General features: G+C 42.5%; 6 protein-coding genes, 3 long non-coding RNA genes and 3 other non-coding genes across 20 annotated transcripts in view; 8 read left to right on the top strand and 4 right to left on the bottom strand.

The window, feature by feature from the left end:
- The first annotated feature begins 3,327 nt into the window (after positions 1-3,327).
- Positions 3,328-7,153, top strand: LOC112258391 (zinc finger protein 184-like). The gene is made up of 2 exons (XM_024432745.2): positions 3,328-3,862; positions 3,978-7,153. Exon 2 carries the CDS (start codon positions 4,336-4,338, stop codon positions 5,329-5,331), a length of 996 nt encoding a protein of 331 aa, XP_024288513.1. The 5' UTR covers positions 3,328-3,862; positions 3,978-4,335; the 3' UTR covers positions 5,332-7,153.
- A 7,376-nt stretch (positions 7,154-14,529) lies between these two features.
- On the top strand, positions 14,530-22,382 carry LOC112258399 (cerebellar degeneration-related protein 2-like). Of its 2 annotated transcripts, XM_024432766.1 has the most exons (7): positions 14,530-14,666; positions 14,770-14,902; positions 16,547-16,659; positions 18,764-18,912; positions 19,168-19,338; positions 20,413-20,638; positions 20,773-22,382. In XM_024432766.1, exons 2-7 carry the CDS (start codon positions 14,821-14,823, stop codon positions 21,436-21,438), a joined length of 1,407 nt encoding a protein of 468 aa, XP_024288534.1. In that variant the 5' UTR covers positions 14,530-14,666; positions 14,770-14,820; the 3' UTR covers positions 21,439-22,382. The 2 variants fall into 2 exon arrangements, with proteins under 2 accessions (XP_024288534.1, XP_024288526.1); XM_024432758.1 differs by having other exon boundaries at positions 14,530-14,902.
- A 2,230-nt stretch (positions 22,383-24,612) lies between these two features.
- Positions 24,613-25,839, top strand: LOC121847486. The gene is made up of 3 exons (XR_006084341.1): positions 24,613-24,670; positions 24,782-24,886; positions 25,007-25,839. It is a non-coding gene; the product is annotated as an uncharacterized LOC121847486 (long non-coding RNA).
- Positions 25,840-29,063: 3,224 nt separating this feature from the next.
- Positions 29,064-34,151, top strand: LOC112258414. Its single transcript, XR_006084065.1, has 4 exons — positions 29,064-30,271; positions 30,423-30,537; positions 30,649-30,753; positions 30,872-34,151. It is a non-coding gene; the product is annotated as an uncharacterized LOC112258414 (long non-coding RNA).
- A 2,915-nt stretch (positions 34,152-37,066) lies between these two features.
- LOC112258423 (DNA-directed RNA polymerase III subunit RPC5) lies at positions 37,067-57,422 on the bottom strand. Its single transcript, XM_042326734.1, has 20 exons — positions 57,244-57,422; positions 50,513-50,608; positions 50,327-50,377; positions 50,138-50,215; positions 48,254-48,369; positions 46,613-46,695; positions 46,319-46,476; positions 46,076-46,195; positions 45,887-45,972; positions 45,420-45,464; positions 45,241-45,332; positions 44,937-45,057; positions 44,627-44,708; positions 44,342-44,401; positions 43,337-43,494; positions 43,168-43,229; positions 42,601-43,082; positions 41,016-41,093; positions 38,593-38,718; positions 37,067-38,376 (listed from the first exon to the last, which is right to left on the bottom strand). Exons 2-20 carry the CDS (start codon positions 50,573-50,575, stop codon positions 38,320-38,322), a joined length of 2,118 nt encoding a protein of 705 aa, XP_042182668.1. The 5' UTR covers positions 50,576-50,608; positions 57,244-57,422; the 3' UTR covers positions 37,067-38,319.
- LOC112258430 lies at positions 56,537-59,846 on the top strand. The gene is made up of 2 exons (XR_002954751.2): positions 56,537-56,627; positions 59,346-59,846. It is a non-coding gene; the product is annotated as an uncharacterized LOC112258430 (long non-coding RNA).
- trnal-aag lies at positions 57,593-57,674 on the bottom strand. Its single transcript has one exon. It is a non-coding gene; the product is annotated as a tRNA-Leu (tRNA).
- A 3,026-nt stretch (positions 59,847-62,872) lies between the features above and the next one.
- On the bottom strand, positions 62,873-80,264 carry LOC112258435 (eukaryotic elongation factor 2 kinase). 7 transcript variants are annotated; one of them, XM_042326754.1, is made up of 20 exons: positions 79,735-80,264; positions 79,095-79,511; positions 78,469-78,752; positions 77,811-77,879; positions 76,837-76,911; positions 75,746-75,846; positions 70,865-70,925; positions 70,649-70,686; positions 69,830-70,001; positions 67,677-67,826; positions 66,950-67,082; positions 66,699-66,826; positions 66,222-66,444; positions 65,834-65,904; positions 65,629-65,733; positions 64,407-64,541; positions 64,138-64,326; positions 63,905-64,029; positions 63,519-63,697; positions 62,873-63,394 (listed from the first exon to the last, which is right to left on the bottom strand). In XM_042326754.1, the coding sequence occupies exons 2-20, from the start codon at positions 79,096-79,098 to the stop codon at positions 63,279-63,281; spliced, it is 2,358 nt and encodes a 785-aa protein (XP_042182688.1). In that variant the 5' UTR covers positions 79,099-79,511; positions 79,735-80,264; the 3' UTR covers positions 62,873-63,278. The 7 variants fall into 7 exon arrangements, with proteins under 7 accessions (XP_042182688.1, XP_024288575.1, XP_024288568.1 ...); XM_024432807.2 differs by lacking the exon at positions 79,095-79,511 and having other exon boundaries at positions 76,837-76,908; XM_024432800.2 differs by lacking the exon at positions 79,095-79,511.
- trnag-ucc lies at positions 65,378-65,453 on the top strand. Its single transcript has one exon. It is a non-coding gene; the product is annotated as a tRNA-Gly (tRNA).
- Positions 80,265-93,816: 13,552 nt separating the features above from the next.
- On the top strand, positions 93,817-93,898 carry trnal-uag. The gene has a single exon. It is a non-coding gene; the product is annotated as a tRNA-Leu (tRNA).
- Positions 93,899-94,129: 231 nt separating this feature from the next.
- Positions 94,130-96,766, bottom strand: tha1 (threonine aldolase 1). Its single transcript, XM_024432861.2, has 7 exons — positions 96,383-96,766; positions 95,975-96,058; positions 95,690-95,778; positions 95,413-95,598; positions 95,166-95,303; positions 94,842-95,034; positions 94,130-94,715 (listed from the first exon to the last, which is right to left on the bottom strand). Exons 1-7 carry the CDS (start codon positions 96,660-96,662, stop codon positions 94,408-94,410), a joined length of 1,278 nt encoding a protein of 425 aa, XP_024288629.1. The 5' UTR covers positions 96,663-96,766; the 3' UTR covers positions 94,130-94,407.
- Positions 96,767-96,853: 87 nt separating this feature from the next.
- Positions 96,854-118,464, top strand: part of LOC112258476 (myocardin-related transcription factor A-like) — a 64,130-nt gene continuing 42,519 nt past the window's right edge. The window contains exons 1-3 of one of the 2 annotated variants that reach the window (XM_042326762.1): positions 96,854-97,018; positions 97,947-98,014; positions 111,879-112,064. In XM_042326762.1, the coding sequence (XP_042182696.1) occupies positions 111,941-112,064 (124 nt within the window). In that variant the 5' untranslated portion in view covers positions 96,854-97,018; positions 97,947-98,014; positions 111,879-111,940. Of the gene's footprint in view, positions 97,019-97,137; positions 97,509-97,946; positions 98,015-111,878; positions 112,065-118,464 lie in introns of those variants that run through there. The other variant, XM_042326763.1, reaches the window with a different exon arrangement.

Here is a 118,464-nt window from a genome sequence, read left to right on the forward strand (position 1 = left end):
TCAATTGGAGGTGTACCTGTGGATATATTTCAAAGCCTACCTTCAAACTCAGTGCCTCTTTGCTTGACATCATGGGAAAATCAAAAGAAATCAGCCAAGACCTCAGAAATCAATTGTAGACCTCCACAAGTCTGGTTCGTCCTTGGGAGCAATTTCCAAATGCCTGAAGGTACCATGTTCATCTGTACAAACAATAGTACGCAAGTATAAACACCATGGGACCACGCAGCCATCATACCGCTCAGGAAGGAGATGTGTTCTGTCTCCTAGAGATGAACATACTTTAGTGTGAAAAGTACAAATCAATTCCAGAACAACAGCAAAGGACCTTATGAAGATGCTGGAAGAAACAGGTACAAAAGTATCTATATCCACAGTAAAACGAGTTCTGTAACAACATAACCTGAAAGGCCGCTCAGCAAGGAAGAAGCCACTGCTCAAAAACCGCCATAAAAAAAGTTTACAACTGCACATGGGGACAAAGTTCGTACCTTTTGGGGAAATGTCCTCTGGTCTGATGAAACAGAAGTAGAACTATTTGGCCATATTGACCATCGTTATGTTTGGAGGTAAACGGGGGAGGCTTGCAATCCGAAGAACACCATCCCAACCACGGGGGTGGCAGCATCATGTTGTGGGGGTGCTTTGCTGCAGGAGGGACTGGTGCACTTCACAAAATAGATGGCATCATGAGGAAGGAAAAGTATGTGGATATATTGAAGCAACATCTCAAGACATCAATTAGGAAGTTAAAGCTTGGGTTTTCACAATGGGTTTTCCAAATGAACAATGACCCCAAGTATACTTCCAAAGTTGTGGAAAAATGGCTTAAGGACAACAACGTCAAGGTATTGGAGTGGCCATCACAAAGCCCTGACCTCAATCCCATAGAAAATTTGTTGGCAGAACTGAAAAAGCGTGAGCGAGCAAGGAGGCCTACATACCTGACTCAGTTACACCAGCTCTGTTAGAGGAATGGGCCAAAATTCACCCAAGTTATTGTGGGAAGCTTGTGGAAGGCTACCCAAAACGTTTGACCAAAGTTAAACAATTTAAAGGCAATGCTACCAAATACTAATTGAGTGTATGTAAACTTCTGACCCACTGGGAATGTGATGAAAGAAATACAAGCTGAAATAAATCATTCTCTCTATTATTATTCTGACATTTCACATTCTTAAAGTATTTGGTGATCCTAACTGATCTAAAGGGAATTTTTACTAGGATTAAATGTCACAAATTGTGAAAAACTGAGTTTTAATATTTTTGGCTAAGTTGTATGTAAACTTTTGACTTCAACTGTACATATGAGATGAGTAATGCCAGATATGTAAACATTATTAAAGTGGCTAGTGTTCCATTCCTTAAAGTGGGCAGACTGCACCACACTTTGTAGAGCCTTGCGGTTGTGGGTGGTGCAGTTGGCGTACCAGGCGGTGATACAGCCCGACAGGATGCTTTCAATTGTGCATCTGTAAAATTTTGAGGGTTTTAGGTGACAAGCCAAATTTCTTTAGCCTCCTAAGGTTGAAGAAGCTCTATTGCGTTTTCTTCACCACACTGTCTGTGTGGGTGGTCCATTTCAATTTGTCAGTGATGTGTACGCCAAGGAACTACCTGTCCTCTTTATTGTAGATCCATGATTTGATCAACTCCTCTAAGTTAATCAAAAGGAAGGCTCAATGATTCCAAGCAGTGAAAGGGCTAGGTGTTGTTTCTGGATGGATGAGGAATTTCTCTCTCTCACACCCCATTCTTGAAAATGAAACAAATAGTAACACAGTATTAATAGTAAACTGGTTGAAAAAAAGTTGTTCAACATGCTAGAGTTTGATGTGCATTAAGAGGTGCTTATAAATTGATTTGTGAACAACTAAGTCAATAACTCTGTTTCAGGTCCCTCTCTTCCTCTCCACTCTCTGCGCCTCATGGTTCCACCATTGCGGCTGGTCTCAGCAGCCATTTGGCGAACGGTCCAGCAGAGACACGTGATGGATTATGGGATGCTGGAAGAGTTTGTTACCATGGTCACAGAGATGGTTCCAGAGCCTAAAAGTGCAATATGTGCCATGTAAAAAAGCTAACGTTTAAGTTCCTTGCTCAGAACATGAGAACATATGAAAGTTGGTGGTTCCTTTTAACATGAGACTTCAATGTAAGAGGTTTTTCGTTGTAGTTAATATAGTATTTATATGACTATTTCTCTCTATACCATTTGTATTCCATATACCTTTTACTATCGGATGTTCTTATAGGCCTTTAGTATTGCCAGTGTAACAGTATAGCTTCCCTCTCCTCGCCGCTACCTGGGCTCGAACCAGGAACATATTGACAACAGCCACCCTCGAAGCAGTGTTACCCATGCAGAGCAAGGGGAACAACCACTCCAAGTCTCAGAGCGAGTGACGTTTGAAACGCTATTAGCCTCGCACCCCGCTAACTAGCTAGCCATTTCATATCGGTTACACAAGCCAAATCTCGGGAGTTGATAGGCTTGAAGTCATAAACAGCGCAATGCTTGAAGCACAGTGAAGAGCTGCTGGCAAAACGCATGAAAGTGCTGTTTGAATGAATGCTTACGAGCCTGCTGCTGCCTACCATCGCTTAAATAGGCCAAATCGGTGTCCAAAAATACCGATTTCCGATTGTTATGAAAACTTGAAATCATTCCGATTAATCGGTCGACCTCTACTCCAGATGAGCTTCAATGCCATTACAACTCTCCTTCCGTGGCCTCCAACTGCTCTTAAATGCAAGTAAAACTAAATGCATGCTCTTCAACTGGTCGCTGCCCGCACCTGCCCGCCCATCCAGCAGTTCTGACTTAGAATATGTGGACAACTACAAATACCTACGTGTCTGGTTAGACTGTAAACTCTCCTTCCAGACTCACATTAAGCATCTCCAATCCAAAATTAAATCTAGAATCGACTTTCCTATTTCGCAACAAAGCATCCTTCACTCATGCTGCCAAACATACCCTCGTAAAACTGACCACCCTACCGATCCTCAACTTCGGCGATGTAATTTACAAAATAGCCTCCAACACTCTACTCAACAAATTGAATGCAGTCTATCACAGTGCCATCCGTTTTGTCACCAAAGCCCCATATACTACCCACCACTGCGACCTGTATGCTCTCGTTGGCTGGCCCTCGCTTCATACTCTTCGCCAAACCCACTGGCTCCAGGTCATCTACAAGTCTCTGCTAGGTAAAGCCCCACCTTATCTCAGCTCACTAGTCACCATAGCAGCACCCACCCAGAGCACGCGCTCCAGCAGGTATATCTCACTGGTCACCCCCAAAGCCAATTCCTCCTCTGGCCACTTTCCTTCCAGCGTCTATGGTGTGAATAACCTGTGGAGACACGTTGATCTGAGCTATCTGATTGGCCAGCGGTAGGCCTATAGGTGCACCAGATATGCACCTGTAGTGCACACCTCTACCTTCAGACTAATGAAATGGTTAAAAAAAGTGAACACTTTACCTTCCCGGCGCTAGGGCTGCTGTATCGTTGTTGTTTTTTACAGAAATGTTTGGTGATCAACTAAGAATGCCTTTGAGATTGTCCAGTCGCTATCGACCGGTTGGTGAACATTGATCTTATTTATAAACAATGCTGACCAATGTTGACCTTTTTCCAAGGTCTCCTTTTATTCTGTTTACGGCTGTATGCTTCCATGTGAGTTGCAGATTACACTTTTTCTTATACCAAATGTGTTTTATTTTATACTCATTTCTTATTCTCTATTAGGATGTTTTTCCTGTGGAATTTGGTCCCAAGTATGACGCCGCAATAGAGAAACTAATGTGTCAGTTTCTTTCAAGACTTGAGAAGCTACTTATCAAATTTTCAACAGGTACTGAAATTAGAATAATACCTTCATCAATTCAGTGAAAGATCACTATTCACAAAGTTTCGTATAGTATCTTTTGAATCATCCCTAAATCCTATCTATTTTCCTTCTGTGACAGGCTGCATTCCTGCTCAGTGATGTCCCCTCTGTTCTGGAGGAATGTGTTGAGTCCATGTCTCACCCTCAGCAGCTGAAAACCCTACTTCAGTACCACAGAGATCTCGGCCAGCTGGACAACCATGGTAAGCATCTCTCACAGGATCCATGTAGATGCTAGCTTTTCTTCAGTAGAGGACATTAAAATGTATTCTTTATTTAACCATTGTCTTTAATTTATCCTCATCCTTTTCTAGATACTCTTGTCTTCCACTGTTGGGGACTGCATTCTCTCTGCTCTCTGTTTCCCTCCTGTAGAAAGGGTGATTGCAACAGAACAAACAGAATCAGAAACACCAGTATCATCCTTGAATGTCTTCATGGATACATTCACCAAAGAGTTGGATGTGGACTCTGCAACACTGACAGAGTACACAGAGATGGAACCGGGGACAAGTATGAATGTCGTAGAAAGAGAGGAGAGGGTGGAATGTGAGAGAAACAACAAACTATCTATAGAGTTTGCTGACCCTGTGGACCATGAGAACATGGAGGTTCATGCCGGTAATGAAGAAGAGAAGGTTGTGGGGATTGGACCAGTAAAAGATGAGACGGAAGATATTGTTGAAGAGGTGGACTCCAGGTACAAAACAGTGATGGTTATTGGGGCAGATGGGGTGGCGCAGACTTATGAAGATTTAAGTGTCAAAAGGAAGAGATCTTTCAGAAAGCCTCAAATAAAGACACATAAAGCCAGTGTAAGTCATGGAGAACAAATTACAAGCATAGACGTGTCTGATGCGATCATATCCTCCATGCTTCACAAGCCTTTAGTGAAGTTACAAAGGATTGACACTACTAACCTGATGTTGCCCTGTAGACCAGTTAGACAAAACAGGGGGCGTAAGATGAAAACATTGATAGCACGAGAATGTAAACAAACCGAGACAGAATTGACTAAAGAAAAAACATTAAAGTGCGGTGCAGACATGAAGCGGCACCAGAAAATCCACACAGGGGAGCGCCCATTTCAGTGTCTCCAGTGTAGGAAGCTCTTCCAGTGCCATTTTGATCTGACGAGACATCAGCAAAATATGTGTAAAGTAGTTGTGTCAAAACCTAAAGGTAAAAGACCAAAGCAGCTCAATGGAAATGACGAAAGACCTGAAATGTTGAATAAGTGTCATAAGAGTTACAAGGACCCGCAGAGCTTGGAGAAACCGAGACTAAAATGTGAAAAAAAAACTCTTAAGAAAAGGCGTAGCAGATCTCCAGCTAGTAATGAGAAGGAGTCTGAGATGTCCAGTGAAGCAGTCCAAAAACCTGAAGGAGGGGACACAGAGCTGGCCAGTGGAACTCCTCGAGGCAACACCTGAGGACAGTGACTCGTCCTCCACCAGTACACCCCAAGACCCATCTTACGAATCTAACCAGACTGAAAAACGCAAACAGTCAAAAGTGTGCTGCATTTGTAAAAAACTTTTGCCAAAATCTTACAGCATGCAAGTTCACATGAGATCCCACTCAGATCTGCGCCCTCACAAATGTCCTCATTGTGGGCAGATGTTCAAGAACTTCAATGATATGAGAAAGCACATTGTAAAGATAGTGTGCAAGGTGCTGCGAGCTGAGTCTGAAGAGGCCCAAGTACATGCACTCACCCACAGCCCTCTCCACTGCACTGAGTGCAGTAGGATGTTTACAGACCCAGAAAAGCTAGACAGGCATACATTGCACAAGCCCTTGAAATGCACCTTGTGTGAAAACAGCTTCAATGGTGTCAAGCCACTCAAGAAACACTATCTGGATGTCCATAAATTCAGCGGGCCATTCCTCTGCACCTACTGTGAGAAAAGCTACACTGATTTAGCAGCTCTCCTCAGACACGAGAGGACTCACACCGGAGACCTCCCATACCAGTGCTCCTACTGTCCAAGGAAGTTCAACTTATCAGCGGTTGTTGACGAACACGAGAGAATACACACAGGAGAGAAACCATGCCTTTGCTGGGAGTGTGGAAAGGGCTTTATCAACAATGCAAAACTGAAAATGCACATGCTAAATGTTCACAGAAAACCTGAAGATAAACACTTCTCCTGCTCCCAGTGTGACAAATCTTACGCGTTACAAAGGACGTTACAAGGCCATGTGGCGAGACATCATGCTGGGGTGCGTTATCCATGCACATACTGCGGTAAGCTGTTTCTTAGCATGTCCTCATTGACAAGGCATGACCTGATTCACACTCAGGAGAGGCCTTTTAAATGCACAGAGTCTGAGTGCGGCAAAAGTTTCAAATCGAAATCTGAAGTGAAGGTACACATGAGATATCATACTGGAGAGCGGCCTTTTCAGTGTAAAGTCTGTGGGAAGGGTTTTACTCAAAACTGTTATATCACTCGACACATGCAAACTCATACGGGGGAGAAGCCGTATCTGTGTTCTGTCTGTGGGAGAAACTTTTCTGACTTACGGGTACGGAAAAGACACATGATGACTCACACCGGAGAGAAGCCCTACAAGTGTTTAAAATGCGAGAAAGCTTTCAGTCGGACAGAACTTTTAAAAGCACATGACAAGAAAGAACACTGAGCAAATTCAAGTCAAGATGAATATTTTAGCTTTTAAGTTTTTGCCTATAGATGTTAGTTAAATATTTTGTCCCACACACGTCTCCAACTCAATCATTGAGTTTGCAGACGAGCCCTGGAGATGAGAGCCCTGATGGAGTGGGGCCAGGAAAATAACCTCTCCCTCAACGTGAACAAAACAAAGGAGCTGATCGTGGACTTCAGGAGACAGCAGAGAGACCACGCCCCCATCCACATCGATGGGGCCGCAGTGGAAAGGGTGAAAAGCTTCACGTTCCTCTGTTTGCACATCACTGAAAACCTGAAATGGTCCATCCACACAGACAGTGTAGGGAACAAGGCGCAACAGCGCCTCTTTAACCTCAGGAGGCTGAAGAAGTTTGGCCTGGCCCCTTAGATCCTCACAATCTTCTACAGATGCACCATTGAGAGCATCCTGATGGGCTGTAGATAGGCTGACTGAACCACAATCTGGAGAGCCAAACACATCACTGGAGGCACACTGCCTGCTCTCCAGGATATCTACAGCACCCGGTGTCACAGGAAGGTCAAGAAGATCATCAAGGACCTCAGCCACCCGAGCCATGGCCTGTTCACCCCCCTACCATCTACAACAGGATTTCCCAAACTCTGTCCTCGGGACCTCAAGTGGTGCATGTTTTGGTTTTTGCCCTAGCACTACACAACTGATTCAAATAATCAGCTAATCATCAAGCTTTGATAATTTGAATCAGCGGTGTAGTGTTAAGGCAAAAACCAAAACATGCACCCCTTGGGGTCCCAAGGACCGAGTTTGGGAAATGTTGAGACAATACAGGTGCATCAAAGCTGAGACCGAGAGACTGAAAAACACCTATCTTCAGGCCATCAGACTGTTAAACAGTCACCATCAGCCCGCCTCCGCCCAGTACCCTGCACTAAACCTTAGTCACTGTTACTAGCCGGCTACCACCCGATACTCTACCCTGCACCTCAGAGACTGCTGCCCTATGTACAGTTCATAGTCATTGAACACTGGTCACTTTAATGGTTAAGTACTGTTGTACCCACTTCATATATACTGTAGTCTAGTCTTATTTTATTTAGCCTTTATTTAACTAGTCTAGGATCATCCTATATAGCTGCTGCTGTATACACATTTACTATTCATATACTGTCTATACACACCATCATATACATATACACTGAACTAAAATAGAAACACAACATATAGTGTTGATCCCATGTTTCATGACCTGAAATTAAAGATCCCAGAAATGTTCCATGCACACAAAAATTGTATTTCACTCAAATGTTGTGCACAAATTTGTTTACATCCCTGTTAGTGAGCATTTCTCCTTTGCCAATATAATCCATCCACCTGACCGTCGCATATCAAGAATATAATTAAACAGCATAATCATAATGCAGAAGCACCTTGTGCTGGAGACAGTAAAAGGCCACTCTAAAATGTGCAGTTTTGTCACAACACAATGGCACAGATGTCTCAAGTTTTGACGGAGTGTGTAATTGACATGCTGATTGCAGGAATGTCCACCAGAGCTGTGTCCACCAAACCATCTCCAACATCATTTGAGGGAATTTGGCGGTAAGTCCAATCGGCCTCACAACCACAGACCACATGTATGTGGGCGAGCGGTTTGCTGATGTCACGTTTTGAGCAGAGTGCCCCATGGTGGCGGTTGGGTTATGGTATGGGCAGGCATAAGCTACGGGCAATGAACACAATTGCATTTTATTGATAGAATCTCTGTGCATTCAAATTGCTGTGACGAGATCCTGAGGCCCATTGTCGTGCCATTCATCTGCCGCCATCACCTCGTTTCAGCAAGATAATGCACGGCGCAATGTCGCCAGAATTTGAACACAATTTCTGGAAGCTGAAAATGTCCCAGTTCTTCCATGGCTTGCATACTCACCAGACATGTCACCCATTGAGCATGTTTGGGATGCTTTGGTTTGGCGGCTACGACAGCATGTTCCAGTTCCCGCCAATGTCCAGCAACTTCACACAGTTATTGGAGAGGGGTGGGACATTTCACAGACCACAATCAACTGCCGGATCAACTCTATGTGAAGGAGATGTGTTTCGTTGCATAAGGGGAGTGGTAGTCACAACAGATAGACTGGTTTTCTGATCCACGCCCATATCCATATTCCCAGTCATGTGATATCCATAGATTAGGGCCCAATATATTCATTTCAATTGACTGATGTCCTTAACTGTAACTCAGTAAAATCTTTGAAATTGTTGCATGCTACATTTGTATTTTTCTAGAGTATATATTTATTTTCCGGGCTCTGACATTGCTCGTTCTAATGTTATTGAAATCCTTTATTTGTATTGTTAGGTATTACTGCAGTGTTGGAACTAGAAACATAAGCATTTCGCTACACCTGCGATAACAAATAGAAAATGTGTATGCGACCAATTAAATGTTATTTGATTTAACTTTTGCTGGATCTTAACTGAAATATTGTTGTTCGCTGTCTAAAGGCGCCCACACATCGCACTGAATGTGGATCTAGCGTTCGTCTGCGGATCGTTCAGCGCGCTGTGTATTTAGGGACCACCAGCTGTAGATGTCCCATTGCCAACATCGGTGCGCAAATTACGTTTAGAGGTGCTTAGTACTATCGGCCAGCAAACGCTGTTGGTTTGTTTGAGCCCTAACAATAAATGATCTAAGAAACAATATAACATTTCTGGGAATAAGTATCCCTGCGATGCGTTTAGGGACAAGAGTTGAAAATAATACAAGCTATAAACAGTCCGATGCAACGAATCGGTGATTTTGTCAACGTATTTGTTTTTCTCTATCATTCAAATGAAACCATTTGTATTTTGCTGCAGATCCCTGTTCACCGCTGGGGGGAGTCGGTAATATTTCTCAATCACCCATTCACCCACACTTCACTGAATGTAAGTGGATGGGAACATGATTTTGGAACATACTTTAGCTTGTTTTTGTCAGTCAGAATAAATTGTGCATTCTGAAACGTATGGTGAAAACGATATTTGCAGGTCATTATTTTGGGGGGTTTGTATGTTAGATACTTGTTGAGAAAATGAGGGCAGCGTCTGTTATTGAACAGTGATTGTCAGCATCACATCACAAATGTGGCGTTCAAAGTTCAATATGTCCAGGGGTTTCTAAGATAAGGCTCTAGCACTGTATTATATATAGGCTACTGTTAGATAGATACTAGAATAGGTATGCTGTAGTGTAGTATATTCTACAATGGAATGGGTTTTTCCACCAGTCACACCCAAGACATTTTGTGCTTTAATTGGTCCCTATGAGAGCCTGTTCTCATGCATATGGCCCACTTGTTTCAAATGTAAATAAAAACGATTGAATGAGAGTGAATTAAACGTCTTTAACAATAATAATGCTTACAGTAGTTAATTTGTCTATTTAGTTTATGTGTAAGGTCTGCGATAACTGTCTTTAATAGGTAGGCTATATTCAGAGGATAGGCCATAAAGGTTGGCTGGAGTAGACATCAATAATCATGTGCACTTGTTTTCACAGACCCTACAAAATGTGCATTGTCCAGTAGTCTGTAAGGATGACACAACTATTCATACTCGATAGTCGTCTTATAAATCATCCAATAGCGAAAAGGTATTTATATTGGCTACCTATGCCACATCAAATTATTAGCAAGTGTAAAAGGGAGTGTGCAGTGTGAGTACACTGACAGTACAGGTGTGGTAAAACAGTGCCACCGACGTGGCCAGCTACCAAGGACTGTTGGCTCTCCTCCGTGGCCGACGTGAATAAGACATGTTAACCCTCGCAAGGCTGCCAGCCCAGACAGCATCCATAACCGCGTCCTTAGAGCATGCGCAGACCAGACCAGTGTTTACGGACATATTCAATCTCTTCCTATCCCGTCTGCTGACCCCAACGTGCTTCAAGATATCCACCGTTGTTCCTGTAACCAAGAAAGGAACGGTAGCTTAACTAAATGACTATCGCTTCGTAGCACTCACTTCTGTCATCAAGTGCTTTGAGTGATTCGTCAAGGATCATATCACATCTACCTTACCTGACACCCTAGACCCACTTCTATTTTCTTACCGCCCCAATAGATCCACAGATGATGCAATCGCCATCGCACTGCACATTGCCCTATCCCATCTGGGCAAGAGGAATATCTATGTAAGAATGCTGTTCATTGACTCTAGCTCAGCATTCAACAACATAGTACCCTCCAAACTCATCATTAAGCTCGGGGGCCCTGGGTCTGAACTCAGCCCTGTGCAACTGAGTCCTGGACTTCCTGACGGGCCGCCTCCAGGTGGTGAATGTAGGAAACGACACCTCCACTTCGCTGACCCTCCAACTCAATCATCAAGTTTGCAGATGACACAGCAGTAGTAGGCCTGATTACCAACAATGATGAGACAGCCTATAGTAAGGAGGTGAGGGCCCTGGGAGTGTGGTCCCAAGAAAATAACCTCTCACTCAACATCAACAAAACAAAGGAGCTGATCGTGGACTTCAGGAAACAGCAGAGGGAGAACCCCTCTATCCACATCGAAGGGACCGCAGTGGAGAATATGGAAAGCTTCAAGTTCCTTGGCGTACACATCACTGACAAACTGAAATGGTCCACCCACACAGACAGTGTGGTGAAGAAGGAGCAACCCCAGGAGGCTGAAGAAATGTGGCTTGACATCTAAAACATAAAATTTTACAGCTGCACAATTGAGAGCATCCTGTTGGGCTGTATCACCGCCTGGTACGGCAACTGCACCACCTGCAACCTCAGGGCTTCCAGAGGGTGGTGCAGTCTGCCCAACGCATCACCGGGAGAAAACTACCACCTCTCCAGGACACCTGCAGCACCCGATGCACAGGAAGGCCAAAAAGATCATCAAGGACAACAATCCCCAGAGCCACTGCCTTTTCACCCACGTTATCATCCAGAAGGCGAGGTCAGTACAGGTGCATCAAAGCTAGGACCGAGAGACTGAAAAACAGCTTCTATCTTTTTATTTTTTATTTTATTTCACCTTTATTTAACCAGGTAGGCTAGTTGAGAACAAGTTCTCATTTACAACTGCGACCTGGCCAAGATAAAGCACAGCAGGTCGACACATACAACAACACAGAGTTACACATGGAATAAACAAACATACAGTCAATAATACAGTAGAAAAAAAGAAAAGTCTATATACAGTGAGTGCAAATTAGGTAAGATAAGGGAGGTAAGGCAATAAATAGGCTATGGTGGTGAAGTAATTACAATATAGCAATTAAACACTGGAATGGTAGATGTGCAGAATATTAATGTGCAAGTAGAGATACTGGGGTGCAAAGGAGCAAGATAAATAAATACAGTATGGGGATGAGGTAGTTGGATGGGCTGTTTACAGATGGGCTATGTACAGGTGCAGTGATCTGTGAGCTGCTCTGACAGCTGGTGCTTAATGCTAGTAAGGGAGATATGAGTTGCCAGCTTAAGTGATTTTTGCAGTTTGTTCCAGTCATTGGCAGCAGAGGACTGGAAGGAAAGGCAGCCAAAGGAGGAATTGGCTTTGGGGGTGGCAGTGAGATATACCTGCTGGAGCGCGTGCTACGGGTGGGTGCTGCTATGGTGACCAGTGAGCTGAGATAAGGCAGGGCTTTACCTAGCAGAGACTTGTAGATGATCTGGAGCCAGTGGGTTTGGCGACGAGTATACAGGTCGCAGTGGTGGGTAGTATATGGGGCTTTGGTGACAAAACGGATGGCACTGTGATAGACTGCATCCAATTTGTTGAGTAGAGTGTTGGAGGCTATTTTGTAAATGACATCGCCGAAGTCGAGGATCGGTAGGATGGTCAGTTTTACGATGGTATGTTTGGCAGCATGAGTGAAGGATGCTTTGTTGCGGAATAGGAAGATGCTTTGTTGCGGAATAGGAAGTCAAAATCCAATTTTGAATTGGAGATGCTTAATGTGAGTCTGGAAGGAGAGTTTACAGTCTAGCCAGACACGTAGGTATTTGTAGTTGTCCACATATTCTAAGTCAGAACCGTCCAGAGTAGTGATGCTGGACGGGCGGGCAAGTGCGGGCAATGATCGGTTGAAGAGCATGCATTTAGTTTTACTTGCATTTAAGAGCAGTTGGAGGCCACGGAAGGAGAGTTGTAAATGTAATGGAATCTCAAGGCCATCAGACTGTTAAATAGCTATCACTAGGACGTAAGAGGCTGCTGCCCTATATACATAGACTTGAAATCACTGGCCACTTTAATAATTGGAACACTTGTCACTTTAATAATGTTTACATTATTCCTTAATAATGTTTACAACATTCCTCATCTCATATATGTATATATATATATATATATATATATATATGTACTGTATTCTATTCAACTGTATTTTAGTCTATGCCGCTCCAAAATTGCTTGTCCAAATATTTATATATTCTTAATTCCATGTCATTACTTAAAATGTGTGTGTATTGTTGTGAAATTGTTAGATATTACTTGTTAGATTATTACTGCACTGTTGGAGCTAGAAACACAAGCATTTCGCTACACCCGCAATAACATCTGCTAAACATGTGTATGGGACCAATCAAATTAGATTTGATTTGGTGAGATAATGCTGCGTTCAAGTGCTAGTCGGAACTTGGAAATTTGATAGTTGCTAACTGGTTGTAGTTACACACGTGCCACGTTCAACCAGTTAGCAAGTCGGACATTTCTAAGTTATCTAGTTCCGACTAGCATGTGAATGTGGCATAACTCGATCCGATGGAATATGACGATACGAATGCTTATTTCAAAGTTTGCTCAGTAAGCCACGGCCCTGTGGGCAGAGCTAGGCATGTTGCACTGGAACACGTTTTAATACAAATAAAGCCGGAGGAAGCAATGCTATCGACCTTCGCCTTTACCGAGTCCGTTCGTGAGTTGCAGCGATGGGACAACACTATAACTACAATTGGATATCACAAAATTGGGGAGAAAAAGGGGTGAAAAATATAAAAATATTAAATGCTTCATTTTACTATGTTTCTGTCCATAGCTACTCCTGCCTCCATGTAGTTTAATTGATGTTTGGATACTGTATATCAGGATTTTGTGTCCATTTACACAGATGGGCCAAAACTACTTACAGATCACCTGGGCTATATATACGGTGGAGCTGATGGCCGTACTGTTGGCCTTGCAGTGGGTGGAGGAAGTCAAGCTAAACAGAGTAGTTACACCACATAACCAAAAGTACGTGGACACCTGCTCGTTGAACATCTCCTTCCAAAATCTTGGGTATTAACATGGAATTGGTCCCCCCTTGGCTGTAATAACAGCCTCCACTCTTCTGGGAAGGCTTTCCGCTAGATGTTGGAACATTGCTGCGATGAGCCACAAGAGCATTAGTGAGGTCGAGCACTGATGTTGGGCGATTCGGCCTGGCTCGCAGTCAGCGTTCCAATTCATCCCAAAGGTGTTCAATGGTGTTGAGGTCAAGGCTCTGTGCAGGTCGGTCAAGTTCTTCCATACCGATATTGACAAAGCATTTCTGTATGGACCTTGCTTTGTGCACGGGGGCCTTGTCATGCTGAAACAGGAAAGGGCCTTCCCCAAACTGTTGCCACAAAGTTGGAAGCACAGAATCGTCTACACTCTAAAAAGGAAACGTTCCTGAAGGCTTTAGGGGCTCCTCAGATTGCAACACCGGCAGAACCCCTAAAGGTGCCTCCAGGAGCCTTTAGCCTGAAGAACCTTAACAATAAATAAAAAAATAAAAAAATATATATAACAATATATTGCGAACTGTTTTTTTCCCTCTACAGACACTAATCAAATATATTTTACTTATTGAGTCAAAGACGAAAATGAACTGTAATACACTGGTCTCAAATATATTCTCATAACTAGGCAAAACAGAACCACCGTGGACACATTTTAAAATGAGAGGCTTTTCTCCCTATTTAAACGTGTCCCAGTTTAACATGCCTAGCTCTGCCCACTAAGGCGTGGCTTACGGAGCGTTCTTTGAAACAAACGCTCGTATGGTCATGTTCCAAAAGATAGAGGTGCTTCACCACACCAGGTGGTAAAATGTGTTGTGGGATGGTTAGGCAGTTTCATAATACTGTAGTTGTAGCCGGTGAGTAGACATCGGCTTTGGACAGCTGATGAGGGACTTGGTGTATTCTTTGTTGCAAATTGAACACCTCAAAGGCAGATTAATGAATTTTCCACGAAAATAGCCTCCTATTCCAGTGAAAGCTATTGATGTCGGTGAGTCATTGTGACCGAAGATGCTTACAGATATGATTGAGGTTGAAGAATTCGAAATCAAGGAGGAAGAACCTTGGTATGACAACCAGGACCTTGAGCATGGTAAATATTTTTCTTCTATCCATGATGACCGAGACTGTGAAAGCGCGGGCTCACATGTGCTGTGCGTATCAAATGACAGCAACAACCTGGCAGTGACCACAATTTGACACTCCGGCAGCGTTAGGCTAATGAATTATTTTCTAGCATGTGTGGAATCAATGAGCGCCTGGTGCACCCCTTTTTTTCATAGGGCAGGTGCAGGTGTCACTAACGAATGTATTTTAAAGGACACATTGGTAGGTTTAACTCTAGCCTACTGTACTGCGACAGAAAACATTGTGTGACTTTAACCTTGAAATATTTGGCTATCTCAAGCAGAATTGGAACACCCGAGGCTACCATTCCACTGCCACGGATGAAACCAACCATTTTAAACAATGCATCCATTGTCTTAAATTTTCTACAGATTTTTCTATGTTCTTCTCTGCATGTAATCTCCCGTGGGCAGATTCTGCATGTAGACCAAGGGTACGTGATATCCCAAACCCTTGGGACGTCCCTACCCTATTGCAGTTGAAATGTTACATGGTTTATGGTAGGGACATCCCAATGATTCCGTATAGCACTGACCATATACCAAGGGAGTTAATTACGCAGTTGACCAAATTATGCGATATTTTACTTCTAGGTTACCGCCATAGAGAACGATAAAGGCATTTAGTGGCCAAAATGCCATATTTGCATGGGCAGCACCATTGAGGGCTTCCACCATTTTAACGTAGTCAACTGGTTGGGTCTTCCAACTTCATTGACTGATCCCTCCTGGTGACCCTGTTGGAGATGGACCACTGGGTCATCAGGAGGGATCAGCCAATCGTGAAGAAAATGGACTACTTCAAAATGAAGATTGCCTCAATGGTGCTGTCACAGGCAGTATAATGGCATAGATCCAAAGATGAGTCCTCTATCGTCTATGGTTAACACACCCTTTGTGGAGTTGCCAGCAATCTGATGCATCTGGTTTTCATGGCAGCTAGATTCAACCTACAGTAGCTTTCTTTTCCTGCTGAAAACCAGATGTGGGCAGACTCTTTTACCCATGCTGCAGAGGTTACTCTGCATATAATAAGGTTTTGTTCCACTAATTTGTGTAGTTCAAGATATTTTATTGACCATTTATTAATGAATTCTGGAATAGAAATCGAAGGAAAGGAAATCGGGAAATATATAGTGGTGCTCTCTATAGAAGATATTCAGTTTATATTTCATGCTTAGAGAACTCCCCGGCACACATCCTGTAAATGAGGGACTATTTCACAACACATTAATTAGGCCACAGTGATTAAGGTAGATTTTATTTTTTACCTTTCTGATTGTAAATGTCCTGACTTGTGTCAAATAGCTTACATATCTCAAATATATTTGAGGTGTGCTTGATATATCCCTTTTGGGATCATGTTCCATTGTAAGCAAACTACTGTAAATCAAGGGCAGCACAAGTAACATGTATTTGACCCAGAAATGCAGGTAGGATGTCTGCCAGATCAATTTACCCACCTGACATTGAGAATTGAGACACAGCCATAGATGCACTAGATGTCTCTGCCAGGTCTTGTCACACTAATGGCTTCATCTTTGCCCAACCTTTAATATTATACGTTATTTATAGAGCCTCTTCTGTGATCTCTCTTTCCTCCCATGCAGACCTCCACCTGGCTGCTGAGCTGGGGAAGACCCTGCTGGACAGGAACAGAGAGCTGGAGCAGGGTCATCAGCAGATGTACTCCACCAATCAGGAACAGCTACAGGAGATAGAGGTAAGGGTTTTAACCAATCAAGCTGTAACTACCAGGGTAGCGATTACTCTGTTTGATCAATCAGAAGTATGTGGACACACAGTCCCTAACTGCAGCTAAAGGCACTTTCGGAGAGCTATTGTAGTGTTTGCAGGCTTTTGTTCCAGCCCAGCAGTAGCACACAGTATCCAGGTAATCGAGCACTCGTTGGCAAACCTGAGGCTTTTCCGCTAGGCATTGGTGTGTTCCTTGCGTGTTGAAAACAAGAGAAACTCACCTCAGATTTGTGCTCCTTTAGTTCCTAAATAAAATCAAGTGTTCCAGATTTACAAAAGGCAGGCTTCCATTTTTTTGTTTTATTTTACCTTTATTGAACTAGGCAAGTCAGTTAAGAACAAATTCTTATTTCAATGACGGCCTAGGAACAGTGGGTTAAATGCCTTGTTTAGGGGTAGAACGACAGATTTTTACCTTGTCAGCTCGGGGATTCAATCTTGCAACCTTTCGGTTACTAGTCCAACGCTCTAACCACTAGGCTACCTGCCACCCCATTAACTTCCTTTGAAGAAGAGATTAGTGGGTCGGATCCTGATTAAGTAATTAATCTCTGCTGGATCTGTTCATGCAGGGTATGACCCTAGAAGCACAAAGGTAATGGAATAGAATGTGAAATGTATAATGCAGACGTTTTGACTGAAATGGTTTTGTCAAGACTGCAAAGTCTACATACGAGTCCTTGTCTTTCGATACTGTAAAGCTCCAGGGAATAAGTATTTTGTTTTTCCATGTTCAAGATTACAACGCCACCATTATCAAACAGTGGGGCTCTCACTCCTTTGATAACAACAATGCTTTTCACCTTGTCCTGTGAACTTTCAGAGGGCCAGGAAAGATAAAGTTGGCCCATATCAGTTGTCCTCTTTTTTTTGGTGGGGGGATATATACCTTTGAACCTTTGACACACTCACATAGCCACCATTGAATTGTTGTGATTTATAGTAACTAGAGATTAAATAGCCTCTCAATGCTAGGAAATCTAAATATTTAACCAGTTAAGTTGTATTTAAATATCACATTCACCGTATTTGTGTTTTCTCTTATATCACCAGTGAAAACATCTTGTATGCTCAGCAACAGCCACTCACTTCCATATGAGCTCTGGATTTAATTTCCTTGAGTAGGGTCAACTCCTAAATCCTTCCCCTCATCTTTGAAACTGCTGACTGACAGAATGAATTTCTCTAACGTCGCCATCCATTTCATGACCTGACTGCATGTAGAAACAGCACAGGAGGAAGCTGATGCTGTAAATTGTAATGTTATCTTGCCTTTATGAGAACATTGACCTCTCTCACTCTAGGAAAAACACTATAGATAATTGCCACTTTTTTATAATAGTATGATTGATTAACATGCAGAATTCCAAAGAATACGTTCTGTAACTGAATAGCATTGCAAGATAATGTACAGCTCCCATTTAGTGTAGTAGTATTGGTTTGAATTGGTGTTTTTAGTTTTGCTTTCTGTGATTGATCATGATCTTAATGAGCTTAAGGTTCACAGCGTTCTCCATAGATAGAGCTGTTATATTGTCTATGGCATTCTCCCTGTTTTACCCTGATAAGATTGCCCTTTTCTATTGAGAACAGGTTGAGCGAGAGAAGAGCGGGCTAGATGGAAAGAAGACTGTAGGGAGAATGATAGTTATGTTATCCCAGCACCACTGTGCTCGTGTCTTTAGCACCTCAGTCTGAATCAACTTGTCTTAATAAGAAGAGCCTGACCTTTACTATGTGTTGGTGCCGTTCTATATTCCTCACCAGAGGTGTTGCGCTCTTACTAATACTCATTTGGCCCAGCAGAGACTAGTACAGACATGTTGCTATCAAAGCAATAATAGTCGCCCAGACAGGAGGTAGTTGTCATTGATTCTTGCAAGTTTGATCTCGTTCATGGTTTGATAAGCAACCAAAATAAATCATGTGTATGCCTTGGCTTAAAACCAATCGTATTGACTTGAACAAGTACAATGGTGTAATCTTGATTCAATGTAAAATTGTGAAGTTGAAGGTGGGTTATGTGGTGATATTGAGTCCTGGTTTTCTACTCCATCTTCCTTCTCCAGTACCTGACTAAGCAGATGGACCTTCTGAGGCATGTGAATGACCAGCATGCTAAGGTCTATGAGCAGCTTGACCAGTCTTCCAGAGAGCTGGAGCAGAGCAACACCTGCCTGGTACAGGACAACAGGGCCGCCCAGCACAAGATCCAGGGGTAAGCCTGTTGTTGGGTTTAAAGCCTGAGGCTGTGTCCCAGTTCTTCACCCTTCTCGCACACTTTTCTCACATGGATCTAACAATGGTGGAAACTCCCTCCAGCCAATGCTTATGCTAATCCTATTCATCTAAATCCATGGCGGTTTGGAGAATCGGGACGCAGTCTTTCTCCAGATAATTAGAGATGGAATAGAAGACAACGTGTTGGTGAGAGGAGAGCTAAATATGTGAGGATTATTTTCTCTCTCTTCAGGCTGACCGAGATGATTGAAGCTCTACAGACTCAGATGGAGGATCTTCAATGTCAGGTAGAGGATCTGAAGACCGCCCCTGCCAATCCCAGTAGGAAACCCCTTACAGAGACATGTCGGCCCTACGGGGCGCAGAGTGTGTACTGCCTGAATGACCTGCAACACACACAGAGGTGAGATCACTGCACTCATGAAATACAAACATAACCTACTCAACACACCGATTTTTAGATCTGGACAATCTGTACTGTTCCTTGAGCTGGAATAGACCCATACTTTAACAAGTGGGCCAGCACTGGTCTGTCGACAATAGAATCTGTGCTATCCTCTTACTGGAGCTGGTGTCTGGCTACTCTCTGTTACTTCCTGACTTCCTTTCTGAACTCTCCTCTACACCCTCTCCTTCACCTAATCTTCTGACGTAATATAAAGCTATATAGATCAGTCAGGTCTGCGTGGGGTTAAATCGACATGGCACAATAAGGTCAGATTCATCAAATGGAAAATGACGCTAAATTGATTAACATTTCATGCATTTAGAACTCAATAGCTTGTGCATTATTCATTGTTTTTAAGCTGTAGGTAAACACTTTTTTTTTTTTTTGAAAATACGTAGAGAAGACTAACCCACCCGAAGGCCATCTAGAACAGAACTAATGGCAACTAAGGTCCTAAAACCTACTCTAGATGGCATTCATTCAATTCCACTTTGACTTCCAAAAGTCCCTCTTGGCCCTGCTCTAGTGGTGTGATTTGGCTCTGTATCTGTGTTACCTCTTGTCATTCACACTGGTTAAGGAGACTAGTACTACTGCTAGTACTCTAGCCCTCTTCCAGCCCTCTGAGGCCGTAGCAGTTCAGACTGTGTAATCCAGTTAGGGTTTGGCCCCTCCTTTAATCCAGGACGAAGCTCGTAGGTCACTGATCAAAACACATGCCAAGCAGACTATAGTACTCTCTCCCTACCGACTTAACTGAAACGTGGTCACAGTTGTCACCCAAAGGTCATAGTCCACTTGTAAGGACACTAATCTCTGCCCTGCACGAAAGATCACTTCTGATTAGTCTGTTTGATACAGGATATCTTGCTACCAATTCATCAAACGGATGCTTGAGTAACTTGTTGGCAGTTTATCAGTAACTTAGTAAGACTAATTAGGTGTGTAACTGCTGGTCTGGACTGAAACGAAAGTTGTTTCCCAATACTTAAAAAAAAGAAAGTTCGATTTTCCTCTGACCCCTCTCAGATACTCAAGTTATAACTCTGGTGACCAATCTGATGACCGCTGGTCTCCCTCTGACCTCTCGTGGCTAGAGGAGGAGCAGGAGTCGCTACGGCAATCGCTCCGCTCGCTACAGACCCAGCTGGCCAATGAACGTGCTCGGAGGGAGGGGGCGGAGCGAGATGCAGACTTGCTAGCCAATGAGAATGTGGTGCTGGAGCAGCGCTTGGGAATGATGGTGGGGTGCCAGGTGAGGAAGAGAAGCAACTCACACAGAGCATAATTTTAAGCCAATGCAATCTGTTTGCTCCTACTGTATGCAGTGAAATGGTAGAGAGGATTCAGTAATGTAACTCTTAACTGTCTCTCTCTCTCTCTCTCTAGGCCAGACTAGCGGAGCTGGAGTGTGAGGCTGAGGAGCTTCGTCAGCTGTGGAGAGCCAACCATGCCACCAAAGCTTGGAGGTCAAGGGTCAGCCTGACAATGTTGCCCAATACCCTCTTCTTCCCCCTGAACCAGGTGAGGGGGATGGGGGAGGATGGAGAGAGCGAGGAAGACGTGATGGACGTCAGCTACCTTTCCAACCCGAAAGGTTGTGACATCTTGAAGAGATGCAACAGCGAGAAGCAGCTGAGGTCACCACGGGGTGATGGGTCAGAGCTAGACGAGAGCCATGAGCGTTCGTGCGTCCGCCATTCAGAGGTGGTGAAGCAGCGTGGGATCTCCCTCCTCAACGAGGTTGACGCTCAGTACAGCGCCCTGCAGGTAAAATATGATGCGCTACTGCGGCTCTGCCACCAGGGGGAGCCGTACCCAAACCAGCAGCACAACCACAAAGAGCTCCAGACACCCAGCGTAGCCCCCTCAGACTGCCCACAAAGCCCAGCCCCAGCCGCCCTTCGCAAGGCTGCAGGCATAGACACAAAGGGCCAGGAGGATGAACTTCACCAGCCTGAGTACAAGGCTCTGTTCAAGGAGATATTTACCTGCATCCAGAAAACAAAAGAGGACCTGAGTGAGAACAGAGGAAAGCCCTGGCAGTTGGCGTAGTATGGCTTTCGTAGTAAACACGCAAAAATGGCTCTGCTTTTGCGCTGCACATGCAGTTGTTTCTTGTTGGAGGTGAGCTATTAAGCAAGCACCTTACAGATTGTAAGGCCTGGTAACTGATGTACTGTGTCTGTATTTGGTGGAACTGCAGCTGAATCGATTACCAACTCTAAGGTCTCATCTCTATCTATGGATGCTGGAGCAGCCAGAGAAAGGCAACAAACATCAGCTGATATACCAGCCCAGTTTTGCATGGAATAAACAGTGCCTAACATTCAGTCTACATTCAGTCTACATCATTCTGCCTCAATCAACCTCCCTACCTGAGCCATGTTGCCCTTAGATTAGCGTCTAGGGGCAATGTTCTTCTACTCTCAGGAACCTCTGGAAACTTTCTGTGGACTAGTGCTTTTCCATGGTACCTCTATGCACTGTTCAATCAAAAGCTATTTATCCTTTTAAAGTGACAATGTCTGAGCCTGATGGTCAAAAAGGTAACTTTGTATCGTCTTTGTCTCAAACGCCACTGTTTCTTACTCTTGGTGATGAGTAAAGACAAATTATGTGAATTTACATCTCAGATTTGTACTGTATGTCTTCAAAAAAAGTTAGCATGATCCTGAAATGTAAAAACTCAAGTATTTGGGTATGAAGACTGAGTTGTATGTACATGATTGATGTAGTAGTTAGCAATATAATCTAATGAGGCTATACCAGAACTCAGATATGTGCTATGATATTACTGTGCTTTCCAAATACAATGTTGACATTTCATGAACCAAGTATTTTTCCGATGGTTTGTCAGACGGTCCGGTTAATTGTTTTTGCTGCCTAACTCATGCTATCCTAATGTATCATGATAAACACCCCCTTCGTTGACATCACTGTAAAATCACATTGTAATGAGATGCACTTTAGACTAGCACAGGGATGTTATTTTCTGACACTTTATGTAGTTAGCCACTGTATAAGAAGTGCAAGTAAGTAATAGTAATTCATGTTCAATGTATTAGATACAGTACCACTTAAAAGTTTGGACACCTACTCGTTCAAGGGTTTTTCTTTATTTGCAATTATTATTATTTTTTTACAGTATAGCATAATAGTGAAGACATTAACTATGAAATAACACAGAATAATGTAGTAACCAAAAAAGTGTTAAACAAATCAATTTATATTTGAGATTTTTCAAAGTAGCCACCCTTTGCCTTGATGACGGCTTTGCACTCTCTTGGTATTCTCTCAACCAGCTTCATGAGGCAGTCACCTGGAATGCGTTTCAATTAACAGTTTAAATTAACAGGTATGCCTTGTTCATTTGTGGAATTTCTTTCCTTCTTAATGCGTTTGAGCCAATCAGTTGTCTTGTGATAAGGTAGGGGTGGTATACAGAAGATAGCCCTATTTGGTAAAAGAGCAAGTCCATATTATGACAAGAACAACTCAAATAAGCAAAGCGAAATGACAGTCCATCATTACATTAAGTCAGACAATGCGTAAAACATCAAGAACTTAAGTTCAAGTGCAGTCGCAAAAACCATCGAGCGATATGCTGAAACTGGCTCTCATGAGGACCGCCACAGGAAAGGAAGACCCAGGGGATAAATTCATAAGAGGTAACTGCACCTCTGATTGCAGCCCAAATATATGCTTTACCGAATTCAAGTAACAGACACATCTCAACATGAACTGTTCAGAGGAGACTGTGTGAATCAGGCCATGGTCAAATTGCTGCAAAGAAACAACTAAAGGACACCAATAAGAAGAAGATACTTTGCTTGGGCCAAGAAACATGGGCAATGGACATTAAACCAGTGTAAATCTGTCCATTGGTCTGATGAGGCCAAATTTGAGATTTTTGGTTCCGACCTACATGTCTTTGTGAGACGCAGACTACAGAAAGTGAAAGGATGATCTCTGCATGTGTGGTTCGCACCATGAAGCATGGAGGAGGAGGTGTGATGTTGTGGGGGTGCTTTGCTGGTGACACTGTCAGTGATTTATTTAGAATTCAAGGCACACTTAACCAGCATGGCCAACACAGCATTCTGCAGCGATTCACCATCTCATCTGGTTTGTGCTTTGTGGGATGATCATTTGTTTTTCAACTGGACAATGACCCAACACACCTCCAGGCTGTGTAAGGGCTATTTGACCAAGGAGAGTGATGGAGTGCTGCATCAGATGACCTGGCCTCCACAATCACCCAACCTCAACCCAATTGAGATGGTTTGGGATGAGTTGGACCGCAGAGTGAAGGAAAAACAGCCAGCAAGTGCTCAGCATGTGGGAACACCCTGTTGGAAAAGCATACCTCATGAAGCTGGTTGAGAGAATGCCAAGAGAGTGTGAAGCTGTCATCAAGGCAAAGGATGGCTACTTTGAAGAATCCAAAATATATTTAGATTTATTGAACACTTTTTGGTTACCACATGATTCCATATGTGTTATTTCATAGTTTTGATGTCTTCACTATTATTCTACAATGTAGAAAATAGTACAAATAAAGAAAAACACTTGAATGAGTAGGTGTGTCCAAACTTTTGAGTGGTACTGTAAATACATACAGTACATGTGTAATCTTTGTGATAAATGCAAACTCAGAGGATTCCGTGTCTCTATTGGTCCATTATTATAACTGCAATGTCATGTGGTGTGTCAAGGTGGTGGCTATTATTATCTATGTAATCTGAACAAAGCGGTTCATACAGGATGGAGCATCATCATCACAAGACCGGGACATAATTCTCACTTTGTGACAGGGACATAATGGAGAGCACAGCAGGGTGGTAGACAGTACGTTTTTGTTTGTATGTCTGGTAAACTAGTCATTCACTTTTAAGTCTTCATGTTTGTACTCGTGGTTACTGTAGGCTGGTAATCGCAGGAGTCTCTCTGGGGGAGGAGAGGAGAGAAGCCCTGCCTCCAAAGTATTTCTGGGGAGAACAACTCTGATGAACACATGGGGTGAGAGGAGTGTTTTTGATTGTGCTGGATTCAATTGAGTTTATAGCATGTTTTCTATGTATTGATAACATCCCCAAGTACCATATCCTTCACTATTTATCATCATGGGAAATACATTTGTGATCAATAGTGTTTCTATATTGTATCAAAGCAAAATCCAACCAGAGAGACCAGACTCACCTGTACCCAGCTGTGTGTCCATGAAGAGGAACCTATAGAGAGAACCTATAGAGATTAGACAGGGACCATTCACTCCTAAAAATAGGTAACTAGTTTTGTTTGGAAACATTTGAATAGCCTGTATTTTCTCGTTTTTATTTTATTGATATTTTGTAGCTTGATTGCTGAACAGATGTCGATATTATGCTTTTGACAGGGATCAATCCAACTCCCCTGTACCTAGCTGTGTGTCCATGAAGAGTAACCAGTCCATTAGAGAACCTATAGAATTCAGAGAAGGAACTTTTCAAACTAACCAAAGGTAAGTGCTTCAGTGCTCCAGGTTGTCTCTCAAAATGTTGACATACTAACTAACACAGACCCATTTAAAAAGTAAGTCTACTGTCTCCTGATTGAAGATGTCTTTTCTGGTGGTTAACAGGGTCCAGCAGGAGAGACCAGACTCCCCTGTACCCAGTGGTATATCCATGAAGAGTGACCAGTCAAAGAGAGAGCCTGTAGAATTCCGGACTGGAGACTTTCCTCCAAAACAAGAGTAAAAAGTATTGTTGTCATTTTAAGAAATCTGAGTGTGATTTCCAGAGATAAAAAAGCTTAGCAACGGTACTTGCCTTGTTCCTACACAGAGTACCCAGAGACCAATATGAGAAGTCAGAGTCATAAATTCCAAATGGTCAGTCTGCCCCAAGTCATGAAATGGACCTGTTTTCCATATTTAAGGTGGGTTGTCTTAATTTGCTTGTGCTGGAAAATGGCTTCGAAACCTCGATTCTTACCTCCAAGACTGTTTTGACTTAGTACTCTATGTCATTTTGAATTGTTTGTTGCAATTGCTTGAATGCAATGTCATCTCTTTTGTGAAGAATGAATTGAAGAGGTTCCAGAGGATTCTTTGTAAATATTACACAGATAAACATACTGAGAATGAGAAGCAGGAGAGCAGTGCCAGAGAAGGGGCTCTGAAGACCACACTGCACATTCTGAGGAACATGAACCAGAAGGAGCTGGCTGACTCGCTGGAGAAATATAAGAATTCAAGTCTTTGTTGGTCGGAGGCTAGATCCTCTTTACCTACAGCAAAAAATCTGATGCATCTGCCATTCTTCCCTTGAGTAGGGCAGTTAACCCCCAACAACAACTGCTCCTCTGGCGCCGATGACGTGAACGTAGATTAAGGCAGCACCCGCACCTCTGATTCAGAGGGGTTGTATTTGTATTTATTATGGATTCCCAACTACTCTTCCTGGGGTCCAACAAAACTAAGGCAGTTACACAATTTAAAAACATTACAATACATTCATAACCGATTTCACAACACATTAAGTGTGTTCCCTCAGGCCACTAATGTTACTCTACCACCACATATTTACAACACAAAATCCATGTGTACATGTGTGTATAGTGCATATGTTTTCATGTGTTTATATGCATGTGTATGTGCCTATGTTTGTGTTGTTTCAGTCCCGCTCTTCCATAATTTTTTAAATATATTTTTTAATGATTTTACTGCTTGCATTAGTTACTTAATGTGGTATAGAGTTCTGTGTAGTCATGGCTCTATGTAGCACTGTGCGCCTCCCATAGTCTGTTCTGGACTTGGACAGTGAAGAGACCTCTGGTGGCATGTCTTGTGGGGTATGCCTGGGTGTCTGAGCTGATTTAGAAGTTTAAACAGACAACTCGGTGCATTCAACATGTCAAAACATCTCACAAATACAAGTAGTGATGAAGTCAATCTCTCCTCTACTTTGAGCCAGGAGAGATTGATAATTTTAGCTCTCCCTGTACATTTTAGGGCCAGCCGTGCTGCCCTGTTCTGGGCCAATTGGAATTTTCCTAAATCCCTCTTTGTGGCACCTGACCCCACGATTGGACAGTAGTCCAGGTGCGACAAAACTAAGGGCTTTAGGACCTGCCTTGTTGATAGCGTTATTAAGAAGGCAGAGTAGCGCTTTATTATGGACAAACCTTTCCCCATCTTCGCTACTGTTGCATCTGACCATGGCAGTTTACAATCCATGGTTATGCCAAGAAGTTCAGTTTCCTCAATTTGCTCAATTTCCACATGATTAATTACTAGATTTATTTGAGGTTTAATGTTTTAGTGAATGATTTGGCCCAAATACAATGCTTTTAGTTTTTGAAACAATTAGGACCAACTATACTGAACAAAAATATAAACTTAATATGTAACAATTTAAAAGATTTTACTGAGTGACAGTTCATATGAGGAAATCAGTCAAATCAATTCATTAGGCCCTAATCTATGGATTTCACATGACTGAGAATGTAGATATGCATCTATATATATGCAAAAGTTGAGACAAATAAGCTTTTTGTGCATATGGAACATTTCTGGAATCTTTTATTTCAGCTCATGAAACATGGGACCAACACTTTACATGCTGCTTATATTTTTCTTCAGTGTAAATCTTGCCACCCATTCTGAAACTGACTGCAGCTCTTTGGTGTTGCAGTGATTTCACTTGCTGTGGTAGCTGACATGTATAGTGTTGAGTCATCAGCATACATAGACCCACAGGCTTTACTCAGAGCCAGTGGCAGGTCATTAGTAAAAATTGAAAAAAGTAAGGAGCTTAGACATCTGCCCTGGGGAATGCCTGACTCTACCTGGATTATGTTGGAGAGTCTTCCATTAAAGAATACCCTCTGTAACTCTCAATCCACAATATAGCAGGGGAAGTAAAGCCATAACACATACATTTTTTCCAGCAGCAGATTAGGATCGATAATGCCAAAATCTACACTGAAGTCAAACACAATCGCTTCCACAATCTTTTTATTATACATTTTTTCAGGCAATCAGTCATTTGTGTAAGTACTGTACATGTTGATGTGCATGTTGAATGCCCTTCCCTATAAGCATGCTGAAAATCTGTTAATTTTTTTACTGTGAAAAAACATTGCATTTGGTCAAACACATTTTTTTCCACAGTTTACTAAAGGTTGGTAACAGGCTGATTGGTCAGCTGTTCAAGACAGTAAAGGGTCCTTTGCTATTATTGGGTAGAAGAATGACTTTTGCTTCCCTTCAGGCCTGAGGGCACAAACTTTCCTGTAGGCTTAGATTAAAGAGATGGCAAATAGGAGTGACAATATCATCTGCTATCATCCTCAGTCATTTTCCATCCAAGTTGTCAAACCTAGGTGGCTTGTTATTGTTGATAGACAACAATAAATGTTTCACCTCTTCCACACTCACTTTCCTGAATTCTAAATGACAATACTTGTCTTTCATAATGTGGTCAGTTTTGCATGGTTGTGTGGGTTCAGAATGTGTTGTTGGCATGTTATGCCTAAGTGAGCTAACCTTGCCAATCATTAAAGTAGTTGGCATCAGTGGGTTTAGTGATGAATGAGCCAACCCCAATTATAATTGTATTTTTATTTTTGGGGGGACATTGTTCTGCCGGCCAACAAAAGGGCTTTAGAGTGCATTCGGAAAGTATTCAGACCCCTTGACATTTTCCACATTTTGTTACGGTACAGCGTTATTCTAAAATTAATTTTAACCCCCCCCATCAATCTATACACAATACCCCATAATGACAAAGCAAAAACAGGTTTTTAGAAATGTTTGCAAATGTATTACACATAAAAAAACTGAAATATCACATTTCCATAGTTATTCAGACCTTTACTCAGTACTTTGCTGAAGCACCTTTGGCAGCGATTACAGTCGTGAGTCTTATTGGGTATGCCGTTACAAGCTTGACACACCTGTATTTGGGGAGATTCTCCCATTCTTCTCTGCAGATCCTCTAAAGCTCTGTCAGGTCTGATGACAAGCATCGCTGCTCAGCTATTTTCAGGTCTTTCCAGATATGTTCGATCGAGTTCAAGCTCTGGCTGGGCCACTCAAGGACATGCAGAGACTTGTCCCGAAGCCACTCCTGCGTTGTCTTGGCTGTGTGCTTAGGGTTGTTGGACCTTCAATGCTGCAGACATGTTTTGCTACCCTTCCCCAGATCTTTGCCTCAACACAATCCTGTCCCGGAGCTCTACAGGCAATTCCTTCGACCTCATGGCTTGGTTTTTGGCCTGACATGCACTGTCAACTGTGGGACCTTATATAGACAGGTGTGTGCTTTTCCAAATCATATCCAATCAATTGAATTTACCACACCAATCAAGTTGTAGAAACATCTCAAGGATGATCAATGGAAACAGGATGCACCTGAAGTCAATTTCGAGTCTCATAGCAAAGGGTCTGAGTATTTATAGAATTGAAATATTAGTGTTTTTCATTTTTAATAAATTAGCAAACATTTCTAAAAAAACATTTTTTTTTCGCTTTTTCATAATGGGGTAATATGTGTATTTAATCCATTTTAGAATAAGGCTGTAACATAACAAAATTTTTAAAAAGTCAAGGGGTCTGAATACATTCCAAAGCACTGTACATGCACAACATAAGCCTGGCTCATGGGATATTGACATTCACAGTACTCCATACACAACATTTTTCTTGTAATCACACAAAAGGTTATTTTGAACAAAAAAAAAATTCTGCCCATGGCAAAATGTTTAGAATTGCAAGAAATTAGGTTTAAAACTGCAAAATGTTCTCTTCCCAAGGCAAATGAATACAATTTCAGGAAATTGGCTTTAAAACTGCAACATTTGACAACACTTGATATGTCCGGACGTGCACCGCAGAAGTCACAGTAAAACTGCTTTTTATCTCACGCTAAAGTAGGAGTTGTGTTCTGATATTATGAGGGTGTCCCTGATGAATTTGCTATCACAAAAGGGGTCCATGGTGCAAACCAGTTTGGGAACACCTGACCTTGTCCATGTGGTTGTTTTTGTCTACATATTAGTGACTGATTCACAGGTTAGGCACCTTATACAAGGGTTAAAGGTCAGGCTAGTCTTAATGTAAATGCCAAGACAAGAATCTGGAGATTTAGTACTTATCATTGTTTGATGGCATAGGCCTACAAACAACCACACAAAGCAATCATGCTCTGTCTAAAAATGCTATTATGAATTTGCACTTAGATTTCTACCAGTACATAAATATGGTAATATGTCTTCTTGAGAGTGGGGGATGGGGTTCAAGGTAAATTCAAGGAAACTAGACTTACATTTCCTCATGGTGTCCTCTGTTTTTTTTAATGCTTACTAATGATGGCACTGAATGGAATGTTGACAAACTTGTTGGTGAACAAGATACGGTCTCTCACTGAGAAATCAACTGCTTGAATTTATTATTATTTTTCCTTTATTTAACTAGGCAAGTCTGTTAAGAACAAATTCTTATTTACAATGACAGCCTAGGAACAGTGGGTTAACTGCCTTGTTCAGGTGCAGAACGACAGATTTTTACCTTGTCAGCTCAGGGATTCGATCTAGCAACCTTTCGGTTACTGGCCCAACGCTCTAACCAATAGGCTACCTGCCACCCCATTTGCACCATATTTGATAAGCAAATATGGTGCAAATAAACAAACGGCGAACTTCAGTGTCACTTTTTGCTGAAGGAGTGAAATATGTCTGCAGGTTAACTTTCTGGTAAACTAGTCATTCACTTTTAAGTCTTCATGTTTGTACTCGTGGTTACTGTAGGCTGGTAATCGCAGGAGTCTCTCTGGGGGAGGAGAGGAGAGAAGCCCTGCCTCCAAAGTATTTCTGGGGAGAACAACTCTGATGAACACATGGGGTGAGAGGAGTGTTTTTGATTGTGCTGGATTCAATTGAGTTTATAGCATGTTTTCTATGTATTGATAACATCCCCAAGTACCATATCCTTCACTATTTATCATCATGGGAAATACATTTGTGATCAATAGTGTTTCTATATTGTATCAAAGCAAAATCCAACCAGAGAGACCAGACTCACCTGTACCCAGCTGTGTGTCCATGAAGAGGGAACCTATAGAGAGAACCTATAGAGATTAGACAGGGACCATTCACTCCTAAAAATAGGTAACTAGTTTTGTTTGGAAACATTTGAATAGCCTGTATTTTCTCGTTTTTATTTTATTGATATTTTGTAGCTTGATTGCTGAACAGATGTCGATATTATGCTTTTGACAGGGATCAATCCAACTCCCCTGTACCTAGCTGTGTGTCCATGAAGAGTAACCAGTCCATTAGAGAACCTATAGAATTCAGAGAAGGACCTTTTCAAACTAACCAAAGGTAAGTGCTTCAGGACCAGGTTGTCTCTCAAAATGTTGACATACTAACTAACACAGACCCATTTAAAAAGTAAGTCTACTGTCTCCTGATTGAAGATGTCTTTTCTGGTGGTTAACAGGGTCCAGCAGGAGAGACCAGACTCCCCTGTACCCAGTGGTATATCCATGAAGAGTGACCAGTCTTGTTCCTTGTCCATGGTGCAAACCAGTTTGGGAACACCTGACCTTGTCCATGTGGTTACACAGATGAGAAGAGTTACTAACAGTCGCTATATATCTGTGATTGGGGCAGCCTTAACCACCATAAAAAATATCTTTTGACATGTAGCCTAAATGTTTTATGACTTGTTTGGTTATTCAGATGAGCTTGCTATGGTCTGGCGAGAAACTCAAATCTACCTCGAAGAAGAAGTTTCAACATGAATTTGAGCGAATTGGGGACCAAGGAAATCCAACAAGACGTCTCAACCAGATCTACACAGACCTCTACATCACAGAGGGTGAAAGTGGAGAGGTCAACAGTGAACATGAAGTGAGACAGATCGAGAAAACATCCAGCAACACAAGAGTCACCAATCAAATACAACAACATCTTTAAATCGTTATCCGGACAAGACACACCAATCATAAGTGTGATGACCAAGGGAGTAGCTGGCATTGGAAAAACATTCTCTGTGCAGAAGTTCATTCTGGACTGGGCTGAAGGAAAAGCAAATAAAGACATCCAGTTAGTATTCCCGTTCCCTTTTCGGGAGCTGAATTTGATGAAAGGAAACAAGCACAGTTTGAATGAGCTTCTTGGTCATTTTATCATGGGGATGAAAAACGTTGATTCCTCTGACTATGACAAGTGCAACGTTTTGTTTGTCTTTGATGGTCTGAATGAGTGCAGACTTCTTCTAGACTTCCAGAACAATAAGAGCTGTTGTGACGTCACAGAGTCCACTTCGGTAGATGTGCTGCTTACAAACCTCATCAAGGGGAATCTGCTTCCTTTTGCTCTTATCTGGATAACCTCCTGACCTGTAGCAGCCAATCAGATCCATTCTCAGTATATTGACCTGCTGACAGAGGTATGAGGATTCAACAACCCTCAGAAGGAGGAGTACTTCCGGAAGAGAATCAATGATGAGAACCTGGCCAATAGAGTCATCACACACATGAAGTCATCAAGGAGCCTTTTTATCATGTGCCACATACCAGTGTTATGTTGGATCTCTGCCACAGTTCTAGAGAGAATTTTGGATGAAGCAGTGAGTGCGGACATCCCCAAAACTCTGACTCAAATGTGCACGCACTTCCTGATTTTTCAGACCAAACAGTGGAATCAGAAGTACGTTGGAGAGCGAAGTGGAGATCCTCTGTGGATGAGGGAGAGCATCCTGTCGCTGGGAAAACTGGCATTCCAGCAACTAGAGAAAGGCAATCTAATATTCTACGAGGAAGATCTAAATGAGTGTGGAATTGATATCAGAGAAGCATCAGTCTACTCAGGATTGTGCACACAGATCTTCAGAGAGGAGTTACAGAGATCCTAATCCAGTAAACTCAGAAAATCATCATTTGGACACAAAACTTGACTGACTTACACCGGAGTGCAGTTGATCAGGCCTTACAGAGTGAGAATGGAGATATGGACCTGTTCCTCTGCTTCCTTCTTGGCCTCTCGCTGGAGTCTAATCAGACTATCCTACACGGTCTACTGACAGAATCAGGAAGCAGCTCAACCAGCATGGAGGGAACAGTCAAGTACATCAGAAAGAATCTCTCTCCAGATAGGTGCATCAATCTGTTCCACTGTCTAAATGAGCTGAATGACTATTCTCTAGGGGAAGAGATCCAATGCTACCTGAGATCAGGAAGTCTCTCAGAAGGCAAACTCTCACCTGCACAGTGGTCAGCTCTGTTGTTTGTGTTGCTTTCTTCAGAAGGGGAGCTAGATGTGTTTGACCTGAGGAAATACTCCACATCAGAGGAGGGTCTTCTAAGGCTGCTGCCAGTAGTCAAAGCATCCAGAAAAAGCTCTGTTAATACCAGATCAAAATCACAGAATATGAAATGATACTTGCTCAGATTGAGTAACCCAATGTGTTTGTTCTTCAACACTATTTTGTATTTTAGGCTGAATCAGTGTAAGAGATGCTGTGAAGAGTTGACCTCAACTCAAACTCCTCACCTGAGAGAGCTGGACCTGAGTCACAATAACCTGCTGGATTCAGGAGTGAAGCTGCTTTGTGTCGGACTTGGGAATCCACACTGTAAACTACAGATACTACAGTCAATATTCATTCCGTTCTGGGATAGATCATTATTTTTACAATATCATGGTCATTTTAACAGTGAAAAACATTCCATCAACTATTTTGTATTTTAGGCTGAATCAATGCTACATCACAGAGAGATGCTGTGAAGCGTTGGCCTCAGCTCTCAGCTCAAACTCCTCACACCTGAGAGAGCTGGACCTGAGTCACAATGACCTGCAGGACTCAGGAGTTAAGCTGCTCTCTGCTGGACTGGAAAATCTACACTGTCAACTGAAGACTGGCATACATGTCCCCTCCTCTCTCTCTAAAAGAGTAGGGGTGTATCTTGACTGGCTGGCTGGCACTCTCCTTCTACAGAGTTGTCTCTGCTGGATTGACCCACCTGTACACCTTCCGTACCACATTCGCTGAGCCTCTCTACCCAGTATTTACTCTTTGGGATGGCTCCTCTGTGTCCCTGTGCTCCAGGCGAAACAACCTTTAGTGTCTTGGAACACCCTTAAGTCTTCACAGGTTTCACATGCTTTACTGTTGTTAATACGTCCTTGTGTGGAACATGGCTTCTCACATAGCTAGACACTTTTGTGTATATGAAGTGCTATTGAAGCAGTTATTATTCCCTGTAATTTAAATCTAAATAATGTGCAATGTTTATGATTAATGCTATTCTGTAGATGATTAACTTCTGTTTTATATTGCCTTTGCTGTAGTTTTCCATATCTTGAATTAATATTAATACTGGGTTTGTCAGAACAACAACCATCATTGAGTTGGACTCTCAATCCTTATGGTGTAAAACTCCATCACACATTTGATCTTTGAGTGAAGATTAGAAACTGTTAGCTGTTGTATTTAAAAATACTTTGGCTGGCACAGGTTGTTGATAAGGCTTGTACACGTTGGTTTACATTACATAATGCTTTTTATCCATCAGAGTATAAACTGGGGGCTGCCACGGCACCTCTCCTGTCCCGCTGACTCACCTCTGAACCCCCCAAAAACTGACCTTAGACCAGCGTCAACTTTAAGCAGGGATTTCTCCTATAGAGCTCCATTTTTATGGAATGGTCTGCCTACCCATGTCAGAGATGCAAACTTGGTCTCAACCTTTAAGTCTTTACTGAAGACTCATCTCTTCAGTGGGTCATAAGATTGAGTGTAGTCTGGCCCAGGAGTGGGAAGGTGAACGGAAAGGCTCTGGAGCAACGAACCGCCCTTGCTGTCTCTGCCTGGCCGGTTCCCCTCTTTCCACTGGGATTCTCTGCCTCTAACCCTATTACAGGGCCTGAGTCACTGGCTTACTGGGGCTCTCTCATGCCGTCCCTGGAAGGGGTGCGTCACCTGAGTGGGTTGATTCACTGATGTGGTCATCCTGTCTGGGTTGGCGCCCCCCCTTGGGTTGTGCCATGGCGGAGATCTTTGTGGGCTATACTCAGCCTTGTCTCAGGATGGTAAGTTGGTGGTTGAAGATATCCCTCTAGTGGTGTGGGGGCTGTGCTTTGGCAAAGTGGGTGGGGTTATATCCTTCCTGTTTGGCCCTGTCCGGGGGTGTCCTCGGATGGGGCCACAGTGTCTCCTGACCCCTCCTGTCTCAGCCTCCAGTATTTATGCTGCAGTAGTTTGTGTCGGGGGGCTAGGGTCAGTTTGTTATATCTGGAGTACTTCTCCTGTCCTATTCGGTGTCCTGTGTGAATCTAAGTATGCTCTCTCTAATTCTCTCTTTCTCGGAGGACCTGAGCCCTAGGACCATGCCCCAGGACTACCTGACATGATGACTCCTTACTGTCCCCAGTCCATCTGACCGTGCTGCTGCTCCAGTTTCAACTGTTCTGCCTTATTATTACACGACCATGCTGGTCATTTATGAACATTTGAACATCTTGGCCATGTTCTGTTATAATCTCCACCCGGCACAGCCAGAAGAGGACTGGCCACCCCACATAGCCTGGTTCCTCTCCAGGTTTCGGCCTTTCTAGGGAGTTTTTCCTAGCCACCGTGCTTCTACACCTGCATTGCTTGCTGTTTGGGGTTTTAGGCTGTGTTTCTGTACAGCACTTTGAGATATCAGCTGATGTACGAAGGGCTATATAAATAAATTTGATTTATTCAGGTCCAAGGTCTTTAATTGTGTAGGTCTAAAAATGGAACTGACCACAGAAAGACAGAATGGTAGATGAGAGGTGCTGTGGTCTCTCCATTTGTAACACGGGTGGTTCAGTGAATAATTGATCACCCGTGTAAGATCCTGTTTCCCTCTGATGTCCTGTTTGTCCATGCCTTTTCTCATTAAAACACGTGTCTCAGGTCACATCAATATCTGTACATCAACGGGCATGTAATCCTGACATATGTTCACCCACTTGTGTGTGACAAATCAGCCAGAACAGGTTTTCCATTATTGTAATCTTCATTGAGCAATACAACATAGCCACAAAAAATAACTGATGTCCAAATAAAGTCCACTTGAGATCATTGATAAAATATATTCACCTGAAAATCCTGGACATTGTATGGCCAGAAAGTTGTGGAATGCTTCAGAGATGGTTGCACTGATTGTCTTCATGAAATACCAAATGGCTCTTTTCAACAAAAGCATGTCAGAAAAAAGTTCTTGGGTCTAATTCGGCCGCTGTTATACTACACAGAACAGTAAGCTATAAAAACAGAGTACCACACTCCATATATATAACCTCAACAGTAATTTATTGGGTAAAAAAAAATACACCAACGTCACTGACGTTTCGGTGAACCTGAAGGCACAGTGATGCCGAAACATTGCTTTTATTTTACCCAATAAATTACTGGGAGGTTATATATGGAGTGTGCGACTTTTTGTAGCTTAGTTTATTCAAAGTTAAGAGAAAATTATTTTGTGTAGAGGTGATGACTATGTATGCGCCAGCTCATACTTTTTATACTACACTGAACAAAAATATAAACAGAACATGTAAATTGTTGGTCCCATGATTCATGAGCTGAAATAAAAGATTTCATAAGCACAAAAAGTTCTCATTTTGTGCACACATTTGTATACATTCCTGTTAGTGAGCATTTCTCCTTTGCCAAGATAATCTATTCCCCTGACAGGTGTGTGATGTCAAGAAGCAGATTAAACAGCATGATCATTACACAGGTGCACCTTGCACTGGGGACAATGAAAGGTCACACTAAAATGTGCAGTTCTCACAACACCACAGATGTAAAGTGTGCAATTGGCACGCTGACTGTAGGAATGTCTGCCAGAGCTGTTGCCATAGAATTTAATGTTAATTTTGTACCATAAGCCACTTCCAATTTCGTTGTAGAGAATTTGGCAGTACGTACAACTGGCCTCACAACAGCACACTACGTGTAACCACGCCGGCCCAGGACCTCCACATCCGGATTCTTCACCTGCGAGATCGTCTGAGACCAGCCACCTGGACAAATGATGAAACTGTGGGTTTGCACAACCAAAACATTTCTGCAGAAACTGTCAAAAAACATCAGGGAAGCTCATCTGCGTGCTTGTCATCCTCACCAGGGGCGTGACCTGACTGCAGTTCGGCGTCGTAACCTACTTCAGTGGGCATATACTCACCTTCGATGGCACGCTGGAGAAGTGTGCTCTTCACGGATGAATCCCGGTTTTAACTGTACTGGGCAGATGGCTTCATGTGGGCGAACAGTTTGTTGTCAACATTGTGAACAGAGTGCCTCATGGTGGCGGTGGAGTTATGGTATGGGCAGGCATTAGCTATGGGCAATGAACACAATTTTAATTCAGAGATACTGTCACGAGATCCTGAGGACCATTGTCGTGCCATTCATCCGCCACCATTACCTCATGTTTCAGCATGATAATGCACGCTGAAACAGGCCCCATGTCGCAAGGATCTGTTCACAATTCCTGGAATATCCAGCAACTTCACTCCATTGAAGAGTGGGACAACATTCCACAGCCTGAAACTATGTCCAACAATATTTTAACTTTTATTGTATTAGCATCCTTTGAATTCAACAAAACTTTAAATTAATTCGTCTCCCAGACATTCAATAACCGCAAACCAATCATTCAATAGTTTTTATTCACATTTTCCATGAAGTTCCACTTCCAAGTGCTTCTCTGCAACTCGAAACAGGCCTTACCCGCGCTGACTGTCTAGTTTAACTGTATCAAATATAAAATGAACATGTGAAAGTAAAATTCACCTCCACCTTGTGGTAAAACTTTGGGTTAACAGTTAAGGATTTGCACAAAAAACCTCAGGTCAAAACAGTTTTGTTTTAAATGATTGTGATAACTTCAACATCAATTCACTCCTGTATTGTGATTCACCTCAGCAAACCCCTGCTTTTAGTTCACTCTCACAACAGTAGTTTAAAGTGCCTGTAGCTATATAAGGTTGATCCAGCTATTGATTGATAGCTGTGTAACACAAGCTGTTAAATAACCTTCAACACGATGCAGTGTTGTCCTGCTCTGTATGGCCTTTATCAGTGACAGAGGGTGGAGTGAATATCAAACCAAAGTTATCAATCCTCCCTTCTCCCTGAATGAAAGTCAAGAAAAGAGAAACAAAAGTAGAAAAAACTCAACTCAAACTAGCAATGTGCTACCCTAGTTAAGGCCTTAAACTGAATGGTAAAAGGACTCAAATGTGTTTCTTTTCCAACTCAAAGGCCACCGTCAGGATAAAACTGAACTCCTTAGACAAACACCACCCTCAGTCTGGTAAAATAAATTAAATTCAAAAACAAAATAAAGTGTCACTTTATGAATTCAAAATATAGTCTAGTTCTCAATGGCATAGTACTGTGTTCCCTAATCCATTCTTCGAGTACCTCCAGGACTGCACATTTGTGCTCAGCCCTTAACCAGCCCACCCACATTAGTTGAATCAAGTTTACCTGTTCTGGACTAGAGCACAATGAGCTGTTCTTAGGGTACTAAAGTACAGATTGGGAAATAATAGCATAGTAAATCTAGTTTTTCAGTATTGTCTCACTCGAATACACACATCTGTGCTCCTGCTCCAGCCCTTGTGAATATGGAAGGTTCTTCTGTCCACCAGGCCGCCTCCATTTGGACCATGCTCAAGTGACTTATTCAGCTGCAATAACAACAAGCATTATGTTCTGACAGGAGCAGATGATGGACGTCTCAGTTCTCCAATCCAGGTCCTGAGAGCTGGGGGCAGGAGGGCTGCGATTGGTTCGTGTGTCTGCCTGCCCTGCCTCCCCGTACAGAGCCCTCCCACTAGGCCCTGGGGGAGTGGGTTTGGTTGGGTGATGGTTGCCACAGGGGCGTGTCCTCAATGTTGTCAGGACTGTAGGGTACCCTTGAGGTACCACATCCCTCCTAAGCTCACACAGCACTCCTAACAAGCCAGGACCAAACAGACCGGTTAACATTACCACACCTGATTCTTCAGACAGTTTTAAATGGTGTTTCTACAGCCCACTCAGCTACTCAATGCCAGCTCTAGAGCAGATTCCAGAACCCGTTCTGAAGATAGTTCCAGAACCTATTCTAAAGCCAGTTCTAGATACTGTTCAGCAGTCTGTTCTACACTTTGTTCTGAGGCCAGTCGTACCTTGAGCAGGCGGTCCATGTCGGCCTTGGTAGTCTGGTCTCCCAGCTCCTGCGTCAGCCTGGTCTGGATCACGTTCCTCCTTACCCGGTAGTTTTTCATGAAGATCTCATACAGGACCTGACGGTGCTGGGGGGGATTTAAAATGTAGAGGCAGAAAAATGAAAAGGGAGCTCAAACACATCCACATTTCTGAAACTAAGTAAGGGAGGGCACACAGTGCCTTGCAAAAGTATTCATCCCCTTGGCGTTTTTCCTATTATGATTATTTTTTAAGTAAAAAAAAAAGAAGAATATGAACCTTTAACTAGGCAAGTCAGTTAAGAACAAATTCTTATTTACAATGACCGCGTACCCCGGCCAAACCCTAACCCGGACGATGCTGGGCCAATTGTGCGCCACCCTATGGGACTCCCAATCACGGCCAGATGTGATACAGCCTGGATTCGAACCAGGTACTGCAGTGATGCCTCTTGCACTGGGATGCGGTGTCTTAGACCACTGCACCACACGGGAGCCCATTCTGTTGCATTACAACCTGTAATTTAAATAGATTTTTCATTTGGATTTCATGTAACGGACATACACAAAATAGTCCCAATTGGTCAAGTGAAAAGGGTTATTTGTTTAATTTTTTTTTTTAATATAATTAAAAACAAAAGTGGTGTGTGCACATGTATTCACCCCCTTTGCTATGAAGTCCATAATAAGATCTGGTGCAAACAATTACCTTCAAAAGTCACATTATTAGTTAAATAAAGTCCACCTGTGTGCAATCTAAGTGTCACATGATCTCTAAATATACACACCTGTTCTGACAGGGCCCCAGAGTCTGCAACACAACTAAGCAAGCGACACCATGAAGACCAAGGAGCTCTCCAAACAGGTCAGGGACAAAGTTGTAGAGTACAGATCAGGGTTGGGTTATAAAAAAATATCAGAAACTTTTAAACATCCCACGGAGCACCATTAAATCCATTATTAAAACATGGAAAGAATATGGCACCACAACAAACCTGCCAAGAGAGGGCCGCCCACCAAAACTCAAGGACCAGACAAGGAAGGCATTAATCAGAGACACCAAAGATATGATGCAATGTCTCATTATTTGTTTAATTAAAAAAAAAAAAATGACTTATTGTTTTTTGTATATATAATTTAAAAAAAATACAAATATTATGCTCATCTGTTACTGTCACTATCTTTTCATTTTTGTTTTGAATGTTCTTAATTAGAAAATGCTAAAAAAAAATAAAAAAAAATAAGAGACCAAAGACAACCCTGAAGGAGCTGCAAAGCTCCAAAGCGGAGATTGGAGTATCTGTCCATAGAACCACTAAGCCGTACACTCCACAGAGCTGGGCTTTACGGAAGAGAGAGTGGCCAGAAAAAAGCAATTGCTTAAAGAAAGAAATAAGCAAACACGTATGGTGTTCGCCAAAAGGCATGTGGGAGACTCCCCAAACATATGGAAGAAGGTACTCTAGTCAGATGAGACTACAAATGAGCTTTTTGGACATCAAGGAAAATGCTGTCTGTCGCAAACCCAACACCTCTCGTCACCCAGAGAACACCATCCCCACAATGAAGCATGGTGGTGGCAGCATCATGCTGTGGGGCTGTTTTTCCATCGGCAAGGACTGGGAAACTGGTCAGAATTGAAGGAATGATGGATGGTGCTAAATACAGGGACATTCTTGAGGGAAACCTGTTTCAGTCTTCCAGAGATTTGAGACTAGGACGGAGGTTCACCTTCCAGCAGGACAATGACCCTAAGCTTACTGCTAAAGCAACACTCGAGTGGTTTAAGGGGAAATATTTGAATGTCTTGGAATGGCCTAGACAAAGCCCATACCTCAATCCAGTTGAGAATCTGTGGTATGATTTAAAGATGGATGGATTCCGCTGGTATACAGCAAAGTTGAAGGAGTTGGAGCAGTTTTGCCTTGAAGAATGGGCAAAAATCCCAGTGGCTAGATGTGCCAAGCTTAGAGACATACCACAAGAGACTTACAGCTGTAACTGCTGCAAAAGGTGGCTCTACAAAGTATTGATTTTGGGGGGGTAAATAGTTATGCGAACAAGTTCAGTTGGTCTTATTTCTTGTTTGTTTCACAAAAAAATATTTTCCATCTTCAAAGTGGTAGGCATGTTGTGTAAATCAAATGATACAAACACCCCCAAAAATACATTTTAATTCCAGGTTGTAAGGCAACAAAATAGGAAAAATGCCAAGGGGTTGAATACTTTCACAAGCCACTATAAAGGCAGACATGTGATCAGATTATTTCTGCATGATTTCAAAACACAGGTTGCATACAAGTGATCCAGTGGGTGCAGTGGGTAAGTGGAATGATGAGTGAAAAGGAAAACAAAATTATTACACACTTGACTATAAGAAGAACCCTGACCCCAGGTGTTGTTACCTTGTCGAAGGTCTCTCCTGTCTCCCACACAACAAACACCTTCTGCTCATCCGCAGCTGCCGTGCTCTGGGCTGGAAACTACAGGGAAAAAGAGAGACCAAACCGATGAAAATACATGAAGAGAAAGACAACTGATGAAACTGCAGGAGAGGGGACAGGAGTGAAATCCCTGCAGTGACCCAGAGTCTTATAGCACTGGGCTCTACAGACACGGGATACCTTATATTACAAGAAGCTACACTTTGGATTAAGTTATTCCCAATCTCAACAAAACAAAACAGGCGTGCTGTGTTAAGAAGATGACTAAGTCACTCTTGATAAGAGCATCTGCTAAATGACCAACATGTAAATGTAACGGGATCTCTAATCCATCCCAAGACCATTAAGCAAATCCCTGATTCAACCCTCTCCACTCCCAGAAAGCATTAACCTCTGCTGGGATAGGATAAAGTTGCCCCTCGAAGCTGATCCAAAGTCAGTTTTGCATTCATCTGACGGACTATTGTTTAGTCCGTATCTGGGGAGTGGGATCTGAACCTAGATGTGTGTGTACAGGCAAATTCTACACAGGGCTTAATGGTTAACTCCTCCTGGAACGGTAATAGGCTTTGTGCTCTCAGCCAATAATAGAAGCTATTTAACAGTGGACAGTTTCCTCCGTCCAACCCCTCATACCTCCCTACCTCATTCCTCCTTCCAGGATCTAAATCCTACAACATCCCGAGGAGCGCAAGGGGGATAAGAACCTAAGCCAGGTTGAAAAAGGGGATTTGATACTCAGAGGGAGACTTGCTCCTTATCCACACAATAGGTAGCAGTGTCTCAGACCTGTATACAATAGGTAGCAGTGTCTCAGACCTGTATACAATAGGTAGCAGTGTCTCAGACCTGTATACAATAGGTAGCAGTGTCATGGTATTAATGCTAACAATGTTCATTCAACTACTTCTCTGATGAGTACTATGGCATTAAGACAACCATGAGAGCAAAGTTTAAAGAACCACACCTCATTAGGAAAATGTAGGCTTCACCAAAGGTACAGTGCAGTCTGGTGGGGTGTAATATAATTGAACAGTTAGATTCTACAATCACACAGCCATCAGGCTCTAATCAGAGAGCTGAACCTGATAAGGCCAACCCTCCATCGCCTCACTGCTCTCTCTCTACTTCCTACCTACTACCCTCAGGAGTAAAGCCGGTGTGCTGCTACAGGGATAGATCACACACCAAAACCACAGTTTGTTGTTCTGTTTAGGAAAGGTGATGGCTGTACTCCTGAGGCAAGCAAGAGACCATCATTGCAGCAGAGAAGAGAACCCGGGCAGGCTGAGTTTAATCTGGCCGGGAGCCAAAAGCTGATCTCTTTAGTCCAAGGAGAGGCTCTTTACCTGTGGATATCTAGACTTACTCACCGGGTGGAAGAATGGGCCGATCTTTAACTGAAATTCTCCAGTACCACAGGGGGTTGTCTGTTTTCCAGAGGAACTGACCCCAAACCCCCTATCATGCCAGTTTCAAAACCCAAAACCCAAGGGAGCCCTGGTGGAATGGTAGTCATGCAGCAGGGACAGGGTCTAATACTCACAGGCACCAGTATCTGTTTGCATTGGCTCATCAGTATAGTATCCTGTAGTAGGCGGTCTGAGATGGAGTGGAACAGGCTGTGTCCAGGAGGCAGGGAGGCCAGGTGGAGGTTGAACAGCCTCTTGACTTCGCTCAGCGTCAGCACGTGCTGCTTCCTGAACGTGTTCCACACAAAGTCCCTCAGCTCAGGGGACGGTGAGGGAGTGGGGGTCCCGCCGTGCCCGTTATGAGGGTTTGAGGCGGGGCAGGTAGCGGAGGATGAGGGGTAACCGTTAACCAAACCATTAGGGTGCACGGATGAGCACGAGTCCATGGGTTCGTCTTCACTGACAGGTTCTTCTTTGACCCGAACCCCAGTTCCGCCACTCGCCCCGGCTCCACCCTGTCGACGAGCGCTCAGGTCCTTCTCTAGAGAGGGCTGGTTATGCCGTGCACGTTCATGGGCAGCCTTCAGCCGCTGCTCGCCACTCACGTGCACAGTTTCTATAAAGGACAGAGAAACAGTTTTCAGCTAGAGGCAATTATAAAACACATTATGCCAGAAAGACACTGCTATAAGCACACACACCTGTTTCTAGGTCCTTTTTGGATACCAGGTCATCCTTAGAGAAGGTGAAGACCTTCTCCAATCTGCAAACAAAACATGAAACATAAAATCAACTGTCTCTGTCCATGTTACCTTACCAAGGCAAACAGTGAGTGATAATGTGTGTGTGTTTGCGTATGTCATGTCTTACTTGCTCTGTATCCCCATCCACAGCATGTGCTGCCGCTGGGCCACGTCAGGGTGCTTCTTGATGAAGGAACCGTCGCATGGCAACAGGAACTCCCAGCCACGGTTGATTCGAGGCACCGCCATATGTTCCAGGAAGTCCTTCACGTCCTCCGGGGGGAGCTGGAAATAACAGGGAGGACAAATAGTTAGCAACAACCTCTGAAGCAGAGGAGGCTGGTGGGAGGAGCTATAGGAGGACAGTCTCATTGTAATGGTGGAGTGGAATAAATTGAACAAAGTCAAACATGTGGTTTCCATTTGTTTGATACCGTTTCATATTTCCATTCCAGCCATTACAATGAGCCCATCCCCCTATAGCTCCTCCCACCAACTTCAACTGCTCCAAAGGTAACTTTGGGGGGGGGCAGACATTTAGTAACACCCTCTGGGGGTAACTGTTAGTGAGGGGAGGAACAAATTGAAACATTTAAACATGTGGGTTGAGTCACTGACGGGATCTTCCTGTCTGGGTTGGCGCCCCCCCTTGGGTTGTGCCGTGGCGGAGATCTTTGTGGGCTATACTCGGCCTTGTCTCAGTTGGTGGTTGAAAATACCCCTCTAGTGGTGTGGGGGTTGTGCTTTGGCAAAGCGGGTGGAGTTATATCCTGCCTGTTTGGCCCTGTCCGGGGGTTTCGTCGGAAGGGACCACAGTGTCTCCCGACCCCTACTGTCTCACCCTTTCTAGGGAGTTATTCCTAGCCACTGTGCATCTACACATGCATTGCTTGCTGTTTGGGGTTTTAGGCTGGGTTTCTGTACAGCACTTTGAGATATCAGCTGATGTACGAAGGGCTTTATAAATACATTTGATTGATTGACTTATAGGAACACTTGTGAAGTGTGTTACACCATATACTTTAAATAGAGTGGTATTTGAATTGGGTATCTTTGGCCAGGTGTGAGACACGGCAGGTGGCTTTAGTAGCACCCCTGGTGCAGTGAACTGTTTAAAACAGTTGATGATTACCTTGATGATGGCTGCAATCTCCTTCCTCATCACCGAGCGATCCTGAGTGAATCTCCACATCTAAGAGAAACAAGAACATAAAACACACACATACACACACATATATATATATATATATACATATATATATATATATACACAAAACATATTTTTATTCCTGTTTAAATTTCACCATGAAGTCTTGAAATTTGAACCTCTTGTCAATGAACATGCACAATTGTACTGTGGACCTGTGCAGGAAGATCTGCTCTGAGATATGGTAAGGGTATAAACAGTGTGACTCACCACAAAGTCTCTTCCTCGACACAGCACCTCAGCAGGCACACCACTGTGGGGACTACAGCTGTTCTTAGGATACAGCACGTCACTGAAGGAACAAAAGAGTGTTCAACTGCTGTCAGGGACATGACCTGAAATATTTCTGGGACAATAGTTCATCTTTTTCTTTCTTTTTTTAAGTATCCAAGCATAATCTTTGTTCATGAAATCACACATTTAGATCTTGAATAATTAATCCAGAAGGAAGACTTTTTTGGATCTATTTAATCTGGATCTGTGAACCTGGTCCGCCACAATCCTGCTCTGCTCGTCTCACCTTTTGACCACCCAATTGCCCTGCACCAGTAGCGCCACCTGCTGGATGCAGCGCAGCACTGCAGTGGAGTCTGTCCCAGGGGTCAGCAAACCCATCAGGTTGGCAAACGGCATCACCTTAACTAGAGGGGAAGAGAGAAATTATGGAAAGAATAAGATGGAGGACATGGGCTCGTAAGCAACAAATTCACAGTTAAGTCTATACCAGTTGCATTCGGCACATGTGACAAATACATTTGATTTGAAAACATTTCCCTTGGGGAAAATAAAGATTTATTGGAGCAAAAGTAACAAGGTTAGTGTACCGTTCTTCATCAGGGTCTTGATCTGGTCACCGAGCGGCAGCGTCCGGAGCTGGGCCATGGACAGCATGTTACTGGGACCTACGGGCCTCACACTGACACACACCAAGGACTCATCAGTTTCATACCTGAAATGTTACAACATGGCTTAATACATTACACACCATGCAAGTTTGACTTACATCTTCTCCTCTGCGACAGGAGGCATGAGCATTGCCAGGTACTCCCTGAGGGAGAAAAGAGGGAGAGGGATGAATAAAGGGAGCGGGAGAAAAGAGGGATGAAAAGGGAGCGGGAGAAAAGAGGGAGAGAGATGAATAAAGGGAGCAGGAGGGATGAATAAAGGGATCAGGAGAAAAGAGAGAAGGAATGACACAAAAGCAACTTTCAAATAGGGACACTACGTGTTAGTACTCACTTTCAAATAGGGACACTACGTGTTAGTACTCACTTTCAAATAGGGACACTACGTGTTAGTACTCACTTTCAAATAGGGACACTACGTGTTAGTACTCACTTTCAAATAGGGACACTACGTGTTAGTACTCACTTTCAAATAGGGACACTACGTGTTAGTACTCACTTTCAAATAGGGACACTACGTGTTAGTACTCACTTTCAAATAGGGACACTACGTGTTAGCACTCACTTTGGAGTTTTCACCAGTTCTGTGTTCTCGGAACCTCCCATAGCCTGGCAGTACAGATATAGCTTCTCGTGGTCCGAACGCCCGTCCTAAACACACACACACACACACAAAGTAGGTGATAAGTTGAGATTGGCTGTGACTTGGATGAACAGAGGTCACATAAAACAGTGTGTGAGAGCGCCCCCGTACATTGAGGCCGTGGTAGTGCAGGTGGACCCAGGATTCCTCTGCCTGTTTCTTCTGAAGGAAGTCATACGACTGGATACGCCTCTGACGAGCCTGCTCCGACTCAGGACGGGAAAACCTCACCTAGAGGAAAGAGACAGGTTTAATTTGACCATCCCAATACTGACAAAGAAAACAGAGCTCAACAATTAATTTAAGAGGGCCATTTTGTGTGAATTGTGATTGTTATTGTGTGTGTTTCCTTACAGTGACGGCCTTGACATCTTCATCTGCCTCGTCCTGAGAGGAGTCTCCCCCCTCGTTAGCGGCCTCCCGCTCTCTGTGTTTGCAGTCAGCCTTGTCCAGATAGGAGAAGCTGGGTCGCATCTGGAGGATGCCCTGCAGCGGCGTGATGTGGAGCTCACCTGATGACATCATCAACACCCATCAGTGACATCACACCGAGTCAGAGACAAACATTTAGATATCAAGACTAACATGAACACACGCAGGAGAGCAATGTCAGTGCTGATGGATATGAATGTACAGAAACACAGCTACCTTTCCTGAAGATGGCAGCAGCGTATCTGGAGGTGTTGGTCGTGGACTGGATGGATGTGAACGTCTGCTTGTCCATCATCTTCCTGCAAGGAGATTGATGAATGACCAGCATGTCACAGACACAGCATATGACAGATGACATACACAAATGAAACTAACACAGAGTACTAAGAAATGAACCAACACAAAGTGTACAAAGTCATGGGTGGGCAGCATATGAGCCAATTCAATCTGGCCTGCGGGAGATTTACATTTATATACATAGTACATGGGACTGATTTTAAGAAATTTTGCTTAATTCATTTGATTAATATTATGGTGTTTCTACTCCAAGAAAAATGAAAAACCCTCTGGGTTCCTGTTAGGATGGAACGTAAAATATGGTGCTGTACATCGTGACGGTCGGGAGTAGGCTTCAGTGCTGGACTATTGAGCTAAATGATCCCTGTGTCATGCGGGCACGTGGGAGACCGTGGTTCAATTCCCTGGCGTTGAGGAGGGAGTAGGCTGTCCTTGTAAATAAGAATTTGTTCTTAACCGACTTGCCTAGTTAAATAAAGGTTACACTAACATTTATACACCATCATTTTAGTCTAACCAACACCCAACTACTACGAACCTAACTTAGAAAAACATCTAGGCCAGTCTATTGTCCAGCTACCTGCTAGAACAGCAGGAACGTTTCTTTAGTCAGCACCATTATTAGTGCAACACCCCTTATAGTGTTGCTCTTTGCTACCCAGTGTGGCAGGGTGGGGGTCCACCTCTCCTCCTCCGTTCCCCATGGGCTAAGTCTGTCTTCTGTGCCCGGCTCTACGGCTCATCATGTGCCCCCTGCCCTCATCCCTTGAACCTTGCGCACTTTCCATGGATACAGCTGGAGAACTGCAGAGCAATCCCATTCTGCGCCACACAGGAGCCATGACCAATATATATTGTCCTGCTAATAACAGGGTCAATAATATATCTGTGAGAATATCCAAGGGGCTTTTATATAATTATAAATGAATAATAATGAATTGCTTTGTTTAAAAAAAAAAAAAATTTGGAGATGATTTTGTTTTCAAATAATGTAAAATGAGGGAGAAAAAGGCCAATCTTGAACATGGGGTGAGACATTGTTACTAATTTGTAAATAAAGCCAGTTTGTTATTTAGAATGATTCATTTCTGTTTTTAAAGGGAGAGAAACCAAAAACCTACAGTCATCCCAATCGAGGCCGGAACGGGTATTTAACCAGCATCTGTAGCAACACAGCTTGCACTGCTATGCAGTGTCTTAGACCGTTGCACCACTCAAGTGCTGTATAACATGCCCGGTCGGGAGTGGTCTACAGTACCACAGTAAGAGCAAAATAATCCTAATAAAATAAAAACCTTAGTGTAACAACAGTTTTAGTAAGTAATACTGAAGTTGTGCACAATTATCAGTTACTATTTAGGTTTATGTCGCCCATTCATTGTTAGTTAGAGACACAGTAGGACCCAAAAGCATATACAGTGCTCTAACTCCCCCTTGTGCTGGTCTGGAGCAATGAAGCGGTGACGCAGGGTACCGTAGTTAACCAAAAAATGACCCCTAAGTACCATAGCATAATCGCAAAACTTCCAGTGGAGCAACCACTGCATGTAGTGCACTCACACAGAGTAGGTGTTGGAGTCCTCTGAGGTGGTTCCGTCCACATTGAGGGCAATCTGCTCGCCTTTACTTCGACAGTAGTTAGGACTCAGAGTGTTGATGGCTATCTCCAACTCCACCTACACAAAGACACAAATGATAAACTGAGGATATTGTTTAATAATAGGACAGGCTAGGGAAGATGGATAATATGGTTTGTCCTTCATACAGTACCAGTCAAAAGTTTGGACACACCAACTAAATCAAGGGTTTTTCCTTTATTTTTTAAAACTATTTTCTACATTGTACAATAATAGTGAAGACATCAAAAACTATGAAACAACACATAGAATCATATAGTAACCAAAAAAGTGTTAAACAAATCAAAATACATTTTTGATTTTAGATTCTTCAAAGTAGCCACCCTTTGCCTTGATGACAGCTTTGCACACTCTTGGCATTCTCTCAACCAGCTTAACCTGGAATGAGTTCCCACATATGCTGAGCAATTGTTGGCTGCATTTCCTTCACTCTGCGGTTGAACACATCCCAAACCATTTCAATTGGGTTGAGGTCAAGTGATTGTGGAGGCCATGTCATCTGATGCAGCACTCCATCACTCTCATTCTTGGTCAAATAGCCTTACACAGCCTGGAGGTGTGTTGGGTCATTGTCCTGTTGAAAAACAAATTATAGTTCCACTAAGCGGAAACCAGATGGGATGGCATATCGCTGAAGAACGCTGTGGTAGCCATGCTGGTTAAGTGTGCATTGAATACTAAATAAATCACTGACAGTGTCACCAGCAAAGCACCATCACACCACCTCCACCATGCTTCCTGGTGGGAACCACACATGCGGAAATCATCCGTTCTCCTACTCTGCTTCTCACAAAGACACGGTGGTTGGAACCAAAAATCTCACATTTGGACTCATCCGACCAAAGGACAGATTTCCACCAGTCGAATGTCCATTGCTCATGTTTCTTGGCCCAAGAAAGTCTTCTTATTGGTGTCTTTTAGTTGGTTCTTTGCAGCAATTCAACCATGAAGGCTTGGTTCCCGCAGTCTCTGAACAGTTCATGTTGAGATGTGTCTGTTACTTGACCTCTGAAGAATTTATTTGCATGGCAATTTCTGAGGCTGGTAACTCTAATGAACATATCCTTTGCAGCAGAGGTAACTCTGGGTCTTCCTTTCCTGTGGCTGTCCACAAGAGAGCCAGTTTCATCATAGCGCTTGATGGTTTTTGAGATTGAACTTCAAGAAACTTTCAAAGTTCTTAAATTTTCCCCATTGACTGACCTTCATGTCTTAAAGTGATGATAAACTGTCGTTTCTCTTTGCTTATTTGGGGCGGCAGTTAGTCTAGTGGTTAGTGTTGGGAGTAACCGAAAGGTTGCTGGATCGAATCCCCGAGCTGACAAGGTAAAATTCTGTCGTTCTGGCCCTGAACAAGGCCCACTGTTCCCCGGTAGGCTGTCATTGTAAATAATAATTTGTTCTTAACTGACTTGCCTAGTTAAATAAAAAGGATAAAAAATTATAATAATTTGAGCTGTTCTTGCCATAATATGGACTTGGGTCTTTTACCAACAACTGATTGGCTCAAACGCATTGGAAATTAACTTTTAACAAGGCACACCTGCTAATTGAAATTACTACCTCATGAAGAAGGGTGGCTACTTTGAAGAATCTCATATAGAAAATACAATTAGATTTGTTTAACACTTTTTTGGTAACTACATGACTCCATGTGTTGTTTCATAATGTTGATGTCCTCACTATTATTCTACAATGTAGAAAATAGTAAACATTAAGAAAAACAACTGGAATGAGTAGGTGTGTCCAAATGAGATGGATATCCATATGAGATGAAAATCTCTTAAACAAGGGAGCCCAGTCACACCTTCTGCTGCTTGGGCTTGATCTTGGCAGACAGATGAGTGATATCATCATAGGTCATAGAGGAAGGGCGTACTGGATACTATGAAGGAGAAAAAAAACAAGAGAAATTAAGATAAGATAGCTGTACAAGATCTTAACCAGGAACATATCAAATCCATACAGCTTGTTGCAGAATAGATGCAGAACCTACCTGGAACAGATAGAGCTTGTCCGCAAGGCTTTTGGCCAGGTATACATCAATCTAAAAGAAACAGAAAGAGAGGAATCTTGGGTTCAAATTCTTTCCATCACTCATCTTTTTCGCCAAAATGATAAAACCTAGGTTTGGGAAGAAATAGACTGGTAAACAGGAGTGCTGGGGAAACTGGTCACTCACCTCTTGTATGACGGGGTCATCGTCCTCCCCGCTGGCCATGGTGAGGGGAGGGGGAGATGTCATAGAAGAGCAGCAGGAGACCTCCGGAGAGCCAACCTAGAATAACAGTGATGCTGAGTGACCGACAAACTAACAGGGGTAGATAAGTAGCAACGTAAATACAGTGTCACTACTCATTACTATGGCTGTGTTGAGCCAGGTTGCCCAATTCTGAGCAATTATTCACTATTTGGTCTTTTGACCAATCACATCAGCCTACGTACCGCACACACAGCTCATTTTTATAACTATGCTTGTGACTATTGTCTGATGTGAGTGTGTGTCCGAGTGAGGCTGCCAACATATGGTGACATAATAGGACAGTAAGTAAATTTAACGTTAAAGGAATTGTTAATAGCTAATGTTGCGTGAGCCAGAAACAGTGACACTGGCTATCTAGCTAGCAGTCAAAACATCATTCAAAACTCTGACATTCCAGTACCATCGAGCTCGTTAGACAGACACATCACATCAGCAACATGGCTATTTTAGCCATTTAGCTTGCTAGCTAACACTTGTGCAATGATGTAACGTGTATAAGTTGTGGGCCGAAGCTGAAAACTTGGAAGTTGATCAAACCCCAGCCAATGGCCTGCTTCAATCTAAAACGTAAACAGTTTCTTCTGAAAACACAAGCTGCTGTCTGATGAAGAGGAACAGATATAGCTAGCTCCCAGACTGAAATAAGATAAATATCTGTTTGAGTGCACTTGAAATACGCAGCATGCAATACGAATTGTGTCTTGACCACTTAGCCAATTTATTGAAAGCTAGCAAAAAGTCAGTTTGACATTTACAGTAGCCAGCTAGGCTAGTCAATGTGTTTCATTAGCCATCTCTGTCAGTAAATTACATTTTTGAATCATGGTTGTGTTGAGGCAAAGATCTGGGGAAGGGTACCAAAACAATGTCTGCAGCATTGAAGGCCCAGAAGAACACAGTGGCCTCCATTATTCTTATATGGAAGAAGTCTGGAACCACCAAGACTCCTAGAGCAATCGGGGGATAAGGGTCTTGGTCAGGCTTGTGACCAAGAACCCGAAGGTCACTGACAGAGCTCCTGAGTTCCTCTGTCGACATTCGAGAACCTTCTAGAAACCTCAGCAGCACTCAACCAAATCAGGCTTTTGAATACCTTTGTAAAAAAAAAAAAAAAAAAAAAAAAGCTATCATTATAGGGTATTGTGTGTAGATTGGCGAAGAAAAAAACAAAATTTAATCAATTTAGAACAGAATTTGGAAAAAGGGGTCTGAATACTTTCCGAATGCACTGTACCGGCAGGCTTGAAGAAACATTCAATCATATACAGTGCCTTCAGAAAGTATTCAGACCCCTTGACATTTCCACATTTTGTTACGTTACAGCCTCAATCTAAAATGTATTCAATTGTTTTCGCCCCCCTCATCAATCCACACACACACACTACCCCATAATGACAAAGCAAAAACAGGTTTTTAGAAATTCTACCAAATTTATTTAAAATAATAAAACAGAAATATCACATTTACATAAGTATTCAGAGCCTTTACTCAGTACTTTGTTGAAGCACCTTTGGCAGCGATTACAGCATCAGAGTCCTCTTGGGTATTGCAGATCTGAAGATCCTCTCAAGCACTGTCAGGTTGAATGGGGAGCATTACTGTACAGCTATTTTCAGGTCTCTGCAGAGATGTTTGATCAGGTTTAAGTCCAGGCTCTGGCTGGCCCACTCAAGGACATGCATGGACTGGTCCTGAAGCCACTCCTGCATTGTCTTGGCTGTATGCTTAGGGTCATTGTCCTGTTGAAAGGTGAACCTTCACCCCAGTCTGCGGTCCTGAGCGCTCTGGGGCATGTTTTCATCAAGGATCTCTCTGTACTTTGCTCGGTTCTTCTTTGTCTCAATCCTGACTTGTCTCCCAGTCCCTGCCCCTGAAAAACATCTCCACAGATGATGATGCCACCAACAACATGCTTCACCGTAGGGATGGTGCCAGGTTTCCTCCAGACATGACGCTTGGCATTCAGGCCAAAGAGTTCAATCTTGGTTTCATCAGGCCAGAGAATCTTGTTTCTCATGGTCAGAGTCTTTAGGTGCCTTTTGGCAAACTCCATGCGAGCTGTCATGTGCCTTTTACTGAGGAGTGGCATCAGTCTGGCCACTCTACCATAAAGGCCTGATAGGTAGAGTGCTGCAGAGATGGTTGTCCTCCTAGAGAGTTCTCCTATCTCCAGAGGAACTCTGGAGCTCTGTCAGAGTGACCATCAGGTTCTTGGTCATCTCCCCTGATTGCTCAGTTTGGCCTAACAGCCAGCTCTAGGAAGAGTCTTGGGGGTTCTAAACTTCTTCCATTTAAGAATGATGGAGGCCACTGCGTTCTTGGGGACCTTCAATGCTTCAGACATTTTTTGGCACCCTTCCCCAAATCGTCCCGGAGCTCTATGGACAATTCCTTCGACCCTCATGGCTTGTTTTTACTCTGAACCTGTACTGTCAAGTGTGGGACCTTATATAGACAGGTGTGTTCCTTTCCAAATCATGTCCAATCAATTGAATTTATCACACATGGACTCCAATCAAGTTATAGAAACATCAATGATGATCAAAGGAAACAGGATCCACCTGAGCTCAATTTTCATAGCAAAGGATCTGAATTACTTATGTAAATAAGGTATGTTAATTTTTAATACATTTGCGGAAAAAAAACCAAAAACTTTTGGCTTTGTGATTATGGGGTATTGTGTGTAGATTGCTGAGGATTTGTATTTATTTAATCCATTTTAGAACAAGGCTGTAAACGTAACAAAATGTTGAAAAAGGTCAAGGGGCCTGATTACTTTCTGAAGACACTGTACTTTGCATAGAAACCCAAATAAATGCATGTAGATGGAAAGGGGTGTGTGTCATGTGCATATTAGCCAATACAGATGGCATAGCCTACACACATAGCATACCTTGCAATATAATCTTCTCTAAAAACAGTTGTACAAAGTGCTCTGTAATAAGATGAGTGTTCTCCAATACCATGGTGGACATGCATAATGTTGGATGCATTAGAATATAAGATACGGAGAATAATATAGAGCCTGTAGGATTATAGAAAAAAACTGTTGGGAAATGAAAGTGAAATACTAAATGTGAGTATATTTAAGTGTTTAAATGATTAACTTTCCTACTAACCTAAATGTCGTCAGTGCCAAAGTCTTGCCAATACATTCATTATTCTACTAATCATGACAGTGCGAGACAGGTTTTCCATAATGTACGTTTCATATGAATTCAAACAAATAACACCATCAGAAAGTGTTACCCCATTTATTGAGTACGGAGACAAATAGCAAAGGTGTCTCAGGCAGTATTTGAAATATCTAAATATAGTGAACCTAATATTGAGTTGTACCCCTTTTGCCCTCAGAACAGCCTCAATTTGTCGGAGCATGGACTCTACAAGGTGACGAAAGCTGGCCCATGTTGACACCAATGCTTCCCACAGTTTTGTCAAGTTGGCTGGATGTCCTTTAGGTGGTGGAATATTCTTGATATACACAGGAAACTGTTGAGCATGATAACCCAGCAGTGTTGCTTGTCACCTAGTACAATATCCCATTCAAAGGCACTTAAATCTGTTGTTTTGCCCATTCACCCTCTGAATGGCACACATACACAATCCATGTCTCAATTGTCTCAAGGCTTTAAATTCCTTCTTTAAACGGTCCCCTCCCCTTCATCTACACTGATTGAAGTGGATTTAACAAGTGACATCAATAAGCTTTCAACTGGATTCAACTGGTCAGTCTATGTCATGGAGAGAGCTGGTGTTCATGTTTGTACACTCAGTGTATATCAAGTGCCGTGGGGGGCACAATCTTAAAATACTGCAATCCAGAAATGAGCACTTTACAATCTACGCCAAAAGCCTGGACTTCTGATGGAGACCATCAAACTGTCATCAACTCATGCAGTATTACCCTTTCTCCTCAGGAGCATGCATGTGCCCAGGCCCCATAGGCGTATCGAAAGGACCTCCCCTGGTCACCAATGTAACTGACCGATGTAGAGAGCAACAAGTGCCTTAGCAGAATGCAATCTAAGCCGCGTGTGGTCCAGAGACGAGAACCTTCGTAAAACTGACCATCCTACCGATCCTTGACTTCGGCGATGTCATTCACAAAATAGCCTCCAACACTCTACTCAACAAATTGGATGCCGTCTATCACAGTGCCACCCGTTTTGTCAAAACGCTCCTTGCCCCAGAATGACATTAGCTAGTGATACAGCCATCTGCCCCTGCTTGCAAGCAACAGATATACTTGTTGGAACTAGCTAGTTAACCTCTTGCTCCTATGTGGGACGTCAGCAAGCTAGCTAAATTACTGAGTTCTAAATTGGGAGTAATTTTACAGCTTACATTGACAGTATCAATATCATAACCGCCATCGACAAGAGACAATACTGTGAAGCCGTCTTCATCGACAACTACAAATACCTAGGTGTCTGGCTAGACTGTAAACTCTCCTTGCAGACTCACATTAAGCATCTCCAATCCAAAATTAAATCTAGAATCAGCTTCCTATTTCGCAACAAAGCCTCCTTCACTCATGCCTGCAAACATACCTTCGTAAAACTGACCACCCTACCGATCCTTGACTTCGTCATTTACAAAATAGCCTCCAACACTCTACTCAACAAATTGGATGCCGTCTATCTTTGTATACAGATTTTTCAATTGTTATTGGCTATACGTTTGTTTATACCATGTTCTGTTGTTTCTGATGCACTGCTTTGCTTTATCTTGGCCAGGTCACAGTTGTAAATGTGAACTGGAACGAATTGCAAAAAAAAAAAGATTTAAAAAATGATTAAAAAAATATATTTAAAAAAATTAATTAAAATAAATAAATAAAAAAATCGCTGACGTTGGAGACTTATCTCCCTCACCAACTTCAAACATCTGCTATCTGAGCAGCTAAACGATCGCTGCAGCTGTACATAGTCTATCGGTAAATAGCCCACCCAATTTGACCTACCTCATCCCCATACCGTTTATATTTATTTACTTTTCTGCTCTTTTGCACACCAATATCTCTACCTGTACATGACCATCTGATCATTTATCACTCCAGTGTTAATCTGCAAAATTGTAATTATTCGCCTACCTCCTCATGCCTTTTGCACACAATGTATATAGACTCTCTTTTTATTTTCTACTGTGTTATTTACTTGTTAATTGTTTACTCCATGTGTAACTGTGTTGTCTGTTCACACTGCTATGCTTTATCTTGGCCAGGTCGCAGTTGCAAATGAGAACTTGTTCTCAACTAGCCTACCTGGTTAAATAAAGGTTAAATAAAAAAAATATAAAATTGCTCTCAACTGGCTTACCTGGTGAAAATGATATAGAAACGTGATATATATATATATATATATCACGTTTCTATAACTGAATAGTTTGATTACAACAAGAAAAAGACACACTGATAACAGTTCATCTGACGTAGATCTGTCTACTATCTTAAATACGGATAAATATGGATAACGTGATTGGCAGATGTGATCAGCAGAGCTACTACCAAAGATTTGTTATACCGAAGCCAAGAGACCCCAGCCTGTTGTTTCAAATGGGTCATTTGAGTCATAGTTGGCAGACCAAGCAAGGTGGGCAGAGCCAAGCACGAGCTAGCAAGATCCTATTTGCGCGTTCTACCACTATTTGCATATTTATGTTAAGGAACGCATACTCTGAAGTGAGCGTGTGCAACAACTCAATTCGCCTTGGTACTCCTAAACAATTTTTAAAAAACTTTGGCAAAGGGTAAAGTCCACTCTGTTCGTAACATATTATAGTTTTGGGAACAGAAAATTGTATAGATCAAATGTTTCATCGGTGAGAAAATTAGCAGAGTGTTAACCAAAATCAAGTTTGTTCCATCTTCTCCCATATTTGGTAGCGAATGGAAACGCCAAGCGGATGCTTCACAATTATACATCCGGTGAAATCTGTCTCTTTGTTCTATCTGTAATAGTAACGTACATGATATTACGAGTTGCTCGGTAGTACTCTGCGGCGTTTGCCTATCCTGCTAGCGAACATAAAAGTAAGTATTTTTTTTAAATGTGTAAGAATTGACATTGCCAACAAACGGATGTTTATAAGAAATACATATGCACAAAATGTTAAACAAAAAAACAGCACCTCCCTCAGATCGATCGTCTTGAAGAAATCTAACCATTCATCTAACAGCCCACCACCAAGTAATGCATTTTATTGTGAGTAGTCCTCGCAGTTCATTGTAAGTTTAAGATCGCTAAATTAACTAGCTACCGTACATTAGTTAGCTAATTTACATTTGACAACGTGACAAGTAGCATAGCGGCTGTGTTGGTGAGCTACTTATTCAATCAAACCGTTTGAGCCAAACCAACGCTAAAAACAAAACTAATCCGTAAAATAACGAGTAACACGTTAAAAAAAATCTATAACGTTAAGTAATTATGGCTAACTAGCTATATCTCATGATATGGTTAACCAGCTAAATCTTTAGATATGGCTGTTTACTTGAGTACTGGCTAGCAATTTACCCGGTTGTGTTGGCTAACGTTTGCTCGAAACTCTAGCTTGCAAGCTATCAAATATAATTGGAAGTCATTTGCCAGGCCTCGATTTTGTGAGTTTTCCCTGTATTTCAATAAAAGTTAAGGGCTAGATCTCACCTGCACACTTCACCGTTCCCCTCAGTTTATTTCATTGACGTATGTTAATGGCTTTGCTATGTTGAAATACTTCAGGTGATCGAGCTTTAAAGAAGTGAGTAACGGTGGCTATCTGAGCGCTGCCATGTCGTTGCTTGGCTCCACAGAGACACGTGGGGAGGAGCTGCTATTTGGATTCCCACAATGCAAAGCGATAAAAGGTTTACGTTTTAGCCTACAGATGTCGCAAAGGCGTTTAACATGAGATTGTGTTAAAATGTTTAATGTAATCCATAAGGATTTATGCCCCTGTAGCGATTTTCAACTCACTGGACTGCCGAAATAGAGCCCGCGATCCGAAAAATATTCCTGACAGCGGTGGGATTCGAACCCACGCCCCCGAAGAGACTGGAGCCTTAATCCAGCGCCTTAGACCGCTCGGCCACGCTATCGTGTACCATTACTTTTGTATGTAAACAAGATTAATAGATTCATAAATGTTGTAAAATTACTTCCAGACAGCAATGACATCGCATCAGTCCGCTAGGTATGGTTATGCATTTATGAAGTGATAATGCCGGAAAAGCAGGTGTTTGGAGGGTATATTGGCACTTGTCGATGGCCGGGTTGTGCCGATAAACTCCCCCTACCAGACACCCCTCTTTCGCGTGAACGCGCACGCACTCAATTCTCCATTGCTGCGACTTGTTGCTCTTTGAGATTTCTGAACACGTTATGCTGCGTTTCATTTAATTATTTATCTCGGCTTGATCGCGGGCGAGGCACGGGTAATGTCTGCAGCTTTCGGTTTGGCTATTTGTTTCAAGTGTATTAGTCTAAATACATCTATTTGCTAAAATTCATTATCTCTCACATGTCTTATTCGACTAGTAGTTGTTCTGAAATGTTTATTGCTTGCCTACATTTGACTCCTTCCTCTATATTTAATATAACACACATCAATTATTCATTTCAGTTGCCTAAACGTTTTTCTATAGAAAGTATTTTACTTTGATGTGTGCCGTGCCACAGAAGGTATTTGACTCTAGCCACAAAATTATGGAAATTAGAAGGGAGGATTTTGGCAAGGCTATTTTCTTGCTGGCGGAAATTCTCTCCCCCCTTCTATCTTGGGACTGCAAGGCCTGACACACTTCAGAATCCTTTTGGTAGCTCATGTTGACCAGTAGTGTGTGCCACGGGAACTATTTGACTTTAGCCACAAAATTAAGGAAATTAGAAGGGTGGGAGGATTTTGGCAAGGCCATTTTCTTGTCGGCCAAAATCACCCCTCCCTCCTTCTTGGGACTGCAAGGCCTGGCACACTTCAGAATCATTTGGTGACCTATCATGCCCCCTGATGTGTGCCACAGGAAGTATTAGACTCTAGTCACAAAAGGAAGTGGCTATTTCAGCCATAATAGTTTTCAGAGCCCTCTACTGTTCTCTCTACCCATTCCTCAATCCCCCCATCCCATAGTGCTTTTCCTACATTTTTTTTACACTTTTTCTGTTTTCGTTTTTAAGAATGTAGGTACAGTAGTAATAATAATAATAATAATAAATCAAATAATAAAAATAATAAATCAAACATTTGTACTCTGAGCAAAAAAATAAAGTTCAAATATATAAGTCAACATGAGTGTATATCCATAATCACAGTAAACTGTTATAATAACAGAAAAAAAGGGGGGAAAAGTATAATAATATAATAAACAAAACTATGACTGAATGTGCCTCCAAGAAGAATCCCCTCCCCAATAGGTCCCTTTGCCCTCAATAGGACACCCCTAGCACTTCCACCATCCCCATCAACCTCCCTCAACCACAAAACACAATAATGATAATAATAATAAAAATATATACCAAGATATATATATACACATACACAGATGTACAGTACATATCCACAGGACACTCAACTTATCTCTTATCTCTTTTCCTACATCAGATATTCAGGTGACATTTCCACCTGGATGACAGCACATAATCAGCAAGATGTAGATGCTCTTCATACGAGGGAATGCCTGCCCATTCTCAGATGTTAGATAATCCGAGATGATCACGTCATTTACATTTTAGCCCTAACATGAACGTTCTGCTTCTTCTTCCACACCATCTAGCGATTTCCCCAAGATGCTCAGTCAGAGCCTTGTCAGCTCCAGATTTGACTACCTCAACTCACACCCTGCTGGAATCCCTGCATTCTCAGATTCCCCTCCACTGATTTGCACCCTGGATGGCCTCCCTATTGCAGCTCACATTATGTTCATGATTTTAATTCTAGCCTACAGGCCCAGAAAATGACCAGCTCCTTAATACCTCTTGGTCTGGATAAAGTAATGTACTGTTTTTCTTTTTCTGTGATCTACAATTGTGTCAATCTTGAAGTTGTCTTCTCCTTAATAATTCAGTGGACAATCACCAAGACTTTGCTGTGTACGGTTGCCTAATTGGTTGAATGAGTTGAGCTGCAGGCATCATAACTGCAAAGTCCCTTGCTGTTTGTAAATGCTGATTCAATAACCACCTAACCACTTTGATTCTGATTTACTTTTGGTCTTGGAATACACTTCTACATGTTGCTCTATGTTTATAATAAAAACATGTTTGTTGTGCTTTTACTCTAGCAGTGAACAGGTTAGGTAGCAGTTTTCTACATATTGCATATAATTGACTGTATATGTTACATAGAACACGGTAGATTATCATGTAATACGACATCTACCATAATATGTATTTATGGTTTCAGCATATACTGTACAAACTGATGACTTCAGAAATATTTGATGTGCTAAAGGTACATTGATTCTCCCCTGATCCTTTTCAAATACGGTCAAAGATGTTATCATGAGAGAAGAAATAGCAGTCACTCTCCTCCAACACTGGTATGTTCAATTTATAATTCAATATAATTGTAGATAAAATAAACATTTATAAGGATCTTTCAAGGTTATCATTGATCCAACTTCTGACTAGATGGTCACTAAAACACATGCATTTAAATAATTATGTTACAAGAAACCTATTACTATTCCCCTGTTCCGTTTGCTCTGAAAAATACATGTAGAGATGTATAGACTACTTGACATGTTTTGCTACATGACCTGAGCCAACTATGCCGCTTCTGTGGGGAGGTGGACAATAATGAGGAAGACACTAACTGGGTAATTGCTTGTTCACTTCAAAAGGCACATTTTTAGGAATACAAATTTGTATAAGCAGTAATATTTATAGGAGGTAGTATCATCCACTTTGTCTGAAAATGAAATCATTGTAATTCAAGAAAATATATTTAATGTTTTAAATATATTAACATTTTATCATAAATTACCGATTGTTATGAAAACTTGAAATCGGCCCTAATTAATTGGCCATTCTGATTAATCGGTCGACCTCTAGCACAAACCCACCGTCGGTGGACCAGACAGGAATGGCAAAAAGGGCTCTTCACTGACGAGTCGCAGTTTTGTCTCACCAGGGGTGATGGTCGGATTCATGTTTATCGTCGAAGGAATGAGCATTGCAACGAGGCCTGTACTCTGGAGCAGAATCGATTTGTAGGCTGGCAGGTGTGTTTAGGGACATATTCAACCAATCCCTATCCAGTGTGTTGTCCCCACATGCTTCAAGATGGCCACCATTGTTCCTGTTCCCAAGAAAGCAAAGGTAATTGAACTAAATTACTATCACCCCATTACACTCACTTCTGTCATCATGAAGTGCTTTGAGAAACTAGTCAAGGATCATATCACCTCCACCCTACCTGATACCCTAGACCCACTCCAATTTGCTTACCGCCCCAATAGGTCCACTGACGATGCAATCGCCATTACACTGCCCTATTCCACCTGGAGAAGAGGAATACCTATGTAAGAATTCTGTTCATTGACTTCCGCTCAGAGTTTAACACCATAGTACCCTCCAATCTCGTCATTAAGCTCGAGACTCTGGGTCTCGACCCCGCCCTGTGCAATTGGGTCCTGGACCTTTTGACGGGCCACCCCCAGGTGGTGAAGGTGAGGTAAACCAGGTGAGGTCACCGCATGTGTGGGAGGTGGAACTAAAGTGTTAGCTAAGGCATATTGAGCAGGGATAGAGGCTCTACAGTGAAATAAGACAATAATCACTAACCAAAACAGCAATGGACAAGGCATATTGACATTAGGGAGAGGCATGCGTAGCTGAGTGATCATAGGGGTTCAGTGAGTAACTAGGCGGGCTGGAGACACGGCGATTCAAACAGCTAGCGGGCTGGGGATAGCAAGCTAGCAGAGGGGCCTTAGAGGGACATCGCAACTGAAAAGAAATCTGTTGTAGCCCCCTCGTGCAGTTACGTCGGCAGACCAGTCGTGATGGATCAGCAGGGCTCCGTGTAGTAAAAGGGGTCCAGGCCAATTGGCAAAATAGGTATAATGGCCAAAGAAATTGGCTGATCTTAAACTAACAAGATGCTCTAGACATCTAGCGGGCCGCGGCTAGCAGGCGGGCATTCAGGGGACGTCGTGACGGAGGAGCCTGTTGAAAAAAAACCTCGGGCAGATTACGTCGGTAGTCCAGTCGTGATGGATCGGCGGGGCTCCGTATCGGCAGTAAAAGGGGTCCAGGTCAACTGGCAATTTGGCTTGATGACAGCTTTACACACTCTTGGCATTCTCTCAACCAGCTTCATGAGGTAGTCACCTGGAATGCATTTCAATTAACTACATAAGGTCCCACAGTTGACAGTACATGTCAGAGCAAGCCATGAGGTCGAAGGAATTGTCCTTAGAGCTCCGGGACAGGATTGTGTCGAGGCACAGATCTGGGGAAGGGTACCTTGGTCAGGTAGGTGACCAAGAACCTGATGGTCACTCTGACAGAGCTCTAGCGTTCCTCTGTGGAGACCATCTCTACAGCACTCCACCAATCAGGCTTTTATGGTAGAGTGGGCAGACGGAAGCCACTCATCAGTAAAAGGCACATGACAGCCAGCATGGAGTTTGCCAAGTCACCTCAAGACTCTGACCATGAGAAACAAGATTCTCTGGTCTGATGAAACCAAGATTGAACTCTTTGGCCTGAATGCCAAACATCACGTCTGGAGGAAATCTGGCACCATCCCTACGGTGAAGCATGGTGGTGGCAGCATCATGCTGTGGGGATGTTTTTCAGAGGAAGGGACTGGGAGATCAGTCAGCAGAGGGAAAGATGAACGGAGCAAAGTACAGAGTGATCCTTGATGAAAACCTGCTCTAGAGCGCTCAGGATCTCAGACAGGAGCCAACCTTCCACCAGGACAACGACCCTAAGCACACAGCCAAGACAACACAGGAGTGGCTTCAGGGTAAGTCTCTGAATGTCCTTGAGTGGCCAAGCCAGAGCCCGGACTTGAACTCGATCAAACATCTCTGGAGACCTGAAAATAGCTGTGCAGTGATGCTCTCCATCCAACCTGACAGAGCTTGAGGATCTGCAGAGAAGAATGGGAGAAACTCCCCAAATACAGGTGTGCCAAGCTTGTAGCGTCATACCCAAGAAGACTCAAGGCTGTAATCACTGCCAAAGGTGCTTCAACAAAAGTCCTCACTACTTATGTTAATGTGATAATTCCATTTTTTTTATTTATATAAATTTGCAAAAAAATTCTAAAAACCTGTTTATGCTTTGTTGTTATGGGGTTTTGTGTGTAGATTGATGAGAAGAAACAAATAAAATAATACATTTTAGAATAAGGCTGTAACGTAACAAAATGTGGAAAAAGTCAAGAGGTCTGAATACACTGTATATCCAAAAGGGCAATGGAGACAGGAATAGAAAAGGGGAAAATAGATGAAAAGACAAAGACCAGTTCCAAACAGAAAGTGTAAAATAAAGACAATTCCTTCAGTTATCACCAAGAAACACAGTTAGGCCAGAGGACAGCTCCATAAATGGTCACACACAGATCATACACTCACACTGCATTTAGGAAATCACAGTAAAAGTGTCTGTAAACTTTAAAACATTAGGGAGAAGTATCCATCACTACATTAGCTGATTCCTTTGGCCTTGCAGAGTGACGTCCTCTCTGTCTCCTACTCCTCTTCCTCCATCATGCCCCAGGCCTCCTCTGCTTTCATATAGTACTGGTTGGCCAGTCGGCCTTTCATTGCTTCCATGGCTGCGTCTGCTGCCTCTGTGAACAGATCACCTGGGCCAGAGAAAGAGAGTCTGTGGTTAGTCACTGTAAGTACAACAGAGGTTATCACACCGAGGGCTCAAGTTAGGGTTTAGTTCTAGTTTAAGTTCAGCTGTGTTTCTCTCTGCTTACTTACCTGCTCTCTGTGGGTCTCGGTCCAGGCCATGGCCCCCCTTCTGGTACATCTCAGCCTCTCTGGCCAGCAGCAGGTAGAGAGGCTTGTCCTGCATGCCGTCAAACTCGCCAACCTCGTCGTAGTCCGTCATGTTCAGGGCACAGTTGTACCAGCTCACCGCCTCCTTCCAGTCCTGGGACCTGAGAACCACAGAGGTTTTTATAAGTTTGTTATGAAGAAGTGCTTTTCATTTAACATCCATTTCACAGTCCTGATATAGTCTGTGTCTTGGGGACTGCTCTCTATTAGTTGTATTTGTGTAATCTGTATTGTTCTGGGTTGATAGCTTCTCATCATAGATGGTCCCATCATTAGTTGATATCTGATATGTCCCCCCAGTCTCTGACCTGTCTGGTGAGAGGATGATGCCGGTGTCGAAGGCCCTGGCCACCAGGATCATACAGGGTCTGTCTCCTGCCTCAGCAGCCTGCAGCAGGAATTTGAAACCCTTCATACGGCTCCCTGAGTTGTCCTGATCACAAGAAAATAACATACAGCATGGAATTACGACATAGAGAAGGAGTCAAAAGACACATTGTGAATTAGAGAGAGAGGTAGAGAGATAGAGAGAAAGAGATACCTCTAGCTCAATCTCTGACAGTATATGGTGTGGCAGCTGTAGGTAACACTGTCCCAGGGCAATGATAGCCTCTAGTTCCCCACACATGGCTGCCGTCTCCAGGTGGTACATGGCTGAGTCCTGGTCCCACTGTTCCTCCTTTTCACAGAACCGACCACCCTCATGGTAATTCACCATCGCCAGGTGGACCTGGGGAAGAGGCAAAAGGAGATGTATTGTGTGTTTTTAGTGTGTGTACGTGCATGTGTGTGTGTGTTCCAGCCACTCACTTTCCCCAGGATGGACTTCCCGGTCTTCCTCTCCAGGATCATGGAGTCGAGTCTCTCCACCTCCACAGCAACACAGGATGGCCGGTGGACGTGAGAACGAGAAGTGTGGTAGACACTCCATTTCTCATCTGTCAGCTAGACAGATAGAGAGCATAGAAAAGGTCAATGAAGCACTGTATATGTATGCATGTTCATAGTACTCAAGCCTCAACTTGTACATATCTGATTTAACACTAATGCTAATCATACCACAGGTATGCAGTGAGAGATGGAACAGGCAGTTACAGACCTATTGCTTGGTTAGGTGATTTGATCAGGGAGGGGGGCAGGTGAACATGTTGACATGGAGAGGCCAAACAAGGACACACATAGAATAAGACCAAAACACAGGGCGGCTGCTGAGTTTGAATTCCTTTTCTTGGGTGCAATAAAACCTTTGCCCCTACTAAGCATACATCCTTAGAAAACAAGCATGTGTCAAATCATCAACTGACACAGTGCAATGTCAGTGCTCCACCCTGCAAAGGCCTGGGTTAGTCCCCTTCATGCAGAGGACAGGGCTGTTGGCTGTTGGAGACGTTTACAGCAAGATAATTTAGGTTTGGGTTAAGGGAGGATCTGTTAGAAACCTTTCTCTAGCAAGGAGACAGACACAGCAGCAAAAACCCAGTTACCTGTCAGTTATCCCATGGAATGGAGCCATAGATTAGCAGGAACACTACACTAGTGAGCAAAGGATAGGGGGCGACAAAGATGAGCAAGAGGTTATTTGATTATAGCGAAGGTGGCTTTGATAATGGTCATTTATTTTGTTTACCCATCCGACTCAGACTGCTGTAGAGGTGGGGCGGGCCTACATGGTGACATAAACGGAGCTAAAGAGAAGGTCAGATTCACATTCACATGGCTATACAGAGAGTAATAGGTTAACAGCTTTTGATGATGGGGCGTCAGAGAATCCATGTCATGGTGGTCCCGTGTGGCTCAGTTGGTAGAGCATGGCACTTCCAATGCCAGGGTTATGGGTTCGATTCCCACGGGGGACCAGTATGAAAATGTATGCACTCACTACAGTAAGTCGCTCTGGAGCGTCTGCTCAATTACTCAAATGTAAATGGTGAGCAAACATGAACAATTACTTTGGTGTCAGCTAGAAACAATACAAGACTAAAGAGGAAGTAGTTGACTGTTTCTATAAAATATTTATGACTGACAAGCTCACCAAGACTGAGTGTTGGTGTAGAGAAGAGTAATGTCCCCCGTCGTTGGGGTCCCCTTCACTCCTCCTCTCACTTGGACACCCACTATCTCCTCCATTCTCTGAGTCCTACAGAAAACAAGCACAGGCCTCAGTTTATGTCAACCACAACTAATGTCATTCTTGTGATCAGGATCGTAAGAGCCATTTCCACAAAGCCTTCACTGACCTTGTGTTCTGGGCTGTGGCTGCGGTTGTTGTGTTTCTCCCGTTCATCCATCTCATTTACAAAAGACCAATCTGAGGGTGGGAAACCAGATGTTAGATTAGAAGAATGGCAGATTTCTTTTTTTAAAGAGTTGAAGTAGTTCAACTATATCTCAAACTGAGCCCATGTTCATTCAACCTCTAGTCTAGGGTATCAAATAACAACACTGGTTAGTTCGTTTTTATGGGGCTTTATGCATGCTATTTGGAACGTCATGCTAATGCTGGGCTGCAGCTAATAAAACAAACCCAGATGTTGGGTCACTGACATCACAGATAACCTTCTAGATTAACATAAAATTAGATAAGTGTTATTTGGGTGTACTATAACCTCTACGCCCTGTTCCTACCCAGAGGAGACTTTCCCATGGAGCCCATAGAGAAGTGCTGTCCTAGGGGGGAGCCAGGGAAGGCGAGGGGCGAGCAGGGGATGGAGTCACTTATAGTGTTGTCCCCAGTCAGGGTCTCTGACAGACGGGAGAGAAGTGGGGGCGCACGGCCCAGTGAGATGGTACGAACACGAGCTGAACCACACTGTTCCTCACTACCCCTCAGTACCGTCTGGGCCGACCTCTGATTGGAGGGGAGGGTTGAAAATATTGTTAAATATGAGGACTGAAAGACAATTCTAAATAGTTGCATAAAAGTTGCATGACATCTCGAGCCTGTGTTCAAATAATTTCCGAGGTTGTATCCTGTCTGTGATGTGCTAATATAATTTCTGTGGTAATGCGATGCCTGTGCCTACAACTCGGATGATATGTGATGCTATGTGTCATCGGTCTCACACACTTTGATTCTACTTCAATATATTTCTATGGTCTCACCAGCAGTCTGTTGGTGCAGTCCAGCTGGCTTTTCTCTGCAGTGGAGAGGTCAAAGGGTGTGAGGCCCATACTCTTACAGATCTTATTACACAGGTGGGAGTGGAAGAACAGCGCCATGCCCCGCACACCTGTAATACACATACAAGTATGTTGCAATCTAATTGAAAGTCTTTCGCTAGGTGGGTCACAACTGAAAATGTCAGTCTACCTTTGTGTTGCTAACAGTGTGACTGTGTGAGAGAAAGCCGTACCCAGGTTTCCATTTCCAAAGCCTTTGCCCTTCTCTGTGTGGATCTGGGGGTCCGTGTAGAGGTCCCCCACCCCCTGGATGTCCACCACGATCAGCTGGTGGGCCGAACGCTCAAATGAGAAGTGACTAAATGCCTGCAGGCAGACAGAAAATCACTAGTTACCAGCAAACAACGAAAATATGGTGGTTTACAGGCATTTTGATTGGTTGGAAGTTCACACACAGAACAAAGAAAAATTATACAATTTCAAATCTAGCATTTTCAATTGATATCAAAGATGAAGATGCATTGTTGGGTTCTGCAGCTCAGGACTAATCCATGAGGTTGGCCAACACATTTACAGCAGTAACAGCCTGATGTTGTCGTCCTTGACGAAGAAGTACCTGTGGAGTGAGCCTGATGTTGTCATCCTTGACGAAGAAGTACCTGTGGAGTGAGCCTGATGTTGTCATCCTTGACGAAGAAGTACCTGTGGAGTGAGCCTGATGTTGTCATCCTTGATGAAGAAGTACCTGTGGAGTGAGCCTGATGTTGTCATCCTTGACGAAGAAGTACCTGTGGAGTGAGCCTGATGTTGTCATCCTTGACGAAGAAGTACCTGTGGAGTGAGCCTGATGTTGTCATCCTTGACGAAGAAGTACCTGTGGAGTGAGCCTGATGTTGTCATCCTTGATGAAGAAGTACCTGTGGAGTGAGCCTGATGTTGTCATCCTTGACGAAGAAGTACCTGTGGAGTGAGCCTGATGTTGTCATCCTTGACGAAGCCGGAGTTGGAGTTGTATTTTGTGTACTTCCCCTCGATGTAGTGTTCCAGGTGGTACAGAGGTTTACCTGGACGCTGCATCATCTCAATCACACACATCTGCATGATGTCCACCTGGGAGGGGGAGAGTGTGAGAATGGTTAGTTTCATTGTTAGAAAATCGTGGAAAATCCAGGGGTTCTTAAACTTTTTCAGCCTGGGACCCAAATGAGAAATTCTGTGTTTTCCTGGGACCCCCTCTTTTGACACCTTCAACTATACATAAATATCAGTACTTTTCATTGCCCTTATGCCTCAAACAAATGCAATATAGACAAATAACAATGAAATATAATAATAGAAATAGCTATTCATGTTTATTTTACCTCATTAAAAACACTCTTATAGTGCATTTGTAAAAGTATTCAGACACCTTGACTTTTTCCACATTGTTACGTTACAGCCTTATTCTAAAATGGATTCAATTGTTTTTCCCCCCCTCATCAATCTACACACAATACCCCATAATGACAAAACACTAATAGGTTTTTAGAAATGTCAAAAATGAACAAACATTCAGACCCTTTATGCAGTACTTTGTTGGAGCACCTTTGGCAGTGATTACAGCCTTGAGTCTTCTTGGGAATGACGCTACAAGCTTAGCACACCTGTATTTGGAGAGTTTCTCCCATTCTTCTTTGCAGATCTTCTCAAGCTCTGTCAGGTTGACCAAAGCCCTTCTAACCCTGCTTGGTCAGTTTGGCCGGGTGGCCTGCTCTAGGAAGAGTCTTGGTGGTTCCAAGCTTCTTCCATTTAAGAACGATGGAGGTCAATGTGTTCTTGGGGACCTTCAATGCTGCAAAAATGTTTTGCTACCCTTCTCCAGATCTGTGCCTCGACACAATCATGTCTCAAGATTTACAGACAGTTCCTTTGTCCTCATGGCTTGGATTTTGCTCTGACATGCACTGTAGGACCTTATATGGACAGGTGTGTGACTTTCCAAATCATGTCCAATCAATTTAATTTAAAGGAGAGCCACACACTCTTAGGAGTTTGTCTGTCAAAACGTTGGATATTAGGTTATTACATTAAATTATTGCATCTGTGCTCCTAGAGTGTGCAGCTCTCCTTTAATTTTTCAAGATTTCTACTCTGCTAGCCAGCACCTAAACCTAAAATAGGTGTGTGTTTCTTTCACCTCTAGATCAATCAATTGAATTTACCACAGGTGGACTGCAATCAAGTTGTAGAAACATCCTAAGGATGATCAATGGAAACAGGATGCATCTGAGCTCAATTTCACGTCTCATAGAAAAGAGTTTGAATACTTACGTAACTAATGAATTTCCATTTTTTTAAATAAAATTTGCAAACATTTCTAAAAACCTGTTTTTGCTTTGTCATTATGGGGTATTGTGTATAGATTGATGAGGATTTATTTTTATCCAGGCTCCCAAGTGGCGCAGCTGTCTAAGGCACTGCATCTCACTGTAGAAACTATTGTTGAAAAAAGAAATCTAGGTTAGAACGGTTGTTAAAATACAATAAATAATTTGCATTCTGAATTGGAATACACTGATTGAGCACATCACACAGATGTAGACCAGAAAAAACACACAGTGTTAATGAGGTGTGTGGCTGGTTGAAGCTTTCAACAAGCATTTATATTCTGGGCTCAGTTTTTAAACCTGAGCCCAGAATATAAATGCTTGAGAATGTAAACCTGAGGTCATGCTTCCTGCTGAAGATGAACAACCCAGAACTATGTGTGGGTTTACCTCAAAAAGCATCTTGCTTCAATCAGTTTATTCCAGTTCAGAATAAAAATTATTACTTGTATTTTAACAGCAACAGTTCCAACCTAGACTTGTTTTCAACAATCCTTTCTACAGTAAGATGTACAGCCTGATCATTTTATCTTCATATGTACTGTAACTTAGTGTTGCACTATCAGTAGCTAGCTAGCTTGCTTGGGCTAATATTAGCAATCTAACTAACGTTAATAGCTGTGTACAAGGGAATTGTTTGAAAGAGAAACTCACCCATACTTTAATTAAGAAAGGCTGATCTAATCAATCAATCAATTGACCAATCAACTGGATGACTCATTGGTTAATTAAATGTTCCATCCATACCTGTTTGGGTGGCCTGTGGCGGTTGTACTCTTCTCCCCAGAGTTTGGCCTCCATCTGCAGCCTGACATCCTCAAAGTACACATCCCTGTCCACAGGCTCCATGTAGCGCTTTGTCACATAGTTACACGCACTCTTCCAGTTACTACTGTGGGAGAAGTTAGACAGCTTCTTCCTGCAGAAAGATGGAAAGGAAATATGGAAAAATGACAAAGATTAGAAGAATGGCACTGTATTAAAATGACAGGAAAATTTCAATGAGTAAATCCAACTAAGGTGAAATACTCCTAAGGGTTTGAGTGGCGTATCTCTTGGGAATTGTGTATTTTTGCTGATAAACCATAAAGATGTTTTCTATGGTGAGAACCTGTGTGTGAGCTTGTTAGTGGGTGAGGGTTTATTTGTTGGACTGCCAGTGGTCTGATATAGACAGGATGAATGCCTCATCGCCTCCGCTACACTGTTCCCACAGAAAGAGATCGTATCATAATAAGGTCACAAACTTTGAGATAGAGAATTCCACTGGGTGCCATGTTGTCATGAAAAGTTTGAGAATTGAGAATGTGAATTAGAATGTTGTAGTCATGGAATGTTTATTTCTGTCTAGGGATCTATCTAGGGCTCTAAACTGGACTAAATGGGTCAGAGAGATATTTGTGGAATGTGGATTGGGGACCTGAGCAGCTCTAGCCGTCTTGTCATTTTGTTTACACTGCATGAAGAGGAAAGATCACACGGCTCTGAAACTAGCTGGAACAAAAGGCCAATAAGAGACCAGGCCGTATGGAGAACATTATTAAAGATGAAGCGTGTGACACTTACGTTCTGAAGCATTCCCTCATGGCACCGCGTCCAAAGGGCTGTGAGAAACCAAAAAGACAAATCAATAATTGCTGAGAAACTCAACTCACCAAGCTTCGGAAGACTTTCACATTCATGTAAACAGTGTTACTACATTCCACATACATATCCACAAGTCCAACAATGTTCTGATGAATAATAACATAGATTACTGCTGATTTATGAGTGGAGGCATACCTGGCCAGACATCTTGATGTGCACTGTGTCTTGAGACCACTCCGCTGTGATAGCCTTGTACCTGTGGAGAGATCAAGCAAATAAACATCCATTGATCAAACATTATTATTCCGTTCTATATGGGCCAGAATTCTGGACTTGTTTTAGCAATATGGTGATGACTAGAAAGTAGAAAATGTAACTTTGGCCACAATGCGCTCCATATACTGAAGGGGTCAGGGTTAGAACAAGGGGACTGAAAACAGAAACTGACAAACATTAGAGTACTTGGATTTGTTCTAACCAGGACCTGCTCTGCTTATCCTCAAATAGTCCAAATATAGTCATCCATAACCTGAAAATAGTCTAATCTATGATGTCACGTCCCCCAGGATTAAAAGGGGTTGTGAGATATTCCCTTGGTTTGGTGATGTTCAATGTCAGAGCCCAGACCCAAAGACCATGTGGGAATGCATTTATCACCCATGTGAACTTGACGTTACATGTCACAATCAATTCTCACCATTGGAACCATTAACAGTTTGTAGGGTTCCTTCTCTAGACTGGATCTGATCCTAGGGGGAGAATTTCAAACACACTGTATGTACAGATTATGAATGCTTGGCTTGTCTGAGACTGGGTCAGCCATACACACCGATAAGACACATAGCAGACCCAGAGGCAAAATATTTACACAGTCTGTCCTGCCAAGCATATGTCTCTGCCTAGAACTCTGTGTACCAGGGTTTTTATTCCAGTCAGGAGTCAGCCACTGCTACTGGGGGCATGGGACAAGAAGATGGCACCATGCCATTGGCTAAGAGACCAGAGAGGCTTAGGTAGAGTGACCGTTGAGTCACGGTAACTAGGCTTCTCCAAAACTGTGCTCTGATGGTCATTAGTAGCATACCAAACATTCTAATGGCCTGGTACTAAGTGTCCTACTGTCCCTCTAATCCCTCTACCAAATCAAACACTTCATGAGAGCCCTGGAGTTTGAGCAGAATAGGATCACCTTTGGCACAATGACTTCAGCAATGTAATTTACAAAATAGCCTCCAACACTCTACTCAGCAAATTGGATGCAGTCTATCACCGTGCCATCAGTTTAGTCACCAAAGCCCCATATACTACTCACCACTGCGACCTGTATGCTCTCGTTGGCTGGCCCTCGCTTCATATTCGTCGCCAAACCCACTGGCTCCAGGTCATCTATAAGTCTTTGCTAGGTAAAGCTCTGCCTTATCTCAGCTCACTGGTCACCATAGCAGCACCCACCCGTAGCACGCGCTCCAGCAGGTATATTTCACTGGTCACCCCCAAAGCCTATTCCTCTTTTGGCTGCCTTTCCTTCCAGTTCACTGCTGCCAATGACTGGAACGAACTGCAAAAATCACTGAAGCTGGAGACGTATCTCCCTCACTAACTTTAAGCATCAGCTGTCAGAGCATCTCACAGATCACTGTATCTGTACATAGCCCATCTGTAAATAGCCCATCCAACTACCCCATCCCCATATTGTTATTTATTTATGTTTTGCTCCTTTAAACCCCAGTATCACTATTTGCACATTCATCTTCTGCACATCTATCACTCCAGTGTTTAATTGCTCAATTGTAATTCTCTCCACTGGGATTCTCTGCCTGTAACCCTATTACATGGGCTGAGTCACTGGCTTACTGGTGCTCTTCCATGCCGTCTCTAGGAGGGGTGCGTCACTTGAGTGGGTTGAGTCACTGACGCGATCTTCCTGTCTGGGTTGGCGCACCCCCCTGGGTTATGCTGTGGAGGAGATCTTTGTGGGCTATACTCGGCCTTGTCTTAGGATGGTAAGTTGGTGGTTGAAGATATCCCTCTACTGGTGTGGGGGCTGTGCTTTGGCAAAGTGGGTGGGGTTATATCCTGCCCTTTTGACCCTGTCCGGGGGTATCGTCGGACAGAATCACAGTGTCTCCCAACCCCTACTGTCTCAGCCTCCAGTATTTATGCTGCAGTCGTTTATGTTCCGGGGGCTAGGGTCAGTCTGTTATATCTGGAGTATTTCTCCTGTCTTATCCGGTTTCCTGTGTGAATTTAATTATTTTTCTTTCTTTCTCTCGGAGGACCTGAGCCCTAGGACCATGCCTCAGGACTACCTGGCCTGATGACTCCTTGCTGTCCCCAGTCCACTTGGCCGTGTTGCTGCTCCAGTTTCAACTGTTCTGCCTGTGGCTATGGAACCCTGACCTGTTCACCGGACGTGCTACCTGTCCCAGACCTGCTGTTTTCAACTCTCTAGAAACAGCAGGTGCGGTAGAGATACTCTCAATGATCGGCTATGAAAAGCCAACTGACATTTAGTCCTGAGGTGCTGACCTGTTGCACCCTCAACAACTACTGTGATTATTATTATTTGATCCTGCTGGTCATCTATGAACATTTGAACATCTTGGCCATGTTCTGTTATAATCTCCACCCGGCACAGACAGAAGAGGACTGGCCACCCCTCATAGCCTGGTTCCTCTCTAGGTTTCTTCCTAGGTTCTGACCTTTCTAGGGAATTTTTCCTAGCCACCGTGCTTCTACATCTGCATTGCTTGCGGTTTGGGGTTTTAGGCTGGGTGTCTGTACAGCACTTTGAGATATCATCTGATGTAAGAAGGGCTTTATAAATAAATCAAATGTAATTACTTTGCCACTACGGCCTATTTATTGCCTTACCTCATTTGCACACACAGTATATAGATTTTTCCCCTATTGTGTTATTGATTGTACATTTGTTTATTCCATGTGTAACTCTGTGTTGTTGTTTTTGTCGCACTGCTTTGCTTTATCTTGTTCAGGCTGCAGTTGTAAATGAGAACTTGTTCTCAACTGGCCTACCTGGTTAAATAAAAGGTGAAATAAATTAAATATGAATTGAAATAAGTGTTTTGATAGCCTCTAAAAATGAAGAGGATCCCATCAGCTTTCTATAGGCCAGGCCTACTATATTTATTTCTCAACTTCCCTAATATTAAGCACATTTACAACAGGAGTTGCCTACCTGCTTGGCATGAAAATTAACCATGGGAAAATAGTCCCTTCATTCGCTATTCAAGTGCATACGGATGACATATATTTTCCCCCCTGACCCTGGTCCATTCTAAATCAAAACTATTTTCACACATACAGTGGGGCAAAAAGGTATTTAGTCAGCCACCAATTGTGCAAGTTCTCCCACTTAAAAAGATGAGGGAGGCCTGTAATTTTCATAATAGGTACACTTCAACTATCACAGACAAAATGAGAATAAAAATCCAGAAAATCACATTGTAGGATTTTTAATGAATTTATTTGCAATTGATGGTGGAAAATAAGTATTTGGTCAATAACAAAAGTTTTTCAATACTTTGTTATATACCCTTTGTTGGCAATGACAAAGGTCAAACGTTTTCTGTAAGTCTTCACAAGGTTTTTACATACTGTTGCTGGTATTTTGGCCCATTCTTCCATGCAGATCTCCTCTAGAGCACTGATGTTTTGAGGCTGTTGCTGGGCAACACAGACTTTCAACTCCCTCCAAAGATTTTCTCTGGGGTTGAGATCTGGAGACTGTCTTGGCCACTCCAGGACCTTGAAATGCTTCTTACGAAGCCACTCCTTCGTTGCCCGGGCGGTGTGTTTGGGATCATTTTCATGCTGAAAGACCCAGCCACGTTTCATCTTCAACTTTAAAATAATGTAACAGGAAAGAGGAGCAAATCTTGTCCGCTAAATGAACTAGTGTAGCTCACAGCCAGCCAGATCAGGGCCTAACATAAGGACGACTCAGAATATGCTATTCTGTTCTTCTGAAATAGGCTACATTTTCTTCATATCATGCTTCCGTAGACCTGGCTAAAATAAATAGTAATGTTCATGAGCTGAAAAAAAAAATTACAGAAATGTTCCATATGTACAAAAAAGCTTATTTCTCTCAAATTCTGTGCAAAATGTGGTTACGTCCCTTTTGGCTTCAGACTAAGTGTTTTGGCGTGGGCAGGCAGACAGCCCAGATATCTGCCACAAGGGAAATTTGTGCACAGGCCAAGAAAAACTTGTAAGGGCCATAGGAAATGCAGTGATGTTTATATAATGTACTGTACCTACAGAAAGGGCAGGGGTGTGGGGATTATGTGTATTTGTCAACTACTGACACACACACACACACACGTGACAGGTTAAAGGAAATATTCATAGCCTGTTATACATTAAAAGGTATTAGTAAGTTCATAGTATGTGAGGATCTTAAAACATCTAAGGTTAAAAAGATGCATTCAGTATTAGTTGATAGAGATTGATAACATTCATATAATTGTGTTAAAGTTAAAATCTGTCAAAGGGTACGAATTGTGAGAGTAATGTGTAAACGTTATATTGATTACTTAACTTTTTGGTGCCTAAAAGTGTTAATCTGTGATCTACGAAATGCTCTTAATCTATGAGCCGGAGATCGATTGCTCTGGGCTCCACCCATATTCCTGGGGAAAATCGCGGTCTTTTCTCATTACACTAAATGTTGAATTGAGAATACAACACCGTATCACACCGTTATAACTCACTAACATGTCAAGAGTGTTTAAGGTGTGTCTTAGTAACGTCTTGAGGAAGTTAGAGTTAAGTTTAAAGAGAGTAATATTAGCCCTGCTCGGTTGAAGTGAAAAATAGCATCGTACTGAGAGTAGCTGCCATTTTATGTCGATTGTCAATGAACATGTGCGTTGTTAATAAGATATTTTGCTGTGTTATTTGTATAATGGGTTTTCTGTTGTTTTGTAATGTGTTACTTTTGTGAAATGATTACACTAAATGTTGAATTGAGAATACAACACCGTATCACTCTTGTGATTATTTCTCCCCTGTTTTCAGGGGCGTAACACACACACACACACAAATCTGTACCTGTATCGTATGCATGGCTCTGTCTTGACTTCCTCCAGGTGAAACTCAGCCCAGAGATCAGGCATGGCCTTGGCCTTCTCTAAGGCTCTATTCCACACTGCCTGGAACAATGGGAAACAAGACTCATCTTTTAGATAACTATCACATTAACTAGCCCTGCACTTGCTAGCTAATTTGTCCTATTTAGCTAGCTTGCTGTTGCTAGCTCATTTGTTCTGGGATATAAACATTGAGTTGTTATTTTACCTGAAATGCACAAGGTCCTCTACTCCACCAATTAATCCACACAAACAACGGTCAACCGAATTGTTTCTAGTCATCTCTCATCCTTCCAGGCTTTTTCTTCTCTTGACTTTATATTACGATTGCCAACTTTCATAAATTAGGTGCATTACCGCCACTGACCTCGTTCGTCTTCTGTCACCCACGTGGGTATAACCAATGATGAGATGGCACGTGGGTACCTGCTTCTATAAACCAATGAGGAGATGGGAGAGGCAGGACTTGCAGAGCGATCTGCATCACAAATAGAACGGACTTCTATTTTAGCCCTTGGACACGCAGACGCTCGTTGGCGCGGAGCAGTGTGGGTGCAATAATTGAATAATATAGATTTCAAAATTAAATTTGCATCCCTCGCTCACGTGTCGTGAGCGGTGTAGTCAGCCTGTCATGTCCACCAGTTCCCTCGGAACGCAAAGAGTTTGACGCAAGTCATTCATTGTCAATGGAGCTGTCCGCACCGCTGCGTTGAGGATGTCGCACTAGGCTGCAGTCCGTTCTGTGTATCACGTGTTTTCAACTCGTGTGTTGCTTTACGGTGTGGTGGTAAGTTATAAAGATAAGTTCATTAACATTCCGGCTAGTTAGCTAGCTATCAAACTACAAAGCAATCACTTTGCTAGATAGCTTAGCTAAGAAATTGCCAGCACCTAGCTTCCACTTTCCAGCAAATAATTTCACCTTCAACTGACCAGGTAATCCAATTGTATTGGCAATGTGTCTACATGCAGATTTTTTGCATGGAGGTCCCGGTAATAATTGGCGCTTTGGTCGAACACAGCAGGGAACCAAGAGACAACAAAAATTACCTCCATGCTGAAACCTTTCTGCAGCCTTGCAAAGCACATGTGCGTCAAGTACAGCAAATCCGAACTAGACATCTGCTAAAACAACATATGGAAAAACGAAAGAGCATTTAGTGGATGGCGTGACCTACTCACTATGCCACACACACTCGGCAATTTAGATAAGATATAACGTTACTCTAAGAGATGGAAATGTGTCTTCTGCTTTTAATCCAACCCCCCACCCCAGATATACACACACATTAGGTTGTAGAAGCTGGAGCTGAGGGCAACCACAGTGCAGCACCTAATAAGCAGTAGGTGGCAACTGACATCCATCTAGCCTAGTGTATATTTAGCCTGAACTATTTACATTGATAGACGAAGGTCATGTTTTTAACAGGCAGAAAGCCACGTCTGGTTGGTGAGAAACACACAACCTGGCATTGCACGTCAGTCCCTGGTCACCTGCAGTTTGAGTGTCCATTCACACGTCCATAATGATACTATATATAGCATAGCTGTGGTTGTACCCTCAATGATATCATATACAGTACATCTGTGGTTGTAGCCTTGTGCTCAGACACTACCTCCTCACAAAACTGCATCACCAGATATAAGACACAGTAGTGGTAAGCTATGGTACAGTATAAACAGCCTGTCTGCCTGTTGCTTTTCTGATACAGTTTGCACCGCAGTAGAGCTGAAAATTACATTTAGAATAAGAAACAATACCCTGTTTCACCCATTATCGTCATGTGCTTATTAGATTTGCATTAGCCTAACTGTTGATATATTCCTGAGGACTCCTGCACGGGTTAGGGAAGATAAAATTACAACTAAGGAACTAATGGTTAGATAAAACAGGTCATGCAAATACAATGGAAGGAAGGAAGAAATTATTTAAAGACTGAATTAATGACAGAAAGGTGAGGAAAAAGGAGGCAGTCACTGATGCAAAAGGAGGGGGGAATGAAACAACGTGGTGAGTAACGTACCCGTCCATTGTCAGATAACGCCCCAAACTCGACTGACCGTTGTTGTGGAGTTTCCTTCTCTGTTTCATCCTATGTGGAGAGGCAGAGAAATTAACTGCTTAATATTAGCGACTTAACCATATGTGAGGAGCAGAGCAAAAGATATGCGATTGGTTGACTATGTTGGTGTTGAACTTTCCATGAAAAGGGAAATATCATGTTATTGCCAGTAGAATGTGTTTTGGAACTTGCTTCCAACATGGCAACCCATAAATTCTACATCTCAAACAGTCTGCCGAACTCTGAGGGAGGGCTATTTATTATTCCCCACTCTACAGGCTGGCCTACTGGATCAAAAGGCCAAGGGTTGCGACCCGTGTTGTGAAAGGGTTGTTTACATATGACATCATGTGAGGTGAGAACTGCTCTCTGGGTACTTCCTGTTCTGAGAGTAGAGACGAGAGGGAGCTGACCTGCTGTCAGCCACAGCAATGCAATCACACAAATGCACACGCACACAGATGGCATTCTCCTTCTCTCTAGCAGTGTGAGCAAGAGCTCAGCATTTTGCATACTGACATTAGAGCAATACAGTACATGGCAACATGTTGCCAATCAGCTGGTACTTAAAGAATCTTCTGAACCCTGGTAATATTGCACCTACACTACTGCTGCTCACCTTGTACATGAAGGAGTTTTGGGGAGAGTTGGACAGCTGATTGCTGTGGACCAGGTTCTTCAGATAGCCACAGATGTCTTTGGCCTGGCTGACAGGGTCGTCTGTGATGGGACAGATGTAGTAGTCGTCCTCACCGCTATCATTAGCTTCACTAAGGGATGGAGCATGTTGACCTGGGGTTCTCTGTTTCCTTGGATTATGCTGAGCACTGCCCACCTCCTCCATACTAAACATCAGGTCATCCTCCATGGTGGCTTGTAGGGGTGTGTGTGATGAGTACTGGGCTGGGGAAATTGCAACAGAAACACAAAGATGTGAATATGCATGTACACACAGAGATGGCTGTATTGCCCAGTTAAATAAATGTTCAATAAAACACAAAAAATACAAATATTGACGCAATGACAATCTAACTGTGTTTAATTGTGGCCTATTCAATCATCACAAATGCAACAAACTGTCACATGTGGATGGCAGTATTTGGTTTAGTCTTACATTGCATACAGGAACACTTGTTTAGACATCCAACTAGTACAACTATTTTATAAAGTAATAACTATTACTACACGTATTACCATTGAACAAAAACTGCAGCTGAACAGTAGTGAGAAAGGCTCAGGGCTCACCCATCAATCACACCTTTTCAATGTTTCGTAAAGAGTTGAGGGCTTATAAAAAAAACATTTACTGCAGTGCATTTACAGTACATGAGTGTGGACAAAGACAGTCCTGCGGCGATTTACCTAATCTGATCAAGGGTGTACAGAGACTACTCGATGAAAATATGCGTGCCTTGATAATCCTCCAACAACTTCCTCTGTCTGGCGGTATTTGCAACGTTTTCAATTAGTTGGGTTGCCTTGCTAGCTAGCTGTTATTCCAAGTCAGAGGGCCGCTGCTGAACTGTGGTGGATTCTGACTCTCCGAGGTGGCCAGAGGGTCCAGGGCGAGTCCCTCTTCTCTGTAGTTTTGTATGTTCCCTGGTTCACCCGTACAGGTTGGCGGCGTACACGTATTGTTTACAGTCTCGGACAGCCGCACCCCTTTAGGCAGCGAGCCAAAAAAATAATGTACATAAGTATATGTATGGCCACTGCGAGTGGTCACAAACACTAAAATTAAATTAGTAGAGTTTGTCACATTTGCATGAAAAATACAGACGATGCCACGTGGTGAAAGTTAATGTCCAACATCTAGCAAACGGTTGAAAGTCACTCTCAAGCAGGTAACGTTAGCAGTGCGACAGATGAAATGGTTAGTGCTTACTCGGGCTCATTGGGACGTCCCTAACCAACAATCCAATATAGACTGGGTTGCAACCACAGATGCTTCAGCGTCCGCATGCTTCCCATCCAAAACAGTTCGGAAGACTTCGTGCAAATATCATGACGACATTTTGTGAAGTTTTTGTTCGTTTTGAAAATCTGTGAGGTGTTTTTCGGCAGTTCGGGCACACGGGATTTTTCCGAGAGGCAAGGCGAAGTTCAGAGCCGAAGTCTATGCCCCTTTCATCGCTGATTGGTCAAGAGTAGGGATTCTTCTGTAAAGTATTTGTTGTCGTTCAACGAGAGAAGCCTCGATTCAAGCAAATATTTTAATTTTGAAATACTGCACCAAGCATTTTAGTTAGATGTAAACTTGCGGGACTAAGATATCCTAGGCAAAAACGTCAAAATGAATGACAGCTTTCTTGAGTTATGTTTAGATTAATTCTGACTGGAGGAAGTTTATACTAACTATGGCGTATCGAAATGGACAAAGAGTACTATTAACGCTTTTTTTCTCCTTTATCTTTTTCTTCTTCTATGATATAATGGGCTGTCCGCAAACCAACTTTAAAGGTGCATGCCGCCACCTACTGTGCTGGAGTGTATAGTCAATCACAGTTTACAACATTTTAAAATCCTCAGATTTAACTCAGTACTTCTGAGAATATGAAAGAGCCCTACTAACTTCTAATAGACCCTCCCCCATCCCCCAAATTCCTTCCAACCCCCGCCCCCCCAACCTCAATGACCCTACACTTCAATCTTTCCCTCTCTTCAACATACTTACAACAATATAACAACATATACTCCACCGTTTCATCGACCACACACTCCAGACACAAACCATCCACATGCTTGCCAACCAGATGTAATGACAAGTTAAATGTACAATGTATAATTTAGGGGCTGCATGTAGCCTAATGGTTAGAGCTTTGGGCTAGTAACTGAAAGGTTGCTGGATTGATCACGTTGAGGGAGAAGTTGTTGTCCTGGCACCACACGGCCAGATCTCTGACCTCCTCCCTATAGGCTGTCATATCGTTGTTGGTGATCAGGCCTACCAGTTGTGTCATCGGCAAACTTGATGGTGTTGGAGTCGTGTTTGGCCATGCAGTCATGAGTGAACAGGGAGTACAGGAGGAGACTGAGCACTCACTCCTGAGGGGCCCCTATGTTGAGGATCAGCATGGCAGATGTGTTGTTACCTACACTTACCACCTGGGGGCGGCCCATCAGGAGGTCTAGGATCCAGTTGCAGAGGGAGGTGTTCAGTTCCAGGGTCCTTAGCTTAGTGAGGAGCTTTGAGGGCACTGTGGTGTTGAACGCTGATCTGTAGTCAATGAACAACATTCTCACATAGGTGTTCCTTTTGTCCTGGTGGGAAAGGGCAGTGTTGAGTGCAATAGAGATTGCATCATCTGTGGATCTGTTGGGGCGGTATGCAAATTAGGTGGGTCTAAGGTTTCTGGGATAATGGTGTTGATGTGAGCCATGACCAGCCTTTCAAAGCACTTCATGGCTACAGATGTGAGTGATACAGGTCTGTAGTAATTTAGGCAGGTTACCTTAGTGTTCTTCGGCACAGGGACTTTGGTGGTCTGCTTGACACATGTTGGTATTACAGACAGTCAGGGAGAGGTTGAAAATGTCAGTGAAGGCACTTGCCAGTTGGTCAGTGCATGCTCGGAATACATGTCCTGGTAATCCATCTGGCCCTGCTGCCTTGTGAATGTTGACCTGTAAAAAAATACAGTAGCCATTACTTATTTTATGACCAAAGTTTTTCAACTTCAATGCTCATCTTTACTAATGCATCTAAAGTAGATCTACATTTACGGAATCCACTTTGACATTGACTTAATAAACCTGTTCCAGGAAATACAACAATCTATTTACTGTCATCTTTTCCATCAGTTTACAAAAGTTAGAGGCCAGTGCTATTGGTCTATAACTCTCAGCACATGAAGAGTCCTTACCAGGCTTTATAAAAGATAATATTACTGCACGTTTACAATCAGAAGGTATAACCCCCTCACTCCAAATATTTAAAAATAATCCCAGGAGAACATGTATGACCTCATCAGGTAGATGCTTAAACATTACATAGCACAAACTGATCATGACCTGGGACTGTATATCCACAGCCTATTAAGACTGAACACATCTCATGTATGGTAAAATCAGCATCCAATGAAGAGTCAACACTATCCATTTTCTTATACACATTAGCATGAGCATTTAAAATCTCACATATATGTTGCTTATATACTTCATCCAAGGTAACCCCACTATGTACCCTAGCAAATGTACCCTTCCAAAAACAAGCTTTTTCTTTATCAGTTACGGCCATTTCTTGACCCACAACCAAAACTGGAATTTGAGTGGACTTTGTGATGTATTGAGAAATGTATTGTGTTAATGAGTTTAAAGTGGTTGCAAATAGCCAATGGGATTTGTATGCAGTGGTTGAGTTATTTGAATTATCAAATGACAATGGGGTTTCCATTCTTGCATTGAAGTGATTGGATTATGAGATGCAAGGGCCGTAAAAGTTCAATGATGTATGGGAGAGTTGGGCTGAAGATACTGTAGAGAGTAGTCGACTGTAATGGGTTAAGGAGAACATTAAATATTTCTGTTCCGTTTGTTATAAGTATACTTCAGTCTTCAGTAAAAGAACCCACCATCTACCGAGGTAAAGATAGATTCAGATTGGATATTCGACGGCTATTAACCTGTAGTTTTCCTTATGTCCACCAACAGCAGTTAGGGACCGTCAACATAGTGACAAATCAATTTTTTTCAAATTTCAATAGCACTTTAACCATTACTCCTAAAATGGACTAACAAAAGGGTGTGCAATATATAAGGCTAGTCAGCAGATATTCTGAAAGTAGTTTGAGGGTTACCTGTAACCTGACCCGGGAACTATTGAAACTAAAAATGTTTTAAAATGCATGTAAAACCGCATGAGATGAAAAATTTACAAACTAAAGGGTGTGCAATATAGAAGGGTAGTCAGTGGACATTCTGAACCTCCAGTAGGTCACATGACCAAGGAGCTATTGAAATTAGAATGTTCTAAAAATGTATGTAAAAACATGTGAGATGAAAATGGACAAACTAAAGGGTGTGCAATGTGTAGGCCCACTAAGTGTACATTTGGAACCTTGTTTGAGTCCAGTCGGTCATATGACCAAGGAGCTATTGAAATTAGAAAGTTTGACAAATTCATGTAAAAACGTGTGGGATGAAAATGGAGAAACTAAAGAGTGTGCAATATAGAAGGGTAGTCAGTGGACATCTGAACTTTGTTTGAGTCAAGTAGGTCACATGATCAAGGAGCTATTGAAATTTGAATGTAAAAAAAGTTTGTTTACACTCCCTAACTAATTAAACTAGGAATACACAATGCTGCTCACATTTCCACATGTTTATTAGCTTTGGAAAGCAAATTAATGTCCAAATTGTGAAAATAAGACCTGTGTAAAGTTGTGCGCAATTTTTCAAACATCATGACACTTATTTGGAGTCTCAAGTGGTTTGAAAGCGTGAATATCCAACCTGAAACTGTTTTTACCACGGTCCAGCACCTTAGGCTGCAACAACTGGCAACGAGAATAACGGAATTCTGAGGCAAAATCCACAGACTACTGATGACCAACCGAGTGAATGAGCTAGAAAGTTAGCTAGTACTAACATTAGTAAATTAACTGCCCAGCTGGGAAGAAACGGCACGTGGGCTAATGAGCGCTATGGCACTTTTCAGTAGTAAAACCTGTTTGTGTTTCCAGGAGGTGGACATGGAGTCCCTAGAGAAAGCAAGAACTAGATGGGTGTCAGGAGTGGGGCAGCAGTATTATCATAAGGAGATGTATACTTGGAAAACGGAGGAGGAATGGAGGAAACAGATAGGGAGAAGAGGTCTAAGAGAGAGAGAGGGAAGAAGAGGTTGAACTTCAGTTGGATAAAAATGGTGGGGAAAAGGGAGATGGTTTGTTAAAGAAGAATGGTAGAAAGTGTGAGCTGAAGACAGGAGGAGAAATGGAAGTGAATGAGGCTGAAGTATCGGAGGTGGTAGGTGCAGTGAAGTTATCGGAGACTGAGATAAGCACCTGGGATCAGGAAAAGAAGAGTCAGTGACAGTAGGATTGAAGTTTATGGAAAAAGTGTACTCCTGCCTTTTGGCTGATCCATTTGTGGTTTCGCGGTGAGAAAAAAAAAAAAAAGAGTTGGGTCATGTGGCATCGGTGACAGCGGTGGTGTTCTGGTAATTGTTTCTGTTAGGCAGAGGGAGAATGGCTTGGAGTAAAATGAATGGGGGCAAGAAAAGTGAATTGTTTCGTTCTCAAGAAAAGGGCACCTGTTACGTTCCCCAGATTATGTGTTGTAGTTTGTGTATTTGCATGTGTTTATTTCAGGAAATGGCTTCCTGAAATCCCTCAAGCAGCTGATTGGTCGACTCCAGGGCTAATTGGAAAGCTGACCCCGCCCCCTCGTCAAGACGCTGCTGTCTCCAATTACCCATTCAATCTGAAGCTGAAGCCAGTGTCCTGTTCAGGCTGAGAGAGATTTTCTGGGAGGACATTGCAGAGATTTTGCTGGAGAGATTTTGCTGGAGAGATTTTGCTAGAGAGATTTTGCTGGAGAGATTTTGCTAGAGAGATTTTGCTAGAGAGATTTTGCTAGAGAGATTTTGCTAGAGAGATTTTGCTAGAGAGATTTTGCTAGAGAGATTTTGCTAGAGAGATTTTGCTCGAGATTTGGAGGTAGGGATTGCTGAGAGATTTTGCTAGAGGTTGATTCTGCTGGGAGGTCATAGCAGAGAGATTTTGCTAGAGGTTGATATTGCTGGGAAGTGGTATGTTCTGTGAGTTTGTTGCTCAGGTAGAGCCTATTTGATGTCCTTTGTTTCTTAGTTTGTTTGTGAAATTGTTTAATATTCTGTTTCATTTGTTCCCAGGGGGGAAGGCACCTTGGGAGTGTTTAGGCAAGAGGCCCGCGGGCATACATATACCCGTAGTATATTCACTGTCTAGGCACACTAGGTAAGACCTGGGCGGACCACCCCCTGTATTTTGGTTAGGGCACCAGGTGGTGCTAAATTAGGTAAGTAGTGGGTAGGCAGGTAAGATAGGAGAGGGGGGGGGCTTTGAGATTTACTTTCTTTGCTTTGGTTCCGTCCAGCCCCTTTTCCCCATATTACCGTGTAAAGGAATAAAGTCCTTGTAAACGGTACCACATTCTGCCTGTTGTCATTCTTACTCACACCTACAGTCCATACCTTTTTCACTTCACGGAGAGTTTAGTTGTAGCAGGGTGTTGCATTCCCTCTTCATAGAGGCGTGCGTAACAGCACCAATGAAAGGAGTGATAACTGGGGTAGCGGTAAATATAAAAGTTGACCAGCTGAGGGGAAAGATTCCCAGTGTATGTGATGCTTGTCGTTTGATGCGATGCAGACAGGGTTTCGAGAGTGGGGAAACAGAAGAGTCGTTCTTTTGAGTTTTGAAGTTGAGTCTTTGCCCGACAAAGTAATATTAGGATATATAAGTTATCCTGTATGTGCGGAATACATTACGATGTTACAGGTGTCAAGTTTATGGGTATGTGGCAGCAGTGTGTAGGAGGGAGAGTCCAAGGTGTGAGAAATGTACAGAAGGGCATGAGACAAAGGAATGTGTAGTATTGGGGAAAGTAGTGGAATGTGTTAATTGTAGTGGTGCCCATGGAGCTGGGGATCAGAAATGTCCTGTGCGAGAGAGCCAGGTTAAGGTTTCTAGGGTTAGAGTAGTGCAGAAGTTGTCATATGCTGAGGCAGTGAAGAAAGTAGAGGAAGATGGGTTAAGGGGGAGGTGTGGTGAGAGTAGTAGACATACCAGAACAGAGGAATAGACCAAAAAGTGATATAAGTTTTAGTATGATTGGATTTTTAGCAATGGTTATCAATTGTACTGCAGGGATGGATCAGAAGTCTCAGAAAATGGAGGTTGTGGTGACTGCTGCAGAGAGGTATATGGGTGTGCGAGACTTGACATCAGAAGAGTTACAGGGTGTATTAAGTGGTGATGCCCCATCCTTTCAGGATGGCATGAGGTAGGACTAAATAGACTGTTAAACAGCCACCACTAACATTGAGTGGCTGCTGCCAACACACTGACTCAACTCCAGCCACTTTAATAATGGGAATTGATGGGAAATGATGTAAAATATATCACTAGCCACTTTAAACAATGCTACCTAATATAATGTTTACATACCCTACATTATTCTTCTCATATGTATACTTATATACTGTACTCTATCATCTACTGCATCTTTATGTAATACATGTATCACTAGCCACTTTAACTATGCCACTTTGTTTACATACTCATCTCATATGTATATACTGTACTCGATACCATCTACTGCATCTTGCCTATGCCGCTCTGTACCATCACTCATTCATATGTCTTTATGTACATATTCTTTATCCCCTTACACTTGTGTGTATAAAACAGTAGTTTTGGAATTGTTTGTTAGATTACTTGTTGGTTATTACTGCATTGTCGGAACTAGAAGCACAAGCATTTCGCTACACTCGCATTAACATCTGCTAACCATGTGTATGTGACAAATAAAATTTGATTTGATTTGAATACATTTAATTAGTGGAGTAGGGTGGTGTTAATTTTATTTGATATCATTTTGAAATTAGTGAGTGTAGTGTTAGATGGTAGGGTATTTATTTAGTTCGTTTTTCAAGCAATGTATGAGGAGTTGTACTCGTCTAGTAGGTGGTGGTAATGCAACACATTGTATGCCAACTGCCGTTAAACCTCATAGAAGAAGAGGATATGTTTCCAGGAGGCTAACAAGAGCTTCAGCACATACGAGATAGCTGACGATCGCAGAAGAGCGTGTTTATTTAAGTCGTGGGTTCAAAGATGTTTGCACTGCTGAAAGATTTGGGAACAGCTGAGGGACCAGCTAGTTTATGGAGTTGCCAGTATGGAGCTGTGTGGCAAGATGTTAAGCGCGGCATATGGGGAGAATTTAACATGAGCAAAAGTATTGGACATTGTCAACAACTTCGAGTGCACAGCTCAGAGTATCCATAAATTCCAGCAGACACTGACTCAGTTGAGAACCAATCAGTTGACCACAAAACGGGAGGGGAACCGACCCGAATCCGACAGGGATAAACAGTGGATGTCAGACCGGAGGGGAGAGACGTCAAAGCCCTGTATTCACTGTTTGGGGACAGGACATTCACAGCAGACCTGCCGTTACAAGGAGTTCCAATGTTGAGCCAGAAAACTGGCCTTCTTGAAAGGGCTTGCTGCGGGAGAGTATCAATTCAATTCAAGGGGCTTTATTGGCATGAGAAACATATGTTAACATTGCCAAAGCAAGTGAATTAGATAATATACAAAGTGAAATAAACAATAAAAATGTACAGTAAACATTACACTCAGAAGTTCCAAAAGAATAAAGACATTACAAATGTCATTATGTTTATATACCGTGTTTGTCACATTCGCTAGAATACATTTCGGACCAAGGCGCAGCAGATGTTGAGTTCCACATTATTTAATAGAAAGTGAAACTAAGCAAAGACAAAAACAAATAATGTCACGTTCGTCATAAAGATCGGACCAAGGCACAGCGTGGTATGCGTACATTCTTATTTATTAAAAGAATGAACACTGAACAAACTAACAAAATAACAAAATGTGACGCTATACAAACGAGTGCTGACAGGCTACTACACATAGACAAGATCCCAAAGGGAAATGGCTACCTAAATATGATCCCCAATCAGAGACAACGATAAACAGCTGCCTCTGGTTGGGAACCATATCAGGCCACCATAGACATACAAATCACCTAGACCTACAAAAACCCTGACATACAAAAAACCCTAGACAATAAAAAAACTAGCGTACCCACCCTAGTCACGCCCTGACCTAACCAAAATATAAAGAAAACAGAGATATCTAAGGTCAGGGCGTGACAGCACCCCCCCCAAAGGTGCGGACTCCCGGTCGCAAACCTGAACCTATAGGGGAGGGTCCGGGTGAGCATCTACCTTCGGTGGCGGCTCCGGTTCTGGACGCAGCCCCCCCTCTTTACGCTGATCCCTCCGCCTTTGTAGAACCGGACCGTGGATCATCGCTGGAGGCTCTGGACTGCGGATCATTGCTGGAGGCCCCGGACTGGGGACCATCGCTGGAGACCCCAGAATGGGGACCATCGCTGGAGACCCTGGACTGTGGACCGTTGTTGGAGGTTCCGGACTGAGGCCCGTAGTTGGAGGTTCCGGACTGCGAAACGTCTCCGGAAGCTCTGGACTGAGAACTGTCGCCAGAAGCTCTGGACTGGGGACCGTCGCTGGAAGCTCTGGATTGGGGACCGTCGCCGGAAGCACTGGACTGGGGACCGTCGCCGGAAGCTCTGGACTGGGGACCGTCGCCGGAAGCTCTGGACTGGGGACCGTCGCCGGAAGCTCTGGACTGGGAACCGTCGCCAGATGCTCTGGACTGGAAACCGTCTCCGGAAGCTCTCTGGTACACACCTCGGCCACCCCGTGTGCCCCCCCCCCAAATATTGGGCTGTATTTTGGGCTTTCCTTGTGGCTGCGAACCCCGGCGTCGTTGCTCTCCTCCATCATAAACTTTCGTCTGCCACCAAGGAAGGATCTCCTGTCCTTCCATTATTTCCTCCCATGTCCAACTTATTTTCCCCATCGTTGCCCGCTGCTTGGTCCTTGACTGGTGGGATATTCTGTCACGATCATTGTAAGCATACTCGGACCAACGTGCAGCGTGATCTGGGTTCCACATATTTTTTTATTTAACCTGTTGAGTGTAGGGGGCAGTATTTTGATGTTTGGATGAAAAACATACCCAAATGAAACTGCCTATTTCTCAGGCCCAGAATCTAGAATATGCATAGAATTGTCAGATTAGAATATAAAACACTAAAGTTTCCAAAACTGTATAACAGAACTGATATTGCAGGCGAAAACCCGAGGAAAATCTAACAAGGAAGTGCCTAAGAGAAACTAATCTCCCTGTTCCATTGCATGCCTTCCCTCCATTTAAAGGGATAACAATGAGATTCCTTTCCCTATGGATTCCACATGGTGTGAGCAGTCTTTAGACATAGTTTCAGGCTTTTATTCTGAAAAATGAGCGAGAAGGATCACATCGCGTCAGTGGATGGCTGGGTGCCAGCAGAGTTTTGCATGCGCAAGAGCTTGGAGCAGACATTTTCTCTCTCTCTCCTATTGAAAAAGCTTAAATATTATCGATTATTTATTGTAAAAACAACCTGAGGATTGTTTATAAAAAAGGTTTGACATGTTTCTACGAACTTTACAGATACTATTTGGAATTTTCGCCTGACCGTCATGACCTGCCTGTGGCCTGTGGATTTCTGAACAAAACGCACCAACCAAATGGAGGTTTTTGGATATAAAAATAATCTTTATCAAACAAAAGGAACATTTATTGTGTAACTGGGAGTCTCGTGAGTGCAAACATTCAAAGGTAAGCAATTGATTTTATTGCTTTTCTGACTTTTGTGACCAATCTACTTTGCTGCTAGCTGTTTGTAATGTTTTGTCTGCTGAGCGAGATGTCCTAACATAAACGCTTGGATAGCTTTTGCTGTAAAGCTTTTTTGAAATCTGACACACCAGGTGGATTAACAACAAGCTAAGCTGTGTTTTGCTATATTGCACTTGTGATTTCTTGAAAATTCAGAGGATGTTGATGAAAATGATCCCGCTAACGGGATGGGTGCGCCAAGAAGTTTTAAAGTAAGTGAACCACACAAAAAAATAATAAACGAACCGTGACACCAATGGCGTGCTAACATGCAACTACACACAAACAATATCCCACAAACACAGGAGGGAAAAACAGCTACTTAAATATGATCCCCAATTAGAGACAATGATTACCAGCTGCCTCTAATTAGGAATCATACAAATCACCAACATAGAAATAATAACCTAGAACCCCACATAGAAATAATAAACTAGAATACCCCCCCAGTCACGCCCTGACCTACTTCACCATAGAGAAACAATGGCTCTCTATGGTCAGGGCGTGACACTATACAAGACCTTCTCTTATGAACATGGCACAACCACCACCTTGTCTAATTGATCTATCAGATCTGATTTGAACAATAACCAGAAATAATAAAATCAAGATGTGGTTTTAGCCTTAAACTCCTGACCGTTAGCAATAAGGCATCTGGCATTCCACTGAAGGATGACAAAAACCATAACTAACTATCATCTTACTGAGACATTCCATCATTAGTATTATTAGGAGTTAACAAATCAACAATCATGGCAACAGTAACATCTGTTACTCCTAAAAACTCTGTTGCTGCTTCCACAATGATCTTCAACTTGGCAGTTCTTCCTTCCACAACGTTGTCATGTTGATCACCTTTCCAATGAAGGCTATGAAGTCAATCTGATTAACTATCAAGGTATCCTTTGAAACGACACATTTGTGAGAGCAAGATTTCTGAGCAGGTCTCGTATCCGTGTCTGGACCAACTTAAACAACATTTCCTACAGTAGGTCCACTTATTCCAGGAGTAGCCCTATTATCTCCATCATTCTGCCTAATAGTTCAACTAATCTGCCTTGCAGCCTCTGCATAAGAGATATTATGAGTGATTTTGTATCTTTGAACCTCTCTAGCCTCTTTCTGCACCTGGCATCCACCAAACCTGTTCCCACATTCACCATAATCATGTTCCCCTCCATAATTGACACATCTTTTCTTTCCTTTGCACAGAGCCGCTACATGTCCCATTCTTTGGCATTTAAAACACCTTAATGGAGGTGGGACAAACTCTCTAACAGTGAATGTCAGGAAGACCATTTGTACATTCTTAGGTATAACCTTCTCAAACATGAATAATACTGACAGGCTTTCACTTCTCCGCCCCTCTTCTTACTGAACAGCCTTTTTGCTTCAACCACTATGCCCTCCTATATATTTTATTTTATATAATCTATGGACATAGATAGTGGAACCCCAGAAATGACCCCCCTCAGCTTAGCCGAATCTCCAGGGACATGACTTGTGATTTTCTTCCCCATGAGTTTTCATTTTCAGAATCTTCCCTTGCTGAAGATGGTCAGCACAGAATATTAACGGTCTACCATTACCAATGAACCGGGCTAATGTGACTTACCCTATCTCTTTCTTAATGGCATTCGGTAATCGAATACGGTGCATATTAGACCCCGTGGTCGCATCAAACACGATTACAACTTTCCACTCCAACACGTCATTACTTTTGTTTTCACTACTTTCACCCTCTTCACGGTCTCAACACTAGAACTGCCACTGCGGTCAGCAGCGCTTATAGAAGGGCCATTCACTACCTTCATCCTCTTTAGGGCCATTCACTACCTTCATCCACTTTAGGGCCATTCACTACCTTCATCCTCTTCACGGTCTCAACACTAGACCTGCCACTGCGGTCAACAGCGCTTATAGAAGGGCCATTCACTACCTTCACCCTCTTCATGGTCTAAACACTAGAACTGCTTTGAGAAGCTCTATAGTGATGGCGAGTTAAGACAATAAGAAATAATATCAGATCCCCAAATAGGCACATTTAAAAGACTACATTTGCGCACAGGCCAGGTAACCTAGGCCTACTTCTATGCGTAATCAGGTGCATGTCCTTACTCAAGATTGACAGAAGAGCTCCAAACAAAAGACAATTAATAAATTGACAACTCATAAATGGAATGAAATAAACCAAAACTTTTCTCACAAGTGTAGCCTAGGTTGTGTGCTCTGCAAACAACGTGTCCACTCCTACAATAACAACGGTAAGACTGTAATAATTATATATCGAATGCATTAACAGAAATGACCATAACCAAACAAGAATTGTAGATGACAAATGATGGTAATTAATGGTAAATGTGATACTGATGTGCAATCCCCGCGGCCTCCACAGGCGTGAATCAAACAGGTGCCATAAAAAATGTTTATATATATTTGCCACTGCTTGACTAAAAAAACATAGTTCGACCAACAGACTATCGACCAAACAATCAACCAGTCCCTATGGCGTCAGCCCTAATTGATGTAGGCCTATTTAACATTGTAAATTAAAAACTCATGCTCCAAATGTACTAGTTGGACAGGGCAGGTTGTGGGATGACATGAAAATATTCCCCAGTTTTAGTCCCTAGAGAGGAAAACTAAGAAGACAGACAGAGCGATAATAGTCAGGCTGTCTAATTCTATTAAAATTAAGCCTGTTTCAATGATGTCTGTCCTCAGATATGGAGAGCTGTGAAAGCCGTTCTGCCAATCAAGCGTCCCCAGTAAATGTCCCAAGAGACTGCTTGCACATCCTTTTTTGCCATGGTTTGTATGTGTACTTATGTTAGCAAATGTTGTATACAACAATACAGTTGAAAGTCACACACAATGTAATGTAGGCTACAAATGTATTACACTGTAGCAGGCCAATCGTTCTCCTGGAAGTATGCTGTGTGTGTAGGCTTCTGTTCTAGCCCAGCACTACTACACCTGATTTAACTTATCAATGTGTATTATTGCTGGGCTGGAGTAGAAGTCTGCTCACCCAGTAGATCAGGGAGTGGAGCAAGGTTGACCATATCTGGTATGGACTTTTTTTTTCAACCAAAATTATGCTTTAGTAGTAAAGCCTACCTACTAAGATGTTTAACATTTACATACAAGTTTGATTATTTGTACATTTTGAAATTATATTTCGATTAATTCAATGGTAATTCATTGACGTGAAGTGTCAATGTTCATTCATGTGTCAATGTTCAGTCAATGTTCTTTTCTCTTTGCTTATTTAAGCTGTTCTTGCCATAATATGGACTTGGTCTTTTACCAAATAGGGCTATCTTCTGTACACCACCCCTACCTTGTCACAACACAACTGATTGGCTCAAATGCATTAAGAAGGAAAGAAATTCCACAAATGAACTTTTAACAAGGCACACCTTTTAATTGTTAACAGGTGGCTACCTCATGAAGCTGGTTGAGAGAATGCCAAGAGTGTGCAAAGCTATCATCAAGGCATGGGTGGCTACCTTGAAGAATCTAAAATATTTTTTTATTTGTTTTTTTGGTTACTACATGATTCCATATATGTTGATGTCTTCACTATGATTCTACAATGTAGAAAATAGTAAAAACAAAGAAAAACCCTTGAATAAGTAGGTGTGTCAACTCTTGACTGGTACTGTATATATTTAACAAACAAAAAAATACAGTATGACCCTCACACCAAATACAGAATATGCCCCACCACATTTGATATGATGCATTGGTGGAGGATGCCCTGGCGTTCTGCAACGTTCACCACATTGTCCTGAATGCCTAGACATGACAATTTAAGCCTCTCCAGGGAACAAACCCAACGCTGGCAGCGGCGTGGGTCCGGATGCCAGAACGTCCCCCGAGCCTGAGCGAGCAGGTCGGGTCTTAGCGGCAGCTGCTATGGGGTCCCGGAGAGGAGGGACAACAGAAGGCTGAACTATGGTCGTCTCGGCTAGTTATGGGGCGATCAAGGAGCAGCCAGTGGTCCTTAAAACTGACCCTGTCTAGCGTAGCTGTGATCAGGGGAATGGTGGGAACGTATAAAGTGTTGTTGCCGGCGAATCGTGAGCAAGGGCTTCCAAACCAAGAGAGGTCATGGCGAACTGCCCTGAGCTCCAGCACATTGATGTGCTTGCCACTCCATGGGGGCTCCTGCGTCCGCTCACTGCCATGCCTCTGAACACTGCCCCCCAACCCGCTAGCGAGGTCTCAGTGCACACTAGCTCCCTGCAGTGGAATCTGTTCATTATTACTCCCTCCAACAGGAAGGAGTGTGAGTACCATTTCAACAGAGTTCTCACACACGCATTTGTCACCGATAGCTTGTCACCGATAGCGGACGATGTCTTGGTCGTCTCCAATAGAAACTCTCGTTTATTGTTTTACTTTTGAACTAATGATCATGGTCTGTTTATAGCTATGTTGTATTCAAATTCTCTTTTGTTTGAGTTATGAATTATGAGGGTAGCGTGGCCGAGTGGTCTAAGGCGCTGGATTTAGGCTCCAGTCATTTCGATGGCGTGGGTTCGAATCCCACCGCTGCCAGAATATTTTAATGTTGTTTTTTCTTTCAACCAGGTCGAACAATGTATTACGAGTTATATGCTTTTGGTAATCCAGGTGAACTACAAAATATGTGAAAAGTCTCTGGACTGTTGCATAGATAGTAGTAGTACCACCCATTTCGTGGTAGAACGGCCATGACAAAGACCTGTAGTGACATCTTGTGGCGTTTCATAGTCATTACATTTCAATGAGAACACTCGAGGGCAGCTGCTTGTTGACAATCCCATAATTTATTAGTTTCTTAGTTAGAAAGACTTACCTCTAAGAAATACGTCTGTATAAGAAACATATTCCCAAAATAAAGTATAGTACTTGTATTTAAATTCATGAAAAGCTGTTATGATTAATATATATATTATTCATAAAATAATCCAAATTAAAAATCAACTCTTCACAAAGTGCTTCAAGTGAATCCCTCTAAATGAGAGATTATTGATCAGGGGCCCAACCAGCAGCTCGCCATGTTGGGGTTAAATCTATGCGAGGCTTCATTGGGCCCTGAGCCTCTTCTGAGAGTGTTGCCTGGCCACAAACTGCAGCTTTTGGATGGCCAGCTGAGTGTCCTCCAGTGAGATGCCCAGATGCCAGACGGCCCTGACAGAGTCTCCAATGTGGGGGAACATGAGTACCCGTACCCCCTGCCCCATAGCGGCCTGCTCGCCTTCCCCCACCGCAGCCATCAGAGCACAGAATTCTGTTGGGGTCAACGAGGCGTCCCGCAGACGAAACCGCAGGATGTTGGTTTCTACAGCAGCCATGTCGACCTCGTAGAGAGGAGGGTCGCACTCCAACAGAGCTACACACACACACACACACACACACACACACAGAGGTTGTGACAGAGTGGTCAAGAATATATGATGAAATAGAAACGTCCACGTGTGTGTCTTGCAGGTGTACATTTCTGTGTTTGTGTGCCCACCCTGTGCGAAGGTCCTGGCATGACGGTGGTCTTCCTCCAGCCTGTTGATCATGTCCCCCAATGCCAGCTTGCCAGCGGCTGCCAGAATTCCCACCTGGCGCAGCCCTCCGCCCAGGGCTTTACGACAACGCACTGCCCTGGAAATGAAGCCCTGAGGGCCAGCCAGCATGGTGCCCACTGGAGCACCCAGACCCTGCAACACACAGGATCATACGCAGGATCACACAGCAGGTAACACATAGCAGGTAACACACCGTGTCTATCTCACAAATACATAATTCTAGCTGATGGTGTGTGTGTGTGTGTGTGTATATGTGTTCTGACCTTGGACAGGCAGACGCTGACGGTGTGTGTGTTTTGTAGGATTGTAGATGGGGCGACTTTCTGGGCAATGGCTGCATTCATCATTCTTGCTCCATCCATGTGTACAGCCAGACCATATCTGTCTGCTAGCGCCTTTACCTGAGGGAGAGACACACAACAAAGCAGTTACAACACCATACCTTTCTGCAAGACTCTCGAGCACTCACCTGAGGGATACACACACACACACACACACACACACACGCACCTTCTGCAGGAAGGGTAGGGGCAGCACGCGGCCTCCCTGTATGTTGTGTGTGTTCTCCACACACACCAGGCGTGAGCGGGGGTAGTGGGCGTCGGGGTAACCATGGCGAATCTTGGACTCCAGCTGATCCAGGTCAAAGGTCCCGTCAGGTAGATTGGTCACCGTGGTGGAGTGGACACCAGCCAGCTGACACACACATTAGTCACATGTTTTTAGTGTGCACTTTAAGTTTATGTGTGCAGTGGCTGTGTGTGTAATCTGTGCGTGTTCACTGTACCTGAGCACTCCCTCCCTGCTCGTAGATGTGGAGGTGTGACAGATCTCCAACGATCATCTCGTCTCCTCTCTCCCTGCAGTGCACCATTACTTGACAACACATAAACACACCCAAAAAATATGACACAATTACTACTATGTTGATCCACCTTCTGCACAGCTATGTAGAAAGATCAGATGTAAACCCACTGCAGATCCAGTCTCCTCTCACACACACACACACACACACACACACACACACACACACACACACACACACACACACACAGCTAGTTATTTCTCTCACCTGCTATGAGGTTTGCCATGGTTCCAGATGGGACATAGAGAGCTGCCTCCATCCCAAACACCTCTGCAGCCATCTTCTGGAGCTCTGTACATGCCCACCCAAATTTGTCAAATTAAATCAGGTTCATAAAAATGGAAAGGATGCACCATAAAAGAATACACACAGGTCCAAGTCAGTGCAATCAGATCACAGTACCACACTAATGAATTATGCAGTGTGTGCACCCCATGCACTTCCCTACAACATGCTTATTACACTGTTTTACATACTTTTATTAATCGGCCAGAACTTTGATCGGTGAAAGATAAGTATAAAATAATCAGGTCATAATGATGAGCACCTTCTTACAAATCAGCTAAGCAACTCCATATGCTTGCCAAAACTCATACATCATCTAATTTCTCTGACCATTTACTGTTGGATCCTCCCCGAATACATCGTCCCCAACCTCGGCCTCTGCCATGGCCTGACGCATGGCCGCTCCAGGCTTGGTCACGGTGTCGCTACGGAGGTCCACTGTCCGGGCAGAGGATGCCCCGGACAGGGAAATGTCCACTGGTTTAGCGGTCTCGTAGTAGAGTCGAGAGGGTCCTCGTCCAAGCCCCACGCGATGTTTTGGTGAGATGACACCCCGGTTTACACACTGCAACAAGGCACGGGCCGGAATCTTTAACGTGTTTAAAAACATGTTTGCTGTCGTTTTAAGCACCGCAGAAAACCAGTTCACTCATCCATTGTTTTAGCTGTGAACTTTGGATCGTTGTATTCGACAATCATTGATTCGATCTCCCGTGGCTGCCAGGCCAGAGTAATGGAAAAAGATCAGAAATATCCCAGAAGGTGGCGCCACAGAACATGTATTTTACTCCACCAGCCCACAACACAGAAAGAGTTCATTGCCATGATCCAACCCTGGGTTTAATGTCTATGAATTCAACTTCTCTTCATGCAAAAACAATGCCAGAAAGCAAATACATGTATGCCATACATTAGTCTATATTATTCCCCAAGCAGTTAACATCTCATCCAGTCGTGTGGTTAGATGTGAGTATATATTTGATACTTTTTTGTTGTAATATAGCTTTGATACTTCAAGTTTTTGCTAACTATAAGGAATTACGGATGTGCATTTCTAGCTGAGAAGAGGGTTTTCCGGTCAAAGTTTCCTTTGTGAGTCGAAGTGGTGCACCACTAAAGCCAAAGCCGTGTAACCTCGTTAACAACATTAATAACTAAAATGATAAGTAGCTAACGAGAACACGCATTCATTTAAATAATACATTCACGACACAGAGAAAGATACCTTGCAATTTGGTTGAAAGCCACAGGCTCCACCGCGTGACTAGACTGACAGGTAGCTGCTAGCATCAGATGCTAAGCTAACTATTTATTGTAGCTAACTGTCTGGAGCGGGGGAGGTGGACACTTGTCTAGCTATCTTTACTGTCGATATATTCACATAAAATCATTTTCTGTTTGCAACTGTGGAAGTATTGGATTTCGTTATTCAATAGTTCTTCTTTGGACCATTCAGGTGAGCTCCCACTGCGTAACTAACTAGCTAGTTTGCTAGATAGCTAACCTTAGCTATTGTATTGTTGTCAAAGGGTATTGTGTAACATTAGCTACGTTATTTGCTAGCTAGCTGCCACATGAGCCGATGACAACTGTCGTGACATCCGTGGTTAGCGCAATAGCTAACTGTGGATTTGGTTGTCTAATCCTAGACATTGCCTTTGATACCTACGTTTTAACTAAGTTATCAGGCCATCATGTTGCACCATACATCTACATACACACATGCATAAATAGCTAGATACCTGACCAGGTCCGTGTAATAATAGTTTGTATTCATGTCATGAATGATGATATGCATCAAGATGGGGATGGAACAAATTATTGATGAAGAGTAGGCCTAACTGTAGCAATGTGCTTGGACTAAAGACACTCTCTTTCCCTTCCTCTCCTTCAGCACTCATCCCAACTGTGTGCTGAAATGGAAAAACCCTCTCATTTGATTTCGAGTATTTAGAGGAACAGGTAAGCTCACATTTCCTGTTAAACATCCAGTCCCATCACGAATTTCCTGTTGTCAGAACAGAGCTTAGCTAGATCTCTATTTACCTTCCATTGATGAATGTAACTTATAGATATAGCTATAATACATCATCACTGTGTATTTCTCCTGAGACAAACTGGTGACAGATGAAGGTTGCTAACAGTCAGTGTTCCTATTCATTAGTAGCTGTTTTGCACTTCTAAGATGCAAAACCCACATTCCAGCCAGGTGGGAGGCATGCCTGCTGTGTTACTTTGTGAACGTGATGAGCACAGATCTGCACAGAGTAGTGTAGGCGTGCAATTGGAGGAATGCCAGAGAACTGTCCCTTCCCAATGTCATTATGTTACCACAATGCACTACATGTTTCAACAATAACCCTCATACAGGAGAGGTGCTGGCAATGCCAAATCAACCATCAGAGATCCAGATCATATATCTTTTTGTGATGATGTATAATACTAAAACCTGATATTGATGTTTGGGTGTCAAGGATTGTGATCAACAACATTGTGACATTGCATTCACCTCCAAAACTTGACTATGTTCTGATAGTACATTGTTATTATGACATTACGCCACCTATCAAATTCATTGTGATGTGTTCTATTGTGACTCCATACCATATCTTGCATTGTAACATTATTCAAGTTCTACTGCTGCACTATGACCTCATCCACACTCAAGAATGTTGAGTTCTTGACTTACATTGTGATGCATTGCATTGTGACATTTATTGTGTTTTGCTGCATTATGACGACATCCACCAAATGTTTAGTTCTTAGTTTACATTGTGGAGTATTTCTTTGTGACACACCATCTTAGCCTATTTGAGTTCTACTCAGTGGTGTAAATTACTTAAGTAAAAATACTTTAAAGTACTACTTAAGTATATTTTTTATCTGCACTTAACTTTACTATTTATATTTTGGACTACTTTTACTTCACTACATTCCTATAGAAAATATTGTACTTTTTTTCTCCATACATTTTCCCTGACACCCGAAAGTACTTGTTACATTTTAAATTCTTCGCAGGACAGGAAAATTGTGAAATTCACGCACTTATCAAGAAAATACATGGTCATCCCTACTGCCTATGGTCTGGCGGACTCAAGAAACACAAATGCATCTTTTGTAAATAATGTCAGTGTTTGAGTGTGCCCCTGGCTATCCATAAATTTTAAAAATAAGCAAATGGTGCTGTCTGCTTTGCTTAATATAAGGGATTTTTAAAATGTATTCATACTTTTACTTCTGCTTTTGATACTTAAGTATTTTTAAAGCCAAATAATTTTAGACTTTTACTAAAGTAGTATTTTACTGGGTGACTAACTTACCTTAATAGAAAGTAATTCAAGTATCTATACTTTTCCTCAAGTATGACAATTGGGTACTTTTTCCTCCACTGGTTCTACTTCTGCATAGGGCTGGGAATTGCCAGGGACCTCACGAAACAATATTATCATGACACTTAGGTGCTGCTGTGATATGTATTGCAATTCTCACTTTTCTATATGCATTGAGATTCAATACAGTGATGGTCCAAACATATTGCTCACCATATGTCTACTGCAGAGAGACGAGAGAGCCATGAGAAAACAAATTTTGATCAGTCATGGAAATAAAAGTGCTGTAAAAAATGTGGCTCCCTATTTAAAAAAAAATGATGCAGAACATGCTATGAAGGAAAAATACTGGAGTTTCAGTGCAGGTACAGCCAACTAGCGCAAAGATGATATTTTCAAAACTATACGATATATCGGCCAAAAATAATATAGTTAAATTTAATTCCAGTTCGCTGCAGCTAGCGACTGGAACGAGCTGCAAAAAACACTCAAACTGGACAGTTTTATCTCTTCATTCAAAGACTCAATCATGGACACTCTTACTGACAGTTGTGGCTGCTTTGTGTGATGATTGTTGTCTCTACCTTCTTGCCTTCGTGCAGTTGTCTGTGCCCAATAATGTTTGTACTATGTTGTACTGCTGCCATGTTGTTCTCATGTGGTGTTGATACCATGCTGTGTTGCCGCCATGCAATGTTGTTGTTTTAGGTCTCTTTATGTAGTGGTGTGACTCTCTTGTCGTGATGGGTTTTGTCCTCTATTTAAAAAAAAAAAATCCCAGCCCCTGTCCCTGCAGGAGACCTTTTGCCTTTTTTACTACTGCATTGTGACATCACCCCATGCTTCGAAAATGTGGCCTACAATATGAGTCTTTCAATGGACTGTCTTTCTCTCCCACATGTCACTAAAGGGTTAAATGTAATTCTCTCTAAGTTGACCTGTTTCACTGACTTTTTGAAGCTGTTTCTGCTAGTCAAAGATCTCGTTCATGATAGCCTCAATTAGGACCAGCTGACATCATGTCAGTGATTCTCTCGTTAACACAGGTGTGAGTGTTGATGAGGACAAGGCTGGAGATCACTCTCATGCTGATTGAGTTCAAATAACAGACTAGAAGTTTCAAAAGGAGGGTGGTGCTTGGAATCATTGTTCTTCCTCTGTCAGCCATGGTTACCTTCAAGGAAACACGTGACGTCATCATTGCTTTGCACAAAAAGGGCTTCACAGGCAAGGATATTGCTGCCAGTAAGATTGCACCTAAATCAACCATTTTATTGGATCATCAAGAAGTTCAAGGAGAGCGGTTCAATTGTTGTGAAGAAGGCTTCAGGGTGCCCAAGAAAGTCCAGCAAGCACCAGGACCGTCTCCTAAAGTTGGTTCAGCTGCGGGATCGGGGCACCACCAGGACAGAGCTTGCTCAGGAATGGCAGCAGGCAGGTGTGAGTGCATCTGCACGCACAGTGAGGCAAAGACTTTTGGAGGATGGCCTGGTGTCAAGAAGGGCAGCAAAGAAGCCAGTTCTCTCCAGGCTAAACATCAGGGACAGACTGATATTTTGCAAAAGGTACAGGGATTGGACTGCTGAGGACTGGGGTAAAGTAATTTTCTCTGAATCCCCTTTCCGATTGTTAGGGGCATCTGGAAAAAGCTTGCCCAGAGAAGACAAGTTGAGCGCTACCATCAGTCCTGTGTCATGCCAACAATAAAGCATCCTGAGACCGTTCATGTGTGCGGTTGCTTCTCAGCCAAGGGAGTGGGCTCACTCACAATTTTGCTTAAGAACACAGCCATGAATAAAGAATGGTACCAACACATCCTAAAAGAGCAACTTCTCCCAACCATCCAGGAACAGTTTGGTGACGAACAATGCCTTTTCCAGCATGATGGAGCACCTTGCCATAAGACAAAAGTGATAACTAAGTGGCTCGGGGAACAAAACAATGATATTTTGGGTCCATGGCCAGAACTCCCCAGACCTTAATCCCATTGAGAACTTGTGGTCAATCCTCAAGAGGTGGGTGGACAAACAAAAACCCACAAATTCTGACAAACTCCAAGCATTGATTATGCAAGAATAGGCTGCCTTCAGTCAGGATGTGGCCCAGAAGTTAATTGACAGCATGCCAGGGTGGATTGCAGAGGTCTTGAAAAAGAAGGGTCAACACTGCAAATATTGACTTTTTGCATCAACTTCATGTAATTGTCAATAATAGCCTTTGACACACATGAAATTATTGTAATTATACTTCAGTATTCCATAGTAACATCTGACAAAAATATCTAAAGACACTGAGGCAGCAAACTTTGTGAAAATTAATATTTTGACATTTCAAAACTTTTGGCCACGACTTGTATACATACGGTTGATATCTGAAGTTTACATACAGCTTATCCAAAGACATTTAAACTCAGTTTTTCACAATTCCTGACATTTAATCCTAGTAAAAATGCCCTGTCTTAGTCAGTTAGGATCACCACTTTTATATTGAGAATGTGAAATGTCAGAATAATTAGTAGAGAGAATGATTTATTTCAGCTGTTATTTCTTTCATCACATTCCCAGTGGGTCAGAAGTTTACATACACTCAATTAGTATTTGGTAGCATTTCCTTTTAAATTGTTTAACTTGGGTCAAATGTTTCGGGGTAGCCTTCCACAGGCTTCTCACAATAAGTTGGGTGAATTTTGGCCAATTCCTCCTGACAAGAGCTGGTGTAACTGAGTCAGGTTTGTAGGCCTCCTTGCTCGCACACATTTTTTTTCAGTTCTGCCCATAAATGTTCTATAGGATTGAGAACAGGGCTTTGTGATGGCCACTCCAATACCTTGACTTTGTGGTCCTTAAGCCATTTTGCCACAACTTTGGAAGTATGCTTGGTGTTATTGTCCATTTGGAAGACCCATTTGCGACTAAGCTTTAACTTCCTGACCTGATGTCTTGAGATGTTGCTTAAAAATATCCACATAATTTCCCCCTCTTATTGATGCCATCTATTTTGTGAAGTGCACCAGTCCCTCCTGCAGCAGAGCACCCCCACAACATGATGCTGCCACCCCCGTGCTTCACGGTTGGGATGGTGTTCTTCGGCTTGCCAGCCTTCCCCTTTTTCCTCCAAACATAACAATGGTCATTATGGCAAAACAGTTCTATTTTTGTTTCATCAGACCAGGGGACATTTCTCCAAAAAGTACAGTCTTTGTCCCCATGTTTAGTTACAAACAGTAGTCTGGCTTTTTTAATGGCGGTTTTGGAGCAGTGGCTTCTTCATATTGCTGCGCGGCCTTTCAGGTTATGTTGATATAGGACTTGTTTTACTGTGGATATATACTTTTGTACCTGTTTCCTCCAGCATCTTCACAAGGTCCTTTGCTGTTGTTCTGGGATTGATTTGCACTTTTCGCACCAAAGTATGTTCATCTCTAGGAGACAGAACACGTCTCCTTCCTGAGAGATATGACGGCTGCGTCGTCCCATGGTGTTTATACTTGCGTACTATTGTTTGTACAGATGAACGTGGTACCATTTAGGCGTTTGGAAATTACTCCCAAGGATGAACCAGACTTGTGGAGGTCTACAATTTTTTTTTCTGAGGTCTTGGCTGATTTCTTTTGATTTTCCCATGATGTCAAGCAAAGAGGCACTGAGTTTGAAGGTAGACCTTGAAATACATCCACAGGTACACCTCCAATAGGCTAATTGACATCATTTCAATCAGAAGCTTCTAAAGCCATAACATTTTCTGGAATTGTCTAAGCTGTTTAAAGGCACAGTCAACTTAGTGTATGTAAACTTCTGACCCACTGGAATTGTGATATAGTCTGTCTGTAAACAATAATCTGTCTGTAAACAATTTTTGGAAAAATTACTTTTGTCATGCATAAAGTAGATGTCCTAACCGATTTGCCAAATCTATAGATTGTTAACTCAAGATTTGTGGAGTGGTTGAACAACACGTTTTATTGGCTCCAACCTAAGTGTATGTAAACTTCTGATTTCAACTGTACATATGAAATGAGTAAAACGGTATGTAAAGCGTTCTGGACTAATAATATAAGAAATAACACACACAAATTAAATACTGCAAGGTTGCTAAGGAGCTAGAAGTAGAGCTGCAATGTCTGTCGGCCCGATCTTTTCAGCTTGTGCTGTATGCTGCCACACCCAGACAGACATGGGGAGAGGGGCATTGAGGGAGACTGAGACAGATAGTAGGTTGAGCCCTGGTTGAGCAAGACAACCCCCCTCAAAAAAACATCTCAGCAATAACCTGAGGTTAACACAGAGATGGAGAGAGTGAAAATGAGTAAGTGTGTGTGAGTGAGAGGGAGGGAGGGAGAGAGAGAGATCCTCATTGACAGGCTAGGCCTGCTTTGTTCTAGTGGCATTTCTTGCTGCAGTCCATGGGTAGAAAACACACTCATGAAAACAAACAGAATCGACCCTGCAGTGTTATCATTTTGTCTTTATGTAAACCATTCAGAGGTCAGTGTTTCTGCTCAGATTTTTTTCAGCAGAGGTAAGGGGGGTCTGATGTTGTAACATGTCTTTCTGATCTTGAAAGCGCTTTTCCACGGGAAAATTAAAAAACAAATGTTTAGTTTAGTGCGCCGCTGCTTTAGTCATTCCATGTCAATTCAGCAACCCATGACTAACTGCGTTGCTTTAATGGAGGACTGGCTTGAATTGTGAGGATGACCACTCAATTTATTTTGTCATTAGCAAAAGCTATTGTTTATTTTTGTATTTATTTATTTATTTATTTTTAACCCAAATTGAGAAGATAATTTTTTGATCCACGCGGGGCTCCCGAGTTGCGCAGGGGTCTAAGGCACTGCAGCGCAGTGCAAGAGGCGTCACTACAGACCCTGGTTTGATTCCAGCCTGTATCACAACCAGATGTATTTGGGAGTTCCATAGGACAACGTACAATTGGCCCACCGTCGTTAGGGTTTGGCCCGGGGTAGGCCGTCACATCGCATAGAATGAAGAAGCAATATGCCATGCCGCAGCTCCATCCTGCTTGTCAGACATAGAGAACTGATACTGGTTGTTCGGGTGGGATTGAGGGTGGCTTTTGATAATTTTACTGGATACCTCATGTCTTATTGTTAGGAAGAATTATAGTCCAAATCAGATGTTCTGTACTATATTTATTTCATATTATATGAATCCTATAAATTAAAATGGCCAATTTTGGCACAATAAATTAGCTTAATTTCTCAGATTAAATAATTGAACAAAATGTTTAAGGAATCCTAATCTTATCTGTTTGTAACTACAACTTTTTTTGGCAAAAGCTGAGATGGGGGGTGTAAATCCTCTCTTGTGCTTTTTGAGGTCCAACGACCCTAAAGGGCAGGTATTCCCAAACTACGCCCAATGCCGTCGGGGATACGCCAAATAAAAATGTGATTCACCTTGACATTTTCTAACAGTCCATTTACATTTTCGTTCAGGGCTATACATTTGGGTAAGTTTTTTTCTTGCCTGAGTAGCCTCGTTTCACTGCCAAAATAAAACCATCTAGTATTGCGTGAAATAACAACACAATGTCAAATACAGGTAGCCTAGTCAAATAATTAACATCCGTTCACATTAACCGTTACTCTCTCGCGGGAATTCTACTTACGGTCCGTATGTAGCCAAACGTAGCTGCTGCTCATTCCGTTTGCTCGAACATCACTCAATGTTTTAAAACGGTAAGGCCCGCGTCCATAGAGACACATACCAGCTCTACTGGTAGTACTGTTTCTGCCAGCAGTACTACACCTGCACCTGTCGACGACACAAGTTGTTCTGCTTCCACGAGCACATCCAATGCTAGCATCAGTATTTCTACATTTGTTGTTAGCCCAGCTAGTATGGACACTGACAGTTGTGAATCTGATGCAGCCAAAGAGCTCCTGCCCCCTTACCCGGGAAAGCACTGGACCATTGAAGAACTGCATTGATTTGTGGTTCACTTACATTGGAAGTAGTGCCTTTCCTCAACCACAGTGTGTTTGTGTGAAAGTACTATCTCACAACTCAATGAAACCTTCACTCTTGCGCAGACATTTAGAAACAAAACATGCCAATTTGAAAAATAAGCCACAGGATATTTTTGAGCGAGAATTAAGACTACTTTCGAGTAGTAAGACATGTATATAAGCAATGGATACCATTTAATAAGAAGGGGCTAGAAGCGTCTTACATGGTGAGCTTCCGAGGGGCTAGGACAGGCAAGCCCCATACTTATGTGCAGGACTTAATTCTTCCTGCTGCCGCAGATATGGCTGGGACAATGCTGGGGGCAAATGTCCAAAAAAACTATACAGACAATTTCTTCATCAAACACACTGTTTCACAACGCATCAGTGAAATGGCAGGAGATGTTTTGAAACAATTACTGCTTCGCATACATGCCAGTGAATTCTATGCGTAACAGCTGGATGACTCAACAGACGTGGCGGACCTGGCACATGTCTGTTACGTTTATGGGTGGTCAATTAAGGAACACATCCTCTTCTGCAAACCACTGGAAACCAGGACAACAGGAGAGGATATTTTTTAAGTACTGGACAGCTTTGCGACATCAAATGGACTTTAGTGGTTAAGATGGTTTGGTATCTGTACTGATGGCGCAAAAGCCATGATAGCGCATGCGAGCAGTTGCTCCCGACACCACTTGTGTGGTCCACCGAGAAGCTTTTGCTGCCAAGGGAATGCCTGACAGCTTGAAAGACGTTTTGGACACTGATATGGGCAGCGACCATGTAACGCTTTTACAACATACAGAATTGCGCTGTTATCAAGGGGCAAAGTATTGACACGTTTTTTTCTTATTGAGAGAAGAGCTTAAAGTTTTCTTTCCTGAGCATTTTCACTTGTCTGACCGCTTACTTGATGACGAGTTTCTCACACGACTGGCCTATCTGGGTGATGTTTTTTCTCGCCTGAATGATCGGAATCTAGAATTACTGCGACTCTCCGTAACTATATTCAACGTGCGGAACAAAATTGAGGCTATGATTAAGAAGTTGGAGCTCTTCTCTGTCTGCATTAACAAGGACAACACACAGGTCTTTTCATCATTGTATGATTTTTTGTGTGCAAATGAACTCAAGCTTACGGACAATGTAAAATGTGATATAGCGAAGCACCGGAGTGTGTTGGGTGCGCAATTACGCAGGTACTTTCCTGAAACGGATGACACAAACAACTGGATTCGTTATCCCTTTCATGCCCTGCCTCCAGTACACTTACCAATATCTGAACAAGAGAGCCTCATCGAAATTGCAACAAGCGGTTCTGTGAAAATGTTATTTAATCAGAAGCCACTGCCAGATTTCTGGATCCTGCGTTTGCAAATCTCGCTGTTAAGACACTGATGCCCTTTGCAACCACGTACCTATGTGAGAGTGGATTCTTAGCCCTCACTAGCATGAAAACTAAATACAGGCACAGAATGTGTGTGATTTAAGACTGAGAGTCTCTCTAATACAACTCAACATTGCAGAGTTATGTGCTTCCTTTCAAGCACACCCTTCTCATTAACCTGTGGTGAGGTATTCACAATTTTCTATGAACAAAAAAGGTTTTCTATGTAAGATGGTTAAATAAAGAACAAAATTATGGATTACTATTATTTGTGCCCTGGTCCTATAAGAGTTCATTGTAACTTCCCACAAACCAGGTTGTGACAAACTCACACTAATTCTTATACTTAATATATGTGTGTGTGTGGCAGGCTTACAATGATGTAAAAAATAAAATAAAAAATGCATGCATCCTTAAGTTGGGTGTTCTTTCTGTGTCTGAGAATTCCATAATTGCACAAGTGTTCTGGGTTCTACCTCTCAGCCCTGAGTAACAGATAGATGTAGCTTACTCTTATCGACCCTAACCCTCCACCAAAGTCTTTACAGATCTGGTCATGATGGGGGAGGGTGGGCAAAATTGGTCTTGGACAGCCACAGATTTTAGTCCTACCCCAGGTTAAATACACACCTCGTAAAACTAAGTGGTAAAACTAAATCCAATATTAAGCTAAACGATATCATAACCGCCATCGATAAAAGACAGTACTGTGCAGCTGTCTTCATCGACCTGGCCAAGGCGTTCGACTCTGTCAATCACCGTATTCTTATGGGCAGACTCAACAGCCTTGGTTTCTCAAATGACTGCCTCGCCTGGTTCACCAACTACTTCTCAGACAGAGTTCAGTGTGTCAAATCGGAGGGCCTGTTGTCCAGACCTCTGGCAGTCTCTATGGGGGTGCCACGGGGTTCAATTCTCAGGCTGACAATTTTCTCTGTACATATCAATGATGTTGCTCTTGCTGCTGGTGATTCTTTGATCCACCTTTACGCAGACGACACCATTCTGTATACATATGGCCCTTCTTTGGACACTGTGTTAACAAACCTCCAGACGAGCTTCAACGCCATACAACACTCCTTCCGTGGCCTCCAACTGCTCTTAAATGCTAGTAAAACGAAATACATGCTCCTTAACTGATCGCTGCCCACACCCACCCGCCCGACAAGCATCACTAGTTTGGACGGTTCTGACTAATAAAATGTGGACATCTACAAATACTTAGGTGTCTGGCTAGACTGTAAACTCTCCTTCCAGACTCATATTAAGCATCTCCAATCCAAAATTAAATCTTGAATCGGCTTCCTATTTCTCAACAAAGCCTCCTTCACTCATGCTGCCAAACATACCCTCGTAAATCTGACTATCCTACCGATCCTCGACTTCGGCGATGTAATTTACAAGATGGCCTCCACCACTCTACTCAACAAATTGGATGTAGTCTACCACAGTGCCATCCGTTTTGTCACCAAAGCCCCATATACTACCCACTAGAGGTCGACCGATTTATGATTTTTCAATGCCGATACCGATTATTGGGGGGATTTTTAAAAAAGCCGATGCCGATTAATCGGACGATTTAAAAAAAAAAATACAAAATAATAATAATGTATTTGTAATAATGATAATTACAAAAATACTGAATGAACACTTATTTTAACTTAATATAATACATCAATAAAATCAATTTAGCCTGAAATAAATAATGAAACCTGTTCAATTTTGTTTAACCTCTAGCGACAAGCAATCCCGTATCTGGGAGCGTAATCATATCCATAACGCAATGTTTCCTATTCATGAAAATCGCAAATGAAATAAATATATTAGCTCTCAAGCTTAGCCTTTTGTTAACAACACTGTCATCTCAGATTTTCAAAATATGCTTTTCAACCAAAGCTACACAAGCATTTGTGTAAGAGTATTGATAGCCTAGCATAGCATTAAGCCTCGCATTCAGCAGGCAACATTTTCACAAAAACAAGAAAAGCATTCAAATAAAATAATTTACCTTTGAAGAACTTCGGATGATTTCAATGACGAGACTCTCAGATACCAAATGTTAATTTTTTCCAAAAAGATTATTTGTGTTGGCGAAATTGCTCCATTTTGTTCATCACGTTTGGCTAAGAAAAAGACCGGAAAATGCAGTCACTACAACGCAGTCACTACAACTTTTTTCCAAATTAGCTCCATAATATCGACAGAAACATGGCAAACGTTGTTTAGAATCAATCCTCAAGGTGTTTTTCACATATCTATTCGATAATATATCAGTCGTGACAGTTGGTTTCTCATCAGAAGCAAACGGAAAAATACTGCAGCTGCAGATTACGCAATAATTGCAACGGAGGACAACAATCGACCATCTGGTAAATGTAGTCTCTTATGGTCAATCTTCCAATGATATGCCTACAAATACGTCACAATGCTGTCGACACCTTGGGGAAGCGACAGAAAGCCTAAGCTCAATCGTGGCCCATTCACAGCCATATAAGGAGTCATTGGCATGAGGCGGTTTCAAAAAATGCGGCACTTCCTGATTTGATTTTTATCTGGGTTTCGCCTGTAACATCAGTTCTGTGGCACTCACGGACAATATCTTTGCAGTTTTGGAAACGTCAGAGTGTTTTCTTTCCACAGCTGTCAATTATATGCATATTCGATCATCTTTTCGTGACAAAATATCTTGTTTTTAAAACGGGAACGTTTTTCATCCAAAAATTAAAATAGCGCCCCCTATATCCAAGAAGTTAAATAATGCAAAAACGAAGTGTTGGAGAAGAAAGTAAAAGTGCAATATGTGCCTTGTAAGAAAGCTAACGTTTAAGTTCCTTGCTCAGAACATGAGAACATATGAAAGCTGGTGGTTCCTTTTAACATGAGTCTTCAATATTCCCAGGTAAGAAGTTTTAGGTTGTAGTTATTATAGGACTATTTCTCTCTATGCCATTTGTATTTCATATACCTTTGGATGTTCTTATAGCCACTTTAGTATTGCCAGTGTAACAGTATAGCTTCCGTCCCTCTCCTCGCTCCTCCTACCTGGGCTCGAACCAAGAACACAACAACAACAACCCTCATGGCAGCGTTACCCATCTCTCCACAAAAGCCGCGGCCCTTGCAGAGCAAGGGGAACCACCACTCCAAGTCTCAGAGCGAGTGACGTTTGAAACGCTATTAGCACGCACCCCGCTAACTAGCTAGCCATTTCACATCGGTTACACAAGCCTAATCTCGGGAGTTGATAGGCTTGAAGTCATAAACAGCTGCTGGCAAACGCACAAAAGTGCTGTTTGAATGAATGCTTATGAGCCTGCTGCTGCCTACCATCGCTCAGTCAGACTGCTCTATCAAATCATAGACGTAGTTATAACATGATAACACACAGAAATACAAGCCTTCCGTCATTAATATAGTCAAATCCGGAAACTATCATCTCGAAAACCGGACTTATATTCTTTCAGTGAAATACAGAACCGTTCCGTATTTTATCTAACGGGTGGCATCCATAAGGGTGGCATCCATAAGTCTAAATATTCCTGTTACATTGCACAACCTTCAATGTTATGTCATAATTACGTAAAATTCTGGCAAATTAGGCGGCCCACACTGTTGCATATACACTGACTCTGCGTGCAATGAAAGCAAGAGAATTGACACAATTTCACCTAGTTAATATTGCCTGCTAACCTGGATTTCTTTTATCTAAATATGCAGGATTAAAAATATATACTTCTGTGTATTGATTTTAAGAAAGGTATTGATGTTTATGGCTAGGTATACATTGGAGCAATGATACACACCGCATCAATTATATGCAACGCAGGATACGCTAGATAACTACACATGGTTGATAATATTACTAGTTTAACTAGTGATTATGATTGTTTGATTGTTTTTATAAGATAAGTTTAATGCTAGCTAGCAACTTACCTTGGCTTTCTGCATTCACGTAACAGGCAGTCTCCTCGTGGAGTGCAATGAGAGGCAGGTGGTTAGAGCGTTGGACTAGTTAACTGTTAGGTTGCAAGATTGAATCCCCCGAGCTGACAAGGTAAAAATCTGTCGTTCTTCCCCTGAACAAGGCAGTTAACCCACCGTTCCTAGGCCGTCATTGAAAATAAGAATGTGTTCTTAACTGGCTTGCCTAGTTAAATGAAGATGAAATAATAGTGTAAAAAATAAAACATTGGTCAAATCGGTGTCCAAAAATACTGATTTCCGATTGTTATGAAAACTTGAAATCTTCCGATTAATCGGTCGACCTATACTACCCACCACTGTGACCTGTATGCTTTCGTCAGCTGGCCCTCGCTACATATTCGTTGCCAGACCCACTGGCTCCAGGTCATCTATAAGTCTTTGCTAGGTAAAGCTCTGCCTTATCTCAGCTCACGGGTCACCATAACAACACCCACCCGTAGCACGCGCTCCAGCAGGTATATTTCACTGGTCATCCCCAAAGCCAACACCTCCTCCTCTTTCTGCCTTTCCTTCCAGTTCTCTGCTGCCAATGACTGGAACAAATTGCAAAAATCACTGAAGATGGAGACTTATCTCCCTCACTAACTTTAAGCATCAGCTATCTGAGCAGCTTACCGATCGCTGCAGCTGTAAATAGCCCATCCAATCTACCTACCTCATCCCCATATTGTTTTTATTTACTTTTTTGCTCTTTTGCACACCAGTATTTCTACTTGCACATCTATCACTCCAGTGTTCATTTGCTAAGTTGTAATTACTTTGCTACTATTGCCTCTTTATTTCCTTACCTCTCGCCATTTGCACACACTGTATTTAGACTTTTTCAATTGTGTTATTGACTGTATGTTTGTTTATTCCACGTGTAACTCTGTCATTTGTGTTGTTGTTTTTGTCCTACTGCTTTCCTTTATCTTGGCCAGATCGCAGTTGTAAATGTGAACTTGTTCTCAACTGGCCTACCTGGTTAAATAAAGGTGAAAAAAAAGCTGATAAGCTTAATCAAGTATTCTGGTGCTGGGGTGGAACAAAAGCCTGCATACCCTGCAGTTTCTTGGACCAGAGTTCCCCACCTCGTTGAAATGATATTTTCTGCGTAGGACCATTTACAAACCTAACCAACCTCCTTTTAAATTTTGTTTTTATTTCTCACAGGTCTCTCTGTCACCCTGGCAACGCTGGAGCCACAGGATGGGAAGGAGCCAAATACCGGCATCATGGTTGTTGCTGTAGCACCCGGCTCCGCACCTAGCCCGCGGAGCGAAGCAGTGACTAATGAGCTTCAAGAGATGACTCTGCAGCCCGCCTCAAACGACATGCCTGTGCGGGACAGGAAGAATGGTGAGTTGGTGTCCCAGGGAAAACGTTCCCTATTCCCCTATACAATTCTCTTCTTTCATCAACTATCAGACATACCGTATCAAGCATACCATCAAATAAATTCAGAATTTATTCCTTAATTTTCCTTAGTTCACTGCCCTATGTGTTGAACTATGCAATGCACTGCCCTTCCGTTTAAATTTCCATTAATTGCATTTCCATTCAGAGGGGGGGAAAGTAAATGTCACTTTTCAATGTAAACACACCAGTATATTTGCATATGTAAAAGGAACAGATTACATACAGTTAACTGCCAAAATAAAGGAAACATCAATAAAAAGTGTCTTAATAGGGCGTTGGGCCATCACAAGCCGCCATAACAGCTTCAATGCGCTTTGGAATAGATTCTACAAGTGTCTGGTACTCTATTGGAGGGATGCAAAACCATTGTTCCATGAGAAATTACATAAATTGGTGTTTTGTGGTGGTGGAAAATGTCAGGCGCTTCTCCAGATTCTCCCATAAGTTTTCAATTTGGTTGAGATTTGGTGACTGACACACACACCCTTTAAACCCCCTATGTACCTTCTGAGACTCCTCTTTCAAAGTCACTGAGTTCTCTTCTAGCCATGGTTGCCATAATAATGGGCAACTGGGCATTTTCCTACATGACCCTAAGCATGATGGGACGTTAATTGCTTAATTAATTCCTGAACCACACCTGTATGGATGCTCCTGCTTTCAGTATATGTCGTAACCCTCATTGACTTTTTTCCTTTGTTTTGGCAGTTACTTGTAAGTGTTGAGGTGGGAAAAAACTGTTAATGAAAAGCAGAAGTTCAGTATGAGGTGTTTCTCTACAGCTCTCCCAGCCATGTACCAGTGGACAGCTTACATCTCCACAGGAGAGATTGAGATTAGCTCATTGCTGATACTGAGACTGGTAGTGTTCATGATGATGGAGTTGCTGCATTTGATTCGTTATCTGCTACTGCATTTGATTCGTTATCTGTTATTGTGACTAGGTCCCTAGATTCTAAGGGGAGTAAAATGGTCTAAGTTACAATAAGTTTGCTTAACAAGATTTGCTTAAGAACCAGATGGGAGTCTCTGTGAAGGCCAGGATGGATAGACGCCCTGCAAAGTGAATTACAATGCAAGAAGTTTGAGGTTTAGAGTTTACCCTCCTCAGCCCTAGGGCACCACTCCCCGTTTTAAGCAATCCCTACCTGGGCTAATAACTCTTCCTACAGGGCATACTGGCTGGCTGCTAGTTGCAGACATGTTGTAGCAGGACCTTCCCAGTCTCTTATTTGACAACATGGTGGAAGAGACAGAGGAATGTTAGCGAGGCTTATCAGTCCATTACATCGATCTAGTCTACCATCTTATTGCTCTCTGAACGGCAGTTTTGACCCACCACATCAATGAAACCTTATTTACTTTATGGGCCCTGGTCAAAAGTAGTACACAACATTTGGGATGCAACCTCCAATCTAGTCTGAAAATCTTGATGTCCTGTATACGGCAGCTATGACGTTGGTGCGCTCTCTCTTCCAAGTAGAGTTTTGCAATCTCTCATTCCACGTGTAAAACCAAGCTCATGCTGTTCTCAAGGTCATGAAATGTTGACCCTGAGGATCTGCATATTTGCTCTATATATTGAGCCCAAATTGAGCTTGTTTCTCAATTTAAGTACCTGGGTGTCTGGATTGAAGACAAGTTATACTTTGTAATGCATATAGAACATCTGACTAAGAAGCTAATATCCAAGATAGTTTTTGTTTATATAGAAATAAATCATGCCTCAGTATTGAAAATAGGTGAGAGATTATTCAAACAACGCTTCTCCCTGTATTGAATTTTGGTGATATTGTTTACATGCATGTGGCAACCTCTGTTTTGAAACCCTTGGACACAGTCTACCATTCAGCAATGCGTTTTATCACAGGGGACAATTTTAGGACTCATTGGAGTCTGTGGGATGTACCTCTGTCTTTAAGAAGAGAGCTGCTTTCTCTATTTATGTATTTACAATCAATCTTACAGAAACTCCCTTCATATTTAACTTTATTAAGTTAAGAATCATAAGTTACCAAACCCGTTCTCATGAATGGATAACACTAGAGATTAGAGGTCGACCGATTATGATTTTTCGACGCCGATACCGATTATTGGAGGACAAAAAAGGCTGCCGATTAATTGGACGATTTAAAAAAATATATATTTGTAATAATGACAATTACAACAATACTGAATTAACACTTATTTTAACTTAATATAATACATCAATAAAATCAAGTTGGCCTGAAATAAATAATGAAACATGTTCAATTTTGTTTTAATAATGCAAAAACAAAGTGTTGGAGAAGAAAGTAAAAGTGCAATATGTGCCATGTAAGAAAGCTAACGTTTAAGTTCCTTGCTCAGAACATGAGAACATATGAAAACTGGTGGTTCCTTTTAACAAACGTCTTCAATATTCGCAGGTAAGAAGTTTTAGGTTGAAGTTATTATAGGAATTATAGGACTATTAATCTCTATACCATTTGTATTTCATATACCTTTGGATGTTCTTATAGGCACTTTAGTATTGCCAGTGTAACAGTATAGCTTCCTTACCTCTCCTCGCTCCTACCTGGGCTTGAACCAGGAACACAATGACAACAGCCACCCTCGAAGCAGCGTTACCCATGCAGAGCAAGGGGAACAACTACTCCAAGTCTCAGAGCGAGTGACGTTTGAAACGCTATTAGCGCGCACCCCACTAACTAGCTAGCCATTTCACATCACATCGTTACACCAGCCTAATCTCGGGAGCTGATAGGCTTGAAGTCATAAACAGCAGCGCTGCTGGCAAAATGCACGAAAGTGCTGTTTGAATGAATGCTTACAAGCCTGCTGCTGCCTACCATCGCTCAGTCAGACTGCTCTATCAAATATCAAATCATATACTTAATTATAACATAATAACACACAGAAATACGAGCCGTAGGTCATTAATATGGTCAAATCCGGAAACTATCATTTCGAAAACAAGACGTTTATTCTTTCAGTGAAATACGGAACCGTTCCGTATTTGATCTAACAGGTGGCATTCATCAGTACAAATATTCCTGTTACATTGCACAACCTTCAATGTATGCCATAATTACGTAAAATTCTGGCAAATTAGTTCGCAATGAGCCAGGCGGCCCAAACTGTTGCATGTACCCTGACTCTGCGTGCAATGAACGCAAGAGAAGTGACACAATTTCACCTGGTTAATATTGCCTGCTAACCTGGATTTCTTTTAGCTAAATATGCAGGTTTAAAAATATATACTTCTGTGTATTGATTTTAAGAAAGGCATTGGTGTTTATGGTTAGGTACATGTTGGAGTAACGACGGTCCTTTTTTGCGAATGCGCATTGCATTGATTATATGCAATGCAGGACACGCTAGATAAACTAGTAATATCATCAACCATGTGTAGTTATAACTAGTGATTATGATTGATTAAGTTTAATGCTAGCTAGCAACTTACCTTGGCTTCTTACTGCATTCGCGTAACAGGCAGGCTCCTCGTGATGCAGGTGTTAGAGCGTTGGACGAGTTAACTGTAAGGCTGCAAGATTGGATCCCCCGAGCTGACTAGGTAAAAATCTGTCGTTCTGCCCCTGAACAAGGCAGTTAACCCACCGTTCCTAGGCTGTCATTGAAAATAAGAATGTGTTCTTAACTGACTTGCCTAGTTAAATAAAGATTTGAAAAAGGTGTAAAAAAAATTAAAAATCAGCAAAATCGGTGTCCAAAATTCCCTATTTCCGATTGGTATGAAAACTTGAAATCTGCCCTAATTAATTGTCCATTCCTCTACTAGACATCCCTTCAGTCTCCACAGATCTGGGAATATCTTCATTTTGTTTTTTTGCCCCCAATTTGTGGAACAGAGTTCAGTGCAGTTACATGTGCTGGTGCCACTCAGGCAGTTTAAATGATTGATTGAGGACCTCTATGTAGTTGAATGTAATTTCTATTGTTATTGTGTGCTGAATTACATTGTTCTATAGACATGTACAGTACCAGTGAAAAGTTTGGAGGCACCTACTATTCAAGGGGTTTTCTTTATTTTATGATCTACATTGTAGAATAATAGAGAAGACATCAACAAAATGAAATAACAATATGGAATCATGTAGTAACCAAAAAACTGTTAAATATATTTTATATTTGAGATTCTTCAAAGTAGCCACCCTTTGCCTTTGACAGCTTTGCACACTCTTTTGACTTGTGCTGTATGTGTGTTTTATTATTCCGTTTTTATTGTAAAGTATACAGGGCTCTCTTGTAAAATAGATTTTTAATCTCAATGTGACTCCCTGTTTAAATCAAAAACGTAGTACTTTGCTTTATAGAGGAGAGGGCTGAGGAAGATTTATTGTTGTAAATATTTACGTTTTGTGTGGGCTTAGCACTCGGCACACTGTGTGTGGGCCTAGATGTCAGAGAAGCAAAGGAGGAAAGACTGAAAGAAAAGAGCAAATGTTGCTTTACTTTAACACTTTTCTTTTTGATAGGATGGCCCTGAAGGAGAAAGGTGATAGCTTGTTTTCTGCTCGCGTTAGGTGCTTTGTTTAGAACAGTGTTTTTCAGTGAATTGCGTTTTGGCACGTTTGAAAAGTACTTTATTAATGGCTTTATTACAGGTGTTGCTCACTCTGCTTTAGCCTTGTTACTGTAAGACGATATGCTTGCTATTGTTGCATGTTTCTTTTAAGCTCTTAATGAAAAATGTCCTGTCTTAGTATGCATGCAGTGGAAGAGGCAAATATCTCCAAAAGAATCCCAATAGGTTTCTATGGGCTTATTTTGGGCGTAAACTGTCTTCACTCCCATTGTTAGGGCGGAAACATAAGTATTTTGTCATTATATACAGATATTTTTTTCTGTTAGTCACATTTTACTATTAGGAGAAAATGTAACTGTTTGTTGACCGGTTAAGGAGGGTCAGTTAGTTGGCAGCAAAATGTACCAACATTTGCATCCCTATTTCTAATGTACTAGAACTTGGTGGAGAGAGTGGGAGAACGGGGTGTAATAATGGAGAGTAGGGGAGAATGGTGTAATAACAGAGAGTAGGGAGAACAGGGTGTAGTAATGGAGAGTAGGGGAGAATGGTGTAATAACAGAGAGTAGGGAGAACAGGGTGTAGTAATGGAGAGTAGGGGAGAATGGTGTAATAACAGAGTAGGGAGAACAGGGTGTAATAATGGAGAGTAGGGCTGGTCCGTTGTTTGATTGGTCTAAATGTCTAACCTTATTTTTCCATATATAGACAGAATATATTTGAATAAAATCAACTACATATGCATTGAGCTTGTTTGATGCTTTAAGCACATCATTTGATGAAATAATTAAGACACACAAATGACGAAAAAGCCCGATGGTCACCCTATGTTTAAAAAAATAAATAAATGACGGCTAGTGCCTGTGGGACTGGCGAACCTTTCACTTTCCTCCCTACTGCAGCGAAAAGGCACCATAGCTCAGCAAGTGTTTATTGCGCTGTCCATGTTGAAGTAGCAACATCATTTCAGCCATTTAGTTTCTTACTTCTTTCTCACTGAAAAGATCTATTCCCTCAACCCTTGCTCTCTTTACGTGAAACATGTAAGCATCACATACATGTGACAATAGGGCCTGACCTATAGCCTATCATAATCACATCAATAAATTGTTTATGTACAAACTCCGAACATAGTAATATGTGACAGCAAAACGGATGCGGAGGACGTGAAAAAGAAACTCGAAATGGGCGAATGTTTACTGGTTGCTCAGGAGGGAAAGGGTTGCGTGAGTATTGTGTGTGCCAAAAAGTTGCTGTAGATTACAATATTATTTTTTTCGGACTATTTCGAGCAGTGTAGACAACACTAAATAAGTGTAGTCTGTTCTAACAATTTCATATATATATATATACAGTGCCTTGCGAAAGTATTCGGCCCCCTTGAACTTTGCGACCTTTTGCCACATTTCAGGCTTCAAACATAAAGATATAAAACTGTATTTTTTTGTGAAGAATCAACAACAAGTGGGACACAATCATGAAGTGGAACGACATTTATTGGATATTTCAAACTTTTTTAACAAATCAAAAACGGAAAAATTGGGCGTGCAAAATTATTCAGCCCCCATAAGTTAATACTTTGTAGCGCCACCTTTTGCTGCGATTACAGCTGTAAGTCGCTTGGGGTATGTCTCTATCAGTTTTGCACATCGAGAGACTGAATTTTTTTCCCATTCCTCCTTGCAAAACAGCTCGAGCTCAGTGAGGTTGGATGGAGAGCATTTGTGAACAGCAGTTTTCAGTTCTTTCCACAGATTCTCGATTGGATTCAGGTCTGGACTTTGACTTGGCCATTCTAACACCTGGATATGT

The sequence above is a fragment of the Oncorhynchus tshawytscha genome, linkage group LG01 (genome assembly GCF_018296145.1).
Source record: "Oncorhynchus tshawytscha isolate Ot180627B linkage group LG01, Otsh_v2.0, whole genome shotgun sequence".
In the NCBI taxonomy this organism is placed as follows: domain Eukaryota; kingdom Metazoa; phylum Chordata; class Actinopteri; order Salmoniformes; family Salmonidae; genus Oncorhynchus; species Oncorhynchus tshawytscha.

What these genes read in the sequence shown, in the direction of transcription:
- LOC112258391 (XM_024432745.2), top strand. Translation starts at nt 4,336, where the DNA reads ATGGATACATTCACCAAAGAGTTGGATGTGGACTCTGCAACACTGACA.
- LOC112258399 (XM_024432758.1), top strand. Translation starts at nt 14,821, where the DNA reads ATGCTTACAGATATGATTGAGGTTGAAGAATTCGAAATCAAGGAGGAA. An exon ending in GACCTGCAACACACACAGAG is followed by an intron (nt 19,339 to 20,412) that starts GTGAGATCACTG and finishes GACCCCTCTCAG; the next exon opens with ATACTCAAGTTATAACTCTG. An exon ending in GAATGATGGTGGGGTGCCAG is followed by an intron (nt 20,639 to 20,772) that starts GTGAGGAAGAGA and finishes CTCTCTCTCTAG; the next exon opens with GCCAGACTAGCGGAGCTGGA.
- LOC112258423 (XM_042326734.1), bottom strand. Translation starts at nt 50,575, where the DNA reads ATGACATCTCCCCCTCCCCTCACCATGGCCAGCGGGGAGGACGATGAC. An exon ending in GAACTGGTGAAAACTCCAAA is followed by an intron (nt 45,465 to 45,886) that starts GTGAGTGCTAAC and finishes TTTCTCCCTCAG; the next exon opens with GGAGTACCTGGCAATGCTCA. An exon ending in GCAAACAGATACTGGTGCCT is followed by an intron (nt 41,094 to 42,600) that starts GTGAGTATTAGA and finishes TTTTCCCTGTAG; the next exon opens with TTTCCAGCCCAGAGCACGGC.
- LOC112258435 (XM_024432800.2), bottom strand. An exon ending in AGAAAGGTTTCAGCATGGAG is followed by an intron (nt 75,847 to 76,836) that starts GTAATTTTTGTT and finishes CCATTGTTCCAG; the next exon opens with GCAGTGTGGAATAGAGCCTT. An exon ending in ATCATCCTCTCACCAGACAG is followed by an intron (nt 63,698 to 63,904) that starts GTCAGAGACTGG and finishes TGTGGTTCTCAG; the next exon opens with GTCCCAGGACTGGAAGGAGG.
- tha1 (XM_024432861.2), bottom strand. Translation starts at nt 96,662, where the DNA reads ATGTTTTTAAACACGTTAAAGATTCCGGCCCGTGCCTTGTTGCAGTGT. An exon ending in AGCAGGGAGGGAGTGCTCAG is followed by an intron (nt 95,599 to 95,689) that starts GTACAGTGAACA and finishes TGTGTGTGTCAG; the next exon opens with CTGGCTGGTGTCCACTCCAC. An exon ending in TGCCAGGACCTTCGCACAGG is followed by an intron (nt 94,716 to 94,841) that starts GTGGGCACACAA and finishes GTGTGTGTGTAG; the next exon opens with CTCTGTTGGAGTGCGACCCT.